Below are 144179 nucleotides of genomic sequence, written 5' to 3' on the forward strand. Positions count from 1 at the left end.
ATAAAAGGCTACTGTATTTAGAGGGACATGATTTACAATTGGGGTGGCACGCTTTCTTATGGTACGGGAAAAACAGAGTCCATAAGTATTTTCAAAATCATTTTATAAGAAATGCCTTGTCAACAGTATGGGACAAAATTAAAGCTAAAATATATTTTAAAATTCCAGGATGGTTATCAGTGATGGAGGCATTTATACATACGAACTTGGTAGACTTTGAAAAAATATGGACATTTAAAGGTATTCTAGATATTGATGGAAAATTAAAACCTAAACAAGAACTGGAAAATCAGGGAATTAACTTGTCCTGGTGGGCACATTTACAGATACAAAGTAGATATGAAAAAGATGTAAAAATGTATGGATTTTATAAGGATCAAACTCTGTTTGATAAGATTTTGTTAACCTCAGATGAGAAATTAATCAAGAAAATGTATAACTTTTTGTTAATTTTGGATATGGAAAGTGAACAAGTGAAAGAAACAATGACAATATGGGCAAAATTTTTTGGCTATAATATAAAATTAGAAAAATGGCAAATGTTATGGGAGAGAAACTATAAATTAACAATGTCAACCTCATATAAAGAAAATCTGTATAAAATGTTTTATAGATGGCTCCTGCCGCCAGCAAGATTAGCAAAAATGTTTAAAAATATGTCAGATAGATGTTGGAAATGTAAACATAACATAGGCACGTATTATATTGTAAATATTTATTAAGTTTTTAAAATTTTACAAAAACAAAACAACCCATCCCCAAACCTCCCCAACCCTCCCACTCCCTCCCCCGAGCTTCCCAGAGCTGAACATAGGCTTAATTAAAATTTCTTCAAATAGTCTAAAAGAAAGTATAAACCATAATTAAATCTAAATACTAAAAACATTAATTAAACAAATTATAAGATAATTAACAATAATATATATATAAGGAAATATAACTATCAAAAGAATAATACTTGAAAGAAAAAAGAATAAAAAAAAGAAAAAAAGAAAAAGATAAAAAAAGTATAATAAAAATAAAGAAAAAGGAATAAAATCTAAAAAATATTTTAAATTTTAAGTATAAGTTATTGAAAAGCTAAATAATATTTTTTAACATCCAACTTATGTTGTATAAAATCTATCCATTTTTTCCATACCGCAAAATACTTCTCCTGCGATTGATCCTTCAAGAAAGCCGAAATCTTTGCCATTTCCGCCAAATAAGAAACTTTAAAAAGCCACTCTTGCAAAGTAGGCAGAGATTCCTTCTTCCAACATTGCCCTACTAACAGCCTTGCGGCTGTAATTAAATTTAACATCAATGTAGTCTCTTTAATATCACAGTCGGTAACAATACCTAATAAAAACAATTGTGGGGTAAATTATACCCTCCTTCTGAAAATTCTTTGAATATTCCACCATATCTTAATCCAAAAGGCTTTTATATTTTTACACGACCACCAAATATGATAGTAAGTAGCATCCAAACAATCACATCTCCAATATTTAGGCTGTAAGTCAGGATACATACGAGACATTTTTTGTGGATCAAGGTGCCATCTGTAAAACATTTTATAAAAATTCTCCCTTAAATTCTGGGCTTGTGTAAATTTAACATTCCTCACCCAAATAATTTCCCAGGTGTCTAGTAGAACTGGTTCACCAAAATTTTGTGCCCATTTGATCATACATTCTTTAATTAATTCTGCCTCTGAATCCAATTCTACTAGCACCCCATAAATTCTCTTAATATGAGTTCGTCTTTGATCTTTTACTTGTTTAAGAAAATTTTCATCTTCTCTAAGTAAACCCAAATTACAATCTAACTTCCATCTATCCACTATTTGTCTATACTGAAACCATGAATATATAATATTTTCTTGTGCTAGGTTTTCCAAAGATTTTAACTGCCAGTTTTTACCATCCCTTCTAAGTAATTGTGCATAAGAAACACCTTCCATCTTAACTCCTCTCCTTATCCCCTCTATCGCATGCCAGGGTACAGCCCATAATGGAATTTTAAAATCACTTCTGTAATATTTCCTCCAAACCCGAAATAGAGAAATCCTTATAATATGAGATTTAAAAACCCTATCAACTTTTTTATTAAAAATTAAATAGGCATGCCATCCAAAGAGTAAATCCCAACCCTCCAAGAGGAGTATTTCTACATTTGTTAAATTAACTCAATCACTAATTAATGTTAAAACCACCGCATCGTAGTACAATTTCAAATTCGGTACCTTAAGTCCACCTCTCTCACGAATGTCTTGTATTATTTTAAGTTTTACTCTTGGTTTTTTCCCCGCCCAAATAAACTTATTGATACCTTTCTGCCATTCATTTAAATTAATCTCATTCTTTAAAATAGGTATCATTTGAAACAAAAAAAGAAACTTTGGCAGAACATTCATTTTAATCACCGCAATTCTTCCCAAAAGGGATAATTGCAATTTCTCCCAATTTTTCAAGTCTCTTTGTATCCTGACCCATAACCTTTCATAATTATTTTTATACAATTTTGCATTAGAAACAGATAAAGTAACCCCCAAATATTTTACCTTATCAACAACCTCAAAGTCTGTCAACTTAACCAAAGTCTGCTTATCCAAAATGGTCATATTTTTAGGTAGTATTTTAGTCTTATTGTTATTAATTTTAAAACCCGAAACCCGTCCATATTGATATATCAATTGTAATAGCTCTACTACAGAATAAGTAGGTTGGGACAGGGTGACCACCAAGTCATCTGCAAAAGCTCTTAATTTATATTCTTTTTTATTAACTTCTATTCCTTTTATTTCCTGTGATTCTCGAATTTTAATCAACAATATTTCCAAAGTTAAAACAAATAACAGTGGTGACAATGGACATCCCTGTCTAGTCCCCTTTTCTATTGTAAAGACCTCTGATAAACCCCCATTAACAATAAGTTGTGCTGTTTGTTTTTGATAAATAAGACCAAAAGCTTGTAAAAATTTTTCTCCAAAATTCATTTTCTCAATTAATCTTAACATAAATTGCCAATTCAGTTGATCAAAAACTTTTTCAGCATCTAGAAATATCAGTCCTGCAGGAACTTGATTATTTTTGTCTAAGTATTCTAATAAATTAATAATTTGTCTGACATTATTCTTCATATACCTTCCAGTTATAAAACCTGTTTGATCGTTATGTATAACCTGATGCAAAACCCTCATAAGCCTATTAGCCAAAATTTTTGCAAAAATCTTATAATCTACATTTAAAAGAGATATAGGTCTGTAATTCTTTGGTAAAGTAAGATCTTGATCTTCTTTGGGGATTAAAGATATAAAAGCTCTACCCCATGACGGGGGAATCTCTAAACCCTGTAATATATTGTTAAAAAGCTCTCTTAAAGGTTGAATCATCTCTTGCACCAAAGTTTTATAATAAATAGATGTCAACCCATCCGTACCCGATGCTTTACCTAATTTTAATTCTTTAATCACTGTCGGAATTTCCTCACTAGTAACTAAACCATTAATTTCTTGTTTCTGATCTTCTGTTAATTTAGGGAAGTTGGCTTCATTTAAATAATTTTCTATATCTAAAACCTGTATTTTAGTACTCTTATATAATTTTTGATAATAATCTAAAAAAGATTTCTTAATCAAATCCTTATGATATACTAATTTACCATTATAATTTATTTTATCTATAATTCTCTGTCTCTGTTTCTTTCTTAATTGATAAGCCAACCATCTCCCTGGTTTGTTAGCATTACAAAATGTATTTTGTTTCATATACAGTAAGTTAGTTGCAGTTTGATCAGCCATCAACATATTAAATTGTGTTTTAAGCAATTTTATAGATTCTTTAACCTTTTCATCTGTGGGATTTGAAATCAAAATTTTTTCTTTTAATTTAATCTCATCTTCCAATTCCTTACGTTTCTGAATCTGCTTTTGTCTATGAGCATTATTCATTTGTATCAAAATCCCACGCATAAAGGCTTTACCTGCATCCCATACCATTGACATTGAAGTTCCCTTATACATGTTTAAAACAAAATAATACTTTAAGTGCTCCTTTAATTTTTGAACATTCTTTTCTTGTCTAAATAAATTTTCATTCATCCTCCATGATCTCCTCTCTTCTCTTTCATCAACCAACTCCATCCAGACTGGACTATGATCCGTCAATGTCCTAGGAAAAATTTTAACATTCTTTACCCTAAAATATAAATCAGTTGTGATCAAGAAAAAGTCAATTCTTGAAAAGGATTGATGTCTATCTGAAAAGAAAGTAAAGTCTCTCTCCTCCTGATTGCGTTCACGCCAGTGGTCTCATAGTTCCCAGTCCTCTTTCAAATAAAAAAAAGCTTTAGGTAATTTAGCCTGTTTGAAAGAAGTAGAAGATCCTTTTTTGTCTCTTTGTGTATCTAACACACCATTCCAATCTCCCATTAGTATAACAGATCTATAATTCAACAAAGTTAATTTCTGATGTAACAGTCTGTAAAATTGTTCCTGTTGTTGGTTTGGTGCGTACAATCCCACTGTAAGTATTTTCTTACCATATAAACCAACTTCAGTCATAACATATCTCCCTTGAATATCAGATTCTACCAAACAGGCTGATAAGTTTTGCTTAACGTAGATAACTACGCTCCCTTTTTTCCCAGGAGCAGAAGATACAAAATGAGATCCCAAACGAGAATTGACTAAATATTTTTGATCTTTAGCTATAATATGTGTTTCCTGCAAACAAATAATATCATTATTATGTTGCTTTAAATAATGAAAGATTTTCTTTCTCTTCTGGGGGGAATTAAGGCCATTAACATTCCAAGTCAGGAGCTTTACCATCTCCCTTAACCAGAAGCCTGGAGAAGACTGCTTGAAGATCTGCCATTGAAGAATGTGCCGCAGAACTCTTAGGTCTTGCTCCTCCCACCGGCAACGAAGCACTTTCTTGAAGAGATTCTTTAGCCTCTTTCCTCTGTTGTTCCTTTTCCTTGCGTCTATGCGCTGCACGGGTCATTCTTTGCTCTTTAATCTCTGCTTGTCGGGACCACTCCAACTGTAACTCTCCAACCGCCATCACACCTGGTCCTTCAGACTGCTGTTCAACCTCTTTACCATCCAGAACTTTCTGCATCATAGATGATGGTGAGCCTGCTCCCAGGACCGAACTGTAAAACTCCTTTGCTTTAGTGACTGTATTAAGTCTATAATGCGTCCCCGCATGGCTCAGAACAATACCCATCGGAATCTCCCATCTGAATGGCATCATTCTTTTTTTAAGTTCATTAGATAAGAAAGCAAAGTCTTTTCTCTTTCTTAGAATTTTAGATGGGATCTCCTTTAAAATAATAACATCTTGAGCAGCAATCTGGAATCTCTTATTATAAAAGGCTTGTATGATTTCATTGCGCAGAAATCTCTTTCCAAAATAAACCACCACATCTCTTGGTAAATTTCTCTGTTTTGCAATCCAGGAGTTAACTCTAAATAATTTTTCAACCTCTCTGCGTATTTCCTCTTTCTCCCTATTCAAAATAACAGCAAAGTCATTTACCACAATCTCTCTCAGGTCTTGCTGCATATCTTCTTTGAGACCCCTAATTCTTAAGGCATATTCCATTTCTCTGTACTGAGACATAACAATGTCATCCTGTGAAATTTCCATCTTTTTTTCCATGCCTTCAAATCTATCTTCCAAGATGTCAACCTTGTCTGCAACCTCTTCAACTCTAGAGTCAAGCTTCTCAACCACAGAAGCGAGACCTGATAGAGCCATAACTATATCTTGCCTCAAAATGGTGTTATTCTGCTCCAACAGATTCTTCACTTCCCCTCTAATTTCAGTTTTATTCTGATCTAGAAGCTCCTTCATTTCCCCTCTGATTTGAGTTACTGCATTTCCCATTATATCTTTCATATCTTGTACAGATATTACTGGCAGAGGAGGAGAAGATGGTGGTGTAGCTTTAGGTTGTTGTACCGGTAAAATTTCAGGAGAAGAAGCCACCTTAGGAACTGTAGAAGCTGCTTGCCTTTTTGAAGCCATTTTTTTTAAAAAAAGATTTTTTCTTATTTCCACTTTATAAAAAAAACAACAACATAGGCACGTATTATCACATTTGGTGGACATGTGGTAGGGCAAAGGCCTATTGGAGAAAGATACATATGTATCATATGTTCATATTGGGTGAACAAGTGGATTTTAAACCTGAACTTTTTTTACTAGGTATTATGCCTGAAAAGACTAATAAGCAGAAATTATATTTAATCTTACACATCACTACAGCAGCGAGAATAATTTTTGCACAATACTGGAAGAATGAAGGATTGCCATCAGAAGAAGAAATAATCAGGAAAATATTGGAATGTGCAGAGATGGACAGATTAACTATGAGGTTGAAAGATAAAGAAGATACAGACTATTATCAAATTTGGAACCTATTTTATTCTTGGCTAGAGGAAAGAATGAAGGATTAGGAATTGAACATGTATTAGCATAGCAAACTCCAAACAACTTGTTGATTGGAAAAATTAATATATGTTGATGAAAAAAAATCAATAAAATCTTTACTAAAAAAAATAATAAAGTTCCTCCCATTAAGGACCCATCTGCCTGTTCAAATTTCATGGGTTTGGAGAGTAACCTCACTCGAAGGCCCAGTTTGAGAGCAATTGGCAGGCTGATAATGCATCGTGAGCACCCCGATTCTACCAGTACCCGTAAGTCCATTTGAGCTCTTGTCTTAGGAACTATAAGTTTGGCAGAGAGGGAAAACAGTGGAATAAGTTCACTCACCATTGGGTCACTCTCCCTCTCATCATCGCTGTCATAAGGAGCCAGTGCTGTGGCTGGGTTGGTGGGGTTCTCTACCTTCTCTTGAGTAGGTAAGGTGAGTTGGGCAGCTGGTTCCTGAGCGATTCAATTTGATTTTTCTCTGGCAGACAGCTGGCTTACTTTTTTTTCTCTGATGAGACTGAGCCACTTTTCTGCTGTGGGAACGGGACAGGGCAAACCGCTGCCTGGTGGCCTGGCTGGCTGCATCTGAAGCATTTGATCGCTGGGCCTGAAGATGGTTTTGGAGGTTCTGCAGCTCCTGTTGCTGGGGTTCATCAGGTAGGTGGTCATCTAGCCTTTCCTGGTCTCGGTCCAGGTCCAGGGGTAATTGGCTTCTTATAACGGGTCAGCTTGATGTCCATCTTCACTGACACTCGGTACCATTCCTGTAGTTGGTCAGGAATTCCACGGTAAACACATGCTTGGAACAGATTAGGGTCCAAGCTGTTCTTGAAATGGTGCACCAGGATCTTTCTGGCCACCACTCAATTTGGCTTGCCACTCCGCAGAATTCGCACACATATTCCTTTGCTAGTCTGCCTGCCTGTTTTACTTCGTGAATGTCCTTCTCGGCCTGTAGAGCTATGGATTCATCCTCGAACCTGGCTCTCAGCCCTTGGATTAATAGGTCATAGTCCCGTAGCTCGGACGGTTGCTCGTTGTACAAGCTATTCAGCCATTCTGATGCCTCCCCTCTAGGTCTGCCACTATGACATCGACCACAGCGGCAGGATCCAGGCACACGTTGGCATTTCAATTCAGCATCAAGTACTATAAGATGAAAGGATTTTTGCTATAGTTTATATCAACTTTTCAGTTTGTTATTAATCACTGGTATAGATGCACAAGGAAAACAAAAGGTAAAATGGCTATAATTTATCAACTGTCGCAGCGTTGACATCATCATCAGGGATCTAAAATGTTTTTGGATTGGACAGAGTGGGGCATAGCCTTCTAAAATTCCAGAGCCCATTATTCTGATTTTGACAAAAAGCAAAAGGAGCCACACACTTTTCAGTAGTGTCACAGGGTGGGAACAAATTGCATCGTATTAAGATCTAATATGAAAACTCATACAACTGGCCTGTTTATGACATCAGCACACCATCAGCACTTTATTAATTAGTTCATTGCATCTCATGCCTAAATTGCACAGGATAACAGCCCCAGGACAGTCATTTATGTCTGTTCAACCTGTGAGGACATTACTACACATTCACAGTATTGAGGGAGAATAAGATCCCTCTTCAAATGGAGAGAATGCCAGTCAAAATTCAGTGATTATTTTCACAATAACATTCCAATTTATTGGCAGATCAGTTATCATGAAAGCAACTTTGTTTGTTTTGGTGCCAGAGTGGATGTTTGGGTCTTGGGTTCACTATTAGGAAGGCTTTGGGTATGAGAAAGATGGTATGCAGACCAAAGTGGGTTACACTGGTTCTTTGGAAGGTGATTCAGGACAGTGGAAGAGACAGGATTCAGTAGTGATGGAAAACAGAGAGAGATGATCAGTTCTTTTTGAGATTCCTTGGATGGATGGTCATAATCTGGAAGCTAGTTGGGCAATTTGTCATGGCAAGGCAGCAGTGGAAACAGGGAGTCCAATGGCCAGATGAATAGCCTGGCAGAGCAAGACAGTGCTTTCTTATTTCCTAAAGAAAAAAAAAATAAAGTTGAAGGTAACCAACATTATGTGGAACAATTACTTGAATTTGAACCTCCAAAATAGAAGAGGTAGAGCTGGCTGCGGTATTTTGTTTTTCAAACAGTACATTGAGAACATGCATTTTAATAGTCTTATAACTATTGAATGTGAAGGCTGAAGTTGAAACCTAAAAAAAAACTGGCATCTATACCAGTGATTAATAAGAAACTGAAAAGTTGATACAAACTATAGCAAAAATCCTTTTCTCTTACAGTACCTGATGCTGAATTCACTTGTGGTTAATGCAGCCTCAGGGAAGATTTGGTCTGGAAGCCATATGGCACAGATTGACACAGAGAGATGGAAATTAATTGTCACGGGCTGTTGTTCCTGTATAGCACCAATCCAACTGTCAACGCTGTTAATATAGGATATTATTGCTTTGACAAAATATACAGAACTGTCTGGTATTTTTAGAGTTAATTCAGATGACAGAGAACGGGCGGAGACTTATAAGGAAAGCCCGGGAAAAGGAACGGAAGTGAATCTTTGCCCTCCAGGCTAATTGGAAGATGTGACTTATGACTGCAAAATAAGGGAGGGGGTTAGCAAGAAAAGTTAGATGCAAGCAAGGGGAATTCAGATTCTGGCATAAACCATACATGAAGTGCCGTCAATCTGTTACACTGATAATAAAGGCTTTTAGGGTAAAACTTGCCTGGAAGTTCTTTGAAGTGTTTCATTAGTCGGAACCATGACACCAACGATTTCAAATTGTCTACCAGGAGACCTGTCTAGCAGGCTGTCAGTTTTTAAAGATGTGTGTCTGAAGATAGTTTCTTTCTTCCTATTTTTTTTTATTGAAAATTTTTAAGTTTTACAAAACAATTCTCTTCCCCAAACCCTCCCAACCCTCCCCTACCCTCCCCCGACCTTCCCAGAGCTGAATACAGGCTTAATTAAAATTTTTTTTAAAAAGATCTTAAGACACATATAAACCATAAGCAAATCTAAATACATTAATTAAACAAATTATAAAATAGTTAACAACAATATATATATATAAAAAAAATACAAGAAGGAAGGAAAAAAGAAACAGAAAAAGAAGAAATCAAATAAAAAAATAAATAAAAAGAAAATTAAAAAAATGTCTATAAAATATCTTAAATTTTAAATATAAATTATTCAAAAACTAAATAATATTTTTTATATCCAACTTATATTGTATGAAATCTATCCATTTTTTCCATACCAAAAAATACTTCTCTTGCGATTGATCTTTCAAGAAAGCCGAACTTTCTTCCTATTTTTGACAATAAATGATCCAGCAACTCTATTCTAGGTCAAGGATTTCTGCTTGTCAAAACAACAAATCAGTGCAGCCAAGCAAGTAGCAGATTGTACTGCCACTTCTTTGTCAGGTGCCATAGCTTTTCACAGATCTGCTTGCTTTGGCTCAGCCTAGAATCCTGCAACTGCATTGAAAATGTTGCCCATGTAGCCTGCTCTCTTAGCAGCATTTCCTGGCAGGCTGGCTGGCTACCTGGTTGGGGCCTCTCCCCTGAAATTAGGACAGGAAGGAGCTGTGGATGGGATTGCTGGGAAATGTAGTCCCCAGCAGGGGGAGAAAAATCAAAGTGCTGGGGAGAAGGACAGATTTGAAGCTACTATGAGGACAAGAGGCTGTAGTCCTTCAGAGAGAGAGATTGACATCCCAAGAAGAGAGGACAGTGATATTTTGGCCTAGGACTGTATCCTGGCTACCACAAGAGAGAGACTCCTTAGGCCGCTGACTGGGCCTGCAGAGGATATATTTATGTTTACTAACAGGAATGGTGAGGGGACATTTGGCCAAAAAGTATAGCCTTTGGGATATTTTAGTTGAGCAACATTGTCTACCATAAGGTTTAATGCTTTATATCAGTGGTGGCAAACCTATGGTATGTGTGCCAGAGGGGACACTCAGAGCTCTCTCTGTGGGCAAGCGTGCCATTGCCCCAGCCCCACCTCCCCCCATGGCCACCTCACCAGCAGCCCCTCGGAGAAGAGTCATGGCCTGCATAGAACAGCGCAGCCAAAGACATGGCAGCTGGGCAGCGGGGACAAGACTCCGCCCTCGCACTCCATCACAGATGATGTGGAGTGCAGGCGGAGGCCGTGGCTGCCATGGCGCTGCTGGGTCGGCTGGGCAATCTGCTGTGGAGGGCTGTGGAGGTGGTGGGTGGCCCTGCGGGGGGGCGGGGGTGGAGCAAAGGTGGTTTTGGGGCACTCAATCTCTAAAAGGTTCGCCATAACTGCTTTATATCATTGTGTCATTTAATTTGATGTTTATATTAATGGCCATTATTTTTAGTTAAAGCCTGTAACTCCTTCCAAGGTGTGTTGGTGTACCTGGGCCAGGTCATATTGATCACCTGGGAAAGGGATAGAAGGGCCTGATTGACAGTGGCTCTTTCAGGGGAAGCATTATACCTAGAATCCTGCAACTGCATTGAGAATGTTGCCTTTAATGAAGAAACAAAAAATGAAAAGGCATCTGTAGAGGAAGGAATCTTAGGTTTCTCAAACACTGTCAAAGAGAGCTTCCATCCTATCCTAGATATTTAGCACCAAATGTGTATGTGTTTGTGTGTATGTGTATATGTATATATGTGTATATACACATATATCTAATCTGTACCTATATCTAATTTATATATCTATATATCTAATCTATATCTAATCTATACCTATGTCTATATCTATATATATCTATAATGAATATTTCCGTATATTTCCATATTCTAGTTAATTCCTCTGTAAAGAATTCCTCAGCTATGTTGCAGGAACCTAGGCATTCCAGTTTAGGGTTCTTCTCTTTGGCCTATTGATACCACTCAAAATCTTCACAAAATATATGGTGGTAGTCATAGCCCATATCAGATTACAAGAGATTCAGGTGGATAACTGGCTTACAGACATTCATTTTAAGTATCAGTTTATTTATTTATTTATTTATGAGACTTATATACCGCTTTAAGTGCAAGCACTCTCTAAGCAGTGTACACCAGTAAGCAATGTATATATATATTTACATTGCCCCCAACAATCTGGGTCCTCATTTTACCTACCTCGGAAGGATGGAAGGCTGAGTCAACCTTGAGCCGGTGAGATTTGAGCCACTGACCTGCTGAACACAGTCAGCTAAAGTGGCCTGCAGTACTGCACTCTAACTGCTGTAATTTTGCAACTCAGGTAGGTATTTATATACACATAGTGAAACATGGACAGTTTTAAAATACAGTAGAACTAGACAGATTTATGGAAGGTAGTAATTTTTAACATCAGAGAAAGAACTATTTGCAAGGAAATAGAAACAGAGGAGTGTATACTATCCTGCTCAGGAGCTTTGTCATGATGGGAACAGAATGCCAAACTATGTAAGACAGCCTTTCCTAACCAGCATTCCATCCTAGAAACCATTAGTTTATTTAATTATTGCTGATAATTCTAGACATTGAGTTTCACATTGGAGGACACTAAGTCTGGTAAAGTTGATGTAGAACTTTGGTCTGATCCTGCATGGATCTTCTTACATTTTTATACATCTATGGAAGTTTGCTCCTGGAAGTCAACAAAATAATTTTGCAAGTGAAATGCTGTAATTTCAAATGCTTTGTCCCTCTGTACTCTGCAACTCTGCTTTGAGCATTGCCACTGGCAAAGATTTTAATTGAACCAGTTTATATTGGGGTAACTATTCTTTATGTATCCTATTCTCAAGCTCTGAGCCTTTGAAATAGATCAAAACAATAATCTGGAATTATATTTAAGAAGCAAATTGGTGGCCAATAAAGCTCTTTTTGTATTGAAAAGATATATTCCATTTAATAGCTTTATTGCTGTATTTGAACTAACTCTGAAGTTTTCTCCAAAGATAGGCCATTAATAAAAAAGATAGTAATCCAACTTGAACATTGTGATTACAGCTGTTGTTTTAAGATGATAAAAATAATAACAACAAAGAAGATAAAGTTTTACATCAGATAATGTTTTGCAAGTAATTTAGAAATGAAAATTCAATATACATATTCCAACTGCTTTTGTTTAGCATATAAATATTTCATTAGCTTCTTCTAAAGCAGATTTGGGGGGGGGGGACAAGCAGCAATCTAAGTTGTACACAAGGCTCTTCACTTTTTTCTGTAGTCTGGCAGAATAATAATCAACTATTTCCTTAAAAAGAGTATCTAAAAACTCCGGTGCTGCCACTTTTGTCCCGTTTTCTCTCCTTTTCCTCCATAATAGAAATACTATTTTTTATTTCAAGTAAAATAATGTATTAACTATTTTACCTGGAGTTGTTTTGTGAGAATAGTTTGAAACAAATTTGACTAATAATCTTATTCTTCTTTATCTAACTTGGGTATGCAAGTTAAGCAAATGCACTAAGCCAGATGCTAAAGCTCTTAGCAATTACCTTCACTGTTCTCCTTTTAGTTTAATGAGGAAGCTAGCAGCTGTCAGCTTTTACGCCCTCTCACAGAACTATCTCTGGCTATTCTGTCCTCATGTTGCTGTGTGTTGTTGACCTCCTCTGCCATTTTTACTCTTCTACTTTCTCTAGAAATGAATTTTTGCCTGTTTTCAAATGGTCAAATATAATTTAGATGGGTACATTCTTCTTTTTCCATGGATAACAATTTTGTGTTAGTGTGTGTGTGTGTGTGTGTGTGTGTGTGTGTGTGTGAGAGAGAGAGAGAGAGAGAGAGAGAGAGAGAGAGAGAATAAATATAGGATTTTCCTACTATAATATAACCCTGTTAAGAGATACTGCCCTGTTGGAAATGTGGCATTGAGCAATTAGTGCCTGGATACAAGTTCCCCATTCTTGATACAAGTGCTTCTCTCATACACAAATATGAGTGAAAAATCTAAATGCATTCTTTTCTAGGAACTGCTTTCCAGATTTGGAATTTATTTTTATTTTTTGTTGTTATTGTCTGTGATATTACAAAATATGCTTACAGAAATTTTCACTAGGAAGTTGCAGAGCTCTTTGTGTGCATGATTTAATTCAACTATATATATTAAGGAAGGAAGGAAGGAAGGAAGGAAGGAAGGAAGGAATTAAATTCCTTAAATTCCTCAAGATGTGTTTTGTTGCATAGTACCATTGAAATCAACGGCTCAAGTTAGATTTCAATATAAAAGATCAAGTAAGATACGTAGTAAATAAATAGTCTATAACTGATACAATGTGCAGATATATCTTCAAATACATAAATATTCAGCAGAATTTTAAAATATGTGTTTATACAAAGTAATCTGTAGCTTTGTTTATTAATAGCTATGATCTTTTGACCATTTCTGGTTGGATACATTTTCTTTAGACAAACAGTGTTATAATGAAGGCATGTTTTTGTGGAAGCAACAGATTGAGAATATTTTACTGAGATTTTTCTCATCTGAAAAACTGCAAGAGAAAAACACTTCTAGCTGAATAACATTTCTGTCTGATGTGCACAGTTCACATTTCCCCCAGTGAGATTAGAAACTAATTAGTATGACATGTCATTAATTTGCCATTAACAATCATGAACAGATTTATTACATTTTGAATATTCTACAATCAAGTAAAATATAGATGTATTGTTGATATTGGAATAATATATTACGATATACTGATTCTGATTTAAGTTAATATTATCCTGTTATGTTATTTCATAGGGTTGCTTTCAGGAAAAACAATATAATGATATAGTAGTAGAAATTATAATTCAACTGCCTATGCATTAAGTTATGTAAATACTGTAAATATATTTCTGTACTGCTTTTTATTCTAAAAAAGCAAAGTAGTTTACATAAAATTAACCAATTCTGAGATGAGATGTAGCTGTATATACTACTTATGCCTGATGATTCCCAAGTAAGAATAAAACTGAACTGCTTCCTCATAGTCAGTATAGACTGCATGAAAATGGAATTGGGGGTTGGGGATGAAAATCATGTAAAACTTGGTCTGAGAATTTAAGAAAGGAAAGATAGATTATATAAATATCATTTGAAGATACCATATTTAGTTACAATACCAGCTTTACCCCTGCCTTGCCTGGCATCTCACTTTGGATATCGTGATGTCACAGATTTATAGATAAAATCAAAAACTTATATTGTACAGTATCAAAGCTCTAGGCCTGGTGTCAGTGGTGAAATCAGAATAGATGATACAGTGCCTTCTTGCTTTTTAGTGTACAACTTCTACAATTTCTGTTACTAGGCTAGGTTTAGCTAAAGAGAGTTGGAGATTTTGGCTTTGGAAGCTGGCCAGGAACTACTCATGCTGGGTCTGAAAGTTGCATCTCACTTTCCTCTTTTGTGGGAAAGGATTGAACTAGATTAGCTCTCTTCCAGCTCTGAACTGAGCAAGATAGAAAATTAAGCATTTGTTATTCATTATTCCTCCCCCACAAAAGGAAGGAAGGGAAAAAGAAAAAGGAAGGAAGGAAGGAAGGAAGGAAGGAAGGAAGGAAGGAAGGAAGGAAGGAAGGAAGGTTGTGCATTTTCAGCATTCCAAGACACCTGTTGCTTATGTTTTTTCAAAGGAACAGCAGTATCAGCTTTGAATTGGGTAAGGGATGATTTCTCCCTGATGGAGTCTTAATGGAGTCTCCATTCATATAAAACAAATTAAGCAACAAAATATACTTCCCTTGAAGGCCAAATCAGATGCATTTGTATTAAAACAGTGTTTCTCAACCTTGACAATTTTAAGGCATGTGGACTTCAACTCCCAAAATTCCACAGCCAGCATTGCTGGCTGTGGAATTCTGGGAGTTGAAGTCCACATGCCTTAAAATTGTCAAGGTTGAGAAACACTGTATTAAAAGGAAGGAAGAAGGATTGTGACAAGTATAGAGAAGTGAACCCCTGAAATCCTAGAGAAATTCCTTCTGCAAAAATGCTATTTAAATAGGGTGGAAATCTCAGGAGGAATAGGTGGAATTGTATTTTATGTTTGTTTTTATGATTTCTCTCATCATTGTATTTTAAAAAGTCTTGATTTAAAAAGATTAATATGTCTAATTAGGACTGAGTTTAACCAATTATCATTGTTACTTTCTATATGACATTATTTATAAGCATTGACACTTATGAATACTTAGCTCTTTTTGATAGACATTTTCTGTTGGGCTGTACTTTGAGGTAGATTGACACAATCTAATTGTGGTTACCCATAATTTAATGAAAGACCATTTTGTGGAGTGAGCAGGTGACACCTGGCTGACCTTGTCTAGTGTTGAAAGCTAAGCTAAATATGGCTCAGTACTCAATAAGAAATCTCCAAGGTACATAGAGCTGGGGTGGGGAGGGGGGAAGAATCCCAGAAGAAGACGGTGGCAAATCACTTCTGCATGATTACTTAGAAAACGATGATGATGTGTCTATGAAATTGTTAGAAGTCCAACTGGACTTGTAAGAGATTAGACCATTATGTAGGAGAGGTTTGTTTAAAAAATATATGCTTGTTTTCAAGAGATCCTAGAACAATGGTTTTCAACCTTTTTAATGCCGCGACCCCCAACCAGTCGTAAGTCGAGGACTACTCAACCGGTCATAAGTTGAGGACTACTCAACTGGTGCAGCACTGTTTGCAGAATGGGACTTTTGGCGGGCTCAGCAGGGCAGAGACAGCCTGGACAATTCCTGTTGGCTTTTGAAAGCCAATAGAATTAGACTCTATTCAAGAGAGTCTATTCTATTGGCTTTCAAAAGCCAATAGAATAAAAGGGAGTAGCACAGCTAAGGAAAAGGGGAAAAAAATGGCAGACTGTGTTGTTTGGCGACCCCGGTGAAATGGGGTCCCGACCCACAGGTTAAGAACCACTGTCCTAGAATAAATGAAAGATAAGTTGATTCTTTGACACTCCTAGATTAATCTATATACTACTAAAACTCTTATCATGACATTTAACTGGGTAAAACAGTGCATCATAAGACCTTTGAACCAAGGTACCTCAAATGGGCTAACTTAAAAAAAGTGTCCAAAATCTAGGACTCATGCCTAACTCCCAAGGGAATTAAATTTGAGGAAGTTGTGGCTACTATTGCACTGCTGCTGCAGTCATGTAATCTTCATTTGTAACCTTCCATGACAGTTTCCCAGCCTGCCTCACAATCCTTTTCTCCCTCTCCCAGCCAGCAGCAGTCATTTACCTGCCTGCTGGGAAGGGGAGGGTAGGGGAGATTTCTGATGCTTCCTGACAGCTTCCCATAAAGAAACTCAATGGGGAAGCCGCAGGAAGTGAGAAATTTCTCCTGTTGTCACTGCTTTTTTGATGACCTGTTATCATTCTCTGCTTAGGTAAGGAAGTATTTTTGAAACAATAACCAAAAGGGCAGGGTTCTCTACTAAAGTATAATAATGAGACTGTTCTTTACTAACTCAGTTTTACACATTAATGAGTCTAAATTATTCAAGTATCGTATATGTGTTAAAGCTTTTTTCATTCACTTGTCAAGTATAATTTTCACTCCCTCAGTTTACTAAAGTATAAGCATACTTTACTATAGTATGAGGACCAAAGGGAAATGTGTTTCACCCTTATGCACTGGCCTGAGCTTTGGCTTATTAAATACATTAAAATTATCTGGGTAATTCTCTAAAAAAACCTTTTTTTTATTCAATGGAATCTCTCTCTTTTTGTGATGAATCACTGGAATTATTTCTGGTTTTGGAAACACCTTCTTTCTATCACATCCAACTTTCATAGAAACAATAGTAAGAATGTGAATATTTTCGCTTTACCCTAAATTAGAGCAGAATACTCTCCAGCAATATCTTTTCTGGATTAAGAGTTTATTGTGGTAATACCCTTAATTATGTATGCAACTAAATTACATTGGGTTGTCTTTGTTATTCATATAATTGTCTCTCCCCAATCTGGGTATTACCTGGGTCATTAGGGCTGTGCTTACTTCAACAGTGTTTTGGATACAGTATTATGCACAGCTCCTTCAAGTTTAGTTTGAACTTGAAAAAAGATTGTTAATACAATGCTTAAAGAAGCCTTTAAAAAAGTCCATTTTGTTGAATTATGGAGAAATGTTGCCAGATGCAAGGCCATTATGGATTACAAGGTGGCTCCATTGAGATGCAAGGATGACACAGACTTCCTAAACAAACTGAATGCATTTTTTGGTAGATTTAAGGCATCAAATAGCACTCCTGCTAGGAAAGCAGTGTCCCATCCTGATGAGCAAGTGCCAAGCTTTGATGTCACCTCTGTCCAGAAAACACTGCAGACAGTTAACATTCGGAAAGCAGCAGACCCAGATAACATCCCTGGATGTGTCCTCAGGGAATGCGCAGGGGAGCTGGCTTGTGTTCTCACAGATATTTTCAACCTCTCATTGCAGCAGGCAGTGGTCCATCGTGTTGCCAGTGCCAAAAAAGTCCACAATTACAGGCCTCAATGATTACCATCTGGATGCACTGACATCCACCATCATGAAATGCTTTGAGAAGCTGATAAAGGACACTATTGTATCTAGCCTTTCACCAGCTTTTGAGCTGCTTCAGTTTGCCTACCGACCAAATCGCTCTACGGAGGATGCTATTTCTTCCGTTCTCCATCTGAGCCTGAAGCACTTAGAGCAGTGGTGGTGAACCTATGGCATGGGTGCCAGAGGCGGCACTCAGAGCCCTCTCTGTGGGCACGTGTGCCGTTGCCCCAGCCTTGCCTCCCCCCGATCCTCTCCTTTCCAGCAGCACCCCTGAAGGAGAGTCGTCCTTGAGCGTGGCCCACATGGAGCAACGCAGCCAAGGACATGGCAGCCAGGCAGCGTAGACAAGACTCTGCCCTCATGCCCCACCAGGCAGTTGATGCTGCAGGAAGCAGGCAGAGGGTGTGGCCGCCATAGTGCTGCTGGCTGCCTGGGCGATCTGCGGGGGCCCTGGAGGCAGTGAGTGGTCCTGTGTGCAGGCGGGGCAGGGGATGGGGCAGAGCAGGGGAGGAGAAGGGAGGTAGAGCGGGGGCGGGGCCAATTTTGGGGCACTCGTCTCTAAAAGGTTCGCCATCACTGACTTAGAGGAAAGAAATACTCATGTGCATTTGTTGTTTGTCGACTTCAGTTTGACGTTTAACACAATCATTCCCCAGCATCTAGTAGACAAACTGGGCCTTTTAGGCTTTGTGCAACTGGATTCTTAATTTTCTTACCAACAGCCCCAATATGTGTGAGTTGGAACAAATACCTCTAATACCATTTTCTTGAGCACAGGTTCTCCTCAGGGCTGTGTCTTAAGTCCGCTGCTGTTCACCCTGTTGACCCATGACTGTGGTGTTAGGTTTTCCACCAACTATATTGTGAAGTTTGCAGATGATACAACAGTAGTGGGCCTTATTCAGGATGACAAGGTGGATTTAAAGCTCTAATACATATATTGCAAAATGAAAGAAATACATTACATAAACAGCACCCATAAAGATCCTAAGGTACCAATTTTAAAATCAGAGGCCAAATTGTGTAAAATATAAATCTGGTGCTGGATGGTTCATGAATTATCAGAAATATTGAAACAATACATTTCCTCAAAACGTTTACAACCCAAATCCTGGTGCAGAAGCAAATAATCAATTGCAGCGTGATTTTGCAAAATAGCTTTTCTCAAATTTTGCAGTTCATGGTTGATCGCTGAAATAGTTGAAGAAGTAGTATTACTTGTTTTTGCCAAATTTCATGTAATAGCATTAATGTTGAGGTGAGCACGAACAGCAAGTCCTGGCATGCCCACTGGAGATATAGCCAATGCTACAAAGTAAGGTTGTCTCAAAGTCACAAGTGTTGTCTAGTGTAACACCACGTGGAGAATGGTTCATGTGAACTTGTTGTTTGGAAAGCAAAACAGGAATCAGCTGGCTGAGGCAACATTGCGCTTCACTAATATTAGCAGGAATATAATTTAAAGTTTCTTGACCACATGTAAAAAACCCTCCTTGCAGTAGCCAAGCATGTCCAAAATGAAAGGAAGTCTCTATTGAAGCTGTGCAATTTAAAGCAGTGAGCCAATGCAATGACAGTGAGGTTTTTTAAGCAATAACCTCCCAGAGTCAGTGAAGTTTTGAATTACTGCAGAAGGGGTGCAAACAAAGACTAAACATGTAGAAAGCAAATTTTCATGTCATTCATTTCAGATAAACAAAAGAAGTCATTTTGTGTGATGTTAGATTTTGTTTCATTCGTTGTTCGAATGATTGTTTGAGTGGGATGACAGTTACAGTTGTCAAAGGGCAGATGTTAACGATCAGACATAAACAAATGATGGATAAGAAATTTGCAGTTAAAACCGCAAAAATGGCAGCGCACAGGTTCTCGGGGATCAAGTTCTTTACATCTCCCCATGTCACTGGCTGCCTGGCATGTCAGGATTGGATTACTTGCTGTGCTATCTGTAGAGTCACCCTTGCCATTTCTGGGACTGGGTCCAGGGACTGGTGCCACGACATCCCTGGCTGGGTGATCACAACGCGCTGGAATCCGCAAAGGTCCTGTTGGAGCAAGCACAGCAGTGTAGCCCCGCCCCCAAGTGATCAGAGGGAATGGTCCCAACCATGATTTGTCTCGTAATGCCCGATAATATACCAGAGGTGGAGGCAAGCTTCTTTTCTGTTGAAAGTGTCCCTGATAAGCAGTCAAATTTGGAATGGAAATATTCAATTGGTGTAATGTAAATAATACTTTTTGAACCTGTTGTATTACCCACGACAAATTGGGTACCCTAGATAATCCGTCCTTTTTTATTTTATTTGTGAAGGCAGTCCTTGAAAGACCAATTAGCACGTTCCATGATAGCTTGACCCGTGGAATTATAGAGAAGACCATGAGTAAAAACAATATTTCAGGTTGTATAAAATTGTAAAAAGGCCACTGGAAAATAGGCTGGCCCATTGTCAGTTTTTAGGGAAGAGGGTTTACCCAGAGTTCTAACAGCCAAAAAAAGATGAAAAATAACATGTGAAGCTGTTTCCTCTTGTAGAGGTGGGGGAAATTGTTCCTAAATACCTATTTATGAATATACATTTCTAGGAAGCCAAAAAGAGAGAACATGGATAACGTCCATTTGTCATAGTTGATTAGAGGCAAAACCACATAAAAGAAAAAAAAAACATACAAAAAAAAATTAGGCCCAGGAAGGGAGGAGTGATTGTATATATGAGAAACAAAATTATAAATGCTTTCTGGAGCAGCTGCTGCAAAGTTAAAAACAAAGTCATAAGATTGGGGTCAATCCTGGGCGTGATGTAAGCACCTGAAGGAATAAAAGTAAGTTGGCACACATAACGAGAGTCAGAGATTAAGTTAAAAGACTGTTGAGAAAAGATTGTAAAAGCTACAATAATTCTGAGCATTGTGATAAGGGTTGCATTGTAGTGTAGGATACTTTCCAGGTATCATCCTTGTAAGCAATTGCTCTTGTCGCTCACCCTCCATCAGAAAAAGCAATAACTTGTGGCAAGGGAGAAAGAGGAAGAAAGCAGTGGCTGGACTGGAAAGGAAAAAGTCATTAAACAAGCAAGTCAAAGATCATTAGGCAAATGATATGAAATACAGCCTATATAGTCAGCTAAAGCACATTAAAGAGATAAGTTATTTTTGAAAACAATATTAATCAGTTCCTTTTCGACTGCAAGCTCTTGTGCGTCCTAAGGTTATCATTTTAGCAATAGCCTGGATAAAAAATAAAACCTTATTACAGTTAATTAAATCAGTTCCTTTTCGACGGCAAGCTCTTGTGCGTCCTAAGGTTATCATTTTAGCAATAGCCTGGATAAAAGGTAGAATATTTTGTGATGGGGAATGGGCTAGGTATAGCCACTCAATACAATATACTTTCTGCACTTCTATTACAGTTAATACTCCATTAGGTAATTTACTAGTAGGAAAAAATCAAAAGTGTGGAATTCTGTCCACAAATTGAGTATTCATGATGTCATCAATTTGTGCAACTATATTTTTTTTTCTGGGACTTATTGCAATCCTAAATCATTTTATATTTTCTGAAAGCCAATTAAATTGTATCTTTTGTGCTTCAATTTAAGCAAAGTCCATTCAGATGGAAACAAATTTTATATAAATAGGTTAAACATCTATAAATCTATAACGAAGTAATTCAGTTAGTTCTTTTGGTTGTTGGATATTAAAAAATATTGTCCAACATTTATTGTTTCTCTTTTGAGTAAAAAATTTATTTGCCGAAACTGCATAGGTGAATGTCAAGTTTCAGATTCACTCCACTCTTCTCAGATTACAATTCCAAGCAGACGAATTTTTTTTTTAAATGAACAGTTCCCCCCCCCTCTCCTTCCTGTCTCTGGCTCTTTAAGCAACGCAGCCAGCTGAAAGAGATGGGGGGGGGATCTCACCACAAAAAATAGTTTCATCTCCTTCATATGCATTTTTCAATAAATTCTCTCATACATTCTCCATGAAATTCTTCTCATACAAATATTTACTATTATTTTCACAGTTGGGGAGAAAATGGGTGGGTTTTGAAGGCTAACACACACTTCAACAAATTAACTCATTCAGTTCCATACTGACTGTTTGCATAAAACCATTCCACATACAATTATTTCATTTCATACCTTCTCCAGGCAAACCATATATTCTTAGCAAGGCCTTTTTGTATTGTTGTTATCAGAGAGGGCTTTGAGCCTCTTCCAAGTCTTGGAAATGACACAGAACAACATAGACAAATGTATATACACAAATACTGTTACAACAACATTTATTTAGACATATAACTTGTCTTGCAAGAAGCGAGAAAAATGACAAGGTGATTTCAACCAAAAAGTGGTTTTGAGGGCCCTAATCATCTCCCACTTTTCTCACCATTCCAAGCTCAAGCATAATGTTCTGAGTGGCCACCCACACACACATAACACAAAACACAACCAGACATTTGTCTGAACAGGGTTAACTTAACAGATTCCAGAGTTTCAAAGCATTCCGATTGCTCAAAACACTTCACTCTGAGGGAATACATTTTGAGTTATGTCTCTAACTAATCAGCAAACGAATTAGCCTCTTCAGAAGAAGCTGAAAATCCAATTAAAGATGTTTTTAGAAGGAATAAATTTTACTTAGTTGCAAGCAGAAGGGGGCTGATAGTTAATTGCCCTTCTGAAGTATTTGGGTCCATTTTTTTCTTCCTTGCCTGACAGGACTGAACACTATAGATGTAATACTGGAGCCCAAGGTTCAAGATGTAATTTATGCTCTATCTTTTAGCCTAAGCGTCCGATGCTCAGGATTCGAAGAACACTGTTTTCCTATCTCCGCCCGCCAGCTCTCTTGTGTCTGCCCCAGGTTAGAGGAGGAATCTGAGTTCCTCCATGCCTGTCCTTGCTTTTGTGGGGGCCGAGATAACTTGCAGCCCATACTTACTCACTGAGGGGTCTCGTAAGACGAAAGTGCACTTAGGGGTCTGTTCCAGACGATGGTAAGTATGTTGGCAGCTGCTCCCTCCCATAGGGGTTCCAAAATGAAATGTCCCTGCTGAGGGTGCCAGCTATAGTAATCAGTCCTTAATCATTGAAGGGTGCAAAGAAATGACCGGCAGCATGCAGCCTTTATTTGTTTATATAGAGTTTTACAAATAGCAAAAGTTACTGCATGGCAATAGCATTTCATTGGCTAAAATCCTTTACCAATCCTCAAGAGTAAAAAGCTAGAGGCCATAAACAGGAAACTTGTTGTTTGCGAGCCAGCCTTATCAAACTGGCAAGGTCACACAGACCTGTGCACTTTCACATCACTATGGTGATGTGAGCGGGGGGGGGGATAGATACAGAGAAAAGACACAAGCGTTGGGGGGGCAGTATTCTGCACACGACCTTTGCCTGTCTCTCACCTCTACAGGGATGTTGTTCATAGTATGTTTAGGTGTGTGTCATGTATGTGTTTCACTTTGAGAGCAGGCAACTAAATTTCATTTTTGATGTGTGCCATTGTGCCCACAGTATAAACATGACAATAAAGGTTATCTTATCTTCTAATTATTTTTAAAGTGTGCAGCCTTGATTGTAAGGACCCACCCCACTTTGCATCTTAAGAAGACAGAACTCTTGGAATAATTCTTCCAACAGGAATCCTTTATTAAGAGAAAATGGTTGCAGGCATTCTAGACAGGACTTGGGGTCCAAGCTCTCCCATTCAAGGTTTTAAGGGGTTCCCCAGTAGTCCCACCCAATCACCCCCCTTTTTCCTTTCTGCCGGCTGGATGGAGACTTCAAAGAAAACTACATGAAAGGTAATGGTCCCATTCTTATGGTTAGCTCTTTTGGCAATACACACAATCAGCTGCTTTGAAGTGTACCGAAGGAAGTGAGGGCCATAAAGCCCCTTTGTTCACCCCTTCCCTTCATCGTATGGCAGAATTCATAGAAGGCAGAAATGGGGTTTTTTATAGTTGATAACTAGAGATGAAATGTAATTGGATTCTGACATCCGGCCCCCTCGAAAATAAGAGAGATCCACCTGAAAGAACCGAAACAGGTATAAAAGTTAGTCAGGCTTGTTAGGATACTCCTTGTGAAACTTCTTCAATAGCTTTGGGGCTCTGACATGACGTTTATGGACCCACTCGTTTTGTGAGGGAGGGAGGTGTTTCCAGGCAACTAGGTACTGAGTCGCTCCATGATATCTCCTAGAATCAAGGATTTCCTTTATTTCGAAGTGTTGTTCTCCCTCCACCATGATTGGAGGTGGTGGGGGGGGATTTTTGGCCGTAGAGGTGACTGACGCTCTCTTTTCAGCAAGCTGCAATAAAAAATTGGGTGTATTTGCCTGAGATTTTTGGGTAATTCTAATTCTACTGTTACTGGATTTATGATTCTTTTAATTGGGAAAGGTCCTATATATTTTGGACCAAGTTTTTTACAGGGCTGTAGGGACTTTAAGTATTTTGTAGATAAGTACACCATTTCTCCTATAATGAATGGTGTAGGCTCAATCCTTTTTTTATCGGCTTGTGCTTTGTATGCCTGCCTAGCTTCATCTAGTGCTTTTCTAACTATTGGCCAGGTGTCTTGTAATTGTTCCATCCATTCTTTTAGAGATGGGGTCGTTGGTTTGTTTGGGGTTAATTCTGGCATGGGGTTGAAACTTTAACCGTTGGCTATTTGAAAAAGAGTGTAGCCTGTGCTGGAGTGGACTGCATTATTGTAGGCAACTTCTGCAAAAGGGAGTAAGTCCGTCCAATCACTTTGTTGGAAATTCAAAAAACATCTCAAATATTGCTCAAGTACTGAATGACAATGTTCCGTTTGTCCATCTGTCTGAGGGTGATGGCTAGATTTCAGTCCCTGAGTGGTCCCTAAGAGGGATAAAAATTTCTTCCAAAATGCAGACATAAATTGCACTCCCTTATCAGAGATGATGCGTTGGGGTGCCCCGTGCAATCTGTAAATGTGCTGGATGAAAACTTTTGCTAAGGCCTTTGCAGTGGGAATCTTTTGGCAAGGGATAAAGTGCACCTGTTTGGAAAACAAGTCTGCGACCATCCAGATAACCGTATTCCCATTGCTTTCTGGCAATTCCACTATAAAATCCATGGCTATTTCCCTCCAGGGGGCTGAGGGATTTGCCACTGGTTGTAGTAGTCCTGGCGATTTCCCTTGCAACCTCTTTGCAGATGTACATGTTGGGCAGCTGGCAACATAACTTTCTATGTCCTTTTTTATTGATGGCCACCAAAATTGCCATTTAATTAAGTGTAAAGTTTTTACAAATCCAAAATGTCCTGCTGATTTTGTGTCATGGCATGAAAGTGACTCTTTGAGTTGTTGGTATATATAACTTTTCCCCTACCCAAGGCAACCCGTCTCTCATTGTGCACACATTTTTGTTTTTCTGGAACCATTCGTCTGTTTCCAAACTTTTTCTGAATTCAATTCCAGTTTGGCTGTCCAGTTGTGGTTTTAATTTAGCTTCGGTTCTTGTGGTTACTGGTGCTGCCAGTTGTGACTCTGCCATTATTGGTTTAGAGTCTGTGGTTCGTGCGCTGTTATATTAGAGCATGCGAGATAGTGCATCTGCCAGGAAGTTCTTTCTTCCTGCTAATTGTTTGAGCTTAAATTGGAACTGGTGAAAATGCTGGGACCAGCGGGCTTGTTTGGGATTGAGTTTCCTGGGCGTTTTCAGGGCTTCCAAATTTTTGTGATCAGTTCACACCTGGAAGGGGATTTTGTTGCCTTCCAGGAACTGTCACCACGCGAGTAATGTCCAACGTATCCCATATGCCTCCTTCTCCCATACGGGCCAGCGCTGTTCTGTTTCCGTGAGTTTCTTGGATGTATATGCACATGGTTGCAATACTCCATCATCATTTTCTTGTAATAGAACAGCCCCCACTGCCACATCACTTGCATCTGCCTGTATTACGAAGGGCTTGTCCATGTCTGGGTGTCTTAGTACTGGTTCGGCAGAAAAAAGTCTCTTTAGTCTCTCAAACGCTGCTTGGCACTCCATTGTCCATGTTAGGTTTTACTAACTGGCTAGGTTTTACTGCGGATGCTCCCTTCGTTTTTAATAAGTTAGTGAGGGGCAAGGCTATCTGGGCAAATGAGGGGATGAATTGGAGGTAAAAGTTTGCGAAGCCCAGGAAACTTTGTAGTTGCTTTCTTGTGCGGGGTGGTGCCCAATCTAATACTGCTCTGACCTTCTCTGGGTCCATTTCAATGCCCTGGGGGGATATGCGATAACCTAGGTAGTCTATTCTTTCCTGGTGGAATTCGCATTTTGAGAGTTTGGCATATAGGTGGGCAGCTCGCAGCTTCTTTAAAACTGCTCTGACAAGGTTGACATGTTCCTCTTTTGTTTCGGTGAAGATAAGAATGTCGTCCAAGTAAACAAGGACCCCCTTAAACAGGTGCTCCCTTAGAACGTCATTGATTAATTGCATAAAGACTGCAGGGCCCCCTTGTAATCCAAATGGCAAGACTTTGAATTGATAGCACCCCATGGGGCAGTTAAATGCAGTCTTCCATTTGTCCCCTTCCTTAATTCTCACGCGATAGTAAGCTTCCCTTAGGTCTAGTTTAGAAAAAATTTTCCCTTTCGATAGGTGTGACAGCATGTCTTTCACTGATTGTATTCAGGGCCCTATAATCCATGCATAAACGTAAAGAGCCATCCTTCTTCTCTCTAAAAAGGACCGGGGCAGCCACTTTAGGCTTGGCTGGCTCAATGAAACCTCTCTCTAGGTTTTTTTTAATGAATCTTTCCATTTCCTCCTTCTCCTTTGGGCTCATGGAGTATAATCTGGGCTTCGGGAGTTTTGCCCCAGGCTTGAATTCAATGGCACAGTCTGTGGGTCGGTGGGGGGGGGAGCTCATTTGCCCTCTCCTCACTGAAAACTTCAGCAAGGTCTCTGTATTCCTCTGGTATTTCTGTTAGTCTCTTTTCCTCTCCTATGGATGCTTTTTCTATTCTTGATTCTGGTAGCCTCCCTTGGGGTTTTAAGTCCATAGGGTCCCCCTTCGGGAATTTGATTTCCTCCAATTTACCCAGGGGTTCCATTTTTTAAACCATTCCATCCCTAGGATCATTGGGCATTCCATGCCTGGGGTCAACACAAACGTTATGTCCTCCTCATGTTTGCCCAGGGAGAGGTGTATTGGTAGAGTGGCTAGGGTAGCTGGCACCCACCCTGCTATGGATCAATCTAACTGGCCAAATGAGATTGGTTGTTCCAGTCTCCTCGATCGGATGCCCAGATTCCCCACTAGTGTTGGGCTAATGAGGCAGCGGGTGCAGCCAGAGTCTATTAAGGCTTTCACCCTCACAGCTTCGGCCATGGGGGGAATTAATATAGTCACTGTCTTGAGGATGGGTGTGATGTGTCCACTTACCAGGAGTTCGCCCTCTGAGCTGTCATCTGAGGCATCCACCGGACCTGTGGTGTAGGCTGGAGTTCTTTCCCCTTGGTGAGCAGAAGTGGGGGGTTCCGCAATTTCCATCATTCTCATGGTAGTTTCTTTTGGCTTAGCTGAAGACTTTCCAGATTTGCTGATTGGGGATCTGTCTGGGTTGTGCTGGGGGGCTTTGGAGCGGCATTCTACGGCTCGATGCCCTTCTCTTCCGCACTTCAAACACCCCATTTGTTTCTTGGCTGTAGCCGTTGGTTTCACTGGTTCATGTATCAACTCAGATGGGGAGCGGCTCCATTGTTTTCCTCGGCGGTGTCTTTTCAATATGTCGATCTCTGCTTCCTCTGCCAAGATATACCATTCCTCAAGTTGGTGTGGGTCCCCTCGGGGCAGGCAAGCGTCATATAGATCATAATTTAGTCCGTCTTTGAAATAGCTAAGGAGCATGTCTTCTGGCCAGTTCAGTTTGCTGGCAATGGCCCGGAATTCTTATGTATATTCAGCCACCGGGCATTTGCCTTGCCTCATCGTTTTTATCCTTTCACGGGCTTTGCGATCAGCCAGGGGGTCTTCAAATCGCATTCTCAGAGAGGACATGAAACGGTTGAAGTTGCTGAGTTCTGGGGCATTGGAGTCATGCAAGTTCACCACCCAATCTGCAGCTGGTCCATCCAGGGCAGACTGCACGATCCGGATGCGGGCTTTGTCGCTGGGGATATCCTGCCCGTATTCCTCCATGTAGCTGAGGACTTGGGTTAGGAAAAACACCAAGCATGTTGGCTCCCCTTTGAATTTCACCTCCAATGGCGGACGTCTTGGAATGGATCGGTGTCTCCGTTGTTGGTGGTAGTGTCTTCTGTCCAGATCGCCATCTGTGGTCCGGTAGGGGGTGGGGACTACTGGATCAGCAAATGTCCCCGGGGTTGCAGGTTCCCCTCGGTGTCTCTCCCTTTGTAGCTCCAGGAGCTGGGGCGGCCGTAGGGCCCAGGATTCTCCTCTCCTAAGGAGCTGAGAGTTCTCTTCATCAGGTCAATAGCTTTCTCTAGGATCCAGTCTGAGTACGGTGCCCAGCTTTCTCCCTCTTCACTTCCGTGCAGAGATTTCTCCATCTCCTGCTTCCATTCTGGTTGCTTGGTCCCCCGTCTCAGGGTCACCTTTCTTGATTCCTTTCCCCACTCACTTTTCTTTCCAACGCCCATTGACCAGCGAGGCTTGTGGTCCTTTGTCTCCACCACTTCTTCTCCTGGGGAATCTGACCTCTCGGATTCCAACATCTGGCAAGGTTCCAGTTGGGTCAGTGGCTCTCTTTCCAGGGAGTTCTCCCCCTTTCTTGCTCCATTGTCTGACATGGTAATTTTTTGCAAAATCCCCCGGCAAGGGTCTCCCTTCCAGGTGGATTAATTTTGCAAGTCCTGTCTAATGTAAGGACCCATCCTACTTTGCATCTTAAGAAGACAGAACTCTTGGAATAATTCTTCCAACAGGAATCCTTTATTAAGAGAAAATGGTTGCAGGCGTTCTAGACAGGACTTGGGGTCCAAGCTCTCCCATTCAAGGTTTTAAGGGGTTCCCCAGTAGTCCCACCCAATCACCCCCCTCTTTCCTTTCTGCCGGCTGGATGGAGACTTCAAAGAAAACTACATGAAAGAATGGTCCCATTCTTATGGTTAGCTCTTTTGGCAATACACACAATCAGCTGCTTTGAAGTGTACCGAAGGAAGTGAGGGCCATAAAGCCCCTTTGTTCACCCCTTCCCTTCATCGTATGGCAGAATACATAGAAGGCAGAAATGGGGTTTTTTATAGTTGATAACTAGAGATGAAATGTAATTGGATTCTGACATCATATTAAATGTGCAGCTTTTTTTAGGCTCCCATATTCTAACTGCTTCCCTGTGAGCAGACTTAATTTATGCCCATCAGGTTGAATTGATTGTTAAACAGACTGCAGAAAATTGTTGAGAAGTATAGGAATTCTACTCCACTAACTGTAGGCCTTCTTCTCTTCTTCCTTTTTTGAACATTTCTCTTACTTCAAACCTAGATCCTTAGAGATTTTGTATTTTTGGCTTGATTTGCCTTTTAATGGAGTAGAATTTTGTAATATATAGCAGCTCCTTGCTCCTCATAATATGTATGTATGTATGTGTGTGTGTGTGTGTGTGTGTGTGTGTGTGTGTGTATACACAAACTTAATAATAGAGAGAGAGAGAGACAAACAAACAAACACATCTTTCTTCACTCTGTCTGTTGGCCAGACAAACAGAGTGAAGGTGTGTCCTTTGGTATCTTCTTTTCTCTTGAGATTAGTAACAGTCATCTTTACCTCACACACAAAGACTTACATATATACACAAAGACAAGGAAAAAAGAACCGAAAACTGTGATTGGGAAAAGGGTCTTCTCATTCACACACAGAGACATAAACACATTTCTCTCATTCCCCTTCTTTCCCCACGCAGTCCTTGAGCTCAAACTTAAAACTTCCTTTTCTACCCTGGCTCCACATGGACAGGGCCTGGGAAACCCATCCACAGACACAAGGGGTCTACTGCTAGCAAGATGGGTTTTCCTGTTTGAAGCTACTCAATTTTACAGTTATTCTTTTTTCTTTAGGTTTACAACAACAACAACTATAACAACAGCCCATCTTCTTGAGAGTTTCCCTGATTATGGTTCCCTGAGGTTGTCGATTTGGCGGCTACTCAAAACTCTTAACACCAGTTCGCTTCCCTTCAGGCTGGCCTTCCCTCTTTCGAGAGTAAGGGACCTCAACCTTTCAGGTCCGCACTCACTCTGGACTTACCAGTGTTCCCAGAACACAGCCCATCAAACTCACACAGCCGTTTATCGCAGAAACCTCCCACAATCACTCTCCTGACCACCCAGGTACAATTGCCTGTTTCCCTCCTTCAGGGCAAAGGTTTCTTACCTGGGCCAGTGCACTGGGTTACCTGGTCCGGGCCTCAGTTGTTGACTTTCTTCCTCTTTCCTATTCTTTGATTTTTGTAGACCAGAGTTGTCAATTTAGTTTGGCTTGGAGCCTGCAAGGGGAAACTAGATCTCAGATAACTCCAGGCAGTTGAAATCAACAGGCGCGCTCCTGGATTTTACTGAGAACAGTGGCCCCTAGAGGCTCTTAATTGCCCACATTCTCCACCAAGATTGTGAGATGTAAAAACTCCAAATTTTGATAGTCATAATACGAAGACAAGTCTGGTTAACAAAACAAAGTTTTACTGGAGAAAAACATAAAAATAATAAGAAAAGAAAAGAAAGGCGTTTACAAATGCGGTCTCCTGGACCCTTCCCAAAATAGATTGGGTTCTAAGAGAGCAAAGAGCAGTTTCCAAACTATTCAATTTATATTTTTTACAACACAGTCATGCCTAAGAAACCCTCCCATTCCCTTTCTCTATATTCTTTGAAGTTGCTTTACATTTAAAAAGGTCATCCTGGCAATTTCCGTCCATCCACTTTGGTCTTATCTTTGTTTATTTGTAATTTCCACTTTGTGATGCACCATCTGTATCCATATTCATATCAATATACATATTCATCTCACTTTTGTTCAGAACTGAGAATTTTCTGCCACTCTATGGCCTCATCCACAGAGCCTCCTTGTCAAGGATGCCCCAATTTAAATTTATTGAGTTCATGTCTTCCCAATGGAGCCTTCCTTTCATAACCAGCCCACTGCTAGGCAAACTGAAGCCTATCTAAGGTGTTCTGGTTTGAAAGCTGTTTTTTCCCTGGGAACATGTGAGAAAATCTCATATGCAGGCATTGTAATTTGCATGGAGAAGGACTTTAGAGGTCAGTTACCTGCTGAGCTCAAAAAGATTATCCCCTCCCATCTGGCTACTCGGCTATATGCTTCTGTGGCCATTTGTGCTTGGACTACAGGAGACAGCAGACACTCAACCACAACTACTTTCCTTTTTTTGTAGTTCAGTCATATAAGCCTCATGGAAGACCAAATTCAGGACTTCCATAATATTCCTTTGATCAAATGGAAAACAAGAATCAAACAGGTTTACTTGACCTTGGGAAGTGGGTAGAGTCACCAGCATTTGGAGTGGGAGGAGAGCACATTGAAATAGTCTCTGTATAAGTTTCCAAATGTCATGAATTAAATTTACAAAGTTCTTAGCAAACACATGAGGAAAACATACAGAACTGTTGCAGTCACATGAATTATATGCATGCACTTCAATCACATGGCTTCAGAAGTCATCAATTCTGGCAGAATTTCTCTGGCAACATCCTTGCCTAGCAGGAAAAAAGGAAGCATCAGCAGAGAATCTTCCTGATCCATTTAATTGAGGGAGAACAGTATGTGGGGTGAAACCAATGCTTGAAATTAAGCATAATTTCATAAATGTATTAGTTATTTACTACACCAATAGTTTGCTAGAATATCAGAAACAGTAGCTACAATTTTCCCTTTCATCATAAGAGCCATATACCCAAGAATTGACAAATGTAGCTACCAGAAAGCATTCCTTTGTCTTGGTAAACAACCGGCTCTATAAATGAAATACTATCTGACAACATCTAGAAAGAAGAAAGAGAGAAGTGTCCCTTCTCCAGTATAGAATAGGAAATCTCAACAAAAAGAAGTTAAAATGGAATACTGTAGGCAAGTATTTTTCTCTACTCAGTCCCAAGAGAAACTTGTGAGAAGTCAACAAATTAAAATATTGGCAACTAACAAAAATAAAAGCTACAATTCAAACAACTCCCATCTGAATACATCAATCCATTTTTTAAAAAAGTTAATTCTTGCATAAAAGCTAGTATCTCACTTGAGAATTCTTTAAAGAAGTGCATGTGGAAGGTGGGAAGCTATTGTTAATGGGAAATTGTTTTAAAGAATGAAAAATGCAAATATATAGAAAAAATATAAGAGAGATACAGAAACATCAATATTTGCAAGAACTAAACAAGCTTAAAATGTAAAGTTAGTTTTCAAGTCATAATCTTTTTTTTATGTAATCCCCCCCCCAAAAAAAAACAGCTTTTGGGCAAATATGTCTTCTAGTTCTTCCTGTAAGTGGAAGTCTGTGGCTTAATTGGTTAAAGAAAATGTGTGAACAAGGAATTTGTTCCCCCCCCCCCCCAAGAAAACAGAAGACAAAGCAGCTGAAAATGAATACCAAACCATGGTTTCTTCTTGTTTTACTCTAGGACAATAAACCTAGAATCTCATGTTTACATCTCACATTAAGCTAATTCTAGCCACAGACAGCTCATTAATCATACCCTCTCATGGACAGACTCACCATATGTGAGTGGGCCTGTTTACTGCTAAAGTTATTGGCTGCTAAGATAGTCTTACAGTTTAAAATTATGTGTGAAGATAGATAATGCATCATTATGTATCGAATAGAACTCTTGCATAGGAATAGATATAGTTTATATTATTTACACATTACCGTGCATGAATAATATTAAACAAAAACAATACTCATGTTTATTTAAATTACACAAAGGACTATAAAATAAATGGTTCATGATATTTGCTGTATTATATCCCTTTACCTATCACTATTGTTGAAATTAAGGTCAAACTACGGTAATTAAGATCAAAAGTCAAACATTTCAATAGGTATTACTTTTTCACATGACTGCATAAGCAGCTGCTATGAGCATCACCATTATGGAAGTCTATTGAATTGTCACCTGCCATGATAAGTTACAGATCAAGACCTTTGTTTTTAAATAAAAAGTCATGACTGCTTGAAAAAATAAACTGATACTTTATAAAAATAATTAAATATCACTATGTTTCTGAAAATGAGGATGTCTTTCTCCCAGGATTTGATAGCAGCATGAGCTGTGAGAGGGATATTCATATTCAACTCTTGTTTTGACTCAATGGATAATTTTGTGCAGATCAGATGTCACTGTTTTTCTAGAGTTTGTCTGGAAAGATTTTACGGCGTAATTTCTTTCCATAGTACAGTTAGAATGAGTTTATACAATATTGAACTTTTCTCACTCCCAGCTGCCAGCAGTAACGATAAATGAAAAATTAAGAATAGTTTTTTAAAAATATATCAGCTTCCATTGAAGAGCTTTTAAAAATTTGAGGCTTCAAGAATTGCAGTTTTGGGGGTGATAAGTAAGTCAGGCATAATTTAATAAAAATCATTCAAGCTGAATCCAGCACCCTACAATATGGAGTAACTGAAACAATGGTGCTTAAAAATGTTATTTTGTTGCTTCGTTCTAAGTTCTGAATAAAGTTCCTAAATTACAGGTGTTTTATGGACATTTGCATTCAAGTTGCTTTGCATATAAATACTTCTCTGGTGTTCTCAGTTGAATCCAAGGAAAGTTTTAAACATATTTTTATTTTAGCCATGCAAAGGGAACGTAAACATCTAATTGAAGTGTCCCCATCCTCAAAATCTTCTCTTGGGTTGAGACTGTTCCATTAATGTTGTGATGACGTAAATAACTTGGAAACCACCTTTTGTCTTTCTGAACTTACATTGCCACTCCAAAAAGATTTTATTAAAATAAATTTAATATTAATTTTTTTAAAAAGCCTGATTAAATTAAAACTCTCCAATAATTCCTTATTGTAATAAATTTATTATTATTTATGCATACTTAACATTTGTTAATGCAGTAACTAGATAAACAGCATACAGCCGTACTTGGTAAGAAATATTTTAAACTGATTTGGAGCGCATAGATACATATTTACCATCAAACTGAACATTTCAGCAAAAAAGATAATAGCATACAATTACAATCACACCTTAGCTTTACTCTGTTCCATTTTTTTCGTATTGTTACCTTAGCTTTACTTTGTTCCATTTTTTTCGTATTGTTTGTAATAACAGTTTTCCTCAATTTGTGCCCTGAGATATACTCTGCTTGATTGTAGATTCTAGGAATTGAGGTCTCAGCACATTTGGTGAGCATCAGTTCAGGGAAGTGTACTTTGGATTATTGTTTACATTGCATTATGGAAATTCACGTTGTAGCTGTGAATGCTTGGTGGTTTATTACTTTCAAAGAATCCCACCTCCCACAATTTAACAATACTATGTAGCAAAACCATACACAAGTAGTCTTTGACTTACAACCACAACTGGGACTGGAACTTCAGTTGTGCTCAGTTTTTTTAACTTTTTTTGCCATGGTCGTTAAGGAAATCACCATGGTTGTTTAGCAAATCACACAATTGTTAATGTCATGCCCTCATGATAAGATGTGGGGCAATAGAGGCTACCCAGGCACTCACTTGGCACATCCTCCCACACCCCCACTATTCCTTCCGGGATTTCTCCACCATGCTATAAAATGCATGACTTTGGGGCAAGCAAGAAAATGAACTAACTACCAAAGCTTAAGGAAAGATTGGCAGCACCTGTGCAGGCTCAGCAGGAAGAAAATTTAAATCTCACAGGAACAGGTTTCCCTTGCTAGAAAAGCAACTTCAGTATCTGACTTTGTGCTCTGTGACACTTGCCTGGAATCCAGTGCTACTTTAATTGTTCTGGTTCATTTTTTATGTTAAATTTATAGTACATGGATTGTATCCAGGAATGTCTTTCTCCTGGCATAGCCAAGTCAGGAATATTTCTTCTTCCCCTGTGATTAGAAACTTTCTGAAACAGTTTTCCGAAATGAAGAGAATCATCTGGAAAGCAGTTTATCTAATTTTGGATGTGGCTTTGTTCTTTTATTAAATTTTAATATACTGTACATTCCGGCATATAAGACGACCCCCGACTTTTGAGAAGATTTTCAGGGTTTAGAAAGTCGTCTTATACGCCGGAAAATATGATACTTAGATTTCAGTAAGGCATTTGACAAAATAGACCACAACCTACTCTTTGGTAAGCTAGAAAAAGGTGGAATAGACATCATCACCACCAGATGGATCTGTAGCTGGCTGACAAACTGTACTCAGTGAGTGGTCCTCAATGGCACTACATCCACATGGAAAGAAGTAAGCAGTGGGGTACCACAAGGTTCTGTCTTAGGCCCAGTACACTTCAATATCTTCATCAATAATTTAGATGAGGGAACTGAAGGGGAACTCACCAAATTTACAGATGACACCAAATTGACAGGAGTAGCCAACATTGCAGAAGACAAATTCAGGAACCAAAAAGATCTTGACAAACTTGAACAACGGGCCCTATCCAACAAAATGAGTTTCAATGTGGAGAAAACTAAAGTCTTACATTTAGGCAGAAAAAAACAAAGGTACAAGTACAGATTGGGTGGCTTAATAACAATAACTGTGAGAGGGATCTTGGAGTCCTAGTGGACAATCACTTGACTATGAGCCAGCAGTGTGCAGCTGCAACCAAAAAAGCTAATACAATCCTGGCTTGTATAAACAGAGGCAACGCTTTATAAAATCCTAGTAAGACCACATCTGGAAATTGCCGCCAATTTTGGTCACCATATCACAAAAAAGATGTTGAGAGTTTGGAAAAAAATCAGAGAAGAGCAACTAAGATGATCAAAGGCCCGGAGACTAAAACATGTGAAGAACAGCTGTGGGACTTAGGTTTGGCTAGTCTAAAGAAAAGAAGAAATAGAGGAGACATGATAGCAGTATTCCAGTATCTGAGGGGCTGCCACAAGGAAGAGAGGGTCAGGTTGTTCACCAGAGCACCAGAGGGAAGGACAAGAAACAACGGTTGGAAACTGATGAAAGACAGAAGCAACCTGGAATTAAGGAGAAACTTCCTGACAGTGAGGACAATCAACCAGTGGAACAGCTTGCCTCCAGAAATCATGGGCGCTCCATCACTGGAGATTTTAAAGAAGAGACTGGACATCCACTTGTCTGAGATGGTATAGGTTCTTCTGCATGAGCAGGTGCTGGACTAGAAGATCTCCAAGGTTCTGTTCTATTCTATTCTATTCTATTCGCTTGTAGCTCTGCAAGAAGAAAAGTATACCCAGGCAAGTTTATGCCAGAATATATTAAATGAATCCCCCCCCCAGTTTTCCATCCATGGGAGCACTGTCCTTGGCCTCAAGAAGATATGGATTCTTCCCAGTGAGCTTAAAGGAATAAAGTTCGCCTTGGCTCCTGATGTCCCCCTGCTGAAACATTTTATTGCATGTAAGTGTCGTTAAATGTTCCCAATCAATCCCATCCAGATTCTTTTCAAAGTCAGTTCTCCTCTCAGCGCATTGGAAGCAACATAAATAAGCACTGGCTGGTTCTCGGTCCAAAGTTTCCGTTCAGAGTTTGTAATTCAATACCCCTATCTTTCCTATGGTAAACCTGCATTTGCCGTTTCGCCACTTTTTTCTATTCCCTTCCATCCCCCCACCCCCTACTCCCCTCTCTCAAGTCAGCATTAAACTTCCATTCTGTCTATGTGGACTGATGAAATGTAGGAAATCTGTTTCTGGCAAAAAAAAAAAAAAAAAGCTTTCCCAAAGAGAGTACCAAGTATACAGAGATCAGAAGTATGAACAGTGGCAGTAGTGCTGCTACAGTCGGGCTGCTCAGGAAAAGAGGACGGACTATGAGAGGAGGAGAAGAACTTTGAGGCATTGCGCGGGCAAAGTGAGTGAGCATTTTTTTTCTTTTGCAGAGCACACTAGCAGGGAGGCGGGTACGCTAACTCTCCTCTAAAGAAATAGCTACCGCGGGTGGGTGAGGAGAAGAGGACTCTGGTGGGCCGCGCGAGACAGAGAGAGAGAGGGAGGGAGGGAGAAAGAGGGGGGGAGAGGGAGAGAGAGATTAGTGCGCTTGAAATGCAACAAAATACGTGAACCTGCATGGAAAGAGTACGTTACATCTGTGTAACATCGAGTCGATCTGTTTTTATTCCAAAACGGGGTGAGGGGGAAGAAACGTGCAAGGAAAGAAAGAGGCAATTTTACTTCTTTCCATTCCCGTGGAAGTCGAACCTCTCCCCCCCCCTCCTCCTCTGCTCTCCGTCTTGCATCCTTCTAGATTTGCCGCAGTGAGGCGGAGGTTTTCCGCAAGTACGGTATATTCTGGCGTATAAGATGACTGGACGTATAAGACGACCCCCGACTTTTGAGAAGATTTTCAGGGTTTAGAAAGTCGTCTTATACGCCGGAAAATACGGTATTGACATTTCTTAAATGAATTACTAATGTAGTTTTGACTGTTACTGTAATATTTATATATTTCAAGAAAATGTTTCTTTGATAATTATATAATATATTGTATTTTATAAGGAATAGATGTTTCATAATAAATGCAACTGAAAATGCATTTGCTGTAACTATAGAATATGTGACACATATGAATAAGAATATCATAAACTTTTGTTAATTTAAAAGAAATCTGTTTAGCATCCAGTGGAAAAAAATACATTCCATATTCAACATTTTTAACATAAACAATTTAAGTATGCACTGAGTTATTTCACAGGAAACAATTGGTGAATTTAAATATGCAAGTATTTGTTTGGTTTATCCCTTTTATGCATTAAATTAATCGGTTCTCTGTTTGTGCACTCTTTTTGCAATAAAGAGGACTCATTCCCATGGCAACATTGGTGTGTATTCATATTCTTGATAAAAAATAATAGATACTAATATTTTGTCTTTTTAAGGTGTCATACTTTCAGATCTTGTCTAATTGAGAAATTTTAGCCACAGAGCATTTAATTTTCCAAATGTAGCAAAATTTGCAATGTATTCCTGTCCGCTGGACTGTATTCTTTTTTTTTCTCTCCAATTTTATTAGTTTTCCATTTTATACCAACAGAAGCTTAAGAGCCAACCTGGAGATATGGTGATCAATTACAAAAAGAAAACAATAGCATTATAAATATACAGTTCACACAATATTTCTTAAAATTTCCCTCTCTATCTATATAGAATATTATAATCAAATTGCCTCACATAAAATCATTCATTAATATATCTAAATATAAATTCTCTTAATCAATCAAAACTTTCAATCGCTCAGTGTCTATTCTGTACAAATCTATAATTTCTCACATATTTAAACTTAAACTGAAACTCTCCATTTATATAAGATATATTATAATCTCATGAATACATTTCTAAAACAAATTTTCATATATATTGCTACATATGAATTTCATTAATCAATAAACGTTTAGAAGAGCTATCCCAAAAATCTTGTTTTACACTTTATTAATTTTTCAAATGTTAAATTTTAAACTAACCTATATATTTACTATTCAGGTAACCGAAGTTGCTCTTATTTAAATCAATTCTTTTTCAATAATTCTCCAATTATTAATTCCATCTCATTCCAAAAAAACAAAACAAAGAATAAAGAGCCAAGAGAAAAGAAAAAAGAGAGAGAAAAAAGACGCATATTCTTGCTACATTTCAGTATTAAATTCTAAATCATTTCATAATAGCCTCCCTTTTAACAAAATCCAAATCCAAAACAATCCGAGTCGCTATAAAACCTTTACCATCCATAATTATCATCTCAAATTTAATATTTATATCTTACTCTGGGTTTCTTCCTATTCCAAATAGGTTTCCATAATCGAGTCTCTAGTTCCGCAGATAGCTCTCCCATTCTTTCCTGCCACACTGTACACAGCAACAAGAGGTCTCCCATTGTCCATTTTATTGGGTTGATATAAGAGTTACAGCTATTCTGAATAACTTGTGTCAGAACATCATTTCCCATCTTTTTAAAAGTTGTATAAACTTTAGTTGAAATCATTTTTTTAATATAATCCTCTTTAATCAAATTTTGCTCTTCTTCCAATAGTTTTTCCTCTATCGGAAAGTCAAATGGTGTCTGCAAATCAGCTTGTCCTTCTGAAGTAAGCTCCTCCATTTCCTTATTATAGGTCATTTGTCCATTAATATCAAAACTTTTTTCCAATATCAATTGGTAATCCAAGTGTACATTTACTTCTTCCATCTCAGTGGACTGAGAATAAGTCTCTTGAATATAAACTGCTGTTTCACTTAAACCTTGTGCTTTGCTTTGTCGATGCAGAGAGATCTCCTTACTGCAGGCAATTATCATCTCTGTGTTTTCCAAAATTTTATCCAAAATATACTTATAAATAGAATCTGAACAAGTTTCCTCCATTTTTATCATATTTGAAGATATTATCTTTTGGGGGGAGACTATATTTACCAGCAATCAATCAATACCCATCTCCTCCCAAGTTCCTTAGTCTCTTTCCTTTGTACAAATTCCAAGAGAAGAAAATAGCAAAAGCAATACGTAGTTTCAGCAGAAAATGTCCCCCAAAGAGTAATCAAAGTTAATTAAATATTCAGTCTTTTTGGACACCATAAAAAGTAAAAACAAACAATATTCTCCAAATACGTGGCGTGTTAAATCTCAATAAGAAGTTTCCTTGGGGCTCCCAAATAGCCAAAAATAAAATCAGCCATTAAAACAAAAATAGATTTAGTCTTTTTCTTAGGCTTTTCTTCCCCCATTTAAAATGCCGCTTCAACAAAAAGGTAAATGAGTAAAAAAAAAGCCTTTCACAGGAAAAAAAAAGAAAAGAAAATAGAGGTAAAAAAAAAAAGTCTCACCGAATCTTCCACGGTGGGTCTGTTTGCTTAGATGATCTTATGGCTTATGGTCGGCGCAGTTAAATGATCGGCCATTTTACTGACTGATCTTTACTCCGTTGGCCCAAAGGAGATACTCAGACTACAGAGGGTGCTGCCGCCCCTCTGCAGCCATCTGAGAAGCCTCCTCAATGGTGGCTGCTCCTCCAGAGCAACTTTTCGACTCTCTTAGGGGTCTACCAACAGTGGAAACTCGGCCAGCAAAGGAACGACTCCCTTTGCTTGACCGCACCGCCATGATCCGGAACCGAAAGCCTGGACTGTGTTCTAATTGCATATTCAAATGTTAGAACAGTAGACTTTAATAATACAAATGGATTGAGAGAGTGCTGAATCAGCAAATCATTTACTGAATGAAACCTCTACAGACTTCATGCACTTTTAAGTGTTGTATTGCCACCCACAATTTCTCAATTGACCCATCATTATTATTTCTGTCTTTTTCAATATTTTAGAGAAGTTTTATCTTCAAAAAGGATTACATTAACCAACATGCAGGCATTAAAACAAAGCTTTTTGACTTAAAAACTTGTGTTTTGAAGCCTTCTGACATTTTTTGCAACCTCTCAATAAGCAAAAGAAGCAATTATCCTCATCTTGACTGAAGTGAGATACTGTAGTTAATTTTATATAATATTAAGAAGCTATGTTTTGTTGTGTTCTTTATTATTAATTCATAGTTTTAAATAGCATGTTTTGAACATTTTACCGATTAGAGCTGCCCATTAATATATTTAATGGTTGTTCAGATATCCATACAATATTCCATGCAGTCATTCAGTTTCAAATGAACTCCTAGGATGAAGCAAAAAGTGGGAAGTATATTCATCATACATGTCAGATCTGTTTGAGATGTCACTGTCTAGCCCAGGGGTAGGCAACCCAAAATACTCAAATAGCCACTTGGACCCGTTTCCCACCGAAAACAAAACACATTTCGCGGGTGTTTGTATGTAGGTCTTTGGTTATTCGGGTTTTCTCCCACGTAAAATTGGAAGTGTCTTGGCGACGTTTCGACGAAGTCTCATTCGTCATCTTCAGGCTGGTGCTTTTGGCTTTGTGCTTCTAGAAGCAATGTGTGATTGTAGCTGTTTCCTCCTTTTAACTGCCAGTGGGGGTATGAACCGATTGGATGAGAACTTGGCTGTGTTCTGATTGGATGGAGGTATGTTCTGATTGGTTAGGAGCTTGGCTGTGCTCTGATTGGCTGGGGGGTTGGCTGTGCTCTGATTGGCTGGGGGGTTGGCTGTGCTCTGATTGGCTGGGGGAGTGTTCTGTTTGGGTGGGGCTTTGTTGTGCTCAGGTTAGTCTGAGTTGCAGGGGGGTTTAAAATGGTGAACTGCATTGCTATTTTTTGGCTTCGCGTTCGTGGTCATGCCTCATCTTCATGGTGGGTGTCAGTTTGCTTCATGTATGGATTGGAGGGGTTTAAAATGGCTAATGATGCAGCTGTGGTCTGGCTTCTGGTTTGTGGTCGTTCCTCATCATTGGTGTGGCTTTGGGTTTGCATTTTGCGTGGATGTGTGGTGGTGACATCCTGTGTGGTTTTTGTGAGTGTGGGTCTGGTGTCATTTTTTGTATTAGGGAGTCGTTTGTCAATAAGGGCGGGTTTCCAAATGGCTGGTAGGCGGGAGGTATCATCTCGTTTATTCATGCTGTGTGGGCGTTTTTCTATCTCGATGGCTTCTCTGATTATTCTGTTATTAAAATGTTCAGCTTTGGCGATAGTTCTGGTCTTTTTAAAGTCAATTTTATGTCCTGTGAATTTCATGTTCATGTTCAGTTCACCTACCAAATTGTTTAACTTCCTCCCGTAGAGATGGGCAATGTGGATTCACCACATTCTGACAAAGAGAAATGCCAGCACCTCTCATCTATTCTGCTGCAGGGACGGCAAACGCTGTATGTTAGCAATATCTGGAGAGCTACAGTTCATCCGCACTCTCCTGAAAGGCTCTCCCATCCATTGCAATGTCACGCTTTGAAAGGCCCCTCACCCTCCTCCGCTTCAGGCCAACTGCGCTCAGCAGAGAGCCTCAGTAGCCGGCGTGGAAGGGAGGAGGGGAGGAGAGACAGACCATCTCCTCGCAGTTCACTTCCAATCCCAATGTTGTTAATCCTGCTTGGGATTTGGGACTGAGAGGGGGAAGATCCTGGCTCCTAAGCTGCAGGGACTTCCAACCACAGAGCTTGCTTGGCTCTGTTCCCAGCCAGCGCCGCGTGCACACAAAACAACAGCAACAAAATGCTATGGTGGAGACTTGCCAACCTGCCTGGCTCCCAGGCCTTGGTAGCCAACCATTTGAAGCGAGCAGTCTCATCTGTAGAGAGAGAAAAGGAGAGAGTGAGGGTGGATGAGCCGAGTCTGTGGCAGGGATAACAAGGGTTCGGGAGATGCTAGCACGAAAGTTCCGTGTCTTTTGACTTACCTCGCCTTGCCCCCCACTGGTTCTTCACCTGAACAAGTCACCCTCTCTCTTTCTCTCTCTTTCCTCTGCCCCCTCTCTCTCCAGATGAGGAGAGAGAGAGAACGAAAGGCAGACGGTGCTGAAGGGGCAGGGAGGGGAGAGGGCAGGAGGCAGAGAAGGCGCTGAAAGGCGCCTGGGACACCATGTACTGGACCGGGGAGATGCGTGGCGAACTCGACTGCCTAGGGAACGGCCCGGGGATGGCCCAGAAAGCGATGCCCCCCTGCTGCAGCCTGGCCTGGCCCGGGGAGACATATGGCCAGGTTGGCTGCCCAGGGAGCAGCCCGGGGGTGGCGCAGGAAGCGACGCCCCCTGCTACCCAGCCCGGCCTTGGGAGACGCGTAGCCGACTCAGTAGCCGGGGGACGGCCCAGGGAGCGATGCCCCTGCCGCTGCCGCACCAGCCAGGACTGCCGCCCGGCCCAGGCAGACACGTGGTCGGCTTGGTGGCCCAGGGACAGCCAAGGAGTGATGCTGCCGCCGCCCCAGCCAGGACTCCTGCCCAGCCTGCCTGGGGAACAGCCCAGGGATGGCCCAGGAAGCGATGTCCCCAGCACAGCCTGGGGAGACACGTGGCCTGCTTGGTGACCTGGGGATGGCCCAGGAAGTAATGCCGCTGCTGTCGCCCCAGCCGGGACTGCTGCTCAGCCCGGCCTGTGGAGATGCATAGCTGGCTCAGCTGACCGGGGACAGCCAGGAAGCGATGCCCTCCTGCCGCTGGGACTGCCACCCGACCCGGCCTGGGGAGACACATAGCCGGCTCGGTGGCCTGGGGATGGCCCAGGGAGTGATGCCCCCGCCACTGCCCCCCCCATCGGGACTGCTGCTCAGCCCAGCCTGCAGAGATGCGTGGCGGGACTACTGCCCAGCCTGGGCAGACACATGGCCTGCTCGGCGGCCTGGGGATGGCCCAGGAAGTGATGCCCCCCACCATCACCACTACCACCCCAGCCGGGACTGAAGCCTGGGTGGGGGCAGCAGGAAGAAGAAGGGGGAGAGGGAGGCTCCGGAGCCACAGGAGATGGCACAAAGAGTCGCATGCAGCTCCGGAGCCGTGGGTTGCCGACCCGTGGTCTAGCCTATAAATTATAAGGGATTAAATATTGTGTTATCTTGATGTATGAGTACATTCATCCTCTATAATATGTTGATAGGCTCAAAAATAGGCCAAGCAATGTTGCACAAATTCAACCAACACATCTGTGTGATTTACAACTGTGAGTGAAAAGAAGGGGGGAGGGCAAAATTAGCAAAGGCCCTATTGATTGGATACTTCATTGCATTTAACTCCCCAGAGTTTGCTGGAAACTGCTTGCTTGGAATTACTTGCTTGCTTGGAATTTTACTTGGAACTGCTTGCTTGGAATTTTACAACTGTGAGTGAAATGAAGGGGAGAGGGCAAAATTAGTGGCCTGCACGCCTAACAGCGCGCGAATCATATAACTAAAAATCATAAACAGCAGTGGTACATTCAGGGCAAGTGTGTCTGAGACTCCTTGTATCTAAGAATGTCTGGCTTAGTACAGTGCAACACTTGCTTTGCAGCTGTTTTTCGCAGTACCCTCTTCAGACTTGGAAACTGTCCTATCTGTAAACAAATCACTAGTCTACAAGGACAGATTATCTATCTAGGGTCTGTAATCTGTGCTCTTCAGGCAGAAATTAGGTGTCCAGTTCAGCCCTTCTACTCTATTGAGCTGCTGCTATATCAGTCCCCTCTACCACAAAGATCCTGCAGGAGAAGGGCAGTGTGGACAACCATGGGATCTGGCAGGGTGAGAGCTGTGAACCATAAACACAAAACTTTCGCTGTGTCCCTGCACAACAGATACAACGCCCTTGCTGACCTTAAGAGGGAAATTAAGGAGACAGGTAAAGGTATTTGTGATGATAACTCAAATAAGCAGGGGATCGTAGACTGAGATGAAGAACTTGTTTCCTACAGGGAGAAGTGTGAATCAGGTATTACACACCAGTCATGCAAGAACAGAAAGGCATCCAAAAAGAGAAGCCACCTTCTGGTTGGTGATTCAATTATAAGGGATGTAAATTTAGGAAAGGACACAGAGGTTTCAAAAGAGGTCAGATGTCTCCCAGGTGCTACTGCCAGTAGGGATAAGAAGCGTGTTTCTAAAATAATTAAGAATACCAGCAAGGACTGTGATGTGGAGGCTATTGTACATCTTGGTACTAATGATCTATCCTAAAAAGATGTACTCTCTGTGCAGAACGATTTCCAGAGCTTGGGGGAGGAACTTAGCAAAATAGGCTGTAGGCTAAATTTTTCAAAGGTTTTACCAGTGTATAAAGAGCAAAATGGAAAAGGCCAGCGTATAGCACAATTCAATATGTGGCTAAAGGAGTGGTGTAAAGGGGAAGGCTTTGGATATATTAGTCATGATGTCAGTAGTTGGTCCCATGAAAAAATGTACAAAAGAGATGGTTTGCATCCATCAAAGAAAGGGACTGAATTACTTGGCTATAAATTCACAGATTTTCTGGAGGAATATTTAAACTAAACAGCAGGGACAGTGAGTTAATCGATACAGAGCATCCCTGTCCCCGGCAATCTAAAAACAATAGGGCTATCAGTGCATGTAACATAGATATGTGTGTGGACAAAAATACCATGCTGTCAAGCAAAATCAAGCTTTTAATAACGAGTGCCACACAAAGTGCACTAACCAAATGGGTAGTAAGACAATAGGGGAACTCAGGCACCACTCAGGTTATGTAGAAAGTAAACACAGGGTTGGTCATAAAGGACTCAAATGTCTATACACCAATGCACAGAGTATGAACAGCAAACAAGGTGAACTAGAAATTCAGATCAATGAGGGCAGATATGATATTGTTGCCATTACAGAAACGTGGTGGGATGAAACCCACAAATGGAACACACGGCTAGAGGGATTTAAATTATTTAAAAGAAACAGATCAAATAAAAGAGGAGGTGGAGTTGCTCTCTATATAAGAAATAACTACATCTCCACAGAAATAGAGCACAACAATGACGAAAACTGTCTTGAATGCATTTGGGTCAATATAAAAGGGAGAAAAAATGACATTGCCATAGGTATATACTATAGGCCACCCAACTAAACAGAGGAAATAGATGAACTTTTTGCTAGTCAGCTAACTAAGGTATGTAGGAAGCACATCACCATAGTAATGGGGGACTTTAGTTACCCTGACATCAACTGGGAGACAAACTCTGCACCAAGTGGAAGATCAAACAGATTCCTGACAAACCCAGCAGACAACTTTGTCTCCCAAAAAGTAGAGAAGGGAACTAGGGGATTAGCCATTTTGTATCTAATTCTCATTAACATAGATGAAATGATAGAAGGTGTTGAAGCTACAGGAACCTTGGGAGGTAGTGATCATGCAATATTGGAATTCAACATTATGGAAGCACAAGCAATAGAACATAGTCAAACTAGTGTTTTGGACTTCAAGAGAGCTAATTTCAATAAACTTAGAGAGGGCTTGGAAAGAATTCCATGGATGAGAATCCTCCAGGGGAAAACAATGCAAGAAGCTTGGGAAATTTTGAAAAGCAAGATAATAGAAGCCCAGTCTAGCTCAATACCAACAAAGAGGAAAAATAACAGCTCTCAAAAGAAATCAGCATGGCTGCATAAAGAACTCTCTGACAAATTGAAAGATAAAAAGGACAAGTATAGAAAGTAGAAAGAGGGGCACATAATTAAATCAGAATATCAACAAATAGCCCGAGCCTGCCAAGATGAAGTGAGGAAAGCCAAGGCTTAAAATGAACTAAGGCTTGTGACCAAAGTCAAAAATAAAAAAAGCTTCTTTCAACATGTAAAAAAACAAGAAAAAAGTGAAGGAAACGATTGATCCATTAGTGGGTGAAAGTGGTAAGAAGGTGACTAGCAATCGGAAGAAAGCAGAACTATTTAACTCATTTTTTGTATCTTTCTTTACACAAAGGGAAAAAACAGACCAACCTATCAAAAATAGTGCCATAAAAAACAGTATAGAAACACAAGTTAAGATAGGCAAGAAAATGATAAGTGAGCACCTGTCCAGCCTAGACGAGTTCAATTCACCAGGATGGATTACACCCCAAGGTTCTTAAGGAACTAGCAGATGTGATCTCAGAATCACTGAACTATATTTGTCAAACATCTTGGAGCACTGGGGAACTACCAGAGGACTGGAAAAGAGCTGATGTAGTTTCCATCTTCAAAAAAGGAAAAAAAATGGATCCAGGAAATTACAGACCTATCAGCCTGACCTCAATACCTGGGAAGATTCTGGAAAAGATAATCAAACAACGAATCAGCGAACCCCTAGAGGCAAACAAAGTCATTACTAAAAGCCAACATGAGTTTGTCAAAAACAGATCATGCCAGACAAATCTTATTGCATTCTTTGACCAAGTGACAAAATTAGTGGATCAGAGGAATGCTGTGGATATAATTTACTTAGACTTCAGTAAGGCACTTGATAAAGTAGATCACAACCTACTTCTCGATAAGATAGAAAAATGTGGGTTAGACAGCATCACCACCAGATGGATTCGTAGCTGGCTGACCAGCCGTACTCAGCGTGTGGTCCTCAATGGAACTGCATCCACATGGAGGGAAGTGTATAGTGGGGTGCCCCAGGGTTCTGTTCTAGGCCCAGTGCTCTTCAACATCTTCATCAATGATTTAGAGAAGGGGATAGATGGGGAACTCATCAAATTTGTGGATAACATGAAGCTGGCAGGAATAGCCAACACTCCAGAAGACAGGCTTAAGATACAGGAGGACCTGGACAGACTGGAACAAAATGAAATTCAATGGTGAAAAAAATAAGTTTCTACATTTAGGCAAGAAAAAACAAATGTACAGGTATAGTATAGGGGATACCTTGCTCAATACTAGTTACTGTGAGAGGGATCTCGGAGTCCTAGTAGACAATCACTTAAATATGAGCCAACAGTGTGCTGCAGCTGCCAAAAAAGCCAACACAGTGCTGGGCTGCATTAACAGAGGGATAGAATCAAGATCACGTGAAGTATTAATACCACTTTACAATGCCTTGGTAAGGCCACATTTGGAATACTGCATCCAGTTTTGGTCACCGTGATGTAAAAATGTTGAGACTCTAGAAAGAGTACAGAGAAGAGCAACAAAGATGATTAGGGGATTGGAGGCTAAAACATATAAGCAACGGTTGCTGGAATTGGGTATGTCTAGTTTAATGAAGAGAAGGACAAAGGGGGACATGATAGCAGTGTTCCAATATCTCAGGGGCTGCCAGAAAGAAGAGGGAGTCAAGCTATTCTCCAAAGTGCCTGAAGGCAGGATGAGAAGCAGCGGATGGAAACTGAACTTAGAACTAAGGAGAAACTTCCTGACAGTTAGAACAATTAACCAGTGGAACAACCTGCCTCCAGAAGCGGTGAATGCTCCAACAGTGGAAGTTTTAAAGAAAAGATTGGACAACCATTTGTCTGAAATGGTGTAGGGTTTCCTGCCTGAGCAGGGGGTTGAAGTCGATGACCTCCAAGGTCCCTTCCAACATTATTATTGTTATTATTATTATCATCATCATCATCATCATCATCTTTTGAAGACAGCAAAGTCCACATTCTGGATAGAGATGATCATTGGTTTGAAAGAGGGCTAAAAGAGGCTATCTGGGTTAAAAATGAGCAACCCTCTCTCAATAGAGGAGGAAGGATATGATACAACTTATCTCCTGTCTACAACACCATTCTTTCAGCAGTTCCAAGAAGATTCCACTCCTATTTATACTCTGATTCAGCTGACTCTGTGGGCATAGATAAACCCCCAAATGTCCTCAACAGCTCTCAAAGTGCTAAGGACCAGATGACTGCAAAGAAACATTGTTGGAATATTCATGAGCAGGAAGAGTCATGAATAACTCAGTCAGCCAATGTGAAGAAAGTGCTATTGAGTCTGTGCAAAGGGTATTGAGTTAGGAGCTGGATTTCCAGTCTCAGGTCTGTCTCTGTATCTCTCGGTAAGAAATCTTCAATTGAGCTATGTTGCTGTAAAGAAGAATGTATGGTATTGTAAATATTTTATATGTATATAAGGAAGTTATTTTGAATCAGCTAAATGCAGTCAACTGTGAGAGCTTCTGATTTATTTTTTCACCGATAGAGAAGGACAAAGGAGGACATGATAGCAGTGTTCCAATATCTCAGGGGCTGCCAGAAAGAAGAGGGAGTCAAGCTATTCTCCAAGGTGCCTGAAGGCAGGACGAGAAGCAACGGATGGAAACTGAACTTAGAACTAAGGAGAAACTTCCTGACAGTTAGAACAATTAACCAGTGGAACAACCTGCCTCCAAAAGCGGTGAATGCTACAACACTGGAAGTTTTTAGGAAAAGACTGGACAACCATTTGTCTGAAATAGTGTAGGGTTCCTGCCTGAGCAGGGGGTTGGACTCGATGACCTCCAAGATCCCTTCCAACTTTATTATTATTATTATTATGGATTATCGCACAGTCAGCCAGATGTTCAGACTGGATTTGGCATTTTGTCTACCTATCGAGTCCTTACCCAGGACCTGGGATAGGCAGATGTGGATGTTTGATGGTATTACAGGTATCGTCGCAGGATGGAAGCAGTTCCTAATAAGGCCGCCTTTTGCAATTGACTAATAACAAATTTGTCAATGCCAATGGTGTTCAAGTGGTGCTCCAGTTGTTTTGGGATTGCGCCCAAGGAGCCTATTACTATTGGTACTACCCTTGCTTGCTTTTGCCACAGTCTTTCTATTTCTATTTGTAGGTCTTTGTATTTTGTTATCTTCTCCAGTTCTTTCTCTTCTATTCTGCTATCTCCAGGCACTGCCACGTCCACTATCCAGACTTTTTTGTCTTTCTTATCGACAATTGTTAAGTCTGGGGTGTTATGTTGCAGGTGCTTGTCTGTTTGAATTCTGAAGTCCCAGAGCAGTTTAATTTTATCATTTTCTATGACTTTCTCTATTTTATGATCCCACCAGTTTTTGCTTACAGGCAAATGATATTTTTTGCAGATCTTCCAATGCACCATTGTTGCTACTTTGTCATGCCGCTGCTTGTAATCAGTCTGTGCAATCTTCTTGCAACAGCTTACCAAGTGGTCCACTGTTTCTTCAGCTTCTTTGCATAGGCGGCACTTACTGTCTGTTGCTGTCTTCTCAATTTTGACTTTGTATGCATTTGTCCTTAAGGCTTGGTCTTGTGCAGCCAGAATTAGTCCCTCGGTCTCTTTCTTCAATTTTCCTGCTCTTAGCCATTGCCAGGTTTTATTATTATCTGCTTTCCCAGCTATTTTTTTTTCATGTATTGGCCATGTAGTGCTTTGTCTTCCCATGCCTCTATTCTGTTCTTCATTTGGTCTTTCTTGTAGGCCAGTTTGGTGTCTCCAGTAGTCAGTAAGCCTTCCTGATATACTAATTTCAGTGCATCTTCATCATTGTTCTTCAGATATTCTTCCAAAGTCATTTTTTCTTCTTCAACCATCTGATGTACTTGTAGCATTCCACGCCCACCTATTTGCCTTGGTAGATAAAGTCTATCAATGTCACTGCGTGGATGAAGGGCATGATTCATTGTCATTATTTTTCTGGTCTGCCTATCCATTGCTTTTAGTTCTGCTTGAGTCCAGTCCACTATTCCAGCTGTGTACCTAATGACTGGGATTGCCCAGGTGTTGATTGCCTTTATGGTATTTCCTCCATTGAGTTTGGATTTTAAGATCTTCTTCACTCTCTTGATGTATTCACCTCTAATCTTTTTCTTGACTTCAGTGTGCTTGATGTTGTCAGCTTGAAGGATACCCAAGTATTTGTAGTACTCTTCCTCATCCAGACTCTTAATGTTATTTTCGTGGGGCATCTTGATTCCTTCAGTTTTCACTATTTTTCCTTGTTTGATAGTAAGTGTGGCACATTTGTCCAAGCCAAACTCCATTACAATATCTTGGCTATATATACGGACAGTGTTGAGCAGCGATTCTATTTCAGATGATGTTTTTCCATACAGCTTCAGATCATCCATGTAAAGGAGGTGGGATAGTCTGCAGATGTTTTTGATGTTTGATAGCCATGTCCTGAGTTATTCAGTATTGTTGACAGAGGAAACAGTGCAATAACAAATAGTAATGGTGATAATGAATCTCCTTGAAATATTCCTCTCTTGATATTAACCTCTCCCAGCTTCTCACCATTGATCTGCAACTGTGTCTTCCATTGTGCCATCGATCTTTGCACAAATTTTCTGATGTTTCTACTGACTCCTGTTATTTCTAGGCACTTTATTATCCAATCATGTGGCAGAGAGTCAAATGCCTTTTTGTAGTCAATCCATGCCACATTCAGGTTGGTCTTCCTTCTCTTGCAGTTTTCCAAGATCATTTTGTCTATTAGGAGTTGATCTTTTGTTCCTCTGCTATTGGGGCGGTTTCCTTTCTGCTCAGGTGGAAAGAGATTGTTTTCAACTAGATGCTGTTGTACTGCATCAGCTACCACACCAGTTAGTAATTTGAAGGTTGTTGGTAAGCAGGTAATTGGCCTGTAGTTACCTGGTGTTGCCCCTTTTGCTGGATTTTTCATTATTAGGTAGGTTTTCCCAGTTGTTAGCCACTTTTCAATTTCTCCTCCTTGTAGTATATTGTTGAATTGCTTGGCAATGAGTGGGTGTATAACAGTTAGATGTTTCAACCAAAACCCATGCAGTTCATCTTCACCTGGTGCTGACCAATTTTTGATTTTCTTTGCTCTTTTTTCTACCATTTTTGTTGTTATTACTAGTTCTTTCATTTCAACTTCTGTTTTATTTGCATCCACCTCTTTTAACCAAGCCGCATCCTTGTTGTATTTCTTTGGGTTATCCCATATCTGCTTCCAGAACTGCACTGTTTCTTCCTTGTCAGGTACTGACTGATTCCTTGCAGTTTCTCCATTGATGGATTGGTAGAAACGTTTCTGATTGGATTGAAATTGGAGGTTCTGCCTATAGTTTGCAATTTGAGCTTCATATCTACTGATTTTCCTGGCTATAGCTGTTATTTGTTGCTTTATTATTTCCAGTGCTTCCTTGATCTTCCTTGTTTCTAAGTGGTATTTCTTGATTAGGTATTCTTTGGTCTTCTTGTTCTTCAGCTTCTTTTCTTTCATCTGTTCTAGCTTGCTTGCATGTGATCTTAACTTGCTGATCTTATTTTCTAGTCTAACCTTCCATTTTTGTGGTGCACTGTTTGTTTGTTTTTCTTTTTTGTTGATTTTACATCCCAGGTATTCTGTTATAACTGCAGCTGTGCTGTACATTAGTTGGTTTGTTTCTTGCAGTGAATTGGTGCTTATACTTGATATTGCAGTATTTGCATCTTTTAATGCTTGTGCTAGCTGTTTCTTTGGAACAAGCTTCAATGCAGGCAGCCTTATTCTGTTGTTTTTGTGCTGTTCTAGATGCTCAGTTATTCTTTGTTTCAATTCTTTTATTTCTTTAGTTAGAGGGTTTTGTTCTTCCTGAGGAAGAGGTGCCTGGTTTCCAAATGAGAACAGTTGTATATCTCTACTGGATTCTTTCACTGCCAACTCCCCCTGGTTTGCCTCTACATTCTGAATTACTTCTTGTAAGGCTTTGATTTCTTTGCCCTGGGTAAACCTTTGCAGTTCGTCCAATTCTGTTTCTGTAAATACTTTATTTCGTGTTATAAATCGGCGTTGATCTGCTAGTCTCTGTTCTGTTATTTCTGATTCTGGATGTTGTTCTTTCCAGAATTGGTGCATTCGTTTTAGATATCCTCGTTCTTGTTGGACTTGATCTGTAGTAACAGATCATTATTTCTTTGTTTTCCATCACTGTGTATCTGCGACGGGTAAACACCTTTTCTTCCAGTAGTTCTGCAGCTGCTGGCCCTGGTTGCTCAGCCAACAGTCCTGAGTCCTGTAACCCATTTTTCACCAGATATCCAGGAACTCCAATATCTAGTGCGGACCTTGTTAACCCGGGCGACGTCCGAGCCGGTATGGCATTCTGAAATTTACGTCTCACCATATTTTTTATGGGAGAGACACTCTTTGTCTGACTCCTCTGATGAGACCTGTCCAGTATGGTTGAACCTCTGGCATAGCTCTCATCTTCCTCAGAGTACACAAGCCCCACAACCACGTCAAGGTAGTGCCTCACTGGGGGATTATTATTATTATTATTATTATTATTATTATTATTATTATTATTATGGATCATCGCACAGTCAGCCAGATGTTCAGACTGGATTTGGCATTTTGTCTACCTATCGAGTCCTTACCCAGGACCTGGGATAGGCAGATGTGGATGTTTGATGGTATTACAGATATCGTCGCAGGATGGAAGCAGTTCCTAGTAAGTCTATCCATTTCAGCACAACTGAAAATTTTAATATTTTTAGTTGGAATATCTTTCAGTTGGAATATCTTTCTCTTTCCATTTTTGAGCGAAGGCTATTCGTGCCACTGTTACTATATGCAGTAGTAAATAATTTGTATCTTTCTTATATTTTTTTTCTATAATTCCCAATTTAAAAAAATCCAGTTTGGCCTCTATATCTATTAGCAAAATTTCTTCCAGCCATTTCTTTAATATGTTCCAAAATTTTTGTGCCTTTGAGCATTGCCACCACATGTAGTAATTCCCAACTTTCTCCAGCATGATGACTGCAGAATCCACCAATGGGTTATTTCAGTCCTCCTGTCCAATCAGATCAAGTTGTCAAATTGTCATGCCTCCTCATTATCTGGGACTTCCCAGTTTTCATCTTGGTCTTCGCCCATGAGGATGTGATTTCTTGACTCTCTGTCATTTGGAGCAGGTCAGACTAGATTTTACTGATTCATTGGTGGATTCTTACAGTTAGCAGAATTAGCAGAGTTTATTTCCCTTTCTGGAGGATTGGTCCCAGTTTTTTCCCTCCCTTCAGGAATAGAATAGGACTCCTCTCCAGGACAGGGGAGGGGTGACCCTTTCCCTTCCCTGAATTCAGCATTTCGCTGAATCATCATAGGAAGTTTCTGAAAGAAGTGGGGAGAGTTTCCCTTGTGGAGGTTACAGGGGGGTTGGTTGCACCTTCCCAGCAGCGCGCATTGTTGTTTCGGGAGGCTGCCATTTTGAAGCCTCGTGGCTTCTTCTATGACTGGGCTTGGTCAGTATTCCCTATAGCAGCCACCATTTTGGATTAGCGAAAAGCCCTTTTTGATGAAGTTTTTTTGCTTGCTGCAATATTTTCAAGGGCTTGCTAAAGCAAGTGACGGGGGAAATCCTGTTGTTGGCTTTCTGATTGCGGTGGCTGCCGCTGAAAAGGAGGGAGCTTCGTGGTGCTGCGGTGAGTGTTTTCACACCTAACAGCTGTTAGGCGCGATTCACAGCAATTTTCCCTGAATCGCTTGAAAGCCTCAACTTAGCTTCATTTGTTTTCTAGCTACTTTGCACTGTGCCAGGGGGTCTCTATTTAGTCTCCTAAGGAAGGTTGGTCGGATTGTGAGGAACCCACTTATGTATCCCAACCTATGTCAGAGCTGTTCAATGCTTCATTTTTTCCTACCTTGCTGCGCAAAGTCTGTGAAGCAAGTAAACTTTCCTCCCATCCAGTTCCAACCTCTCAATCTTCCTCTGATCAGGAAACTAATCCCTTGTTTGCTGTGCCAGTAGACACACACCTACATATTCCCTGTCCCCCGTTATTTCTCAAAAATATCCAGGGACAGTGGGAGTCACCAGCTGCTCAGCTGACTCAAGGTGTGACTGAGTGCAAAATAGTAGACATGACAAAGTCTTTAGCAGACCTATTAGAGGTTCCAAAGATAGATGAATCTCTGGCACCACTATTTTCAGCTGCCAGTCTCCCAGCAGATAAATCGGACGCCCTTAAGGCAGAAGATAAAAAATCCGAAATGGCCTTGCACAAGGCACATTTGGCGTCTGCCTGGGCAGTTAAGGCAGCAATGGCCACTTCCTTCTTTGCAAGGATCTCTATTACCTGACTGCATCAGTTACAGGATAGAATCCTGCTGGAGGAAGCCAGGATCCATCAGGATTTGACCAAATTATTGGTTACCTCCAAGTATATGGCGGACGTCTCCCTGTATTCGGCCAAACATTCAGCCCGAGCAATGGCTTCCAGCATAGTCGCTAGGAGGCTTCTGTGGCTAAAAAACTGGAGAGCCGAAGGCAAACATAAGTGGCGCGCGGCCACAGCCTCCTTTACAGGTGGCAAATTATTTGGGGAGGCTCTTACGCCATATCTTGTTGAAAACAAACAGAAACAAAAAGTCATTTCTCATGTAGCAAGGAGAATTACCAGATGGTTCACCCCTTACAGTCGCCGGCAGTCCTTTTGGACAGGGGCTACAACAGAGCCTGCGCAACCATACTGGCCACCAGCTTCCAAATCGGAGTGCTCCTTTGACAGGGCATCTTATAGACACAGAACCAGGTACCAGCCACAAAACAAACATTCCTTTCGTGGCAGAGGGGGTCGTCCCTTCCGCCACGGGAAATGACTCAGAGGGAGCTTCTCCCATTGGCAGAAGACTCACCTTCTTCATACGCCAAAGGGAAAGCACGACCACAGACTCCTGGGTTCTACATACTATCAGAGAAGGCCTGTCCCTGGAGTTCAAATCCATGCCATTAGATCACTTCGTGTCTTGTCCAGCCATGAGAAACCCTGTAAAAAGAGGGCTCATGGAAGACACCATCCAACACCTTCTCACCATCAAGGCGATAGAGGAGGTTCCCCCAAGCCAGGTGGGGCGGGGGTATTACTCCATCCTGTTTGTAGTCCCAAAGTCTTCTGGGGGATGGAGAGCAATCCTCAATCTCAAGGGAATGAACCTCCATCTTCAATACAAGAGGTTCAAAATGCAAACGTTGCATTCCATCTTAACCAGTATCAGGCGGGGAGATCTATTGACCTCAATATATCTAAAGGAGGCATACCTACACATTCCTATCCTCCCAGCTCATCACAGATACCTCAAATTCTGCTACCTCAACCGCCACTTTCAATACAGAGCCCATCCGTTCGGCCTTTCCTCAGTCCCCAGGGTCTTTACCAAAATCCTGGCAGTGTTGGCAGCTCACCTGAGACTGGCCCCCATACGGGTCCAGGGTTATCTGGATGACATTCTGATCCAGTCCCCATCACCCAATCGGATTTGGCCCTCACCATAAGGACCCTGCAGAACCACGGCTTCCTGATCAATTTCAAAAAGAGCCAGATGTCTCCCTCTACCCGCCTGCTTCATCTGGGAGCTGTGATAGACACGGAATCGTGTCACGTGTACTTGTCAGAGGAGAGACGCAAGAGCATCAGAGATCTGGAACGCAGGGTGGGTAGAGACAGAGCTGTGTCATTGGCCACGCTTTCTCAACTCCTAGGCAAACTAATATCATGCATAGCACTAGTTCCATGGGCCCGACTGCATACCCGGGAACTTCAGTGGTTCCTACTTCCATACCAGAGACAGCATATCAGCACGTCCAACAGGTTGGTTCGGGTTCCTCATCGGGTACGTTTATCACTCGGCTGGTGGACTTCATCGGCCATTCACAAGGGGACCCTGTTCAAGGAGCCCAGTTGACTTCACTTGACCATGGACGTGAGTCTCTTTGATTGGGGGGCACACCTCCAATCCCAGATAGCTCAGGGTCGGTGGTCGCAAACAGACCTCAAACACAACATAAGCTGGTTAGAGCTCAGAGCAATACATCTAGCTCTCCAAAAATTCCACAGAGTAGTCAAGGGACAGCATGTACTGGTCTGAACAGACAACGTGGCCGCAAAAGCTCACGTGAATCGGCAAGGGGGCACCCGATCCAAATCCCTCATGACGGAGGCCCGAGCGTTGAGCTCCTGGGCAGAGAAACACCCGCTCTCCATCAGGGCCGAGCATATCTCGGGGGAAGCAAATTGGCAGGCAGACTTCCTCAGCAGGTCTACAGTAGATCATTTGGAGCGGATGTTACATCCAGATATTTTCCGGGAGATATCGGTCAGGTTTGGTCATCTGATTGTGGACCTGTTTGCCTCCCCGGAGAACGCTCAGCTGCCCAGATTCTTTTCTAGGTTCCCCTCCTGGGGAGCAGAGGGGACAGATGCGATATGCAGCAGGTGGCCACAGGGTCTGTTGTATGCCTTTCCCCCATTGCCTCTGCTTCCAGCAGTAATCAGGAAGATCCTGGAGGAGCAGGCGGAAGTGGTCTTCGTCGCTCCTTACTGGCCCAGGAGACCATGGTTCGCGGACCTGGTAAGTCTTTCATCCTCAGCCCCGTGGAGGATTCCAGATAGCCTAATACGACTGACGCAGGGGGATCTCCAGCATCCAGACCCTCAATTGGTTCAATTGACCGCCTGGCACTTGAACGCCGCAACCTAACTAGGGAATCTTATTCGGCGGAGGTGATTGATGTGATCCAGGCAGCCAGGAGACCGGCAACAAACCACATTTATGACCATACATGGAAGAATTTCTGTCGCTGGTGTGACAAGAAACAGTCTATCACAGGTGACTATTCCCAGGGTACTGGAATATTTATTGGAGGGCGTCAACAAAGGGCTGGCACCCAACACCGTATGCAGACAGTTAGCAGCTCTGTCCTTGGTTCTTTCTTGGGACCCCTCTGACTCTTTATCACAGCATCCCGCCATCCGGGCCTTCCTTAAGGGAGTCACGAATATTAGACTGCCTGTGATTCATAGGTATCCCTCCTGGGACCTACCTCGAGTCCTTCAGGCACTAACATCATATCCCTTTGAACCACTCAAAACATGCTCATTGCAACACTTGTCGCTCAAGGTCTCCTTCCTGATTGCCATTACCTTGGCCAGGTGCATTTCGGAATTAGCTGCCTTGTCGGTTAGGAAAGACCTGTGCACGTTTCATGAGGTCAGGGTGGTTCTCAGGCTAGACCCTTCATTCATCCCAAAGGTCAATACAGTTTTCCATAGGGCACAGGAGGTCATCCTTCCAAACTTTTGCCCTCACCCGTCACACGAATTGGAACGGCGCTGGCACACTCTGGATGTAAGGAGAGCCTTACGTTGCTATATCAAGCGCACGGCGCCCTTCCATAAGTCGGAAGCCCTATTTGTGTCTTTCCAGCCTTCTTCAATGGGTCAAAAGGTATCGGCTTCCACCTTAGGTAGGTGGATCAGGGCCTGTATTTCCAGCGCTTTATGTCTCACTTGCCTTGCCAGTTCCTCTTCATGTGACAGCTCACTCTACCCGCAGTGCTGCTACAACTGCACTGTGTTCAACCCAGGGTCCATTGAGGACATTTGCTGGGCGGCGACATGGTCATCGCCATCACCGTTCATTAGACATTATCATTTGGACAAATTTGCTTCAGCTGAGGCCACTTTCAGTAGACGTATCTTACAACAAGTAGTCACACCCTCTGGGGGTCCGGCCCCAACTGACTCCCACCCTTAGGGACTCCGGAGGCTTTGGTACATCCCATTGGTGGATTCTTCAGTCATGATGCTAGAGAAGGAGTGTTGGCTTACCTGAATGCCTTTTCTCTGCATGATGATTAAGAATGCATGCCCTCCCCTATTAGATGTCAGTCAGGTCCGGGTGGGATACTTGCTTTGTTAGTTTCTTTTAATACCTGCTTGAGAGTCATCACGTCGAACTGTTGTCATTGGCTACGTCCGTTGATGAAACTGGGAAGTCCCAGATAATGAGGAGGCGTGACAACTTGACAACTTGGTCTGATTGGGCAGGAGGACTGAAATAACCCATTGGCGGATTCTTCATCATCATGCCGAGAAAAGGCATTCAGGTAAGCCAACGCTCCGTCTCTCCACACTTCCAGCATATTGAGGATTTCCCCTTGTTCATTCGTGCTAATCTTGTGGGAGGGAGGTGCCACCTATAAAACATTTTATAGAGGTTTTCCTTATAGGAGGTTGCTAGAGTAATTTTTAGATTTTTTTCCCATAAACTTTGCCAATTATCCAAATCAATATTGTGCCCAAAATATTTACACCAAATTATCATCGTTTCTTTCATCTGTTCCTCAATCATATCTTGCTCTAATAAATATCGATATAGTTTACTTATAGTCTTGCCTTCTCTACTAAATAAGATTTTATCTAATTCTGAAGAGTCTTGCTTTATGCCCCGTTCCTTTTTGTCTTTATTAAATTTGGATTGAATTTGAAGATACGCCCACCATTCCAGATCAATTCCTTCTTCCTTTAAGGTATTTCTCACTTTTAATTCTCCTTTCTCATTCAAAATAACTTTATAGGTGACAGCACCCCCATCTTTTATCAAATTTGGATGTGTGTACATTTCTAATGTAAACACCCAGTTGGGGATTTTCATATAATTATTTCTTTTAATTTTTTTCCAGATATCCAATAATGCTCTCCTAATATAATGCTTCCGGAAGTGTTGCTGGACTAAATGTCTTTCTTCCCACAAAGTAGCATGCCACCCCGTCTGTAGGTCATGACCTTCTAGTGCTAATAATCTTGTATTTTTGAGATGCATCCACTCACTTAGCCAGACCAATGCTGCTGCTGATAATACTTTGTCCAGTCTGGTAGGCCAAATCCTCCTCTTTCTCTAGCATCTTGTAATAGTTTTAATCTGATTCTCGTTTCCCTTGCCATATGAATTTTGAAACGAGTCTATCCAAATTTGTAAAAAAAATCCTTTTTAAGCCAAATTGGTATGCATTGAAATAGAAACAACATTTTCGGAAGAACATTCATTTTAATGGTGGCTATCCTACCCATTAAAGATAACTGTAGTTTCTCCCAATTTCCAAAATCAGACTTAATTTGCACCATTAATTTATCATAATTGTCTTCTTTCAGAGTGATGCATCTCGCTGTCGATTGGATTCCCAAATATCTTATTTTTTTCGTAGTCTGCATATTTAGCCTTCCCTCCAATTCTTTTTTTTGCTCTTCAGTCATATTTTTAACTATCATTTTTGTTTTATCCTTATTTATTTTCAGGCCTGCTACTTCTCCATAGTCCTCCAGCACTTCCATCAACCTAAGACCAGATTGTACAGGCTCTTCAATAATAAATACAAGGTCATCCACAAATGCCTGTACCTTAAAACTTTCTTTTCTTACTTTTAAATCTTTAATTTGTTTGTGTTCTCAAATTATTCTAAGTAAAACCTCTAATGATAAGATAAAAAGCAGTGGAAATAGCGGACAGCCTTGTCTAGTGCCTTTTTGAATTAAAAAGTTCTTTGTCATTTCCCCATTTATCACCACTCTGGCTTCTTGTCTGGAATAAATTATTTGGAACATCTTTATAAATTTTCCCCCCAAATCCATATATTTTAATTGTTCTAGTATGAAGTCCCATTTGACGTTGTCAAATGCTTTTTGCGCATCAATGAATATCAACGCCATCTGTTTTTCGTTATGAGCTTCATAATATTCTATCATATCCAAAATAATCCTAATGTTATTCCTTATATGCCGTCCAGGAAGAAAGCCATTTTGGTCAGTATGAATAAAATTCTCTAAAATTTTCTTTAGTCTGTCTGCCATAATTGTCATGAATATTTTATAATCCGAATTTAGTAGGGATATCGGCCTATAGTTTTTAATATAAGTCAAATCAGAATTTTCTTTGGGAATCAATGTGATTGTTGCTTCTTTCCATGATTCAGGTATTTTGGCTTTATTCAATACATCATTGTACACCTCTAATAGCATTGGGCTTAATATTTCCTGATGGTTTTTATAGATTTCTGAAGGTAGACCATCTGGACCTGATGTCTTGTTACTTTTTTTGTTTTTTAATTGCGTCAGATATCTCCCTTGCTGTTATCTCATTATTTAATAAATTTTTACCTTCCTCCGAGATTCTGGGCAAGTCTGTTTTTTGAAGGTATTGCAGCATCTTGCCTTCTTCTACCTTCTCCTTATCCTCATAAAGGTTTTTAAAGAACTCATACGCTACCTTCTTCTTTTCCTCATTTTGTTAAATTAACTCTCCTTCTTCATTATGTAATTTGCTAATCTGGTTCTTTTCTTTCCGTTTCCTTAGTCTATAAGCCAGCCATCTTCCCGGCTTATTTGCATTTTCAAAAAAATTTTGTTTAATGCTTTTAATTTGTTGTGCTATATTTTCTTTTTCAATGATATTTAGTTTATGTTTAATTATATCTATTTGATGTTTCAATTCCCGTTTTGTGGGTTCTTCATGCAACTCCCTTTCCAGCTTACTAAGATCTTCCTCTAAGTTTTTTTGCCGTTGTCTTTTTTGTTTGTTGTCTTTGGCCATATATGATATTGCAATACCCATCATAAAGGCTTTTGCTGTGTCCCATAGATTCTGGTTATTCGTGCCTTCTTTCTTGTTACTTTGAAAAAACAAGTTCATTTGATCATCCATCTTTAATTTAAATTCATTTTGGTTCAAAATTGCTCTTTTTAGGGTCCATCTCCTTACCTTTTTTTGCCCTTTCCATTTAATTTTAATGGGATTATGCCCACGAATTTATGTCAATATTAACTTCCTCAATTCCCAAATTCACCTGTCGATGCCCAAACCATATCAATTTGAGACCAAGATTGATGTCTACCTGAATAATAAGTATATTGTTTCTTATCTCCATTTCTTTCCCTCCAACAATCCTTTATATTTAATTCTTCCACCATCTCAAAAAATGAATTAGATAATATTCTTCTAACACCTTTCTTTCATCTGTTATTTCTATAATCTAGTTCTTTGTCTACAATCACATTAAAATCCCCAACTATACACAGATTATCACATTCTAAGTCTCTAATCATGTTATACAATTTCTTATAAAATAGTTTTTGACCCTCGTTAGGTGCGTATATTCCAACTAACATCAGTTTTTTTCCCATCCACAGTTAGTTCTATTATCAATATTCTGCCCTCCTCATCTTTATACACCTGTTTGGCCAAGATACCCTCTTTTACATACATTACAATTCCCCCTTTCTTCTGTTGCGATGAAGATATAAACATCTTTCCTAACTTGGAACATTTTAACAAATATTGATGCTGCTGCTTTATGTGCGTCTCTTGCAACACTACTATATCCACATTTTCTTATACAATTTACTAAAAAAAATTCCTTTTCCCTGGGGAATTTAACCCATTAACATTTAATGATAGAATTGCTAATGCCTTTTGAAAACCTCTACTTATACTTAGGGTTTGTTGCCCTCATTTGTCTAATTTCTTTGTAATCCCTGCATCCATCATCGTCTTTTCCAGTGTCCACATTCACTCTTTCCCCATTTTCTTTTTCCTTGATTCGGGATTCCCTCCTATTTGGTGACCGTTCTCCTGGTTCTCCTTCTTCCCTTCTTTCTCTTTCCTCCAATTCAGCCTCACTATCAAGATTTTTTCTGTAAAACTCTTCAACTTTGTCCACTGTGTCCAATCTCAACCTTCTTTCTCCCCAAAATACCATAATCCCTTCTGGAGTCAACCACTGAAAATTTATGTTTTTCCTTGTTAGTTTTGCTGTGAACATTTGATAGGGTCGCCTTAGGTCTCTTACCCTTTTCGGGACTTGTTTGAGCACTACAAGCTGTCTTCCTCATAGCTCTAGTGGATCTCCTCTAGTCCTATGAAGGATCTCATCGCGAGTCGATTTTTTAGCAAATCTAATATGCACTTCTCTAGGTAAATTATGTCTACGTGTGTAATTCGTGTGAATTCTATAGATTTCATCCATTTCCTTAATCATTTCTTCCTTCCCAGTTCCTAGAGCTCCTGCCAGTAGCTCCTCCATCATCTCCGGAAGATCTTCTTTCTTTCCTTCCCACACTTTCTGAAATCGTAGAAAATGGGAAGCCTTATCTATTTCCAATTGGATTATTGTCTGTTCAAGGTCTCTATTAGCTTGAATTAGTCTTTCTTCCATCTCCTCCACTTCCCTTTCTTCCCTTCCCATTCTATCTTCCATCTCCTATAATTTTTCTTCATTTTTAAAAATTTGTTGCTGAAAGCATTCAAATTTATCATCCACAAATTTCATCTTTTCTTTCATTTCTCCCGTGTCATTCATGGTTCTTTAACATAACCTCCTGTATTGTTTGTAACATCTGTTGTAGATCCTTAAATGAGTTTGATCTCTCTCTCTGTAAAAGTCCTTCTGTAGATATTTGTCCTGCTGGACTTGGTTCCAATGTTGTAGTTTGGATTCCTTGCCTCTTTCCTGTACCAATTTTTGTCAAATTTGGGATGCTTGTCATTTTTAATACCGCTTTAAATTAACTTCACCACTACAGTTCCACTACAACTGTTTCATTAAATTTTCCGCATCCAAAATTACTCTTTGAGTTTCCTTGTTTTATAAGTCAGTTGTTGGCAAGCCATCCGAAATAGGACTTGTTTCTCTTTAAATTTCCTCTTCTTCCTTAAATTGTCACCAGTTATTCCCTCTGCCACTAGGTGTCTCTTACTCCTTATTATCCAAGTTAACAGTCAATTTTACTTCAACATGTCTGCGTTCTCCGATTAGTCAGCACTTTCACTCCCGAACTAAATTATCAGCAATAATAGTAGATTTCCTCTTCCTCTTTTCCCTCACGCCACCAGTGAAAATTTAATGCGCTGAAATGGTCTCTTCTTTGCCTTCACTTGCTATTCGCTGCTTTACTACAGAGGAAATTTCCTCCTTCCTCAGGCCTCCTTCTGACTCTTCCCTCTTTGCAATCCCCTGATAAGATCTTCACCCCAGGTTACTTACAGAAGGTTGCCAGGATCATTTTGCCCAGGTCCGTCTCTCCGTTGTCCAGCTAATCCACCACTAATGTTGTCGAGCTGCCTGTTGTTCTCTCTTCCCGGCCACCATTATGGGTCACCTTTCTTCCCCCGCTCGACTTCTCCTAGGCTTTCCTGCCATCCACACTCTCAGCTGCTGCTATGAGCTGCACTGCAGGGCGTCTCTTTCTTCCGATTCCCCTCCAAGGAATCTGGGACTCCAAAGAATCTGCTGATCAAATGGAAAAGGCTATGTATTCGACTCTCATAGACGGAGAACCATTCCACACAGCCTTTCCTCTTGACAGCTGGCCCCGCCCCCCCCGACTGATGCAAAGTATGAATTAAGCAGCTCTGCTTTCTCCCTGTTGCCTGTTATTTCCTTACCATCTTCTCTCTTTAGTGGACCTGCAGTTTCCTTGACTTTTTTCTTGTTAATATGTTGGTAGAAACATTTTTTATTATCCTTGATTTCTGTTGCAAGTCTTAGTTTGTTTTGAGCCTTTGCTTTCCTGACTTCATCTTTGCATGTTCTGGCTATCTGCTGATAAACACCCTTAGTTATGTGCCCCTCTTTCCATTTTTTGTATTTGTCCTTTTTGTCTTTCAGTTTGTCAGAGAGATCTTTGTGCAGCCATGTTGATTTTTTCTTGAATTTCTTGTTTTTCTTTTTCAGTGGTATTGTGTTGGTCTGGGCTTTTATGATCGCATTTTTCAGGGTTTCCCATGCTTCCTGGGTTGTTTTCCCCTTGGGAATCCATGGGATCTTTTCTAGGTTCTTTCTGAGTTTGTTAAAGTCAGCTCTTTTGAAGTTTAAGGAACTGGTTTTGTTGTTTTCTATTGCTAGTGTTTGCATTATATTAAATTCCAGTATGACATGGTCACTTTCACCCAAGGTTCCGGTAACTTCAACTCCCTCTATCACTTCTTCTCTATTTAGTAAGAATTAAGTTCAGTATAGCTATATGTCTAGTTCCCTTCTCCACCTTTTGGGTGACAAAATTGTCGGCTAGGTTGGTTAGGAATCTGTTTGATCTCCCATTCGCTGCAGAGTTTGTCTCCCAGTTGATATCTGGATAGTTGAAGTCTCCCATTACTACCTCCTACATACATTTGTTAACTGGTTGGCAAAGAGTTCATCTATTTCTTCTGATTGGTTAGGTGGCCTGTAATATACACCTATGGCGATGTCACTTTTTTTCTCTTTTATATTGCCCCATATACATTCTGGAGAGATTTTATCTTGAATGATGTGCATTTCTGTAGATATGTAGTGTTCTCTTACATATAGTGCAACTCCCCCTCCTCTTTTTGTAGATCTGTTTCTTTTGAACAATTTGTATCCATCCATCAGTCCATTCCATTCATGGGTTTTGTCCCACCAAGTTTCTGTAATGCCTAGTATGTCATACCCTCCCTTGTGTACTATTGCTTCTAGTTTGCCCTGTTTGTTCCCCAAGCTTTGAGCATTTGTATATAAGTATTTTTTATGCCTGTCTGTGGGTATGTTTCCTGCATCTCCTGATTGTTGTTTGAGTTTTTCTTTTTTCTCATCACTGGATTTGTTTTCTTGGGGTTTATAATTGGTTTTGGGTTCTAAAGATTCTAAAGATTGATCACCCTTCCCCCTCAATTTTAGTTTAAAGCCCTCCTGATGAGTTGGGCCAGTCTTTTTCCAAGTACAGAGGCTATATTATATTTTCGCTTAAGTCTAATCTGTGATTTCCTTTGACCTATGGATCACTTAATTTCAATGTCACTATTGTTATATCTTAATATACGTCCTATTTCATTTCTAACGTTGAAATTGTTATGCTTCAATCACAAACCTTTTTCAGTAAGACTTACATCATATTTTATTAGCCATCTTGAAGGTGCCATTCCTTCCTGTTTTTACATTCCTCAACCTATAGAAGAAAACAAAAAAATCTGTCAAACTGATAGAGTCTAACTTTAAATCAGACTACAGCATATATATTAGCATGTGGGTGAATTTGTATGTGCTCAAATACAAATACAGACATTGGCTTTTAAGGATGTTGTTTGTATGTGTTGCTATGCTCTGTACATTCCAAAGGGACTTACAAGGAAGGGATAATATATAATCAACAGATCATTTTTGTTTTTACAAGCTGAAATAAGCAGGTTAAAACAAGATGCTGACTCTTCTGCTGCATAGTTAAATATATTGGGCAAAGGTGAAGGAACTTGTGCAGAAGTAACATTTGGCTCTAGCTTAGTTTGGCTGGCTGGATCCATTTCTTAATTTTGATAATAGCCTTTCAGATGTATTGCAATTACAGTACAGTTATCAGAATTCTCAGCAAGTGTGTCCAGCACATTAGAAATCCTGGAAGTTGTAATAGAATTTTACAGTATTGAAAGCAACAATACTCTAATGCAGCAATGCAGCAAATTTCTCTGTAAGAATCCTGTTTCAAGAGCTTTGGAAACTGAAAGAGTTTTAGCCATCCCCACCCACCCACAAAGCCCTGACATGAACCAGTAAATGGCAGGGACATCTGAAGCTCAAGAAAATCAACAGTGAGGAACCAGTCAGCAGCAGGAATATTCTTAGATTTATTTATTAAAGGAAAGAAAGATGTGGACAGCTCAATTTTGCTTTTATTTTTGTTCCCACTTGAACTCTCCTCGCTGGTTAGTGAAGCCAGTGTGGTAAGAAGGCAACCTCCAATCCTTTTTACTAACCCGCCCCCAATCACAAGAATAAAACTCAGGGAAAGAAATACAGAAGCAATGTTTCACTCATGAAACCCCTGGGTATTGCAAAAAGCAGAAACATTAAATCAGGCCTGTTGATTCACAAAGAGAGCTCAATGGAGGTAATAGACAGGCTAAAGATAAGGGGGTAAAATTAATTACATTTGTTTTACAGGATTAGGACCAAGGAATGAGATAATTAAGACCCATCACAACTCTTTGCAAAACAAGTAAAACCAATCAAATAACAAAACACACAAAGCAAGTCTCTAGATTATGAAATGTTGTGAAACCTGTATAAAAGTCCATGTACTCATCAAACCACTTGATCAACTGTCCCAGAACTGCATGCTGTTCTGCTTTTCAATAAACAAGAGCTTTTTTTCAAAATCAGCCTCCATTTTATTTCCAGCTTGGAACTGGACCTGGTTTTTCTTTCCACACCAGGAAAGAAAATTTGATTTTCTTGGTTGGAAATCAAAGAATTAAATAGCTAGCTAGAGACTAGTGAAGCTAGAAGTGAATTGGAATTTTGATTTATTTTATAGACTATGATCTGTGTCTTCATTGTATATATGTAAATGTGTAATCTATAAATGGCTAATTGAATTCAGCCTGTTCAGTTGTAATTGTTTTTTTTATTCCTTGGAAAGAGATTTTGAGATGCCACAGTGCTAAGTTTGTGGAGTGGCTGGTAAAGGAAGAAAGAATGTAAAAGTAAGCAAGTCAATTGACAGATTATCTCATAAAAAGAAATCCAACTACTTGTTTAAGTATCTGGGAAAAAGCATTTCAAAATATTAAAAAAACTCTGCCTTAATTAACATTCTGAGACTGGAAAATTCTTAACATTTGCCAAGATAGCATTAAAGATAATTTACTGAAAACTCTGTAATTTTTGCTTCCTGGTCATGCCAGCTACTTGGAACTTGAAAAGAGCTAAGGGATCCTTGTTCTAAATCAGGGGTGTCAAACTGCCGGCCTGTGGGCTGGTTGCATCATACGGACCCAGCCCAGCTCCGGCAAATCAAAAAAAGTCACGATACATTGTGACACATCATGTGACGTGGCAAGTTTGACATCCGTGTTCTAAATCATCCACAGGAATATTAGTGCACTGTGCACTCTTGCAAGTGCCATTGATTGTATGTATGAATGTGTAAGTTTTATATCCCCCCCCCTCTCTTTTTAAGAAATTCAAGGTGGTGTATGTGGCATATCTTTCTCCATTATTTCCCTAAATCAAGAAACTTGAGAGGTAGTCACTCAACTGAGCTTCCACAGGGTGCGTAGACTTTAGCCTCTGTTGTTTACAGACAAAGCCTAAGGTTCAACTGCTCTATGCAGAGACACATTATTAAGCAGTTATTTTGCAAACTCTGTTGTTGGTTCAATGATGTTAGAAAACAAAATAGACTGGTTCTGAGGAATGATCTATGATGTGATAGACCCAGAATGCCATTGTTACTATAATATTCCTTTAGCACAATTCAGGGTTTTAATCAGTTGGTTGCAGCCCATTCGGTAAAGTGATATTTTCTATTTATAGATAATTTGATGCAGAGAGCCACCAACGTAAAACAGTTATTGACCATCAACAACAAATCTTGAAATGACATATGTAGATGCAATAACAAAATCTGGATATATCTGAATACCACAGTTTCCAAGCCTTTTCTGGCAGTATAGGAGTAATAATCTTCCTTCACAAAATCAGAGGTTATACCTGCTTATTTTCCATGTAGTATATGTGATGATCAGTTGCATATAGATGCCCAACAATACTTAGATTAGACAAACTAGCCAATCTCTGTGACCTATCAATGTGTCTGTCTATCATCACTGAATTCTAACATCAGCAATGACAATAACCAGAAAGTAATGGATTTTAATTTCAGTTACCAAGGACTTGCTGTCCCTGCCCTCAAAAATTACCATTTTCTTCAATAAAAGAAATGTACAGAGACTGAATCATTGTAAGTTAATTGAGACTGTCTTCCTTAAGAGGGTTAGCTTTTTAGTTCTTATAGTTAAAAAAAAATAAATTGAGGTTTTATTTGCATTAACTAACTAGGCAGGATAAGAATGCCACACCTATTTACTGTTTTGCTAATGGTAACTAGCCAAGATAATTCTTTTTCACCCATCTTCATTAGCTGATAGTCACAACTCTAGTATAGGTAGTCCTTGGTTATGATAGCAATTGGGGCTTCGATTGCTGTTGCTAAGCAATGCAGTTATAAAACTTGATGTTACATGACTGCATTGCTGAGTGATGGGAATCCTGAATGCCACTGCAACCCCAGGACTGGGTGGGTTGTTACGTGGAAAGAGGCAGGAATCCCAGGCAAGGAGTGGGGGTGGGGAATGTGCAGGTGCTGTGGGAGTGCCACAGGTGGGCAAGGGGGTGCTGTGGGCAGATTCTTGCTTCAGAGAGTGGGCAGGCAGGAGCGGTATAGAATATGAGATCCATGGATCTTATACTCTATCATGGGTTCATTGGGAGAAAAAGTAGAGGGAGTGACTTACAGGAGCAGCTTGCAACATTCCCTGCTTCCCTGTTGAGTTTACTTGTGGGAAGCCGGCAGGGAAGGTTACAAATGACAGTTATGTGACTGTGGCTCACTGTGACAGCCACAACTTTGCAAACAGGTTGTAAGTCCCTCTCATTCAGTACCGTCATTATTTTGAACAGTTGCTGAATAAGTGGTCATAATTTGAGGACTAACTAATATTTTTTTTAAAAAAATGTCATTTTCATTACATTAAGTATAAACGTTTCTTGGTTTTTAATATTTTTTGGTCTAATGCATAAAGACAGGCCTTTTCTATAAGTACTTTTGGAGATATGCATTTTTGAGCTTCTCTTAATCTTTTGCAATTCTGTTGATTGGTGATTCAACATAGTCACTGAGAAAAAAAATCTCATATTCACAACAAGTTAGATGTGATGTATTATGATTTATCTGTTGCTGCTTTATAAAACTATGCATGTTTTAGCCATCTAGTTAGATACCTAGCTATTTCCTGCATTTTTTTATTTATTTAGCAAATAAATGTTTTATTTATTTAGCAGATAAATGTTTTATTTATCTGCTGTCCGTTAGATTTATCAAATGCTGATTCTTGTCCCTTATCCACTGAAAGTTTTCCAAGCCTAAGCCACCTTTTAACTTTGCAGAATAGTTTTGAATCCCTCAACCAATCAAATCAGCACAATATGTCCCTATTAGGCAGTAACCAAAAGTCTGAAGCCTTTTTCACTTGCTCCTATCTCTTCCCACTTTCATCATGCATAGATTAAGTGAAAGGTAGAAACCAAATTTCTAAGATACTCGATAGCCTCATTCCAGCCCCCTGTCTTAGCCCCGAAGCCTGGTCTTCAGAATTTCAGTGGTCCTGGTTTTTGGCTGTTGCTTCTTAATGCAGTGTCCATCTGCAATAAGTCCCACTTTACTCATGATTTTAGATAAAAAGAGAATCTGATTGACGTTAACCAAAACTGGTTGGGCACAAAGGCTGTGTGTGTGTCTTCTTAGAAATGTGATTCCTAGGATTCAGATGTGGCACCAACTGTGAACCCAGGCAGGGGTGTAGGAATGGCAGCTGTCATCTGAGAATCTCTGATGGCTTTTTAGTTGCTGCTCCAGACATAGCTGATTTGAGATCCTGTTCGTGAAACAAGATCTTAAGACTCAGATGGGAGCTGCACAACAACTTCCCTGCCTGAGCATTCATGTATGTATCTGTATCTGTATGTCTACCTATGTACCTACCTACCTTTAATTTCTATAGCCAACCATCTCAATCAAGTTGGCAATGGAATTCTGTAGACTGATGATTCAGGGAGATTTCAACTTGCATTCTCTGTTTCTGGAGTCAGAGGCAGCTCAGGAGTTTGTGACACCTATGCATCCAAATTATTAATGGTCTGACTCACAATGGCAGTCACACTCTGATTTTTTTTCTTTTGTTTTGGGATATAACTACTCCTTACTGCAGGTAAAATGGACCTATTTAATTGATTGATTGATTGTCCGACTGACTGATTGATTGATTGATTTGACCTAAGATGAGTGATGGACCCAATCAGATTTCAGAGGAACTTGGGGTTGGTCCAAAACTCTGTTTTAGACACTACCTGGAATGAGCAGATGATAGTCTTAATTGTCTCTCATGCTGATTCACTGTCGTTAGGGAGCTTTAGGAGATGAAAACAGAAGCCTAGAGAGGCCTAGGGCAGGGCTTTTCAACCTTTTCGCTCATTGTATCACTTTTAGGATATGGCCTATTATGAGACACTCTGTAAGGCAGAGGTGGTTTCTAAAGAGGAAACACAGGCTTACATGAAATAAATGATTCTCCAAAAGTCCCGGAGAATATTAGAAATATACTAAATCAGAAAATATCAATGATGGAGATTACAGAAGCCATAAAAAGGCAGAAAAAAGATAAGACTCCGGGTCCAGATAGACTTCCTGCAGAATTCTACACAACATTCCAGGACTTATTAAGCCTGATTCTGAAGGAACTGTGTAAAAAAAAATTTTCAGAGACAAAAATACCAAACTCGTGGTCAGAAGCTAATATTACCTTCATATTCAAAGAAGATACCAACCTCACACAAATAAAAAACTATAGACCAATAACATTATTAAATGTGGATTATAAAATTTTTGCTTCAATAATGGCAGAAAGAATGAAGAAATTTATACATACAGATCAAAATGGTTTCCTACCTAAAAGACAAATAAAGAATAATTTAAGGATTATTTTAAATGTCTTGGAATATTATGAACATCATCCAGGGAAGCAGATGGCACTGATATTTCTTGATGCGCAAAAAGCTTTTGATAATTTAAATTGGCAATTTATGTTCCATCAGCTGAGGGAAATGGACTTTGGCAACAACTTTATAAATGCAATTCAAGCAATTTATAACAAACAAACAGCTAGGATACTTTTAAATGGAGATTATACAGAAAGCTTCAATATTAAAAAAGGCACAAAGATAGGGATGTCCACTATCCCCTTTGCTATTCATTGTAACATTTGAAGTATTGGCCAGGAACATCAGGCAAGACACAGAAATAAAAGGTTTGGAGATAAAAGACCAGAAATATAAATTATAAGCTTTTGCAGATGATCTGGTCTTTATCTCGAAGGAGCCATTAGAAACATCTACTAAATTGTTGCAGAAAATAGAAAAATTTGGAGAAATGGCTGGCTTGAAAATAAAAAGAGAAAAGACTAAGGTATTAACAAAAAACCTAACAGACAAACAGAAAACTTATCTTACAAAAAAGACAAATCTCCAAATAGTAAAGAAAAGTGAAATATTTAGGCATTTACCTAACACCAAGATGCGCAACACTAAAAGAAGACAATTATGAAAGATTGTTGAAACAAATAAAATTAGACTTGGAAAAGTGGAAAAATCGCCAACTATCACTGTTAGGTCAAATAGCGACAGTGAAGATGAGTATCCTACTGAAACTACTCTTTCTATTTCAAACAATTCCTGTAAAATTGGGGAAGATATACTGAGATTTATATGGCAAGGGAAGAAAGCACGAATTAAAGTTAAAATGTTACAAGAAGCCAAAGACAGTGGAGGATTTGGACTCCCGGATTGGAGGCTCTACTATCAAGCAGCTATTTTACCATGGATCAAAGAATGGATAACATTGAAAAATAAAAGACTCCTCTACCTAGAGCAGACATATCTAACACAAGGCCCGGGGGCTAGATGTGGCCCGTGACATGGTTTCATGTGGCCCGCAAAGCCATCCTGGAAACAGTGAAGGAATGGCCCCCGCAGCCTTGGCCCCAACCCAGGCCGCCCGGGAGCCAATGTACAATTTTGTGGTGGCCATCTATGCTGAAACGCATTCAGTCTTGGCTCCACAAGGTCGTCTGGAAACAGCAAGGGACCAGCCTCTGCTGCGTTGGCCCTGCCCCCTGGGCGCACGCTGGGGAGGTGTTACCCTTTATGAGGAATGAAGAAATGCACCATCGCCTGGAAGTGGCCAGCAAATGGCCCTTGCCTACTTCACATATCCAGCTTGATGGGCTCCGGGGGAAGGGTTTCAGCAGGCAGTGGGGCACTGTCCTCACAGCACCGAGAGGCTGAGCCAGGCGGCGCAAATCCAAAAAGAAGCACGCCACTGCTCAGCCCCTAACATGCCCGATTTCAGCAGGCAGCAAGGTGCAAAGCTGGCGAGCTTCACACTGCCCAGCTCAGCCTCTTGGCACTGTGAGGAGAGTGCCCTATTGCCTGCCGAAACCGGTCAGGCTGGGGGCTGGGTGGCATTGTGCTTCTTTTTGGATTTGTGCTGCCTGGCTCAGCCTCTTGGCACTGTGAGGAGAGCACCTCGCTGTCTGCCTGCTGAAACCAGGCAGGCTGGGAGCTGGACAGCATTGCACTTCCCTCTGACTTTGCCCTTATACCCATCATGAGCAACCTGGCTAAGGAGACCAAGCACAGCAGTAGCAATCTTGAGGAGGAGGTAAGTGCAGCTGGGCACCCCTTTGGGGTAGTGGGGCTGGGCTTGGTGCCGTGGGTGCTTGAGGGCCAGGCTGGGCGTTTGACCTCTGCTGCCCAGCGCTCCAGGAAGCCTGCAGCACCATCCAGCCCCCCCTCGCATGGCCTGAGAGGAACAGTGAGGCTCTTCCAGTGGACCATGCCTTGGCGCTTGCCCCAGACCCACCCCCTTCTGCCAGAGACCCTCAGATCTGTCCCACTCCTCCCCAAGGTCCCACAGGCACCCTTGACGCGAAAGATGAAGAGCTGGCCATGCCCATCCAGGAGGCCACACCCACTCCAGCCACACCCACCCAGTAGGCCGTGCCTACCCTGTCCACATCTAACTGGCTCCCCGAGGACAAGCGCAATGCTGATGCGGCCCTCAGTGAAATTGAGTTTGACACACCTGACCTAGAGGGGCATGACTTACAATTGGGTTGGCATGCCTTTCTGTGGTATGAGAAAAACAAAATACACAGATATTTCCAAAACCATGCTATAAGGAACGTACTGCTGTTAAAATGGGAGAGAATAAAACAAAAAAATTACATTAAAATACCAGAGTGGCTTTCAACAATGGAAGCTTTTGCATACCCAAATTTAATCAATTATGACAAACTCTTACCTATAAAGACATTTTAGATAAGGATGGAAAACTTAAAGACAGACAAGACTTACAACAACAAGGTATTGACTTATCATGGTGGCCTTATTTACAAATTCAAACAAGATACGAGAAAGATTTAAAGGCACTGGGATTTTACAAAGAACAGATATAATTTGATCAAATTCTTTTGAAAACAGATGAAAATTTGATTAAGAAACTTTATAGATTTCTGCTGAAATGGAAGATGGAAGAAGAACAAGTAAAAGAGACAATGATAATTTGGGCAATTTGGGGGGGATGTTCTATTGATTAATTTGGACATGGAAAAAAGTTTAAAAGAATATTATATGAAAATTCTAAATTGTACCTCACCAATGGAGGCAATGATTCACCCCAAAACACTGGATAAAACAAAGATGATAAGATATAAAGAGTTATTAGACAATCAAGGGAATCTTAGATCAAGGGAGGAATTAAAAGAACAGGGAATAATTATCGATTGGTGGCCATATTTACAGATACAATCAAAATATAGCAAAGATATGGAAGAGTATGGAATAAGTCGGATACCACAGCAATTGGACAAAATATTGACAAGCAAGGGAGGAAAATTTTTAACAAAAACCTATAAACTTTTATTAGAAGTTGAATTGGAAGAAGAAATAGTAAAGGGTCCAATGATAGCATGACCACGAAATATAGGTAGAAATATAGAATTAGATGAATGGGAAAGAGTATGGAACAAAAATTACAAACTAACGCTGTCAACTGTATACAGAGAAAACCAATATAAAATGTTCTATAGATGGCATTTAGCACTGGCAAGATTGGCTAAGATATATAAAAATATGAATCCGGACTGTTGAAAATGTAAAAATAAAGAGGGAACATTTTATCATATGTGGTGGCAATGCCCCAAAGCAAAGACTTATTGGGAGCAGATAAGGAGATGGATACAGGAAATAACAAAAGAACAAATTGAACTTAAACCCGAAATATTCCTATTAGGCATAATCAATCCAAAGATGGAAAAACAACTTCAATACATCATTATACACATAATAACTGCTGCACGCATTGCATACGCGCAATGCTGGAAAAGGGAAAATATACCAACAAATGTAATGATTATTTACAATATACTAGAATATGCTGAGATGTACAAACTTACTCTAGAAATAAAAGACAAGGAAGCTACAGAATTTTATGAGATATGGGACATGTATTACAATTGGTTAGAATTGAGAAATAAAAAAGTATGAGAAGTAATGTAAATAATTGTAAATAAATGTAAGAGATATAGGACAGTATTGTTAAGAAAAAAGAAAAATGTACTTTGTATTTTATTTTTTGTAAAGAGAAAAATAAAAAAATAAAAAATGTCATGTTCTGTTAAATATATAAATGTTCTGTAAGCGATCTGAGAATGCAAAAGTATTATGTTTACTATCAAAAATTGAATCATATTAAATAGAAAGCAGAAACAAAAAAAGAAATATCAAATTGACTAAAGCAGCTTCTTACAAAGAAAACTTGTATAAAATGTTTTATAGATGGCACATGATACCAGTAAGGTTAGCGAAAATGTTTAAAAATGTTTCGAACGATTGTTGGAAATGTAAACAAAAGCCAGGCACTTACTATCATATCTGGTGGGTATGTCCTAGTACAAAGAAATTTTGGTTTAAGATTCATATATGGCTGGAAAAGATAACTAAAATACAGATAGAATTTAAGCCAGAGTTGTTTTTGGTAGGAATATTATGATCTAACTATGGCAAAGAAAATAAGTATTTAATACTACACATATTGACAGCTGCGAGAATAGCATTTGCCCAATATTGGAAAAATGAGAATGTACCATCTGATGAGATTATAATTAGGAAAATCTTAGAATGTGCAGAAATGGACAGACTAACCCTAAAGAAAAAAGAGAAAGAAGACTCAGTCTATTTTAAAACATGGGAAAAATTTTATCAATGGTTAGCAAAGAGAGTCAACGAAAAATGATTGTGAAACTTATTAAGAGGATTGATGTTTGTTGATTAATTGACATGGTTTATAACTATAGCTATCTTTGTTGACCACAAATACTTATTATTATATTAATTACTCCCACTGAATACTTGTATCCGGACAATAGTTTGCTTGCTAAAGCTTGAAAGGTTATTGGGGGCAACCCCTTTGTTGTACCCCATTGTTGTACCTACCACTGTCCCAACCCCCTCCCTGAGCCACACTCTGAATCCCACCCACTACCTACGCTGATCTTACCTTTTCCCTACCCCTATAAAATCTAATAAAATATATATATATTTTAAAAAGGATATGGCAATATCCGAGTACCACCAGTCGCCTAGCAAGGTGTCAAAAACTTGATGACCAAAAAAAAAAAAAGGAAAAAAGTGATAAAGTACAGGTAGTCCTTGACTTACAACAGTTCGCTTGGTGACTTTTCGGAGTTACAATGGCACTGAAAAAAGTGACTTATGACCATTTTTCACACTCATGACTGTTGCAGCATCCCCAAGGTCTTGTGATTTACATTCAGATGCTTGGCAACTGATTCATATTTATGATGGTCACAGTATCCCAGGGTCACGTGAAGTGACCAAAACCTGCTGCAACCACCCAGCAGACCGGGGGGGGGGGGAATGAAAACCAAACAGCCCTCCACTACCAATTCTCAACAGAAATACTTACGACAATGAAAACCTCGGACAGGAGGAAGCGTGCAGGCAGGCAGGCATCTTGCTTGGCTGGTGGCTTGGGGGGAAAAGGGGGCAGCTTCACACACCTCCAAATGCTGCCCTCTCACAAAAGCAGGATGAAAACTCCATAAAACAACCAGGAAAAAAAGTTAAAATAGAAGAGTGTCTCTTCTGAACAAGAAAAAAAAAAAGGACTTCCGCTTCCGGATCACGGCACCTTCAGCTGTCGCTCTTTGTTGGCTGTTTTCTCTCTACCGGTAGACCCTTATGCGGGTCTTAAATTGCCCTGGAGGCTTTTGCTCGGCTGCGGTGGAGCGGCGACTTCCCCTACAGTCCGAGCTAATTCCAAAGGGCCGATGGAGAAGAAGATTGGTCAATAAAATGGCCGATCACTTCGCTGTGCCAGCTGAAGTCAGAAAATCATCTAAGCATAAAGAACCACCGTGATGAATCCGGATGAGACCGTTCCTCCCTCTCTCCATTCTGAACTATTTTTCCTGCAAAGAGCTTGCTTTTTGGATGACTTCCCTGTTCTAAGAAAGCAGCTTCTGTCTGTTTTGGGGAAAAAAATACTTTAAACAAAACTACAGTATAGCACTTATTATATTTTGAACCTTTTGGATATTGGGGATCCCTGGAAAGACTCCTAATTTAGAGCGTTATTTTACTTACTATACTGAAGATACTTGCTTTTTTCTGTCTCTTTCATTGTCATTTTTAATGAGATAAAGGCTTTTAACATGCAAAGAAAAAGCTTACCGAGGACATCTTGTGGCGAAAATATTTACTGCAATTCTAATGTCTTTGTTTTGGGGTTTAGAGAACACTACTTCAGGAATTAACAAGAAGAAAAGTTAAAGGCTTGGAAACAGTTGTGGGTTGTGTTTGTGATTTAAAAATTGTGGAGGCGGATGTATATGGACTCTTAATAAATATAGTTTCCACAAAAAGATTAAAAGATTCTTTTACAATGGAAATAGAAGACTTTTACCCACAGCTTGACTATGAGCTGATATTAGAAAAAAATATTGGAAATGACAGAGGAAATGAAATCACGGAGAAAAACTAAAGACCGTCTTCTAGAATCACAAGCTGAGCCCCAAATTTTAAAAGACCAATCTACAGGCCAAGAAGAAGCTTATATGCAACAGTGTACACAATTTGAGATGGAAGAACTCACTGATCAGTTGAACTTTAGAAAAATTCTGGACCCAAAATCCCAGATTGAGATTTTAAATAACTACTCTATAAATCAACCAACTACTACAGAGGAGGATATTTCACAAGTACAAATGGAGAACTTTGAAGATCAAAAATTGACTGTAAGTGAAGTTCTCCTATTGCCAAAATTAACAAGAATTGACAGCCAGACATGATCGATTGGAAGTTATGACAATCTGGACAACCAAGCTGAAATTATAATATGGAATAAAATGGACTATATTGCTTATATGATACTGGAAGAAGGGGAAGAGAATTTTGATCAGATCGATTTGTTAATAAACATTAGTACTCAAATAGTGAGATTTGATGACATAGATGCGACATTATAGAAACCAGCTTGGCATAGAAAAAAAGCCAGAGTTAGATTTAAAAATGTGATTTAAAATCTTAATTATTGGGTCAAAAATGCTTTAGAGATTTGGACTGATTTGACAATCTAATTGAGTAAATGAAAGCAGTAAGATAATAATTGGTGTAATAATATGTTTGTCTTAGATACAATAGTTAATTTGGTTGAGAGTTAAATTTTACTTAACAGGTAGAAATGATTTTTTTTTGTTTTGTTTTTTACTCTCTTTATATAGAAAACTATTTTGTAATAGCAGAAGAATTAGAGAGATTTATGATAAGAGAAGAAAGGGTATTAATTAATGATGTATTAAATTAAGAGATGGAATATATGTGAAAATATTAGAATGTTATTCTTGGAATATTATGTGTGTTGTAGAAGGGATACCCAAAATTTTATTAATATGTTAGTTTAAGATCAATTGGAATATTTAATTCAAATTAGTGGAGCTTAAAAGCATGTTATATCGTGAAGAAATAGAGGGGGGAATTTTTAAAGATATTTTTAGTTTTATATATATATGTGTGTGTGTGTGGTCTTTACATATTTAAAGTGCTAGAAGGAAATGGGGAAGCAAGCCATTGGGAGACATTCTTCTGTTTTAACCTTTTTCCCTTGTTGTTTTTGGGAGTTTTGGGGAGTTTTCATCCTGCTTTCATGAGAGGACAGCATTTGGAGAGGTGAAGCTGCCCCCTTTCCCCCGCAAGCCACAGCCGAGCAAGACACCTGCCTGCCTGCCCAGTTGCGCTCTTCCTCCTGTCCAAGGTTTTCATTGTTGTGAGCATTTCTGTTGAGGATTGACAGCGGGGGTGGAGTGGGCGGGGTGTTTGGTTTTAATTCCCCCCCCCCCGTTTGCTGGGTGGTTGACCCTGGGACCCGGTGACCGTCATAAATATGAATCAGTTGCCAAGCATCTGAATGTAAATCATAAGATCCTGGAGATGCTGCAACATTCTAGCTGATTGGCACTTCTTCTGGGCTCAGCAGATGCGCCAGGATCAGTGCTGCTTTTCAGGTGATCAGCACTTTTTCTGGGCTCAGCAGATGCGCCGGGATCAGTGCCGCTTTCCAGGTGATCGGCGCTTCTTCTGGACTCAGCAGAAGCGCCGGGATCAGTGCCGCTTTCCAGGTAATCGGCGCTTCTTCTGGGCTCAGCAGATGCGCCGATATCAGTGCCGCTTTCCAGGTGATTGGCACTTCTTCTGGGCTCAGCAGAAGCACCAGGATCAGTGCTGACCTCCAGCTGGAGCTTGGCGCTGATCCTGGCACTTCCACTGAGCCCTGACAGCCCCAAAGAAGCGCCGATCAGCTGGAAAGCAGTGCTGATCCTGGCGCTTCTGCTGATCCCTGACAGCCCTGCAGCTCCAGCCGTCTGTCGCTCAGGCTTATGCACTGCTGCCCCCAGTTCAGTTCATTCCTTTCCCCCGCTACCACTTTTCTAGGATTGTCACATACTATCTGCCAGGTACCAATGTATCACAGGTGGTACACGTACCACCAGTTGAAAAGCCCTGGCCTAGAGAAGGGCTTTTCAACCTTTTCACAGATTGTACCACTTTTAGGACATGACAATATTTGAGTACCACCAGTGCTTAGCAAGGTGTCAAAAAAATCTAAGGTGACTAAAAAAAAGCGGGGGGGGGGGATTTTGGGCTTTATTGGTTAGATTTATTTGTTGTTATACAATAGAATAGAGCTGGAAGGGACCTTGGAGGTCTTCTAGTCCAGCCTCCCCACTTAAGCAGGAGAATCTATATCATCTCAAACAGGTAGATGTCTAGTCTCTTCTTAAAAATCTCCAGTGATGGAGTGCCCATGATTTCTGGGGGTAATCTGTTCCACTGGTTGATTGTCCTCACTGTTAGGAAATTTCTCCTTAATTCCAGGTTGCTTCTCTCTTTGGTCAGTTTTCAACCATTGTTTCTTGTCCTTCCATCTGGTGCTTTGGCAAACAACTTGGCCCCCTCTGCCTAGTGGCAGTCCCTTAGATACCGGAACACTGCTATCATGTCTCTCCTATTTCTTCTTTTCCTTAAACTAGCCAGACCCAAATTCCGTAGCTGTTCTTTGTATGTTTTAGTCTCCAGGCCCTTGATCATCTTAGTTGCTCTTCTTTGAATTTTTTCCAAACTCTCAACATCTTTTTTGTGGTATACTGAGCAAAATTGGCTGCAGTATTCTAAGTGTGATCTTACTAGGGCTTTATAAAGCGGTAATAGTACTTCTAGTGATCTTGATTCTATGCCTCTGTTTATACAACCCAGGATTTTTTTTGGTAGCTGCTGCATACTGCTGGGTCATAGTCAAGTTATAGAAATGGCTAGTTTATAATATTATGGAAAAGTAAAAAATTGAAGTTCAGTGTTAATACTTCCTTCCTACTTGCAACAGTGGAACTCAGAAGTCAACGCCTTTCTTTTTCGCTCTTCCCTCTCACTTTTCCCTTTTTCTCTCACCCTTCGCTTACCCCCCCCACCCTTTGCTAGCAAAAGCCTCTAGCTTGCTCTCATTCACTCACACATTGCTTGCACAAACTTCTCTCTTGCTCCATTCACTCACATGTTGCTCGCAAAACCTTCTCTTGCTCTCCTTCACACACACGTTGCTCGCACAAACTTCTCTCTTGCTCCATTCACACACACATTGCAAAAGCTTCTCTCTTGCTCTCATTCACACACAAGTTGTTCACACAAGCTTCTCTCTTGTTCCATTCACTCACACATTGCTCACAAAAGCTTCTCTCTTGCTCCATTCACACACACGTTGCTCGCAAAAGCTACTCTCTTGCTCCATTCACACACACGTTACTTGCAAAAGCTTCTCTCTTGCTCCATTCACACACACGTTGCTTGCAAAAGCTTCTCTCTTGCTCTCAATCACACACAAGTTGCTCCCACAAGCTTCTCTCATGCTCCATTCACTCACACATTCTCGCAAAAACCCTTCACTCACTCTCTCACTAACCCTTCGCTTGCAAAGGCCACTCACTTGCTCTCTCCTCACCGCTTCGCTAACAAAAGCCTCTTCTCATCTGTTTGCTCTCTTTCTCTGTGTGTTTTTTCTCTCCCACCAAAACCTGCTTCTTTTATAGCTTTTCCTCTCTGCCCCCCCTTCTTTTCTCTTCCTGGTGTGCCAGAAACTCCAACCAGCATGCAGCCATGTGTGTAGATCCTGGAGCTTCTGCTGAGCCCTGCAGCTCCAGTTGATCTCCAGGTCTATGCAGCACCACTTTAGTTGATTCCCTCCCCCACTACACTTAGCTAGGGTTCATGTACTATCTGCCAGGTGCTAAAGTACCATTGGTGGTACACGTGCCACCGGTTGAAAAGCCCTGGCCTAGAGCTAGATGAATGAGTCCAAGAATGAGCAAGACTTTTATTAGGACTTTCCTAGTGGCAGAAAGTGTAAACCTACCATGGTAGTCCACCCTCCACCCCATCATTAGGACCAGGATGCTAGGGGAGGCCAATCTATATGAATGTTTTATGGAATTCTCAGATATGCTTTTTTTCCAAAAGGCAACTGGACTTTTTTTTTTTCCTTGAAGATGTTTCTCTTCTCATCCAAGAAACATCATTGGTTCTGGCAGAATGGAAAGATTATTGCTGATTGAATGGGGGAAGATGGAAGGATCATGTTTGTTAGAGAATTTTAATTTCTCTATTGGTGAAAAAATAAATCAGAAGCTCTCACAGTTGACTGCATTTAGCTGATTCAAAATAACTTCTTTATATTCATATAAAATATTTACAATACCATACATTCTTCTTTACAGCAACATAGCTCAATTGAAGACTTCTTACAGAGAGATACAGAGACAGACCTGAGACTGGAAATCCAGCTCCTAACTCAATACCCTTTGCACAGACTCAATAGCACTTTCTTCACATTGGCTGACTGAGTTATTCATGACTCTTCCTGCTCATGAATATTCCAACAATGTTTCTTTGCAGTCATCTGGTCCTTAGCACTTTGAGAGCTGTTGAGGACATTTGGGGGTTTATCTATGCCCACAGAGTCAGCTGAATCAGAGTATAAATAGGAGTGGAATCTTCTTGGAACTGCTGAAAGAATGGTGTTGTAGACAGGAGATAAGTTGTATCATATCCTTCCTCCTCTATTGAGAGAGGGTTGCTCATTTTTAACCCAGATGGCCTCTTTTAGCCCTCTTTCAAACCAATGATCATCTCTATCCAGAATGTGGACTTTGCTGTCTTCAAAAGATGATGATGATGATGATGATAATAATAATAATAACAATAATAATGTTGGAAGGGACCTTGGAGGTCATCGACTCCAACCCCCTGCTCAGGCAGGAAACCCTACACCATTTCGGACAAATGGTTGTCCAATCTTTTCTTTAAAACTTCCACTGTTGGAGCATTCACCGCTTCTGGAGGCAGGTTGTTCCACTGGTTAATTGTTCTAACTGTCAGGAAGTTTCTCCTTAGTTCTAGGTTGCTTCTCTCCTTGATTAGTTTCCATCCATTGCTTCTTGTCCTGCCCTCAGGCGCTTTGGAGAATAGCTTGACTCCCTCTTCTTTGTGACAGCCCCTGAGATATTGGAACACTGCTATCATGTCCCCCCCCCCATCCTTCTCTTCATTAAACTAGACATACCCTTGTGTTTCTTTGTCTTTCAAATGCAGATAGACTGCTGAATATTGTCCTGATGGATTTGTTTTCCTATGTTGTGCCATGCATTTGTGAAGTTGGTATTTTGTTTCACTAATGTACAGATCTGCACAGGTCTCACTGCACTGTATTGCATATATCACATTACTCAGTCTGTGTCTGGGTGTTTTATCTGTGGGCTGGACAAGCTTCTGCCTGAGTGTATTCTTGGGTTTAAATTGTGCATGGTGGTTTAAAATCCTCCTGAGCTTTTCAGATATTCCTGCATTATATGGAATGACAATGTTGCTTCATTTTTTAACAAGATAATGCTTTTATGCATCCTTTTAAATATATAATTCAAGGTGGTGAATATACTTAATATATAATACACATAATCCTTCGGATCTTGAATACACATCTGTAGTTTAGAGCCCACTTCTATATTTCTGCTTTTGCTATCTGAGCAGCCCATACCCCTGAAGAAAGCCTTATGTGTTTGGAAGAATATTTTTTTTTGTTTTTTAAAACAAATTTTATTGGTTTTTTGATTCTTAGAACAAAGTGCTTAAGACACACTGTGGTGCTGGGATAATCAAACATCCAGAAATAAAACCATATATAAATAACCCAAATCAATACATTAAATATTCCCTCTCTATTTCCCTCAATTAACCTAATACATTTAAGATAATCCATTTCTAATTTAAATTTCTAAAAATCCTTAACCTGTTTTAGAGCTTTGTGAATTTACAATTAACATATCAAATTTGACTTTAAAGAAACAGATTATCAGTTCAGGTATCCCTTCCAGATCTATTCTAGATCTCAATCTCTTAAATCCTTAATTTTATCACAAATCTCATTTATTTCCTCTTCCGCTACACAATATATCTTCTAATTAAAGTAAAGTATTAGTCTATCCTATACATATATAATCCATCCATCAATCAATCTCTTTAAGATAACAAAATAACAAAATAATATCAAACCTTAAATCATTTCAGTCCATTGGACCAAAATCAAATTTCATCCAGTTAATTATCATAGCTAATAATGTCCATATTATCAGACAAGAACATCATCTTACTAATTTAACATACTCAATTAGTTATTAAATCAATCCAGATCTAAAATGCCTCTTCAGTTTTCTTCATTCCATTACATAATAATTTTCATACAAATAAACCTATTATTCCAAAGAATACATTCTTAATCTATTTAAAATATATATTCTAATAATCACCCATTTTTCTCTTACTTCTAACTCTAAATCTTAATCCTTAAATCAATCCATAATTCTACAGTGCCTTTGATCCATCACATATAATTTTGAACAACTTTTCAGTCTTATTCTGGCCTTTTTTTTGTGCCAGGCAGGTTTCTATAACAAAGCTTCCCTTTCAGCCAATAAGTCTCTCTTTGTTGCTTGTAATATCATTTGAGACAGTAAGAAGCATCCCATCCTCTGCATTGGGCATCTATTTCTCTTATCCTTAAAGCTTCGTTGCTTTAAAGGCTCAAATCTCAGTCTTTGATTTTTCTGATCCTCAAAGGTATAGATGAAATGCTTGTAGGGTAAAATAAATTCCTCTTTAGTCTCAATTAAATCCTCTTCTAGTATGTTTTGGTTTATAGAATGGTCAGATGTTGTCTGAAAGTCAGTTTGAAGATTTGGAATATGGCTTCTGACTCTTAATTCTGTAGAAATCTCTTTCATTGTAGCACATATTTCTTCAGTAGGCTCGTTGATGTTTTCCAATATAAGTTTATAGTTCAATTGTGAATAAGGTTTCTCCATTTTAATAATAATTGAAGAGAGTCCCTTTTTTTCTTTTAGTGGAGGCTGTATTTAATAAAAGTAAAACAGTATCCACTCCCACAGTTCCCACAGCTGCATCCGCTTATCTTTTCTCTTCAAAAGTAGTTTGAAGGCTAAGTCCATCTCATCTCCAAACAGTAACCAGCCGTTGCAATATTAACTTTTCGCCACTAGATGTCCTCAGTAGGGTAAAAAATCTTTTCCAGACACCATTTTTCCCCTTTTCCTATCTTTTAGAGAAAAAGGTGGAAAAAGAAACAATCTTCCAGTTTAATATGATAGTAGAGCTCTTTAAAAAAGGATTTTTCTGTACCCCAAAGTAGATAAGAATAAAGTGTAGTCTTTAAAAAAAATTATTTTAACCTTTTTGTTCAGTTCCTTTCTTCCCACACATACCAAAGCTGCTTTTTCAAGATGGGGAAATAATTCCAACAGAGCTTTTACAGGCAAAAAAAACAAAAAACAAAGTAGGGTGAAGAGAGGAGGAGAAGGGGTCTCACCCGGATCATCCGCAGTGGGTCTATTCACGCTTAGATGTTGCTGTGACTTTTAGCTGGTGCAGCAGGATAATCGGCCATCTTACAGGATGATCCTTTGCTCCGTCGGCTCTCAGGAAATAGCTGGAGCCACGAGAGAAGCTGCCACCCTCCCACAGTCTCCAGCAAGCCTCCTCCTCGTTGGTCGCCCCTCCAGGGCGACTTTTGACCCATAAAGGGTCTACTGGCGAAGAAAAACCCAGCCAGTGTGGAGACAAGTCTCTAGACGCGACCGGAGTCACTGCGATCTGGAACTGGAAGTCAATGTTGCTTCATTTTTTGTTCTCTTCTTTAACTGTTATGGAGGAATTCCTGCTGGATCTTTTCCTGAATTTGATGAAGGCCAAGTTCGGATAGTCACACAATCTGAGGATTTACTTTACACATTTTAGTTCTTTTTCTTTTCCCTCTTTCCCAGTAGGCAAACTTTCAGCCCAGTGGTATAGGGTTTGATCACTCCCATTTTGTGCTCTAGTGGGTGGTGAGGATCAAAATGTAAATACTGATCTCTGTGTATGTGGGTTTCTGTAAACTTCAATGTTAAAGGCTTTTGTCTTCCTTAATGTGCACTGCACAGTCCAGGAAAGCCAGACTTCCTTTCCTTAAGAAAATCTGTCTTCCTTAATGTGCAGTGCTATCTGCACCATCCTGCCAGAACTAGAACTTCTTGGATGAAAAGCAAAATGTTTTTAAGGAAAAAACAAAAAAAGTCCAGTTGCCTTTTGAAAAAAAGGACCTTTGAGACAGCCATGACCTGGATGACTGAGAATCTCCATAGACATTTGATGGAATTGTTTTGTGATTCTTCAGTTATTTAATTGGTTTTTATATTGTAGTATTTAGTGGGTTGGGACATTATTAGTTTGTATGTATTGTTTGCTCCCCAGAGTTACTTAAGTTAGGTAGCTTAAATTTTCTAAATAAATAAATTCATTTTTTAAAAAAAATGACATGTACTTTATTTAGCAGAATGCTAGACTACGTAGAACATCGATAATCATTTTTGACTCTAAGGCAGAGGTCGTCAACCTTTTTGATTTGATGGCCCGGAAAGGGAGGCAAGCATCGCTATGTGTGCACATGCAAATGGGCCGCATGTGTGCACGTGCAAAAATGAGCCCCATGTGCGCGCAAATAAATGGGCCACTCATGAGCGCATGCGCACACGCAACCAGCTGCATGTGAGTGCATGCAGACATGCAAACGGGGCTGCAAATGGGGTGGCGCTAGCGCTGGCAAGACGCTATGGGCAGGATTAGTACCAGTGGGACACTCTGGGGCAGGGCAGTGCTAGCGCCGGCGGGATGCTCGGGGTGGTGCTAGCGCTGGTGGGATGCTTGGGACGGGATGGCACTAGTGCCAGTAGGATGCTCGGGTGGGGTGGTGCTAGCACTGGTGGGATGCTTAGGGCAGTGTTAGCGCTGGTGGGATGCTCAGGGACGGGGCAGTGCTAGCGCTGGTAGGATGCTTGGGGCGACGCTAGCACCAGGGGGGATGCTCAAGGTGGCACTAATGCCGGTGAGACGCTTAAGGCGGGGTGGTGCTAATACCGGTGAGATGCTTGGGGCGGCACTAGTGCAAGTGTGGGGAGGTGAGTGCATGCACGTATGCGCGTGCACTGGCCATCATTTCACATGGCCCAGTGGCCAAGTGGCTGCAGCCCGGTAGTGGGCCATGGCCTACAGGTTGGGGATCCCTGCGCTAAGGCATTGACTTTTAATAAGAGAAGATAGCAAAATATGCTTATTAATATTTTATGAAGACATGTCTACAAACTCTTGCTGTAGATGTAAAAACTTTTTTTCTGTGGAAAATGAGAAACAATGTTTGCTGTAATTGGAAAACATACACAAACACAGAGTTGCATTATATAATGTGTGTGTATGTGTATGTATGTATGTGTATGTATATATGTGTATGTATGTGTATGTATGTATATATACATATATATATATGTAGGTCTTTGGTTGTTCGGGTTTTCTCCCGCGTAAAATTGGAAGTGTCTTGGCGACGTTTCGACGATGTCCCATTCGTCATCTTCAGGCTGGTGTTTTCAGCTTCGTGCTTCGAGCAGCAATGTGTGGTCTTAGCTGTTTCTTCCTTTTAACTGCCAGTGGGGGTATGAACTGATTGGGTGGGAGCTTGGCTGTGTTCTGATTGGGTGGAGGAGTGTTCTGATTGGTTAGGGGCTTGGCTGTGCTCTGATTGGCTGGGGGGGTTGGCTCTGATTGGCTGGGGGAGCGTTCCGTTTGGTTGTGCTCAGGTTAGTCTGAGTTGCAGAGGGGTTTAAGATTTTGGGCTGCCTTGCTATTTTTTGGCTTCGCGTTCGTGGTCGTGCCTCCTCTTCATGGAGGGTGTCAGTTTGTTTCATGTATGGATTGGAGGGGTTTAAAGTGGCTAATGATGCAGCTGTGGTCTGGCTTCTGGTTTGTGGTCGTGCCTCATCATCGGTGTGGCTTTGGGTTTGTTTTTTGCGTGGATGTGTGGTGGTGACATCCTGTGTGGTTTTTGTGAGTGTGGGTCTGGTATCATTTTTTGTGTTAGGGAGTCGTTTGTCAATAAGGGCGGGTTTCCAAATGGCTGGTAGGCGGGAGGTATCATCTCGCTTGTTCATGCTGTGTGGGCGTTTTTCTATCTCGATGGCTTCTCTGATTATTCTGTTATTAAAATGTTCACTTTTGGCAATGGTTCTGGTATTTTTAAAGTCAATTTCATGTCCTGTGGCTTTAAGGTGTTGGACCAGGGAAGATGTTGGTTCCTCTTTTTTGACTGAGTTCTTATGTTCTTCAATGCGTGCACTTATTCTTCTGTTGGTTTGTCCGATGTATGTGGTGGGACAAGTGGTGCATGGGATTTCGTATACTCCTTGATTTTCTAATTCAATTTTATCTTTGGGGTTTCTAAGGATGGTGGATATTTTTCTGTTTGTGCAGAATGCTGTTTTGATGTTGTGTTTATGGAGGATCTTACTGATTCTGTCTGTGGTGCCTTTTATGTATGGGAGGAGGGCTTTGCCGTTTTCTTGTTCTTTGTCTTGGATTTTAGTGGGGGTTTCTTTTTGGATTAGGTTTGTAATCTTATTTCTATGGAATCCATTGGATGTTAGTACATTGGTGAGAGTGTGTAGTTCGGTTTTTAGGTGTTGTTCGTCAGCTAAGCGTTTTGTTCTGGAGATGAGTGTCTTGGCTACAGAGTTGATCTGTGCTGGGTGGTGGTGTGAGAGAGCGTGCAGATAGCGGTTTGTGTGTGTTTTCTTCTGGTAGATGGTGTGTCCTAGGGAGCCATTGGATTTCTTGTAGACTAAGACATCCAGGAAGGGAAGTTGGTTGTTAGCTTCTGTTTCCATGGTGAACTGTATTTTGGGGTGTAGGCTGTTGAGGTGTGTGAGGAAGTTGTCCAGTTTTTCTTTCCCATGTGGCCAGATTATGAAGGTGTCGTCTACGTATCTGAGCCAGAGTTTGGGTTTGTGATCCGATTTTTCTAGAGCTTGGGTTTCAAAGTGTTCCATGTAGAGGTTGGCAATGACAGGTGAGAGGGGTGATCCCATGGGTGCTCCTTCTGTTTGTTTGTATTTTTGTCCATTATAGATGAAGTATGTGTTGGATAGGCAGTGGTTGGTCAGATCTAAGATGTGTTTGGGGGGTTTATATTTGTTTTGGATAGCTGTCAAGGCTTCTTTGATAGGCACTTGGGTGAAGAGGGATATGACATCGAAGCTCACAAGTAGGTCGCTGGGCTGTAAGTTTTGTTTCTTTATGATCTCTATAAACTGGAATGAGTTTTTTACGTGTGAGGTGATGGATTCTGCATAGGGCTGTAGTTGTTTGGCAAGAAATTTGGCTAGGTTTTGTAGAGGTGAGCCTATGGAGCTGACTATAGGTCTGAGTGGGGTTCCTTCTTTGTGTATCTTGGGGAGACCATAGAGTTTGGGGCATCTGGATGATTTCTCTCTGGGAATGATTCTTTGCTGGATCTCTTCGCTAATGGGGGAGGCTTTTATTTTGGATCTGGTGGTTTTTTCCAGGTAGGTGGTGGGATCTGTATTTAGGGGTTTGTATGTGGAGTCTTGGAGTAGGTTGGTTAATTTGGTTTGGTAGTCAGATGTGTTCATAACCACCGTGGCGTTGCCCTTGTCTGCTGGTAGGATTATTATGCTGGTGTCTTCTTTCAGGTTACGTAGTGCTGTCTGTTCCTCTTTGGATAAGTTGCTTTTGGGTGGCTTGCTGGTGCAGAGGATGTTGGTGATTTCGAGTCTGATTCTGTTAGCGTCGTCGGGGTTGATTTTGGTCAGGCTGGTTTCAAACCCACCCCCTAGTGCCCTGGCTGCCCCGAACACTCCTTCCCTTCCCCCTCCCTCTCCTCGATATTGCGTCCGACCTACAGACTGCAACCGCCCCATTAAGGGTCCCATCACGCGTTCCCAAGTAGTACGGTGGAAACGTGAGGGCGCACGCGCGAAGATCGCAGTTGGAATTTCCTCCAAAGGGAGAGTTGAATCGGACGCCAAACTAACAGGAACGGAGATCGCAACGAACTGCTGTGCATCCCATGCACGGAAGGGCGGTGGGTTGGGGGCTATAGGGGAAGATGGGAGCACGCATGGGGTAGCATGCCCCCTGAGAGTGACACATCAGACACGGGGGAGGAAGATAGCCAGATCTGGGATTTCTTCGCAGGATCGCCACCCACGGCCCAGCCTCCGCTGCATCCTCAGCTGAATGGGCAGGGAGGGGGAGCAGGTCGGGAGGCAGTAGCTCTGGCAGCGGCGGCCACTGTTGCATTGTCGGGGTCCCCACCACCCCCAGCCTGGCTGCTGCCCCCGCCAGCCCCTATGCCAGCCCGACTATTCCCCCCAGGCACCCCTTTTGCTTTGGCACCAGCCTGAGCCACCTTGGGGGCAGCAGGAGGAAGGAGAGGAGAAGGGCGAGAAAACTGCTGCCACCGCCCCAACTGGGATTCCGCACTGCCCGGCCTCACCCTCCGCCCATCCGATGGAGCTGCGGTGGGGGTTGGTGCCGCGTGGCCCGCGAGCCCCTCCACCAGCTCGGCTGTTCCCCCCAGGCACCCCTTTTGCCCTGGCGCCTGCCCAAGCCACCTTGGGGGACAGTAGGAGGAAGAAAGGGAGGAGGAAGAGGATGTCAAGGAAGTCACTACCAGCGCTGGGCCCCAGGAGGCGGCTCTCCTCTCCTACCTTTGCTGAATCTCCTTCTTCATTCCCAGCAGCCTGGACTCCGGTGCGTCTTCTGGCCAGCGGGTCCAATGGTCGAGCTGGCTGGGGATCGCAGGGGATGATCTCCCTTGGGCCACGGCTTGCGGGTGGGCTGGCCCGCTCAGCAGAGCCTCCAGCGGGCTGCTCCCAGCAGGGATCCCGGGGCTTCCCTGGGCGGCTCCAAGGCCACAAGGCCCTGGCCGTGCTTCTCCCAGCCTTGTTTAATTTATACACCATGTTAGGCTTTTCTCAACGCTGCAAATATTGTATATTCTTGCTTTTGACAATATGTAGAATTGTCTGGTAATTATGGGGTTAATACAGAGCAGAAGGGGGGTTGGGGGTAAAGCCCGGAAAGAAAGAGGAAGAAAACATTTGACCTTCACACTAATTGGATAATGTGAGATATGACGGCTAATTTAGAGAGGGAACATGCTGATAATTTAACTGCTCAGAGGAAGAGAACTTAGATCCTAGCATCCCGAGGTGGTGCAGCAGTTAGAGTGCAGTACTGCAGGCCACTTTAGCTGACTGTGTTCAGCAGGTCAGCGGTTCAAATCTCACCAGCTCAAGGTTGACTCAGCCTTCCATCCTTCCGAGGTAGGTAAAATGAGGACCCAGATTGTTGGGGGCAATGTAAATATATATATACATTGCTTACTGGTGTACACCGCTTGGAGAGTGCTTGCACTTAAAGCGGTATATAAGTCTCATAAATAAATAAATAAATAAATCCCTCCGTTGTGCCTGTGCCGACATTTTGTAACAATAAAAGACTTTTAGGAAAATAAATGCCTGGAAGTTCTTTGGAATGTTTCATTAGCTGGAACCACAACATCATGCTAGGATCTCACATTCTTTTCAATGGGGTCCCGAGCCCCATCCACTATCTCTATGCTTGAGAGGAGCTGGTAAAGATTCGGGGAAGATCTCAATATGGAGAAAGAAAGATTGCCTGAGGCCAGCCCTGTGGCTGCAACAGTTTCCTGGGGGGGGAGCGACAGCCAGCAAGCCAGGGGAGAGAGGAATTTGGCAGATTTCCCAGCTGAGAGCAAAGACTTCAAAAGCAGAATGGACAGATAACATAGTTATGGGTGAGTCATTGGAAAGATTTCAAAACTCAGAAATGAAAACCAGAAATCAGTTCCTACAAAGTGAAACCTACAGCCCTTCCATTGCAAATGTTTCTGCCAGGGACTCCAGCCCTGAAGAGAGAGAGAATCCCAGTCTGAATCCTCTGCAGCAATGGGGAGATTGGGTTTCCCAGCAGGTGGCTGATCCATGTCCTCTGAACTTACCACAGCTAATAGAGGCCTTGCAATGCCTTGGAGTGGTACAGAAGCCAGGAGATCAGCAGCTATTGGGAGAACAATCACAGCAAGGAGGTTGGCCACAGCCCCCAAACGTGTAACCCCTTTGCATAAATCTGCAGCAACTGAGGGGGCCACAAGAGCAGTGGGGAGCCCAGCAGGAAGCCTGTCAGACCCTGCCTTCACCGGCCAGAGACCCCCAACCCTGAAGATAGGGGGAGTTCCAGTCTGAGGCATCTGCAGCAATGGGTAGATGGGTTTCCCCAGCAGATGAATGATCAGCAGCAGAGGGTGTCACCACCCCCTGCAGTCCAACAACAGAGAAGACCACTACAACCCCCACTTGCACAGCCACCATTGGGAGGCCTACAGCAGCAGGGGGCACCATCAAACCCCACTGGCCAGCAGCAGAGAGCCCAGCAGCCGTGGAACCAGCCCCAGTGGGGGCCACAGCAGCCTGTGTTCACACCACCTTTCAATGCAACCTTTGATGGGGACCCAGAGAAGCTGATTTTTTTCCTCAACCAAGTGCGTTCTCACTTGAAACGCTGGGCCTATCTGTACCTGGAACCAGGTGGGAGCCCCTGTGTTGTTCAAAAAGAAAAAAGATGGGTCTCTTCGTCTCTGCGTAGACTATAAGGGACTCAACGTGTGGAAAATAAATACCCCCTCCCCCTCCTAAAGGATTTATTGACCCATCTGGCTAAGGGGAGTGTCTTCACTAAGTTAGACCTAAGAGAGGCATATGATCGGGTGAGAATAAAAGAGGGAGACAAGTGGAAAACTGCCTTCAACTGTCCTATGGGGAGCTATCAGTTCAAAGTCATGCCATTTGGACTACAGGGGGCCCCAGCTGTATTTATGCAGTTGATTAATGAGGTTCTACATGATCACTTGTACAAAGGGGTTTTGGTGTATCTTGATGATATCCTGATATACAGCACGAATATGACTGATCACATAAAGCTAGTGAGAGAAGTGTTAAACTACTGAATGCCAAGTTTTATGTCAAATTGTCAAAATGTGAATTTCACCAAACCCGATTAGACTATCTTGGCTACTGAATTTCCAATGAGGGTATTGAAATGGATCCAGCCAGGGTGGATGGAATGGCAGCCCCCAAGGACTTGCAAACAGCTCCACAGCTTTCTGGGTTTTGCCAACTTTTATCGTCAATTCATCCCTTCTTTTGCCGAGATTGCCCTACCTCTTACAGAAGTACTCAAAACAGGCAAAGGAGGAGGGAAGCCATGACCGGGCCAAGCACTAGCATGGACAATGGGCTGTCAAACATCTTTTGAGAATTTAAACAGACTATTTGCTGCTGAACCGGTTCTGAAGCACCCCTGCCCAGGGGAACCCTTTGTGATTCAAGCTGATGCCAGCGATGTGGCAGTTGGAGCTGTGTTACTGCAAAAGAACAAATATGGGATCCTGCAACCCTGTGCCTACACCTCTAAGAAATTTACTGAGAGCGAGCGGAGATGGGCAATCTGGGAGAAAGAGGCCTTCGCAATTAGATGGGCACTATTAAACTGGCGACACTATCTGGAAGGGAGCAAAGTGCCATTTGAGGTATGGTCAGATCACAAAAACCTAGAAGCACTGAAAACTCCCCGCAAATTGTCACCAAACCAAGTACGGTGGGCACAGTACTTTAACCGCTTCAACTTCACTCTAAAGTACATACCAGGAGGAAAGAACTTCCTAGCTGATGCACTATCCCAGTTACCCCAGTACAAAAGCGAACGAGAGCAGGTTAACGAGGCGATTATTCCCAATCCACAAACTGTCGCTCAACTTACACCTCACAGGGTCCCCAATCCTGATGACTCTGGAGCGAAGAAAATAAAACAAGAGCTCCTTACCGACCAATGGTTCAAAGATAATCAAGCATCCCTAACATGCAGAGATGGCTTGGCTTACAAAGGGGGGAAGCTATATTTGCCAGAAGCGCTCCGTCTTAATGCTCTCAAACACAGCCACGATGTAAAGCAGGCTGGACACTTTGGATATTTGAAAACCCTACACTTCCTGTCAAAGAGAAGACAGAGACTCCAGTATTTGTTCTACATATAGCTATTAGTCTCCCTCCTTTGGGAGCCTTATCCTTTTATTAACCCTTTTACATATCAAACATCTCTCTGTGGCTCTTTGGGCTATCCCATAAATTCCAAGAGTATTTGAGTTTCAACTTCAGGATCTGGCCTTCTAAAGAGCACTTGGGGTTGATCTCTTCTAGGACTGACCGGTTTGAACTCCTTGCAGTCCAAGGGACTCGCAGGAGTCTTCTCCAGCACTATAGTTCAAAGGCCTCAATTCTTTGGCGCTCAGCCTTTCTTATGGTCCAACTTTCACAGCCATACATTGCAACTGGGAAAACCATGGCCTGGACTATACGCACTTTTTTTGGCAGGGTGATGTCTCTGCTTTTTAGTATGCTGTCTAGATTTGCCATAGCTTTCCTCCCCAGGAGCAAGCGTCTTTTAATTTCTTGGCTGCAGTCCCCATCTGAGGTGATCTTGGAGCACAGGAAGATAACATCTGTCACTATCTCCATTTCTTCCCCATCTATTTGCCAGGAATTAAGAGGGCCGGAGGTCATGATTTTGGTTTTCTTAATGTTGAGTTTCAAGCCAACTTTTGCACTCTCCTTCTTCACACGCATCAAGAGGCTCTTTAGTTCCTCTTCACTTTCTGCCATTAGAGTGGTATCATCTGCATATCTTAGGTTGTTGATATTTCTCCCGGCAATCTTAATTCCAACTTTTGATTCATCTAGCCCTGCCTTTCTCATGATGTGCTCTGCATATAAGTTAAATAGGCAGGGCAACAGTATACAGCCTTGCCGGACTCCTTTCCAATTTTGAACCAATCAGTGGTTCCGTGTTCAGTTCTCATTGTTGCTTCTTGACCCGCATATAGGTTTCCCAAGAGACAAATGAGATGGTCTGGTACTCCCATCTCTTAAGAACTTGCCACAATTTGTTGTGATCCACACAATCAAAGGCTTTTGCATAGTCAATGAAGCAGAAGTAGATGTTTTTCTGGAACTCCCTAGCTTTCTCCATGATCCAGCGTATGTTGGCAATTTGATCTCTAGTTCCTCTGCCTCTCCGAAATCCTGCCTGTACTTCTGGTAGTTCTCGATCCACATACTGCTGGAGTCTAGCTTGTAGGATTTTAAGCATAACTTTACTAGTGTGTGAAATGAGTGCAATGGTGCGATAGTTTGAACATTCTTTGACATTGCCTTTCTTTCGAATTGGAATGTAAAGTGACCTTTTCCAATCCTGTGGCCACTGTTGAGTTTTCCAAATTTGCTGGCAAATTGAATGTAGCACTTTTACTCCATCGTCTTTTAAGATTTTGAATAGCTCAGCTGGAATACTGTCACCTCCACTAGCTTTGTTGTTGCTCAGATTTTCTAAGGCCCATTTCACTTCACATTCTAGGATGTCTGGTTCGAGGTCAGTGACCATCTCATTGTGGTTATCTGGGACGTTAATCTCATTCTTGTATAGTTCTTCTGTGTAGTTTTGCCATCTCTTCTTAATCTCTTCTGCCTCTGTTAGGTCTCTGCCATTTTGGTCCTTTATCATGGCCATCTTTGCATGAAACGTTCCCTTCATATCTCCAATTTTCTTGAAGAGATCTCTGGTCCTCCCTATTCTGTTGTTTTCTTCTATTTCTTTGCACTGTTCATTTAAGAAGGCATTCTTATCTCTTCTAGCTACTCTCTGGAATTCTGCATTCAATTGGGTGTATCTTTCTCTTTCGTCTTTGCCTTTTGCTTCCCTTCTTTCCTCAGCTATTTGCAAAGCTTCCTCAGACAGCCATTTTGCTTTCTTTCATTTCTTTTTCTTTGGGATGGTTTTAGTTGCTACCTCTTGTACAATGTTGCGAACTTCCATCCTTAGTTCTTCAGGCACTCTGTCTATCAGATCCAGTTCCTTAAATCTATTTGTCACCTCTACTGTATATTCATCAGGAATATGATTTAGTTCATACCTGAGTGGCCTAGTGCTTTTCCCTACTTTTTTTAATTTAAGCCTAAATTTTGCAACGAGAAGCTCATGATCTGAGCCACAGTCAGCTCCTGGTCTTGCTTTTACTGACTGTATAGAGCTTCTCCATCTTTGGCTGCAGAGCACATAGTCAATCTGATTTCTATGTTGACTGTCTGGTGATGTCCATGTGTAGAGCTGTCTCTTGGGTTGTTGGAAAAGAGTGTTTGTTATGACCATCGTATTCTCTTGACAAAATTCTATCAGCCTATGCCCTGCTTCATTTGTACTCCAAGGCCAAACTTGCCTGTTATTCCGGTTATCTTTTGGCTTTCTACCTTAGCATTCCAATCCCCCATGATGATAAGGACATCATTTTTTGGTGTTAATTCTATAAGGTGCTGTAGGGCTTCATAGAACTGGTCAATTTCATCCTCTTCAGCACCAGTGATTGGGGCATAGATTTGGACTATTGTGATATTGAATGGTTTGCCTTGGATTCGAATTGAGATCATTCTGTCATTTTGGGGATTGTATCCCAGTATTGCTTTTCCTATTCTTTTATTGACTAGGAAGGCTACTCCATTTCTTCTGAGGGATTCTTGCCCACAGTAGTATACCTGATGGTCATCTGAGTTAAATTCACCCATTCCTGTCCATTTTAGTTCGCTGATTCCTAAGATGTCGATGTTCATTCTTGTCATCTCTTTTTTGACTACGTCTAGCTTGCCTTGATTCATGGATCTTACATTCCCGGTTCCTATGGAGAAAAAATCTTTACAGCATCGGACTTTCCTTTCACCACCAGATATATCCACAGCTGAGCGTCCTTTCGGCTTTGGCCCAGTCGCTTCATTCTTTCTGGCGCTACTATTACTAGCCCTCTGCTCTTCCCCAGTAGCATATTGGACACCTTCCGACCTGAGGGGCTCATCTTCCAGCATCATATCTTTTTGCCTTTTAGTACTGTCCATGGGATTTTCATGGCAAAGATACTGGAGTGGTTTGCCATTTCCTTCTCCACTGGATCACATTTTGTCAGAACTCTCTGCTATGACCTGTCCGTCTTGGGTGGCCCTGCACGGCATAGCTTATAGCTTCATTGAGTTACACAAGCCCTTTCGCCACGACAAGGCAGTAATCCATAAAGGGGAATGCCATTTTTATTGTTTGGTAATTATAAATCTACTATAACCTCAATCCTTTTACTATCTATTTTCCTTTCCCCTTCAACTATAATATATCTGTTGGAATATTCATGACAGAAAGAGTCATGTGGTAACTCAGTCAGTCAATGTGAGAAAAGTGCTACTGAGTCTGTGCAAAAGAGTATTGAGTTAGGAGCTGGATTTTTTTATTCAGTCTCAGGTCTGTCTCTATATCTCTGTGTAAGAAGTCTTCATTGTGCTATGTTGCTGTAAAGAAGAATGTATGGTATTGTAAATATTTTGATTTGAATATAAAGAGGTTATTTGAATCAGCTAAATGCAGTCAAATGTGAGAGCTTCTGATTTAATTTTACCAACAGAGAAATTAAAATTCTCTAACAGGTTATGGGCCCAGAGCTTACTAAGGACTGCATTGTAATTTAAAGCTGGAAGAAATTGCCTGTGTTTAGACAGTATAAGAACAAGGCAGAATTAGCAGAATGGCTGCAATGGAATTTAAGGAAAGCTTTGTGCCTCGTTTGGGTCAGAAGAACTACATTGTGTGGGCTGCAAAAATGGAATGTTTGCTGAAAGCTAAAGAGCTGTGGTATATCGTAGAAAATCCACCACAAGTGTTTGCAGCTGCTGATTGAAAAGTCATGATCGAGCAATGGCTTATCTCATGTTGAATTTAGATGATGAACAATTTTTAAATGCTGTAAATTTAAAGACTGCAAAGGAGATTTGGTTGAAGTTGAGAGCTGTGCACATGAATGTTTCTGCATGTAATATAGTGCAATTGTCAAGAAAACTTTACAGCCTGTTTGCAACAAGGCGAATCTGTGGAACAGCATTTAAATAAAATGCAAAGTTTATTTTTGGACTTAGAACAACGTGGGACTAAATTCCCTGAGTCCCAGAAGGTTTTATTGGTGTCGAACAGTTTAGATAAAACCTGGGACACAGTTTCTGTGATATTTGAGTAAAGAAGAGCAAGACTTAAATTTTGAGGCTTTAAAGGCATGTTTGCTTAATGAAGAAGAAAAGTGCCATTTTAGAAGCAGCCATGAGGAGGTGAAATTCCTAAGGAGGGAGTCCAGACTGCAACTCTCTGGAGAAGGAACAAGCAGCAGATGAGACCAAGTTGAAGAAAGGAAAGATTGTGCAAGCAGAGGGCTCAGCAAGAGAAAAATTGCTACATTTGTGGAGCAAACAACCATCTGAAAAGGAACTGTTTGCAATGGAACAATTTGCAGCAAAGGACATTTGTGCAAGGAAAAAGGACTGATTTGCAAAAGGAACATTTTGGTGTTGCAAAAGTTTGCTATAGCAACAATAGAAACAAATGGCTAATAGATAGTGGGGCAAGTCAAATAATTGTTAATGACTCTGAATTATTTTGCAGGTTTGTTCCAGTAGCACAAGAAGCTGTGGCTTTGGCAAATGGCCAGAAAGCAAAAGTCATCGGAAAAGGCGATGTAAAAATTCCATATTTGGAATCAAAGTTTACCAATGTGCTTTGTGTACCTCAGATGGAACATAATTTGTTAAGTGTGTCTAATTTAGACAAACAAGGTTTTGAGATCATTTTTGTAAATGGGAAGTGTCTCATCAAAAGGAATGGGAATATTTGTGCAGAAGGCATAAAGGAAGATAATCTATATGTATTGCAGGGACAAAAGGTTCAATGTTTATTTATTTATTTATTTATTTATTTATGAGACTTATATACCGCTTTAAGTGCAAGCACTCTCTAAGCGGTGTACACCAGTAAGCAATGTATATATATATTTACATTGCCCCCCACAATCTGGGTCCTCATTTTACCTACCTCAGAAGGATGGAAGGCTGAGTCAACCTTGAGCCGGTGAGATTTGAACTGCTGACCTGCTGAACACAGTCAGCTAAAGTGGCCTGCAGTACTGCACTCTAACTGCTGCGCCACCTCGGTTCTAAATGGTCCCATATATTTAAGAATGTTGCAGAGCACGATTCATGCGTTCATCTTCTACATAGAAGACTTGGCCATGCAAGCTTTAAGGTTTTGCAGCAAATGCAAGATTTTGCAGAAGGGCTAAATTTAAAGGGATGCAAAACATATTTGGACTGTGCAGTATGCAAAGCATCGAAGTCAAAGGCATTCCCAGTTAGTAAATGTAGCACAAGAAAAACAAAAAGAGTTCTAGAGCTGGTCCATACAGATCTGGTGGGACCTATGCAAGCCAGTTTGGGAGGAGCAAAATATACACTGGTAATTGTTGATGATTACAGCAGGTATGGGTTTTGCTACTTGCTCAAAGGTAAGACAGAGGTGCTACAACAATTCAAATAGTGGGTAAGTTTTGTAGAGAGAAGGTACAGACAACAAGTGTGTCAGTTGCAAACTGACAGAGGTACTGAATTTATGTGAACTAAATTCCAACAATGGTTGGGGCAATTGGGGATAAAACACAGATGTACAAATCCTTACACAGCAGCAGAGAATGGTGTAGCTGAATGAAGGAATGGTGTTTTGCAAACAATGAAAGATTCATTATTAGAGGATTCTGGTATGAGCAGGTCATATTGGGGAGAAGCCATATTGACTGTCAATTATATAGTTAACAGACTGTGGAGTTCCTCCATTAATAATACTCCATATGCCATTCTATATGGGAGAAAGCCATCACTGGCACATTTGAGAATTTTTGGAAGTACTGCATGGGTACATATTCCGAAGGCAATCAGAAGAAAGGGACAGCAAAAGGCAAGAAAGCTCAGGTTTCTGGGCTATGAGCCAGGGTCAAAAGGATATCTCTTTAATGATGGAAGTAAAAGAATTGTAATTTCAAGGTCTGCTAATTTTGCAGAACAAAATTGGGACAGAATTAATGCAAATTCTGGGTATGTCTCACTTAATGATGGTGATCTATTTAACAACAATAACTCATCTAATGATGGAAAAATGATTATTGAAGATGTCAATGTTGAGGGAGGAGAGGCTGAACAAGACATGAAGCCAGAAAGACTTGAGACACAGGAGCAGTTAATACCATGTAGGTCAGAGCGATGTAACAAAGGAATTCCGCCTGACAGGTATTCTGCCAGCAAGGTAAAGGTTTGCAATGTGTGGTATGAGCCAAGAAGTTATAAAGAAGTGTTGGCATTACCAAAATCTGAACAAGAAAGATGGAAGGAGGCCATGGATAAAGAGATGAAATCCATGGGAGACCATGAAGTATTTAAATCAGTGACTTTGCCACAGAGAACCAAAGCTGTCGGTTGTAAGTGGGTATATAAGAAAAAGGTATTGCCAAATAATGATGTACAGTATAGGCTTTTCACAATTAAAGAATGTGTACTATGATGAAGTATTTGCACCAACTGTGAAAAGTGAGAGTATAAGATTAGCACTGGCGTTGGCAGCAGCATATAAGCATAAAATCTGGCACTTTGATATCACAACTGCATTCTTCAATGCTGAGTTAGAGGAAGAAATTTATATGATCCAAGCACCAGGATATGAAATTGCAAAACCTAACATGGTGTATAAATTAAACAAGGCTATTTATGGGCTGAAGCAGTCAGCCAGAAACTGGAATATCTGTTTAGATCAGCGGTTCTCAACCTGTGGGTCATGACCCTTTTGGGGGTTGAATGACCCTTTCACAGGGGTCGCCTAAGACCATTGGAAAACACATATTGCCGATGGTCTTAGGAACCGAGACACCGCTCCGCATCCATCTCCGCATGGCCTCCTCTGCCATTTGCAGAGTGAGAGAGAGAGAGAGAGAAGCACTTTCAGTTCCCTTCTCTCTCTCAGGCAGACTTACCTCCTGCAGGGCTCCTGATTGGCCCTGTGCCCGGTTGCCCCCTGGGAGAAGCACGGCCAGGGCCTCGTGGCCTTGGAGCCACACAGGGAAGCCCCGGGATCCCTGCTGGGAGCAGCCCACTGGAGGCTCTGCTGAGCTGGCCAGCTCAACCGCAAGCCACGGCCCAAGGGAGACCATCCCCTGCAATCCCCAGCCAGCTCGACCATCGGACCCGCTGGCCGGGAAGACGCACTGGAGTCCAGGCTGCTGGGAAGGAAGAAGGAGATTCAGCAAAGGTAGGAGAGGAGAGCTGCCTCCTGGGGCTCAGCGCTGGCGACAGCTTCCTTGCCATCTTCTTCCTCCTCCCTTTATTTCTCCTACTGCCCCCCAAGGTGGCTCGGGGAGGTGCCAGGGCAAAAGAGGTACCTGGGGGGAACAGCTGGGCTGGCAGAGGGGCTGGCTGGGGCTACCTGGCACCAGCCCCCACCGCAGCTCCATTGGATGGGCGGAGGGTGAGGCCAGGCAGTGCGGAGTGCTAGTTGGGGCGGTGGCAGTGGTTTTCTCACCCTTCTCCTCTCCTTCCTCCTGTTGCCCCCAAGGAGGCTTGGGCTGGCGCTGGGGCAAAAGGGGTGCCTGGGGGGGAACAGCCAGGCTGGCAGAGGGGCTGGTGGGCCACATGGCACCAACCCCCACCACAGCTCCTCCATGGGCGGAGGGCGAGGTCGGACAGCGCGGAGTCCCAGTTGGGGCGGTGGCAGCGGTTTTCTTGCCCTTCTTCTTTCCTTCCTCCTGCTGCTCCCAAGATGGCTCGGGATGGCGCCGAAGCAAAAGGGGTGCCTGGGGGGGAACAGCCGGGCTGGCATAGGGGCTGGCAGGGGCAGCAGCCAGGCCAGGGGTGGTGGGGATCCTGACAATGCAACAGTGGCCGCCGCTGCCGGAGCCACTGCCTCCCAACCTGCTCCCCTTCCCTGCCCATTCAGCTGAGGATGCAGCGGAGGCCGGGCCAGGGGTGACGGGGACCCCCGACGATGCTGCCATAAGAGAGAGAGGAAAGAGAGAGAAAAACAGAGGAAAAGAGAGGAAAAGAGAGAGGAAAGGGAGGAAACAGAGAAAGAGAGAGGAAAGAAAAAGAGAAAGAGAAAAGAGAAAGAGAGAAAGGAAAGAGAAACAATGAAAGAAAAAAGAGAAAAAGAGGAAAAAGGGAAAGAGGAAAGAGGGATAGAGAGAGAAAGAGAAGAGAGAGGAAAGAGAAAGAAAGAGGAAAGAAAAAAAGAAATAGAGGAAAGAGAAAGAGGAAAGAGAGAAACAGGAAAAGAGGAAAGAGAGAGAGAAAGAGGAAAGAGAAACGAGGAGAGGAAAGAGAAAAAGAGGAAAGAGGGAAAGAGAGGAAAGAGGGATAGAGAGAAGAGAGAGGAAAGAGAAAGAGAGGAAAGAGGAAAGAGAAAGAGAGAAGAAAGAGAGAAACAGGAAGAGGAAAGAGAGAAAGAGAGAGAAAAGAGAAAGAGAGAGGAAAGAGAGAGAAATAGGGAGAGAAATGGTGCTTCTCCAACCAGGCTGGGCGGAGCCGGTGGAGCGGCCTTCCTGCCCCCCCTCCCCAGCCAGCTGGATGGGGGGTTGGGGGTCACCACAACATGAGAAACTGTATTAAAGGGTCGCGACATTAGGAAGGTTGAGAACCACTGGTTTAGATACTGCTTTAAAGGGTCTTGGATTTAAGAGTTGCAAAGCTGATAATTGTATATATACTGGACATTTACAAGGAGGGAATTGTCTACTGTTATCATCCAATCTTTGCTTTATCGCAAAGGATGCATCACATGTCTAGGAATTTGCTGATAAATTAGGAAAGAAATTCGAATTAAAGAATTTGGGAGAAATAAAAAATTATCTCGATGTAGAGATACGGAAAAATGAAAAAGGTGGTTACATTCTCAGTCAAAGGAGAAAAACTGAGCAGTTATTGGAAAAATATAATATGAAAGAAAGCAATACTGCTCCCACACCCATGAGTACGAATTTTTATAATAGTTTAAGTGCGCACAAAGGTGAAACCTGTGATCAAGAGATACATCACTCGGCAATAGGGAGTTTGTTATATCTATCACAATGGTCCAGACCAGGCATAGCTTGCGAAGTAAGCATTTTGAGTCGTTTTACTGCTGCACCTACAAAGTTACATTGAATGGGTGTAAAAAGAGTTCTCAGATATTTAAAGGGAACCATAAATTTGGGTCTTCAAATACAGATTACTGAGGAATTGAAATTAAAGTGTTATGTCGATAGTGACTATGCAAATGACATAAAAACAAGGAAATCAAATTCTGGGATTATAATATTGTTTAGAGGGACTCTGATTGGATGGAAGTCCAGAAAACAAATAACTGTTGCTATTTCAACAACGGAAGCAGAGTTTATTGTTTTATCTGAATTGTGTTCTGAAGTAACATGGTATGTACAGTTGTTGCAAAATTTAAATATTAATGTAAAAGAATTTGTAAAGGTATTTGAAGACAATGCTGCCTGTATAAAAATGGCAACTGATGACAGGGTGATGAACAGAAGTAAACATGTAGACATTAAGTATTGTAATGTCAGGGAAACTGTAAAAGAAAAATTGATTAGTTTACATCATTGTTCTTCTGAGAATAATTTGGCAGACATGACGACTAAACCATTGGGTGGTGTTCATTATGGAGAATGTATTAAGTCAATAGGTCTGATGTCTCTTCCTGTCATGAAGGGAGGAGTGTTGGAATATTCATGAGCAGGAAGAGTCATGTGGTAACTCAGTCAGCCAATGTGAGAAAAGTGCTACTGAGTCTGTGCAAAAAAGGTATTGAGTTAAAAGCTGGATTTTATTCAGTCTCAGGTCTGTCTCTGTATCTCTCTGTAAGAAGTCTTCATTGTGCTATGTTGCTGTAAAGAAGAATGTATGGTATTGTAAATATTTTGATATGAATATAAAGAGGTTATTTGAATCAGCTAAATGCAGTCAACTGTGAGAGCTTCTGATTTAATTTTACCAACAGAGAAATTAAAATTCTCTAACAATATCCTAGATATTTTACCTCCTTTCATAACAATTGGGCTCTATTTGCTAAACACCCTCAGTCCTTTCTTCTGCCAAAAAGTTGCATTCCCATTTCTTGATAATTCCCAGAATAAGATCTTACAAAACTGGGAAGAACGTATTTGCTTCCACAGCTAAAATAAGAACGTATTTGCTTCCATAGCTAAAAGTGGACGAATGAAAAGAAAGAAAAAAAATCATTTGTCCTGTGTCAGATAGACTTTACTTGTCCATGGAAGCTCTATAAAAAAATTGTCACATTTTTCTTTCTCCTCCCCCTTTCACCCTGATTAGATACCATGTTACAAAAATATAACTCAATACACTTATTGTAAATAACACATTCAGGATTTTAAAATGTAAAGCACATAGGCTCACCGATCAGTATTGGGCCAACATTTCTGGAATGCCTTTTGTCTCAGGCAGATAATATTCAAATCATTCTTGTGGCAGCACATCAAAGAACAACAGAATAGCTAAGAAGACAAAAGATTGTCTCCCCCCTTCCCCACTCACCAAACCAGACAGAGTAAAAATTTATACAAAACTTTGCTTTCAGAGAACTTGAAACAGCCCTCAGGAGGAAAATTGCCATAACATTTACAGAAGTGGCTTGCCAAAACCTCTCTCCTAGGGCTGAACAAAAATAAACCAGCCCAAAACATCCCTCATAGCCAAATCAGGATTTGAACTCAAATCCAGCCTTGCAGCCTGTGGCTATAACCCTGTGTTAGAAGTAAAGTCTTCATCCTGGTTCAGCCAAGCCGGGAATAAATAATAAATAAGCAAACATGCAGAAAGATGGTTCTTCAGGAAAGATCAGAGGAGAGAATGGGTGAGCACATGGTGTTGTAGGTTTTTATATCCCCTCTAGCCTTTTGTTTGGAATAGTTTCCTGTTCCTGTGGCATGAACTTTGAGGCTATTTTCTGTGTCACGTATTCTGACCTGAGTTTTAGGTGTGCCTCTACGGTATACTTGATGGTAATGGGTTAGTCCTGTTATATCCCAAAAGTCATCTCCTGCTTCCCTGGGGCTGGGCTAATGACTCTTAAGAGTTTCTTTGTCTTGAGTTCCCTGGCTCCAATCTTCCTAATGGTCTTATATCTGCATTTCTATGAGGTTAGCTCTTGCTTGGAACAAAGAAATTTGGGGCCAGGTTTGGTTTCTGCTTTTCAAAAAAAATACTTTTGGTGAAAAATATATTTTCCTTTTTAATATTTCCTTCTGGGGGGGGGCTAACTTCCCTCAATCCCCACTTTGTGCATTAAGTGTGTGTATGACACTCTTAAATGGCACAAGATTAAAATTGATCTGGTCAGGGAAACTTGGTAAATAATCTTTTAAACTGTTAAACCAAAAAATAAGACACTAATAGAGGCAGCAGAGAAAGATCCCTGCTCCCAAAAGGAGAGCTTGCAACCCATAAGGTTCTAAAAGTCAAGGCAAAAATTGTTAGATGTAAAAGAAATTTATAGTGTCCAATATTCTATGCCAATCATTTTCAAATATTGATGTCACCTTTAGCTTCCAGTCAGGTTTGCTTACCTCCCAAAATTCTTCACAGCCATGGTTTTCCTTTGTACATGGCTGCCCGTTTTCAGGGGTTGTTTCCTGCCTTAGCTCTTAATTCAGTGCATCCAGGTTAGTAATGTCCAACTGAGGTTAGCCAATATGCCAGGCTATTAAAATTTTCTTTAAATTGCACATAATGAGCTCTAGGAATCCCAATCTGGGCTCACCAGTGCAAGATATTCAGGGCTGAGATTTGGGGATCTTTCCTGTTGCTTCCTTAGTCAGGGCATATGAATTGCAAATCACCTGAGGGGGCCTAGTTCCCTCCCCCTTGGAATCTGTTGGAAGTTGGTTCCACAAAGCTTTGGTGCAATACAGCAAAAATCAGCCTGGGGAACTGTACTAAAGGTAGGTGGAGGGGATAGACTCAAGTGTGGTTCTGAATGGTGTGTGTGTATGTGTGTGTGCATGTATGCGCAGCTACTTTTACAAAATAGTCAATACAAACATTCTGGATAAATTTTCCCTCCCGCCAGATAGAAGTCCAAGGTGTTCAGTACTTGTTCTGCCACCTATTCCCAAATGCCATCTCTCCATTAATACATTCAACTGGCTTGTTACAATACAAATGGGGCAAGAAAGAAAAGTTTTACAATGACTTTCCACCCTCCCCCCATAGTCTATTTTTTTCTTCTGAGGCTTCACATAGCACCAGGAATCCTTCCTTCTGCAGCTCACAGGCATCTGGGGAATGGTAGAACTTGGGAAGATTTTCCACTCAGATTGCATGGTGGCTTTTTAGTGGATGGCTGGATTCAAAACCCAATTCCATGGCTCAAATGGATGGAGGCAGCATCTGGGTCTGTGTGTTCTGCTTCCAAAGGCTTGGGAGAGGGTTTCAGGGCTGAAAGATACAAGAACAAGGTATCCCCCCCCCTTTTCTCGGTGGACTCTACCAGGAGAGGCAGACAAAAGGTATGGAGAACAAAGGGCAGGAAAAGAATTGGAAGGGGGGTAGCTTGCAGGCAGTTTGAAAAGGGCATTAATACTGCAGTTATTAAACATAGACAAATGGGGAACAACAAAATGAATTGTTTCACCTTTGAACTTGACCATTTGCAACATATTAAGGACAAGAACTTGCAACTTGAAAGGAAGAGGGAAAGAAAAAAAATGTTAGGCAGCTTGAGAATGCTGAAAGCTCCAAATAATTTTAAAAGCCTAATATATTAAGGTGTGCAACTTTCCAGAGGTAGGAGAACATTTATTCTAAAATAGACCACATCGTTTTAGAGGTTGAGAAATGTTTATATATTTGGGATAAGAAAAGTTTCATAGTAGTTTCACCAGTAAGTGATAGGATACGAAAAGTAACTTAAGAAAATTGTTTCCCCACACAAGCAGACTTGAATTTCAAAAGGCTCTTGTAGATAGACACACATTTTTCAGGAAAAGGATAGACAGATAAAACCCATTTAGGACACAAACTCATTTATAACACATTGCAGAATGATTTTCCAGAGCTTGGGGCAGGCACCCAACAGGCAGGACACTCCCTCCTCACTCCAAAGAGAACATATCTTGGCAAATACAAGGAGGACCCAATACAAACTAGTCTGACTCACAAACACTTAACACACACTGGCTATAAGGAATGCACACACTGGGTAACAGCAATTAAGATTGACAGGATTAGAATAAAACACCAAAAGGTACACAACAAGAAATAAAACACTGGATTCCCCCTGGAACAAAATTTAACACCTTTTAGACAGAATTGAGAAGGAAATTAACCCAACAACAGACACTGACCAAAAAAATCAGAAATGACAATTTTGGAAACCATGAAAGGCATTCCAATGAAACAAATGTACAAAAAATGGTTTGCATTCATCAAAGAAAGGGACTGAGTTACTTGGCAATAAACTCACAGATTTTCTGGAGGAATATTTAAACTAAACAAGGGACAGTGAGTTAATTGATACAGAACATCCCTATCCCCAGCAATCAAAAATTACAGGGTTAGCAGTGCAAGTAACATAGATGTGTGTGGACAAGAATATCAACCTTGCTATCAAGCAAAATCAAGCTTTTAATAGCGAGTGTCACACAAAGTGGACTAACACATAGGTGTCAGTCATAAAGAATGAGGGCAAATATAATATAGTTGTCGTTATCGAAACATGGTGGGATAAAACCCACAAATGAAACAACTAGAGGGATTTCAATTGTTTAAAAGGAACAGACCAAATAAAAGAGGAGGCAGAGTTTCTTTCTATATAAGAAATAACTACATATCTACAGAATTAGGGCACAACAATGATTGAAACTGTCTTGAATGCATTTGGATCAATATAAAAGGGGAAAAATGACATTGCAATAGGTATACATTATAGGCCACCCAACCATACAGGGAAAATAGATGACCTTTTTGCTAGTCAGCTAACTAAGGTGCATAGGAAGCACATGAAAATAGAACACAGTCAAACTAGAGTCTTGGACTTTAAGAAAGCTAATTTCAATAAACTTAAAAAGTGGAAAGAGGAACACATAACTAAAGCAGAATATTAGCAAATAGTCTCAGCCTGCAAAGATGAGATGAAGAAAGCTAAGGCTCAAAATGAACTAAGGCTAGTGACCACAGTCAAAAAGAATAAAAAAGCAAACAGTCCAACTTATCAAAAACAGTACTATAAAAATAGATTAGAAACACAAGTTAAGATAGGCAAGAAAAAATGGTAAGTGAGCACTTATCCAGCCTTGCAGAGTTGAAATCACCAGGATCAGATGGATTACAACCCAAGGTTCTCAGGGAACTGGCAGATGTGATCTCAGAACCACTGAACTATATTTATCAAAGACCCTGGAGCACTAGGGAACTACAGAGGACTGGGAAAGAGCTGATGTAGTTTCCCTCTTCAAAAAAAAAAAAAAAGAATAGATCTAGGAAACAACAGACCTATCAGCCTGACCTCAATACCTGGGAAGATCCTGGAAAAGATAATCAGCGAACACCTAGAGGCAAACAAAGTCATTACTAAAAGCCAACATGGGTTTGTTAAACAGATCATGCTAGACAAATCTCACTGCATTCTTTGACCCAGTTACAAATTAGTGGACTAGAGGAATGCTGTGGATATAATTTTCTTGGATTTCAGTAAGGCATTTGATAAAGTTTGTATAGGGTTTCCTACCTGAGCAGGGGGTTGGACTAGATGACCTCTAAGGTCCCTTCCACTTTATTATATATTATTAAATGCAAGAGTGAAATCTTTCTAGCAGATGAACTTAAAACATTCCCTCCTGCTAACTTTGGGCTTAAGAGTACACAGAGAGAAAGAGGAGAACAAACAAACAAACTAACAAACACATTTTTCTTCACTCTGTTTGTTGGCCAGACAAACAGAGTGAGGTATTTCCTTTTTTGTGGCTTATTTTAAGCAAATTTTCTAGCAGAATTTTAAAATTCTTTTCTCTTTGGATCTGAAACAGTTAGCAGTCACATTTACCTCACACACAAAGACAAACATATACACAAAGACAAGGAAAACAGAGAAAGAAACAGAAGTCTTAGTTTTACACATTCTAGTCGTTTCCACCATAGATTTCAGATAACTCAAGTTAGGGAAGGCACACATTTTAAACATACCATGTGGTTGCATAGAGAGAAAGAGAGAGAGAGAGAGAAAAGAAAGAGAATCACTATTTTATTTTCCCTTTTTAAGTACCTTTATTTAGCCAAATTGGTTTCCCAGTTTCATCCCTCAGTAAAGCCCTAAGCAAAGCTCATTCTCACAAATTTGTCTTGCTCGCTTTTTCTTTTTCTTACCATCCAGGACAGGCACTCAGCCTCTCGTCCCACACCTCGAGCACATCTCCAATAAGTGTCCTAATTCCAACCCTCGAACTGCAGCTACCCATGCTCCCCTTCCGATGTGGGGTTCAAGTTGGCTCAGTTGGGTTTTTCTCCTTAGCAGCACTTCTTAGCCGCTCTCAGCGACAACAACCCTGCTGCCCCGCCTCAGTTTTTGGGCACTAAAAAAATTGCCCAGGAAGGACTCCGGTCCCTACACACGGAGTAAGTGGCCCTTCCAATTTAGGGACTCTCGTGGTTTTGCGGAGCTCAAAAATACGTTGTCCGAGGAGGACCTGCGCACAGGTACCCGGCCTCCGTTTCCACACCGCCTATCAGTTTTACAAACTTAGAAGTCTGCTGAGGACCTGTGCTTTGTGCATTTGAGTACGGGCCCCTCATATAGGTGGGCTTTGCTTACAGGGCCTTACCAGCTGGTTGCCTAAATCCAATTCTCTCATTCACTCATTCCATTCCATTTTTACACAGCCTCTCCCTTTTCCTTAACAAAAGGTCCTACACTCTGACCTATCCCCATGCTTTCCAGGTTCTGTCAATTAAACAGATCCTTTCTGCAGCTAGGAAAGACCAGAAGGAGCAAAATCCAACTGTGATTGGGAAAAAAGGGTGTTCTCACTCACACACAGAGACATACACACATTTTCTTTGTTCCCCTGGGCTTTAAACTTAAAATTTAGAGGTACTCACCTTCACCTTCTTTCCAAAGCAGCCTGTGAGCTCAAATTCTCAAAACTCCCTTTACTACCCTAGCTCCACATGGACAAGGCCTGGGAAACCCATCCAAAGACACAAGGGGGTCTGCTGCCGGCAAGATGGGGCTTACCAGTCTCAGTCCATTGGAGAGGTTAGCTTGGAGTCCCATCTGGGGTGCCAAATTGTTAGAAGTAAAGTCTTCATCCTGGTTCATCCAAGCCGGGAATAAATAAGCAAACATGGTGACTGCTTTGGGAAGAAGGTTACAGTTTATTGCAGAAAGATGGTTCTTCAGGAAAGATCAGAGGAGAGAATGGGTGAGCACATGGTGTTGTAGGTTTTTATATCCCCTCTAGCCTTTTGTTTGGAATAGTTTCCTGTTCCTGTGGCATGAACTTTGAGGCTATTTCCTGTGTCACGTATTCTGACCTGAGTTTTAAGTGTGCCTCTATGGTATACTTGATGGTAATAGGTTAGTCCTATTATATTCCAAAAGTCATCTCCTGCTTCCCTGGGGCTGGGCTAATGACTCTTAAGAGTTTCTTTGTCTTGAGTTCCCTGGCTCCAACCTTCCTAATGGTCTTATATCTGCATTTCTATGAGGTTAGCTCTTGCTTGAAACAAAGAAATTTGGGGCCAGGTTTGGTTTCTGCTTTTCAAAAAAAATACTTTTGGTGAAAAATATATTTTCCTTTTTAATATTTCCTTCTGGGCGGGGGCTAACTTCCCTCACCTGAAACCAAATTGGTTTTCTATAAAGGTTTCCCTTCCCCTCCTTGGCTCCAAGGAAAAGGAAAACAAATTGAACACACATAGTATGCAGCAATTAATCATCTCTTTTGCAGTAGCAAGGAATCCCAAAGACACATATTTATCAGATGTTAAATAAAACATCATAGAATTGTTCCTTTGACAAGAAAACCCTCAAATGCATTATTAAGGATAAATCCAAACTAAAATGCACGAAAATCACTGAAACATGCCACACATACAAAAACAAAATGTCAGATTTGGATGGGACATTAGAGGTCCTCTAGTCCAACCCCTTACTGAAATAAGAAACTCTATCCATTTCAGACCCTATCAATTTCTAGCCTCTTCCCCAAAACCTCCAATAATAAAGCATCCACAGTTTCTGGAGATAATTATCCCGCTGATTAATTATTCTTACAGTCAGGAAATTTTACCCAATTTCTGTTATTTAAAAAAAAAACATGCAGACAGAAACTGTCTCCCCATGAATATTCCATTGGTCCTAAAAACATTTCTACCTTGTTTTCTTACTTCAGTAGGATCTTCTACTGGTTTGGGCAATTCTTTCCTAAACTGCCTGATTTCAAAAGTTGTTAGGGAAGACATTTTTCTCCTTGGAGAGGGGTTTTCCCCTCTCTTGTTACCTTCCAAACTATAGGAACCTCAAGAAATACATAGCTTTCTACTTAACTCTTTCACACAAAATAGCAGATCAGAGTTCTCGCCTTTCATTCTCGCCAGTCATAAAACTTCACACAGCTCCTTTCTTTCTCTCTCTCTCCCTCTCTTCCATCTGATTATTTCCATTCTTTTAACACCTTCTATTGTTCTTCTAACTACTAAGAAACTAATCTTCTTCACTCTTTGTTGCATTTATACCAGACACAATTTTTTTCCCAAATACTTCACCCCAGGCAAAACAATCATTATTTTCAAGGAGTTTTTTCAAAGCCAATGAGTTCCATTCCCCAAATTTCCTTTTGGAATAAGGTCTTGTTGTTTTGTATATTACTGTTAGAGAGTCTCTCCCCCCCTTCCCCAGGTCTTTAGAAATGAGTCAACACAAACGCACAAACACAGAGACCATTAAACATCATTTCCAGACCTTTGGAGGTTTGTGTCCCTTTAAATTTCCACTTTTACTCTCTTGGGGCAACTTGTAGCTTGTTCTCCAGGCAGTGGGGAAATGCAAGTTAGTGTTTCTGATAGAAATGTAATGGGGGACCTTAACCACTGCCTATCCATTCCCCACCGCTCTAAGCCAAGTTGAGAAGCCCAATTTAATTTATTGGCTGGCCAAACATGTACTTAGGTCAGATATATACTGTAATGTATCATCCTTCCTCTGTCCAAATGCCTTGTTTAAAGCATTGACTTAAAATACTTCAACATTTTCCCTAAGGGATTCCCTTCTCCCTAAGGGAGTTCATTCCAGAATATAAATACCTTTCCTCTTTTTCCTTATTGGCCAACACACTGGCTGGAGAGGCATCCCTCCTCTTCAAACTCTTATTGCCATGGATACCCCTCTGGTAGCTTACCTGTCAGGCTGAATTGAAGTCCTTCCTTAGGTTTTCACTGGGTCCTGGCTTTTTGTCTCGGGATTTCCGATTCGTCTTTGTTTGAGCAGGGGTAATTCGACCTTAGGGCTGGAAAAAACCTACCCAGGGGCGCACTCCCCTTTCGAATATCCCCGGCTGCCAAAGATGGAATGGATGCAAATCCCAGAGGAGCCCCCAAGGCTGTTATGTGCTCCTGGCTACTTTCCTTCATGACCAGAGGCAAGCTCACCTGACCAATAACCAGCAAGACACAGTGAAGGCCTTTTGTTTCATTTATTGCAATAAGTGGGGAGAAAAAGCTTGGTTCTCTCCAAAGTTCCAACCCAAAATATTTCCTTCTTTATATATCCCTGGCCCAGCCGCACATCCCTCCTCTTTCCCCATTGACTGAGGTACTATGAGGTTACACTCTTTCCGTCTGCCTCTTACACATTTCCTGCTAACGTATCAAATCATATTCACATATACAATAATAATAAGAAAAATTAGACATTTAAATGGTTATTTTGAACTCTGTGGATGTCCCCCTTCTGGAACAATAGGTTCTTTCCTGTTTTTCAATTCAGTGTGCCTTTTCTCTTATCTTATTTAGCTTGTTTTCCTTTTTTCCAATTCAACATGTCTTTCCTGGCTAGCCATTTCCTCTTACACCTATTTTTTTATAGTTTGTCTTCTTCCTTTCCCACTCTAAGACCCAGATAATTTTTGCCTACGTATTTATCTTACCTTCTGTCTTTATGCTCTCTTTCCTGTTTTCCAGCCATCATAGCTTCTCCACTCAGACAATTTCCACTGCAGCAAATTCAAATTTAAATTTCTCTTTCAATATTAAATTTTTGAAGACCTTTCCTTTACTTTTATCATCCCTCAAGCAGCCAGCATGTACTACTTTATTTTTTGCCTGAAGTCAGATAATTTAATGGCTGCATACAAGCAACTTCATAGCAGTAATATCACTTTATGACTTTGGAAATCATGTGGGCCAATAGATTATTTCACAGGCATGTCAATGGATTTCAGAAAGGACTAACAAACTTAATGTTGAAAGGGATCTACTTCTGGATATGTTTAAAATTGCACCCAAAGAATCATACTACCATAACTCTACCCATATCATTATCAGTTGTATGAATATCTTTATCAAAATAAATTGAAACAACACACAGACTTTCAGTGAAGAAGAGTAAGACTCCTTGCTTTATTTCTATCCATTCTATCATTTTTGCCATCTGGTATCTTTCATTTTTTTCTTTTTAATTGTTTTTATGATGATTTCTCTGTTTTGATTGTTGTGAGCCACCCAGAGTTGTTGGCTCAAGCAGTATACAAGTCTGATAAACCAATAAATACAGAAGTATATACTACTAGAGGAAGGAACAGGATTTACTCAAGCCAGAATATTTACAGTGGGGTTAAGGGATTTAATAATTTCCTTCCTCCAATCATGTACCCCTGAATCATGAACCATGTGTTTATGATTCAATTTCCTGTTATATGCAGTAGAAAAGAGGTTTGAACTGAAATAACTGGAAGCTTTTTTTTCCTAATGCAAAAGATAGCGGTAGGAGATCTTATTTGGTGCGTCCCGTTTCTGCAATTGACTTTCAAAATGGAGATTTACACAGTTCTTACATGCATGACTGTTGTTTTATTACATTTGATTAGACTGTGGTAACTGGAAATTACTAATAAATTTGTTATACATAAATTAGACCGCAGCCAACAAATTTCTTGTGTTCTTCTCTGCGGACAAATTATTTCTATCGTTTCTTGATTACACAGCCTAATTCTTATGGAGAACAAATTTAATTTGCAAAATGCCACAAAGCTTTTGGAAGATAATTTAAGCAATAACCACATTGCAATGTTACCTATACCATATACTTTATGGTTATTCCTCCATAGATATATGTAATACACCCACAGATAAATTATATTATTATTAATAGATAGTGATTTTAAATCACAATTTTGGGCTATTTATGTAATTTTCATTCTATTTCAAGAATATTTTTACTGTATAACTATACTACACTATTAGTATTTTTAACTCTCCCTTTTTCCATACTATTATTCACAAATTTATCTTTTTATGTGAATTAGCAATAATTGTATACTTTTCAGACACTTGATAAGTATTTTGTCCTTTCTTTACCTAACTTCTTGACCAATATTCTTCATAGTAGAGTCCTTCTTGAAGATAGCAGGTTGGGAAGTACTCAACTATATAATGGGTGTCACCTACATTCTTTATAGACCAGGTAAAGTTCTTTGTCTAATCCAGTGCTAAAATCAGGTACAGATAATCCCTGGGTTATGAATGTTCACTTACTGCCTGTTCGAAGTTACATGATAAGCGCTCCCTAGTGTTTATGAACAAGTCCCAAAATTACAAATGTTGCAGCACCACATTATGAATGACTTCAGAGGCTCTACAACATTCACCCTATTCCTCCCCATTCCCTACAATTGCTTCCCCCTCCCTTCCTGCCACACTGGACTCACTTTGCAAAGATCTGTCTCCTCTCTGCTGCTGTCTCCTTTCTTTGCCTTTGAGGGAGAGGAGAGTTGGTTTGGAAATGCTTTTCACATTGAGAATGGAAGCTTCTGGGGTTTGTGATCTTGCACAAATTCAGGCACCCATTCTCTGCAAGAGGGGGGGATCATGGCTGCTCAGGTGGCTGCCGTGCCAGCAGCTTGAGTGCTCCCACTCCATCTGAGCTGAAGAAAGCAGAGGCGCAGCAGCAAGATTGCCTTCAAGCACTAAGGCGCAGTTGCTTATGATCCCCCCTCCTCACGTAGCCAGCTCCCACCTGCCCAACCTATTCACTGCCTGGCCAGCCAGCCGGCACAAAGCCTTACCTTTCCCCTCCTCCTCCTCCTCCCTTCTCAAGCGGCAGCGGGCTCCACGAGACAACGAGGTCTCATTCCTCTCCCACCATGGCAAGCTCCAGCAGGCTGGACGTGGCTGCAAGGGCCTGGCACCATGGTGCTTCTTTGCTCAGTTGAAGACTTCGTTCCTGCCCTCAAACAGTAAGGCCGATGCACATGAGTGAGCAGTGCACCTGGCCCACAGACGGCGTTGATTCCTGCATCTGTCCAACTCCGATTCCATGGCGACCCTCCCAGCTCTGGCCATGGAGTGGCTTGATGAAGGAGCTCTGTCCACAGCAGATTTTAGTGGGCAGGGAGTGTCCCTGCCATAGTGGTGGCAGAAAGGTTTTCAAGGAAGAAGCAGGAGACAAACACCACAAACACTTTTCGTGCCGAGAATGAAAGTTTCTGGGGTCTCTTTTGTAGAGAATGGGTGCCTGAATTCATGCGAGATCACAGACCCTAGAAACTTCCATTCTCAATGCAAAAAGCATTTCCAAGCTGACTCTCCTCTTTCTCAAAGGCAAAGAGAGGAGACAGATTTTTGCAAGGTAAGTGAATCCGGTGTGGCAGGAAGGGAGGGGGAAGCATGAGGTATCTTATTGGGTCAGGGAGGCCTTGGGGGCCCCCCATGGCTTTCCCCACCCTGAGATACCTCATGTGCACTTAACAAACCACACATTCGATTAGCAAATGTGTGGGCGAAAACAGGGAGTGATTGCATTCAAGGTACAAGATTCACTCCTACAAATCCTTGAGTTACGAATGGAATGGGCAGGCTCTATTACATTTGTAACTCGAGGACTACCTGTATGCTGTTCTAAAAGCATATTTTGATGTATAGCACATTATTTCTACTATGTTATTACAAAGCATTTGAAAGGGAAATGTCCTGATGTACAGTGTAGAAATGTAATACTCAGAACATTAAAACAGCAGTAGCAGTATTTTCTGTGCATGGACACTGATATACTGATAACCAGTGAAAGCCTTTGAAGGATATGTATGAATTCTTCTGGAGGACAGACGTTCTCTAACATTTTGATCAGGGATGCTTTTTGGATGCAGTGGGCTTTGTGAAGCATTCTTGTTTAATACTTTATGTAATTTCAATTTAACTTTATTTTGCTCCATTTCTATAGACTTTCTAGTTGCTGTGACTTGTAGTTGAGGACTGAATTGTAAAGTTCTTTGCAGATGTATTAATAAAGTAAGCAACTGCAGATTTCCTAAAACAGAGCCATCTATATGACTTGTGGATTTTTGCTTGGAAAAGCCTCCAGGTCTTGGCTGTTTGAATGTGTATGCACTATCTTCCACAAAAGTAAATGTTCCTGATCATCCTAAGTTTTTTCTAAGTTATGGTGAGGTAAGGGAAATAATTTTTATTTCTGTTATTGGTAGCCAGATGGAAACCAAAAATGTTTGCTGATTTATCACAAACATAAATAGTTAATCATCAAGATACAAATGTATATTCTATCTGTGATAGAGCTTTCTTTTACAAAAAGTATTTAGGCTGTGCTATCTATCACTATTACTGCTTCATTGTAGATTAACTTAATGTGTTTCTTACTAATTGCTATAGGAGACAGCCAACCCAAATGAATTTGCCATTTGCAAGTAACAATTGAGATTTTCCATAGAAGCTCAACTAAATGATAGTATTAAAATTTACTTCCATTACCAGGACATTTATAAATGGAAGCAAACAAAACAATTACCATATAACAATAATAAAAAGGACAATATATGTTCACCCTCTTAAGGAGACCAAAGACCACAAGTATAATGGTATCAACTATTCTGAATATTTGACAATTATATTATTAATTAAAGGACATGGCATAGTTTAATAAAGTGAACTGTGGTCAGTGGTAAGCACAACACTATATAAAAATTTTAAAGTCATCTCTTCCATTTTAGAACTATATAACTGAGATGGATTTTTATTAGAATAGAATTCAAGATTAACTTTGTGGAACTTCTCTGGAGATTTTTTTTAACATTTTCCTAAATTATCTGACAGGCACTTTTCTCCTTAAAAACACATATAATTGATCATAACAATAAATCTGATTTGACATGATTTTAAAAACATAGAGTATATCATCCCATTTTGAATCCAGGGAGAAACAAATGAACTTTTGTTTAATAACTTTTAAGTGAAGTTATTAAATCAATCCATTAGTTGACATCTCTTCCTATAATAGTAAAAAAAAAATTAGATTCCAGTTGACTGAACATATGTATATATGTGTTTGCACATATAAATATAAGCCTACTATCTGTAGAGAAGCAGTGCAGATACCTTTAATGTATAATGTGGCTGCTCCAGTCAGAAAGCTATATGCATGTCTACATGATTAGTGTAATTTCTACTCATATGCAGATTGTGTGAATGAGGCATTCAAAAATTCAACTTTTCATGAAAACATCTATCTCATGCTATTTCAGCTAAATTCCAAATAGGAAATCAACATACCTTTCAGTCCACCTTATTATTGTACCACAGATAATTTTACTGCTGGCAAAAGTGTGTGCGTGTGTGCATGCATGTCTGTGTATATCTGTTTAGTAGGGCAGAGTCTCTAATGTTAAAATACAACATTAACAATAACTGACACAAACATTTCTGCTGCTCCTGTTCTACATCCACTGGGAAACAAGTAACTGAGAGAAAATTTCATGTTCATCCATTATTAATCAATTTTCATTGTAAGTATATATATTTAAAATATAATATATTTTTTAAAAATGAAGCCAGTCATGAATGTAAACATCCAGCATTAACTATACTACCCTTGTTTCAGAAAGGATGCTTTGTTGATCACCCATCAATTTTTTAAAATGTTTTTTGCCTTTTCTGTTCTATTGGGAACAATATTCACAGAGGAAGTTAACATAGCTAGTCCCGTATTAGTCTCTCAAGTTGGCGCTTGAATTAGTTCCACTAAGGGCAAAGTATTCAGGACCTGGACAGTTCCTAGTAAACCCTAATAGAATTGTCTCTTTATTGTAACAGGAAGGAAGAGTGACAAGATTGTTTGAAAGTTGGAGAACTTTTGAAGAAGGCAATTTTGATTTTATAGTCCCCTTACCTGACTTTACAGGTATCAGCTTCTGTGAAGACCTGGAGATGAAGCAGCTGTATACATGATATACTTCTAAAAGAAATTTTCGTCGATGAAACTGTCTTTATCAGCACCTCAAGACTTTCTTTGAAAACTGAATATATATTTTGCATTCTGGTTATCTATACACAAATGCAAAAACCTAAAGAAATCAAATATTCTTGATTTAGAAGGTGGGAACACTAAAACACTGCTAAAGTTCTTAAATAACTCTTAATATGAAAACCTGGACTTTTCTTCAAATGAATTCACGTTGTTTTCTTTTTTAAATGTGCATTATCTTATTGTTCAGTGTGATCATTTTTAATACTTTATATCTTTCAGATTCTGGTACAATGATGGCCAATGAAATAACTGGAATCAATTTCAGTCCAAAAATAGGAGCAGGAAACAAATTCATTTTGACTTCTTGTTTTTTGAGTTGACTGGAGTGCTGAGATATTGTGCTAACAATGAATTTGACCCAAGGCAATGGTCATGTGACCTGTCATTGCTGACAAAATATGACTTGGCAGACTACTGTGGATATTTGTGCAAGTTTGTGATCCATTGCTTTTTCCCCTTAAGTAGATTCAGCAAACCAAAAACAAAGTTCCTTTTGAATTTATTTTATCTGATATAGATTCAACATTGTAACAAACATATATATAAAGTATTTATTGAGTGTTAGGCATAATTTTTCAACAAAGAAGAAAAGTCATTTTGGTTTGTTATCTTTGCCATCTTTGTACCTTTTCTTTGGTATTATTTCTTGTTTTTAAATATTTCAAATGCTTTTAACAATTTGTAAACCACCCAGAGTCACTGGGAGTCCAATGGCACCAAATTGTAAAAAACAGGCCACATACATACAATATACAAAAACATGATTTTTTTCTTCCTTAGGACTGCTAAGCAAAAGTATTTAGTAAACGGATTTTTTACATATAATTCTACTAAAGATTATAAAAAGGAAGATAAAAATTAATACAAACTAATATAAGTAAGAATCTTATAATAAATAAGGAAAAAGAAAAGAAAGAAAGAAAGAAGCTAAAATGCAAGAGAGGAAAAAAGTAAAAATAGAAAAAAAGAATGAAGTAGCTTTCTATCTTTACAGCAGTTATAGGTACAATTATAAGCTTGGTTATAGTTACAAAATTTGACAAACTCTTCGTTCTATAATCTATCCTGTCTATTAATCAAAACTATAAATAAATTCTTTTGTTCTATGTAACATAAAAAATCTATTCGGGATTTTCAGTCAGCAATAAATGTAGGCATTTTCTCTGATGAACAAAGTCAATTCAGCTATCTCAGTAAGTTCTATCAACTCCACCAACCAATCCTCCATTGTGGGTAGTTCAGTGACATCTTCCATTCTGAATCTCTCCCCAGTGATTTCTCAATGGAAGAATAAAGTGGCTCTATCTATCTATCTATCTATCTATCTATCTATCTATCTATCTATCTATCAGGCTATAGAAGACCCAGAATCAAGGGTAGCCTATAACCCACTTAATCTATCTTAGAGTAATATGTGACTATTAATTTTTTTCTCTTACATGTTTGATTTCTTTTACATAATTTTATTTTACTCTGCATTTTCCTTAAAGCCAATTTGATCTTGTGGTTAAGGTACCAGGCTAGAAAACAGGAGTTCAATCCCACCTTAGCCATGAAAGTCAGCTGGGTGACTTTGGGTCAGTTGCTCTCTCTCAGCCCAACTCACCTCACAGGGTTGTTGTTGTGGGAAAAATAATATGAGCAAGCATGTTGGGTATGTTCGCTGCTTTGAGTTATTTATAAAACTAAATAAATAAATTTACCTTGCTTCAATATATTTACTGCTTTAACCCAAAGGTTCATTCACTTATTCTGATTCTGGTACCAGGTGAATCTACAATATTTGAAAGAACATCCAGGACTTTAAATATTTGATGCTCTATATTAGATATAGGTAGTGATTCCCTGTGTTCTCTAATGAAATCAACTTCCTTGTTTTGTAAAATTAGACTTCTTGCCTTGCCTATGGTTTTGTCTGTTCAGATCTCAGTTTTCAGATTGCTCTTGGCAAATAGAATTTATGTGATCCTAACAAAGACATTAGCAACCCTTATTTCCTGGATTGCTTTTATTCAGTACATTGCACAATTTTCAACTGTGGTTCTCTCATTATCACTATTCACTGGTCCACAACATCAGCTATCACAAAACTTTGGGCTGTTATTTTTTTTTTTTTTTGAATTTTTTTCAAAAATTTTACAAATAAACATCCACCCCCCCCTCCCAAACCACCCCACCCTCCCCCCCCCGACTTCCCAGAACTGAGTATAGGATTATTTAACAAATTTTAAAAAATAACGTATACAATTTATAAGATAATTAATAATAATAATAAAAATCATAATAATAATATATATAATAATAATATACGTAAAAAAGAAAAGGAAGAAGAAAAAAGGGAAAAAGAAAAGAGAGAGAGAAAGAAAAAAGAAAGAGGTAGGCGAAAAATAAAACATATATAGAAAAGTATATAAATAATAATACAGAAGAAGAAAGAAAGAGAAAAAAAAACAATCATTACAAGTTATAAAAAAGCTAAATAATATTTTTCCATATCTAAATTATGTTGTATAAAATTTATCCATTTTTCCCATACCGCAAAAAATTTCTCTTGAGATTGCTCCTTTAAAAAGGCCGAAATCTTTGCCATTTCTGCCAAACACGTCCACCAGATATGATAATAAGTAGCATCCAAGTGTCCACATCTCCAGCATTTCGGCTGTAAATTAGAGTACATAATGGACATTTTCTTTGGATCAAGGTGCCATCTATAAAACATCTTATAAAAATTCTCTCTTAAATTTTGCGCTTGTGTGAATTTAACATTTCTTGTCCAAATAAGTTCCCAAGTATCCATTGAAATCGATTCACCAATATTCTGTGCCCATTTAATCATACAATCTTTAACTAACTCAGATTCTGAATCCAATTCCACTAAAACCCCATAAACTCTCTTAATATGGGTTGGCCTTTGATCTCTTACTTGTTTTAGGAGAGTTTCATCTTCTCTAAGCCAGCCCATTTTACAATCCATCTTCCATCTGTCCACTATTTGTCTATATTGGAACCATGAATAAGTTAGATTTTCATGTATTAGTTCTTCCAAAGATTTTAACTGCCAGTCTTGGCCATCCCATCTAAGTAACTGTGCATAAGAAACCATATCCATATTAACCCCTTTCCTTATACCTTCTATGGCATGCCGAGGTATAGCCCATAATGGTATTTTAAAATCAAATTTATAATACTTCCTCCACACTCTAAGCAAAGAGATTCTTATAATATGAGACTTAAAAACCCAATCCACTTTTTTATTAAATATTAAATAGGCATGCCATCCAAAAAGTAAATCCCAACCTTCCAAATGAAGTATTTCTATATTTGTTAAATTCACCCAATCGCTGATCAATGTTAGTACTACAGCATCATAATACAATTTCATATTTGGTACCTTGAGTCCACCTCTCTCACGAAAATCTTGCATTATTTTAAGTTTCACCCTTGGTTTTTTCCCTGCCCAAACAAATTTATTAATACCTTTTTGCCATTCATCTAAATTACGATCACTCTTTAAAATAGGTAACATTTGAAACAGAAAAATAAACTTTGGCAGGACATTCATTTTAATAACTGCAATTCTACCCATAAGGGATAACTGTAAATTGTTCCAATTTTTTAAATCCTTCTGTATCTCCGTCCACAACTTTTCATAATTATTTTTATACAGTTTTGCATTGGAAGCAGATAATGTAACCCCCAAATATTTTACCTTATCAACAATTTCAAAGTCTGTTAACTTAACTAAAACCTGTTTATCACCATTAGTCATATTTTTAGCTAATATTTTGGTCTTATTATTATTAATTTTAAAACCAGAAACACGTCCATATTGTTGGATCAATTGTAATAATTTTACCACCGAACAAATAGGTTGAGACAAAGTAACAACCAAGTCATTTGCAAAGGCTCTTAATTTATATTCTTTTTTATTAATTTCTATTCCTTTTATTTCTTGAGACTCCCGAATTTTAATCAACAATATTTCCAATGTTAAAACAAACAATAACGGGGATAACGGGCATCCCTGTCTTGTACCTTTTTCTATTACAAAAGCCTCTGACAAACCCCCATTTACAATAAGTTGAGCAGTCTGTTTTTGATATATATTAGATAGTACTTGTAATATATTTTGTCCAAAATTCATCTCCTTAATTAAACATAACATAAACTGCCAGTTCACTTGGTCAAAGGCTTTTTCAGCATCCAAAAATATCAAGCCTGCAGAGACTTGGTTATTCTTTTCTAAATACTCTAATAAGTTAATAATTTGTCTAACATTATTTTTCATATACCTTCCAGTTATAAAACCCGATTGATCCTTATGTATAATCTGCTGCAAAATCCCCATAAACCTATTAGCTAAAATTTTTGCAAAAATTTTATAATCCACATTTAAAAGAGATATAGGCCTATAATTTTTAGGCAATGTAAGATCTTGATTGTCTTTTGGAATCAGTGATATAAATGCATTACGCCAAGATGGGGGGATCTCTAACCCCTGTAATAAGTTATTAAACAATTCACACAACGGTTGAATCATCTCTTCTACTAGAGTTTTATAATAAATAGATGTCAACCCATCCGTACCCGGCGCTTTGCCCAATTTCAATTGTTTAATAGCTGTAACAATTTCTTCCTTAGTAATTAAACCATTAATCTCTTTTTCCTGATCTTCTGTTAATTTAGGAAAATTAACTTTACCTAAATAATTGTTTATATCTGTAGTTTGAATATTAGTACTCTTGTATAATTTTTGGTAGTATTCTAAAAAAGATTTCTTAATCAATTCTTTCTGATAAACCAATTTACCATTATAATTTATTTTATCTATATTCCTCTGTTTCTGTTTCTTTCTTAACTGATAAGCCAACCATCTCCCTGGTTTATTAGCATTACAAAATGTATTTTGTTTCATAAATAGTAAATTGGTTGCAGCTTGATCAGCCATCAACATGTTAAATTGTGTTTTTAACAGTTTTATAGCTCCTTTCACCTTTTCATCTAAAGGGTTTGAAATTAGAAGTTTCTCTTTTAATTTAATCTCCTCTTCTAAATCTTTACGTTTCTGAATCTGTTTCTGTCTATGCAAGTTATTCATTTTTATCAAAATACCACGCATAAAAGCTTTACTTGCATCCCACACCATTGACATTGATGTTCCCTTATTCATATTTAAAGCAAAATATTCCTTTAAACATTCCTTTAGTTTATGGACATTTTTTTCTTGTTTAAATAAATTCTCATTCACCCTCCAGGATCTCCTGTCTTCTTTCTCAGCAAACAGTTCCATCCAAACTGGACTATGATCAGACAATGTCCTAGGAAAAATTTTTACATTCTTCACCCTGTTGTATAAATCTGTTGTAATAAAAAAAAAATCAATTCTTGAGAAAGATTGGTGTCTATCTGAGAAGAAGGTAAAGTCCCTTTCTTCCTGGTTACGTTCACGCCAATAGTCTCTCAATTCCCAATCTTCTTTCATATCAAAGAAGGCTTTAGGTAGTTTAGCCTGTTTAAAAAAAGTAGAAGAGCCTTTTTTATCCTTTTGTATATCTAAGACACCATTCCAGTCTCCCATCAAAATCACAGATCTATAGTCCAACAAAGTTATTTTCTGATGTAGCAACCTGTAGAATTGCTCCTGTTGCTGGTTTGGTGCATACAGCCCCACGATAAGAATTTTCTTGCCATATAAACCAAGTTCAAGCATAACATATCTTCCATGAGGATCTGATTCTAACAGGATAGCAGATAAATTCTTCTTAACATAGATTACCACACCCCCTTTTTTCCCAGGGGCGGGAGATACAAAATGAGATCCCAAACGAGGATTGTTTAAGTATTTTTGGTCTTTAGATGTAATATGAGTTTCTTGCAAACAGATAATATCATTGTTGTGTTGCTTTAAATAATGGTAGATTTTTTTTTCTCTTTTGAGGAATATTTAATCCATTAACATTCCAGGTCAGGAGCTTTGCCATCTCCCTTGGCCTTGAGCCTGGAGAAGATCCCCTCAAATTCTGCTACTGAAGAGTATGTTGCAGAGCTTTTGGGTCTTGCTCCTCCCACCGGCATTGAGACAATTTGCTGAGTAGATTCTTTAATTTCTTTTTCTTTTTTCTGTTGTTCTTTTTCTTTGCGTTTATGTGCTGCACGGGTCATTCTCTGTTCTTTAACCTCTGCTTGGGACATCCATACCACCTGTCCAGCAGTCATCACACCTGTACCTTCAGGTTTCTGTTCCATCTCTTTATCACTCAAGACTTTGTGCATCATGGGCAGAGGTGAGCCTGCACCCAGGACCGTTTTGTAAAAATCCTTAGCTTTAGCAACTGTATTAAGTCTGTAACGTGTCCCCGCATGGCTCAGGACAATACCCATCGGAATCTCCCATCTAAATGGCATCAGTCTTGCTTTAAGTTCATTTGCTAAAAAAGCAAAATCTTTTCTGCTTCTTAAAATTTTAGGTGGAATTTCCTTTAATATAATAATATCTTGGGCAGCAATCTGAAATCTTTTGTTGTAGAAAATTTGCAAAATCTGGTTTCGCAAAGACTTCTTAGCAAAATATATCACCACATCTCTAGGCAGATTCTTCTGTTTTGCAATCCAAGAATTAACTCTATAAATTCTTTCCACTTCTCCACGTAACTCATCTTTATCTATGTTCAAAATAACAGCCAAGTCATTAATCACCATTTCCATCAAGTCTTGGGTTTTGTCTTCTTTCAGGCCTCTTATTCTCAAAGCATATTCCATCTGTCTATACTGGAACATAAGAATATCATCTTGTGAAGCTTCCACTTTTTTCTCCATATCTTGGAATTTATAATCCAAAATTCTACTGTTTCTTCAATTTCCTCCACTCTAGAGTCCAGTTTCACGACCACTGAGGCCACTCCAGATAAAGCTAAAAGTATATCATCCCTCAAAATAGTATTATTCTGTTCTAAAAGTTCCTTCATCTCTTGCTTCATTTCTTCCTTACTTTCAGATTTATTCTGTTCCAACAATTGCTTCATTTCCTCCCTAAACTGTGACACAGCATTTACCATTATTTCTTTAATGTCTTGTGCTGATGTACCAGATGGGGGAGGTGAAGGTGGAGTAGTTTTAGGTTGCTGCACTGAGGGTATTATTTTAAGTTGTTGTTGCCCAGTAGAAGTAACAGGAGAAGAGATTACCTTAGGAGCTGTAGTGGCTGGTTGTCGTTTTGAAGCCATTTTAATTTATCTTCCTTTCTTCATAAAAATACCAGTAAAAAAAAAATCCAAAAGATTAAAAATAAAATAAAATAGAATAAAATAGAATCAATTTAGAAAACTCCCAGAAGATAAAAAAAAAAACTTAAAAAAGAAAACAGTATTAAGCAATAATTCAGCCAGTCCGTCTTTCAAAAGAAAAACTTTCAAAACGCCATTTTACTTTCACTCTCACTTTTCCGCCCGCGAGAAAAAAAAAGAAAGCTCAAAAGATAAAAAAAAAAATCAGCACATACTAAATAAACTAAGTAAACTAAAAAAAAATAAAATAAAGCTAAACTATAAATAAAGTCCTTTAAACAGTTCTGTCCGGTTTAAAATTACTCACGGTTACTTTAAATACGGAGATGGTAGCGTCGTTTCGCTTTGTTTCCGAAGAAACAAAGACAGCTGAGAGGCGGAGAAGGCAATGAACTCCGAGGGAACACTCTTTCTACCCCCCTAAAATAAAAATCCAGGGAAGGTTAAGAGGTTCTACCTCTATTCATGCGATCTCTACCCCTTCCCTTCGCCCGGGAAGAGGATTGCGAGCCGCGGGCCAGCTGATGAACGCTGTGCTCCGCGGATCTAACACCATCTCAGGAGAACGGCTACAAAGTAGCTGCCATCTCCACCGCCTTAACCACCGGAAGTCCTCGGGCTGTTATTTTCATATGCACCCTCAACAACCTACATTACATCAGCCTACACTTTCTGACCTACATTTTAGCCCTTCAAATCATAATAATACACCTTCATTTCTATGTAGGTATTCATCAATTGTACACCAAGTATATTATTTCCATATCCTTTGTTTTTGTTCCATAAATATGACATTAATTCATGGATATTTACAATATATTCTTCTTATATTTCAAGTTGCAGTTTTCCATATGCCATGAGCATCAACAGATAGGCCTCTACTGCTTATTAAGAGTTAGATGGCAAAGGTTTTTTTTGTTATAGTTCCAATAGTTGCGGGCCCGGCACTTATTTTTAAAATGACCAGGCTTCTCACAATTAAAACAGTTACCAGCTTTACCCTCAGTTTGCCCATTATTACTTCCTGCTTTTTGTAAGGCCATAGCCAAAGTTTCCATGTTAAATGCATTGGTCCCCACAATTCTACAGGCTTGAATATAATCTGCCAGTCCTGCATCAGGTTTGCTCATTAAGGGCTGCAGGACTCGTCTACAGTCCTCATTGGCATTTTCAAGGCAAGTCTTTTCAACAATTCCTCTTGGGCTGTTACATGTGTGATTTCCCTAGATATGGCCTTTTGTAACTGATCCACAAATTCCCCATATGGCTGATTAGACCCTTGAAAAATCTTTACAAAAGAGCCTTTTGTTCCCCTTTGTGGATCATCAACCCGAGTTAGGGCAGCTTTTGCAGCTAGGGCTGAATGAGCATAAAACAAAGGGTTCATTGCTTGTTGATTTCCCAGGTAAGTAAAATCTCCACTTCCTGTTAACTGGTCTACAGTGGGTGGATTACGGCCAGGCCAAGCTAAAACGATCTTTTGACATTCCTTTTTCCATTCCGATTCCCAAACCACATATTGAGAAGATGTTAAAATCATATTGAATAGCCCTTTCCAATCTTCAGGCAACAAATAAAAACTAGTAGCCATGTGACCTATCAGACCCAAGGTATAATGGCTAGAAATCCCATAACTTGAGGCTGCTTGCACTATTTCTCTAATAGTTCTCATAGGAATTGTTTCATATCTGCGATTGCCTGTGATTCGATTAATAAAAACAGGCGCGCAAAATTGATATTCTTCAGGTTGCAGTTCCCCTTTTTCATGAGCTTCGGCCAGTGCCCTGGAGATGGCGCTGGCAGGGGAAGGCAGCACGTTAGTGTTTCTTTGTTCTTTTTCTCCCTCCTCCATTGGCGCAAACGGTTCAAAAGGCACATCGGCTTGATAAACTGCCAAGGAGGATTTTTCTTCTGCACTCTGTCCTTTTTTTAAATCATCGGGCTTTTCAGAGTCATAAGCAGGCAGGGAGGATTTTTCTTCTGCACTCTGTCCCTTTTTTAAATCATCGGGCTTTTCAGAATCATAGGCAGGCGGGAGGTCTACAGGCTTTTCAGAGTTATAGGCAGGAGGGGTGTCTACCCTCCCCTTCTCTGTTTTCATGGCATCTTCATGGATTTGGAGACATTCAATTACAATTCGCCATGTAGACAAAATTTTTGCAGGGGCACGAGGGGGTTCATGAAAATACTTTCCTAATTTAACCCACACAGACATTTTTAGGGATCCTCCTTCGGGATATGCAAGGCAATTTTGATATACATATTTTAAGAGGAGGATCAAATCCCCTTTATTGGGAAGCGGCAAATCTTTCCCATTGTTTTTCAAAATAATTATTGATGACTTGGTCAATTCCCTAAGTTCTGAGAGGTGCGCAACCTGAGGCTTAGAGAATCCTGTCCCCATACTCACGGTAATGTTTTGGGAGGGTGCTTCGTCTAGCTCTGACGACCGGCCCTGAGTTGCAGTAAGCTCTTCCGCTGAATGAGTAAGAGAGTACCAAATCACGTCGGGGTCACCAGTTGCGGGTTTACACGCGCCCAGCGGGTCTCCCATGGGTGTAGAAGAACAGACACGTACACGTGGTTTCCTCGGGATGGGAGCCCCGAACAAAGCCGAAGCATCCCTTTTATTGTATTACCAGAAGGCGGGTTTATATGCACCTGGTGACCACCTTACACCAACCACATTTGTTATGACACAGCATATTAGCATATTACACGTGCTAGCTTTGTTTTGCACACGCTCCTATACAGCTGTTACACCCGGCACCAACAAAACACCAAAACAACTTCTCTTGCACCGCACGGCACTTCTTGGGTTTTTTACTTCCTACTTCCTTATACCTTGGCCTCCTGCAGCTGATGACTCAGCCTAACAGGCCAGATAATCCAGATAACTCCAACAGCAGGAGATTTTTAGACAAGACTATAAATATTCAACTTCTCCGTCATGACCAATGGAGAATCCACAATAGATGGGTTGATCCTTGTCTTCCTGCCCAGAGACTAAGTCAATCAACCTTTACCACGCCTCTTCCTGTGCTAGGAGACCCAGTCTCGACTTAGTCTTCGCCCGTAGGAGACGTGGTAAAGCTTGGCTCAGTCTTTAGGCAGAGATCAGGTCGTATTTTTTCTCGTTTCTTTTCCCATCTATTGTGGTTTTCTCCTGTCGCTGTGTTTTAATAGCGCACCACTAAATCTCAGTTTAGGGGATTTGAGGCTTCAGTGGGAGCCTCCAATCTCACCCGGGTAGAACAGCTGGTTTAGCAGGTGCCAGCGGATGCCATGTGGAGGCTCGCACATTCCCTTTGTTTCTCTTTTTCTTGCCGTTTGCATTGTTTGGAAGCATGGGAGCCTATTGTTTTTCCCCGTTTGCAAGCTTTCAAGCAGTTTAGAGAGTTTGTTGCTGGCTCTTCCCAGGTGCCGGCTGAAGCAGCTCCTTTCATTTTCACAGGCAGCGGTCACCAGTTTGGGTGCCACGTGTTCTTGCTGCATGGAAGGCAGCAATTGTTTTTTTGTTGTTGATTGATTTGGTCCAATTGCTCTTTCAGGGGCAAATGAACCTGCTTTGTCCGCTTGGATTAAATTTACATCAGGTCACCAGAGGAAGGCAGCAACATTCTGGCTGCAACTTATAGCAAGGCCCTAGATCTCGACAATTCTGAGCAGCATCCATTTTTGGAGGCCATGAAGCACGACCAACAATCAGGCCTAGTATTGTATTACAACTACATGCAACGACAGCAAGCTCATTGCCTTTACACTGGGACTAATTACTGCATAAGAGCCTGATTCAGTCTATTCTTGGATTTGATTCAATTTATCTGCTAATTTGAACAACCCTCAGGTGGACTAGGCCTGCTTGCAGAGGCAAGGAAAAGTAAGCCACCATTTTTTTGGCGCACAAGGCCTCAGGATTATTCTGAAGATGTATGTCTGCTGGCAGTTACCATAGTATTGGTCTGGCCGTGACTAAGTGAAGCACATGTGACCTGGTGGTTACCATTGAATTGGTCTTGCCATTACTAAGTAAACTACTTGTGAGTTGGCTGTTACCATTAAGTTGGTCTTGCCGCTACAGTAGAACTGACCAGAGCACTGACCATGCCCTTACTGGTCCTGCTGCCATCAGGAGCATGACATGTGTGAGGGCAGTACCATTAATTTGGTCCTGCAGCTACTTTTAACCCTTGAGTACACTGTTTTTTCTTACTTTGAGTGGCCCTGCCGCTAGCACTACTCTGCTCCTTACTATTGAGATCCCTCTCAGCACACCACTGAGATATCTCTGTTGAGATCCCTCTCAGTACACCACTGAGATATCTCTGATTGCAATGGCAGACAACTTAGCATCTCAGACTCCACAAGATGCCCCCAGCACTTCCAAGAAAAGGAAGTCCAAGTCCTCCAAACAGGAGGCAGCCAGTAAACTTAAGGCCAAGGCTATCTCTGTCAAGAAATCCTCTAAGGTGGCTGAGAAGGAGGCCAGCAGGAGGCACCAGACCTTAGAGAAACAATTCTCCAAGGCACAAAGATGCATCTGGGCTGACATCTCCTGTTCCCAGGGAGACTTTTGTCTTTGGACCACAACATGCTCCTTCAACTTCAACTGCTCCAGGGGTCTTGTCTCCAGAAGGGGAGTCAGGCCCTTTTCTTTATCCTAGGACAGAAGAGGTGGAAATGATGCCTTCCAGTGAAGGCTTGGGTCTTTAGCTCCTTCCGTCTGCGACGAGGGTCGCATCCCTGGGACCAGAGGCTACATTTACTCCCACAGCGGCAGGGCTTCGGCCTTCAGAACCTCGGGTTGTTATCCCCGGAACAATTACAGGTCCTGATTTCTCAGGCTGTCGCATAAGGTATAGCTTCAACGATTCACCAGAGATCCGTGTTGGTAATATCAGAGGCCCCTTCCTTCCTTTCCTAGGCGGAAGTTGCCAGACTCCAGGGGTCGATTTCCCCTTCTCCGTCTTTCAGGAGCAGGTTTTCGCTCACAGGAGGGTATGAACAGATGGAACAAGGTTTGTTGGAGGATGAAAATCTGTCTCATGATCCTCCTCCTTTCATAGGCCTCTTTAAATCCATGCCCCACAAGGCGAGTAGCATCACAAAAATTGGTTCGGAATGGGTTCCCCAGGACAGGCCCTCCACTAGTCAGGATGCCAGTACGGTGTTCTCATAACCCACCTTTACCCAACAACACATTCCCTGTCCTCCCCTATTCCTTGGCACAGTGCAGAATCAATGGGGAATGCCAGGCACCTCCCCCCGGGGGGGGGGGACAGATAAGAAGCTGTTTAATGTGGATCCTGCACTTTCAGTGGTTTTAGATGTTCTTGTTGTTGATGAACCCTTAATGCCATTGTTCTCTTCCTCCACGGTGCCAGGAGATATGGCGGAGGCCTTGAAGGTGGAAGACAAGAAGTCGGAGCTTACCTTCCGCAGAACTCACCAAGCCTCAGCATGGGCGATAAGAATGGCTACTTCTACCTCCTTCTTCGCCAGATCCTCCATTCTCTGGCTTCGTGAGCTGCAGGCTAGAATTTCACCAGAAGAGGTACGAATATACCATGATTTGAACAAGTTAGTGGCTGCCTCAGAATATACGGCAGATGCATCACTACATGCTGCCAGATTTTCGTCTCAAGCCATGCCATCCAGTGCCACCGCTCGCAGACTCTTGTGGCTTAAACATTGGTGAGCTGATATCAGATCCAAGTGGCGTTTTGGCTGCTACTCTGTACCGTGGTGGACAGCTATTTGGTGAGGCCCAGAATCCTTATCTGATGGAAAACAAGGATAAACGCAAGGTCAAGTCCCACCTTTTCAGAAGACCAGATAGGGCTACCTCTACACCCGTGGGCAGCCTTTTTGCTCAGGGCCCGAATCGCTGTTTGCCCAGTTCTCCCATTCCTTTCCTCACAGGCCAGACTGTGAGGATCCGGCGGGGGCGGGGCCAGCTGTCAAGCTGACCGGTTGTGTTGGAAGGTTCATTGGAATACACAACTACTTTGCCAGCCACTTGGGCTGGCTTTTCGGAGCTGCGTCTCCTTGGAGGGGAGCCAAAAAGGAAGGACGACCTGCAATGCAATCCAGGTGGTGACCAGAGCGCAACAGCAGGGAAGAGCTTGGCAGACCGAATGGGGAAGAAGATGGCTTTTAATGGCTGACATAGAGGCTTGACAGAAGAACAACGTAGGTGGTGAAGTAGCTGAACAACAGGTGACTGGAACTGGCTGAGAACTGATTCTGATGGAGGAACCAGAGGAAACTGGAAAGGAAGAGTCCTTTGGAAGTTTTTCCCTGGGTAGCACAGGTTAGGAGGATCCCAAGAAAAAAGGGGGGAGTGTTTTTTTTTCTCAACCCCCTCCCTTTGAAAGCGGTGAGAAAGGCTTGTTTGGGAAAAAAATTGAAAAAGTCCCAAAATTGAACTTGGATGAGATAGAGAACAGTGTTAATGAGAAGGGGTCGGAGAGTTTTGAGGACTACATGAGATTGAATTGGCAGTAGAAGAGAGAAAAAGAAGGTGATTTGGAAGGACGGGCTGACATCTTGAAAGGACATTTTGAAAGTGACAGCACACTCTCTAAGTGGAGCTGAAATTAAAAAAAAAGCCAAGAGGGACATCTTGTGGCTGAAATAGGAACCCTTTCTTTTTTTTGTCTTTCTCTCCTTGGAACTCATTGATATTGGACGCATTTTCTTGGAAGTCTTTCTTTCCCTCTGTGGGATTATCAATAGACTTTGGATACAAAGGACTGCTTGGAGTAATAGATAAGATCTAATTGTGGCCGTGGTTCAAATTGTCTAGGCTGTGTACTTGTATATATTATTGCTATTATAATTAAGAAATAGTGAATCTGTGCCCAGAAATTAATACTTAAAATTATAGATATTTTATCTACTGCTATTAACTACCTATCTTATATTGTTATTTGTACTGTTAATACTACTATTATGTTAGATATAATTAAGCTAAGTAGGTTATCTATTGATTGAAGTTTGGAATTCAAAATGACGAGTATTCCGAACTTATCCAAGGTAGGGATAGCAAAGAAGGGAGCACAGATTGCTTCAACTGAGAGATGAGGAATAATACAAACGATCTCAAAGAACGGATTTAAGTCATGGATGGAAGATTGGAATCGTTCCAATAGCAGATGGCAAAGAATGAACAGAAATTACAAAAGATGGAGGAAAGGATGGAAAAGGAAGAAAAAAGAGTAGAAGAAATAAATGAGAAGCTAACCAGACCGAATAAAGAACTAGAAGCAACAGTTATCACCCTAGAATCTGAAAAGGCTGACCGATACTTATGGTTTCAGAATATAAGAGAGGACAGGGGAGAGGATCTATTGGAAATGATGGCGGATCTACTAGCAAAAGCTTTGGGAATAGGGAAAGAAGAAATGTTGAGTGAAATGGATGAGGTCTATCGGATCCACACAAACTACACAAGATGACATAACCTGCCTAAAGAGATTCATGTTAGGTTTGTTAAAAAGTCGATTAGGGACAAGATCCTTCACAGAGTGAGAGATGAGCCATTAGAATGCAAGGGGAAACAGCTGATTGTCTTAAAGAAGGTGCCAAAAAGAGTTAGGTATCTATGAAGACCCTACCACTTCTTGACAATGAAACTGACTAGACATAATGTTAACTTTTGATGGTTGATTCCAGAGGGAATACTGATTTCGTGGCAGGACAAGAAGATTAGAATAGACACTCCAGATAAGGCAGAGGAATTTTATAAGCAAAACATTAGCAGTGAAGAAGAACTAGAGAGAGATGTTGAAGAAGCGAGGGAGTCAAGGTTGGCTAGAACAGAAGAGGAGGGACAACAGGGGAAAATGAGAAGAGAGAAGAGAGAGGAAACGGTAAACTATGAAAGGGAACAACAAGAGCTGAGAGAGGAGCCAAAGGAGACTAGAATAACGAGGGGTATAAAAACTAGATATAAGTAGAAACATGATGGGAGAATTCAAAATCCTATCCTTCAATATTAAAGGCCTAAACTCTCCTCAAAAAAAGAAAAAAAACTTTAAATAAATTGATTAAAAGAAATTTAGATGTTATAGTTATTCAAGAGACTCACATTAAGGAACAGCATAGACAGGTGTTAGAATGCCCTAAACTGGGGAAGATGTTTGCATCTCTATCACAGCACAAAAAAAGAGGAGTAGTGATATATATCAGAGAGTCAATCTTAGCCAAGCAAATTTATAAAGATACAGAAGGCAGGATTTTGATAGGGGAGATGACAATTAACCAAAAATGGATAATATTAGTAGGAATCTATGCCCCAAATGGGGGGCAAGAACAATTCTATAGGTAACTATATAATACACTACGGGCGATAGATTGTGAGAACATCTGTATAATAGGCGATTTTAATGCAATAATAGATAGGAAGCTAGACTATAAGAGCAAGGAAGAAAGAAAGAGACCTAGAAGAATATTGCCAAAAGTTTTCTTTAAGATGGTGGATGAATTAGGGATGCGAGATATTTGAAGAGAAAGGAACCAAGGGGGAAGCCAATACACGTATTATTTGAGTAGATATAAGATGTGGTCAAGGATAGATATGGTTTGGGTAACGACAGAACTATTGCAGGAAATGGGGGAAGTGGAAATAGAAACGAACCTTTGGGCGGACCACAACCTGGTGAGAATCAGGTGGAGAGGGGGAAAAAATGGTAGATGGACACTAAAAAGAGCGATTATAAAACACAAAGAATTTAAAATAAAGCTGGATGAACAGCTAAAGTTGTTCTTCCAGGAAAATAAAAAAGAGGATATGAACATACAAAATTTATGGGATACAACGAAAGCGTATGTGAGAGGAGTGGCTATAGCTTATATGGCAAGAGAAAATAAAAAGAAGAAACAAAAGGGGAAAAACTTAGAAGAGGAATTCCAAAGATTAGAAATAGAACTGCAACATAACCCCCAAAATGAAAGCCTGAAACAACAAATGGAAGTGATTAAACATAAGCTGAGAAAGAAGAACTAGCACAACAAAAGGAGTTTCCAGAATTTCTTTGAGAATGCGAACAAGCCAGGGAGATGGCTATTGTATAAGCTAAAGAAGCAGAGAGAAAGAAACTGGATTAATAAATTACAGGACGAAGAGGGAAATATACAACATCAAAGTGAAGAGAAGAAAAAGATAATTCAAAATTACTATACGAAACTATATGATGAGAATAAGTGGGCTATGGATGAAAAAATACTTCAATGTTTAAAAAAAGCAGATCTACCAAAAATCCCGGATGAATCAAAGTGTATGTTGAATGCGGAGATAACAATGACTAAATTAACTGAGGCATTGAAAAAACAGAAGAGCAACAAAGCACCAGGTCCAGATGGACTGCCAGTAGAAATATACAAAGAATTTCAAGATTTATTTGGCAAAATATTACTGGAGATGTTTAATGCAGTCCTAAAGGAAACAAAAACACCAGCATCCTGGATAGAAGCAAACATTGTGCTGATCCCAAAAGAAAATTCGGACTTAACAAAAATCAATAATTATAGGCCAATATCACTTTTAAATTCGGATTACAAAATATTTATGGCAATAATTGCGGGAAGGCTAAAAAGATACCTAAACAAATTTATACACGTAGATCAAAATGGTTTCCTCCCACGAAGGCAAATTCGAAACAATATGAGGACGATTTTGAATATTTTGGAGTACTATGAGATTCACAGTGAAAAACAAGTAGCTCTGATGTTTTTGGATGCACAAAAAGCCTTTGACAATGTAAATTGGAACTTCATATTGAGGCAGTTAGGCTATATGGACTTTGGCGGAAATTTTATAAACATATTCAGAGCTATATACAGTAAACAAGAGGCGAGAGTTATAATCAATGGAGAAGCGACACAAAGTTTCCAAATTAGGAAAGGTACAAGACAAGGGTGTCTGCTCTTGCCATTAATGTTTATATTAACTCTCGAAGTACTGACTAGAATGATTCAAAAGGAAAGCCAAATTAGAGGCTTAAATATTAAGAAAGAAACATACAAACTGCAAGCATTCGCGGATGACCTCGTATTTATCTTAGAGGAACTGCTACATTTGGGTACAAGACTGGTGGAAATATTAGAAGAATATGGAGAGGTAGCGGGACTGAAAATCAACGAAGATAAAATGAAAATGATAGTTAAAAATATGACTAGTACACAGAAAATTGACCTGGTGGAGAAAGTAAATATCCAAATAGTGAAGAAAGTTAAATACTTGGGAATACAGCTAACAGCAAGGTGTATTACAATCAAAGAAGATTACTATGTTAATTTAAACAATCAGATAAAGAAAGACTTAGAAAGTTGGAAAAATTTGCAGCTCTCCTTTATGGGGAGAATTGCAGCAGTAAAGATGAAATTTTACCTAAATTACTCTTTTTATTTCAGAATGTCCCCATAAAATTGGAGAAAAAATATTTTGTAAATTTGAATAAAATAATATTGAAATTTATTTGGCAGGGGAAGAAATCTAGAATCAAATTAAAACTACTACAAGAAGCCAAAGAGAGAGGGGGATTCGGACTACCTGACTGGGAGCTGTACTACCAAGTGGCAATATTTACCTTGGTGCGGGACTGGATAAATTTAAAAAATAGAAGGTTATTAACTCTAGAGGGTCATGATTTACAATCTGGATGGCACACATTTTTGTGGGATGAGAGATATAATGTTCATCAATACTTCCAGAGACACCATATTAGAGCAGCATTACTCAATGTGTGGATTAAAGTTAAACAACAGAACTATATAGAAACACCGGTATGGCTCTCAACACTGGAAGCGCTAGTGCATCCAAATTTTATGAACTTGGGAAAAGTAGTTACGTATAGAGATATTCTAAATGAACAAGGGAAACTTAAATCTAGACAAGAATTAAAAGAAAACTGGGTACAATTGAAACGGTGGGCATACCTGCAAGTTCAGTCACATTATAAGAAAGACAAAAAGGAATGGGGTATACGGAGGAGTCTGACAACACTAGATAAAATATTATTAGGAACGGAGGAGAAAGCAATCAAAACAACATATAAATATTTATTGAACTATAAAATGGAAGAGGAGCAGGTAAATGAAGTGATGATAACATGGGCCCAAAATTTTGGATATAATATTGATTTAGACAAATGGCAAATGTTATGGGAAAGAAATAGAAAGTTAACCTTGGCTACCTCATATAAAGAGAATCTGTACAAAATGTTTTACAGGTGGCACTTCTCCCCAACAAGATTGGCAAAGATGAGAAAAGATATATCACCACAATATTGGAAGTGCAAGAAAGTGTTAGGCACTTATTATCATATGTGGTGGACTTCTTCCAAAGCCAAAGAATTTTGGCGGCTAATAAAAACTCGGTTGGAGGAAATGTTGGGACTGAAGATAGCTCCCAGACCAGAATTGTTTTTACTGGGAATGATACATGGGAAGTTTAACAAAGGAGAGACATATGTAGTGTTGCATATCATAATAGCAGCAAGGTTGGTGTATGCCCAGAACTGGAAAAACAGAAATTCCCTGGTGGAAAGTGAACTAATTAATTTTTTTTTATATGTGCAGAAATGGATAGATTATCCTTAGAAATTAAAGACAAGGATGAAACAGAGTGTTATGAAGTTTGGGATAAGATGTACTATTGGTTAGACTCGAGGAGAAAAAGTCAGAACAGAGAAAGCTCGTCCAGAAGAGAAAAAGTGTAGATTTCCAACCTTAAAGTGAGCGTAAGATAGAGATCAGAAAGAATATGAAATAAGAATGGAAATGGAATAAATAAATAGACGTAAATATGTTTGTAAATATATAAATATGTAAATAGTATAAAATGCAATATGTAAATGGTATAAAAGATCAATGACTAGGAAGGTATATGGTATATGGTATAGTATGTATGGCAAAATAACAGCCAGAAAAGTCACACTGTGTTCAACTTGTTTTTAAATGTATACTTAATAAAAATTTTAAATTTTTTTTTGACAGATCCAGCAATAGGGACAGGCCTAGACAGCACTTTCAGACCAAGCGGCCCTTTCGAGGTACAGGAGGCCGTCCCTTCAGATTGTCTAAGTGACTACAGGGAGGTTTCTCCCATAGATGGCATTTAGTGCAGAGTTTGTCTCCCAGTTGATGACAGGATAATTAAAGTCCCCCATTAGTATTGTTATGTGCTTCCTTAGTTAAATGGCTAGCAAAAAGTTCACACCTATGGCAATGTCATTTCCCCCCCTTTTATACTGATTATTCAAGACAGTTTTCATCATTGTTGTGTTCTATTTCTGTAGAGATGTAGTTATTTATTATATAGAGAGTAACTCCACTCCTCTTTTATTTGGTCTGTTTCTTTTAAATAATTTAAATTCCTCTAGCTGTGTGTTCCATTTGTGGGTTTCATCCCACCAAGTTTCTGTAATGGCAACAATATCATATCTGCCCTCATTTACCTGAATTTCTAATTCACCCTGTTTATTGCTCATACTCTGTGCATTGGTGTATAGACATTTGAGTCGTTTATGACTGACCCTGTGTTTACTTTTTACATAACCAGTGTGGTGCCTGAGTTCCCCTATTTCCTTACCATCTGTTTGATTAATGCACTTGGTATGGCACTCACTATTAAAAGCTTGATTTTGCTTCAGCAAGGTTGATATTCTTATCTGCACACACATCTATATTACATGCATTGATAGCCCTATTAGTTTTAGATTGCTGGGGACAGGAATGTTCTATATCAATTAACTCATTGTCCCCATTGTTCAGTTTAAATATTTCTTCAGAAAACCTGTGAATTTAATGCCAGGTAACTCAGTCCTTTTCTTTGATGGATGCAAACCATCTCTTTTGTACAGTTTTTCATTGGAGCAGCTGCAGACATTGTGACTAATATAACCAAAGCCTTCCCCTTTACACCACTCCTTTAGCCACATATTGAATTCTGCTATATGCCGGCCTTTTCCATTTTGTTCTTTATATACTGGTAAAACCTCTGAAAAAGTAAGCTTACATCCTGCTAAGCAAACTATCCTGCTAAGTTCCTGTTCCAAACTCTGGAAATCATTCTGCACAGAGAGTACCTCTTTTTGGGACAGATCATACATGCCAAGATATACAATAGCATCCACATCACAGTCCTTGCTGGCATTCTTGACTACCTTAAAATACACTTTTTGTCCCTGCTGGCAGTAGCACGTGGAAGACACCTGCCCTCTTTCAAAACCTCTGTATCTTTTCCTAAATTTACATCCCTTATAATTGAATCACCAACCAGAAGGTGGCTTCTCTTTTTGGATTCCTTGCTCTTCTTGCATGATTGATGTGTAATACCTGATTCACACTTTCCCCTATCCAAAACAAGTTCTTCATCTTGGACCACAATCCCCTGCTTATTTGAGGTTATCATCATCACAACTACCTTGACCTGTCTCCTTAGTGTTCCTATTAAGGTCAGCAAGGGCACTGTATCTGTTATGCAGAGAGACAGGGAAAGCTTTGTGTTTGTGGTTCACAGCTCTCACCCTGCAGATCCCACGGTTGTCCATACTGCCCTTCTCCTGCAGGATCTTTGTGGTAGAGGGGGCTGATAGTGTGGCAGCTCAATAGAGCAGAAGGGCTGAACTGGATACCTAATTTCTGCCTGAAAAGCACAGATTACAGACTCTAGAATTTTATATTATATTATTTTATAATTTATATTCCCCTAACCTTCAAAAATTCAAAGTAATGTGCATGGGGCCTGCCTTCATTTGTTTTCTACATTATCACCCCAAGGTAGGTTGGGCTAGAAGAGACTGGCTGGTGCAAAGTTGCTAGGGGTGTCAAAACAACATAATGACTCTCTAAAACATTTAGAATACATTTTCTCATATTTTTAGAAAAATGTAGAAATGGGGCTTCGTATGTTCATAGTTTAAAAATTGGTACACTCTTCCAACAAGAAATCTGATGAGTAAAAAGTCAAATGTAAAATATGAATTAGTATATATTTGCTATAATCCTTTCAAGAATCCTCTAAGTAGATCAGTATTATTATTTTTTTTTTTTTTATTGAAATTTTTCAAAAGTTTTACAAATAAAAATCCACCCCCCCCTCCCCAACCACCCCACCCCCCCCCCGACTTCCCAGAACTGAATATAGGATTATTTAACAAATATTTTAAAAATAACATTTGCAATTTATAAAATAATTAATAATAATAATAAAAATCACAGTAATAATATATATAGAAATAATATACATAACATAAACTTTAAAATGAATAATATATACTAAAAAAGAAAAAAAATAAAAAATAAAAAGAGAAGAGAGAGAGAGAAAGAAGAAAAAAGAAAGTAGACGAAAAATAAAGCATATATATTACAAATTATAAAAAGGCTAAATAATATTTTTCCATATCCAAATTATGTTGTATAAAATTTATCCATTTTTCCCATACCGCAAAAAATTTTTCTTGAGATTGCTCCTTTAAGAAAGCCGAAATCTTTGCCATTTCTGCCAAATACGAAACTTTATGAAACCATTCTTGTAAAGTAGGCAAAGATTCCTTCTTCCAATATTGTCCTATTAACAACCTAGCGGCTGTAATCAAATTTAACATCAATATAACCTCCTTAGCATCACAGTCAATAACAATACCTAGTAAAAATAATTGCGGAGTAAATTTTACCCTTCTTTTAAAAATTCTTTGAATATTCCACCATATCTTAATCCAAAAAGCTTTTATATGCTTACACGTCCACCAAATATGGTAATAGGTAGCATCCAAATATCCACATCTCCAGCATTTCGGCTGTAGATTAGGGTACATAATGGACATTTTCTTTGGGTCAAGGTGCCATCTATAAAACATCTTATAAAAATTCTCTCTTAAATTTTGCGCTTGTGTGAATTTAACATTTCTTATCCAAATAAGTTCCCAAGTATCCATTGAAATCGTTTCACCAATATTCTGTGCCCATTTAATCATACAATCTTTAACTAGTTCAAGTTCTGAATCTAATTCCACTAAAACCCCATAAACTCTCTTAATATGGGTTGGCCTTTGATCTCTTACTTGTTTTAAAAAAATTCCATCTTCTCTAAGCCAGCCCATTTTACAATCCATCTTCCATCTATCCACTATTTGTCTATATTGGAACCATGAATAAGTTAAGTTTTCATGTGTTAATTCTTCCAAAGATTTTAACTGCCAGTCTTGGCCATCCCATCTTAATAACTGTACGTAAGAGACCTTGTCCATATTTACCCCTTTCCTTATACCTTCTATGGCATGCCGAGGTATAGCCCATAATGGTATTTTGAAGTCACTTTTATAATACTTTCTCCACACTCTTAGCAAAGAGTTTCTTATAATATGAGACTTAAAAACCCAATCCACTTTTTTATTAAATATTAAATAGGCATGCCATCCAAAAAATAGGTCCCAGCCTTCCAAATGAAGTATTTCTGTATTTGTTAAATTCACCCAGTCGCTAATCAATGTCAATACTACAGCATCATAATACAATTTCATATTTGGTACCTTGAGTCCACCTCTCTCACGAAAATCTTGCATTATTTTAAGTTTCACCCTTGGTTTTTTCCCTGCCCAAACAAATTTATTAATACCTTTTTGCCATTCATCTAAATTACGTTCGTTCTTTAAGATAGGTAACATTTGGAACAAAAAAATAAACTTTGGCAGGACATTCATTTTAATAACTGCAATTCTGCCCATAAGGGATAACTGTAAATTATTCCAGTTTTTTAAATCCTTCTGTACCTCCATCCACAGCTTTTCATAATTATTTTTATACAATTTTACATTAGAAGCAGATAATGTAACCCCCAAATATTTTACCTTATCAACAATTTCAAAGTCTGTTAAGTTAACTAGAGCCTGTTTATCACCATTAGTCATGTTTTTAGCTAATATTTTGGTCTTATTATTATTAATTTTAAAGCCAGAAACACGTCCATATTGTTGAATCAATTGTAATAATTTCACCACCGAAGAAACAGGTTGAGACAAAGTAACAACCAAGTCATCTGCAAAGGCTCTTAATTTATATTCTTTTTTATTAATTTCTATTCCTTTTATTTCTTGAGACTCCCGAATTTTAATCAACAAAATTTCCAGTGTTAAAACAAACAATAACGGAGACAACGGGCATCCCTGTCTTGTTCCTTTTTCTATTACAAAAGCCTCTGACAAACCCCCATTTACAATAATTTGAGCAGTCTGTTTTTGATATATATTGGATAATACTTGTAATATATTTTGTCCAAAATTCATCTCCTTGATTAAACACAGCATAAACTGCCAATTCACTTGATCAAAGGCTTTTTCAGCATCCAAAAATATCAAGCCTGCAGAGACTTGGTTATTCTTTTCTAAATACTCTAATAAATTAATAATTTGTCTAACGTTATTCTTCATATACCTTCCAGTTATAAAACCCGATTGATCCCTATGTATAAACTGCTGCAAGATCCCCATAAGCCTGTTAGCTAAAATTTTTGCAAAAATTTTATAATCCACATTTAAAAGAGATATAGGCCTATAATTTTTAGGCAAAGTAAGATCTTGACTATCTTTTGGAATCAATGATATAAATGCATTACGCCAGGATGGAGGGATCTCTAACCCCTGTAATAAATTATTAAACAGTTCACACAACGGTTGGATCATCTCTTCTACTAAAGCTTTATAATAAATAGATGTCAACCCATCCGTACCCGGCGCTTTGCCCAATTTCAATTGTTTAATAGCTGTAACAATTTCTTCCTTAGTAATTAAACCGTTAATCTTTTTTTCCTGATCTTCTGTTAATTTAGGAAAGTTGACTTTGCCTAAATAATTATTTATATCTGTAATTTGAATATTGGTACCCTTATATAATTTTTGATAGTATTCTAAAAAAGATTTCTTAATCAATTCTTTCTGATAAACCAATTTACCATTATAATTTATTTTATCTATATTCCTCTGTTTCTGTTTTTTTCTTAACTGATAAGCCAACCATCTCCCTGGTTTATTAGCATTACAAAATGTATTTTGTTTCATAAATAGCAAATTAGTTGCAGCTTGATCAGCCATCAGCATGTTAAATTGTGTTTTTAACAATTTTAAAGCTCCTTTAATCTTTTCATCTAAGGGATTTGAAATTAAAAGTTTCTCTTTTAATTTAATCTCCTCTTCCAAGTCTTTCCGTTTCTGAATCTGTTTCTGTCTATGCAAATTATTCATTTTTATCAAAATACCACGCATAAAAGCTTTACTTGCATCCCAGACCATTGACATTGATGTTCCCTTGTTCATATTTAAAGTAAAATATTCCTTTAAACATTCCTTTAATTTATGAACATTTTTTTCTTGTTTAAATAAATTCTCATTCACCCTCCAGGATCTCCTATCTTCCTTCTCTACAAACAGTTCCATCCACACTGGACTATGATCGGACAATGTCCTAGGAAAAATTTTTACATTCTTCACCCTGTTGTATAAATCTGTTGTGATCAAAAAGAAATCAATTCTTGAGAAAGATTGGTGTCTATCTGAGAAAAACGTAAAATCCTTTTCTTCTTGATTACGTTCACGCCAATAGTCTCTCAATTCCCAATCTTCTTTCATGTCAAAAAAGGCTTTAGGTAATTTAGCCTGTTTAAAAAAGGTAGAAGAGCCTTTTTTGTCCATTTGTATATCTAAGACACCATTCCAGTCTCCCATTAAAATCACGGATCTATAGTCCAACAAAGTTATTTTCTGATGTAGTAACCTATAAAATTGCTCCTGTTGCTGGTTTGGTGCATACAACCCCACAATAAGAATTTTCTTGCCATATAAACCAAGTTCAAGCATAACATATCTTCCATAAGGATCTGATTCTAACAAGGTAGCAGATAAATTCTGTTTAACATAGATTACCACACCCCCTTTCTTCCCAGGGGCGGGAGATACAAAATGAGATCCCAAGCGAGGATTATTTAAATATTTTTGATCTTTAGCTGTAATATGAGTTTCTTGCAAGCAAATAATATCATTGTTATGTTGTTTCAAATAGTGGTAAATTTTTTTTCTCTTTTGAGGAATGTTTAATCCATTAACATTCCAGGACAGGAGCTTTGCCATCTCCCTTGGCCTTCAGCCTGGAGAAGATCCGCTCAAATTCTGCTGCTGATGAATATGTAGCAGAGCTTTTGGGTCTTGCTCCTCCCACCGGCACTGAAGCAATTTGCTGAGTAGATTCTTCAATTTCTTTTTCTTTTTCTTTTTTCTGTTGTTCTTTTTCTTTACGTTTATGTGCTGCACGGGTCATTCTCTGTTCTTTAACCTCTGGTTGAGACATCCATACCACCTGTCCAGCAGTCATCATCCCTGTACCTTCAGATTTCTGTTCCATCTCTTTGTCACTCAAGACTTTATGCATCATGGGCAAAGGAGAGCCTGCTCCCAGGACCGTTTTATAAAATTCCTTAGCTTTAGCAACTGTATTAAGTCTATAACGTGTCCCCGCATGGCTCAAAACAATGCCCATCGGAATCTCCCATCTAAATGGCATTTGTCTTGCTTTAAGTTCATTTACTAAAAAAGCAAAATCTTTTCTGCTTCTTAAAATTTTAGGTGGAATTTCCTTTAAAATAATAATATCTTGGGCAGCAATCTGAAATCTTTTATTATAAAAAGTTTGTAGAATCTGATTTCGCAAAGACTTCTTAGCAAAATATATCACCACATCTCTAGGCAAATTCCTCTGTTTTGCAATCCAAGAATTAACTCTATAAATTCTTTCCACATCCCCACGTAACTCTTCTTTATCAATATTCAAAATAACAGCCAAGTCATTAATCACCATTTCCATCAAATCTTGAGTTTTATCTTCTTTCAGACCCCTTATTCTCAAAGCATATTCCATCTGTCTATACTGGAACATAAGAATATCATCTTGTGAAGTCTCCACTTTTTTCTCCATATCTTGAAATTTATAATCCAAAAGTTCAACTGTTTCTTCAATTTCCTCTACTCTGGAGTCCAGCTTCACAACCACTGAGGCCATTCCAGATAGAGCTAAAAGTATATCATCCCTCAAAATAGCATTATTCTGTTCTAAAAGCTCCTTCATCTCTTTCTTCATTTCCTCCTTAGTTTCAGATTTATTCTGATCCAAAAGTTGTTTCATTTCCTCCCTAAACTGTGAGACAGCACTTACCATTATTTCTTTAATGTCTTGTGCTGATGTGCCAGATGGGGGAGGTGAAGGTGGAGTAGATTTAGGTTGCTGCACTGAGGGTATTATTTTAAGTTGTTGTTGCACAGTAGAAGTAGCAGGAGAAGAAGTTACTTTAGAAGCTGCAGTAGCTGGTTGTCGTTTTGAAGCCATTTTAATTTATCTTCCTTTCTTCTTAAAAATACCAATAAAAATAAATAATCCAAAAAAAAATTAAAAATAAGATAAAATAGAATAAGATAAGATCAATCTAAAAGTCCCCAAGAATAAAAAAGTAAAAAAAGTAAAAAAAAAGCAATATTAAACAACAATTCAGCCGATCCGTCTTTTAAAGGAAAAAAAAACTTTCAAAACGCCATTTTACTTTCACTCTCACTTT

Source organism: Crotalus tigris, unplaced genomic scaffold, assembly GCF_016545835.1.
Source record: "Crotalus tigris isolate CLP2741 ecotype Arizona unplaced genomic scaffold, ASM1654583v1 scf7180000017801.1383879, whole genome shotgun sequence".
Lineage (NCBI taxonomy): Eukaryota > Metazoa > Chordata > Lepidosauria > Squamata > Viperidae > Crotalus > Crotalus tigris.